At 39.1% G+C, this 144,179-nt stretch overlaps 3 protein-coding genes across 6 annotated transcripts; 1 reads left to right on the forward strand and 2 right to left on the reverse strand.

Annotated features, from left to right (window-relative positions):
* Positions 1 to 5,775: 5,775 nt before the first annotated feature.
* On the forward strand, positions 5,776 to 77,484 carry RB1 (RB transcriptional corepressor 1). Its single transcript, XM_021528421.3, has 27 exons — positions 5,776 to 5,864; positions 6,050 to 6,167; positions 15,952 to 16,064; positions 17,989 to 18,123; positions 19,039 to 19,077; positions 19,857 to 19,924; positions 21,386 to 21,496; positions 23,653 to 23,801; positions 24,539 to 24,616; positions 28,121 to 28,230; positions 29,159 to 29,236; positions 31,760 to 31,847; positions 32,293 to 32,409; positions 33,099 to 33,155; positions 33,244 to 33,275; positions 33,354 to 33,430; positions 33,645 to 33,847; positions 69,328 to 69,446; positions 69,850 to 69,995; positions 70,662 to 70,807; positions 71,349 to 71,453; positions 72,477 to 72,590; positions 72,675 to 72,841; positions 73,698 to 73,728; positions 74,052 to 74,197; positions 74,446 to 74,495; positions 75,445 to 77,484. Exons 1-27 carry the CDS (start codon positions 5,776 to 5,778, stop codon positions 75,516 to 75,518), a joined length of 2,760 nt encoding a protein of 919 aa, XP_021384096.1. The 3' UTR covers positions 75,519 to 77,484.
* On the reverse strand, positions 47,097 to 50,014 carry LPAR6 (lysophosphatidic acid receptor 6). Its single transcript, XM_021528431.3, is given in 3 exon segments — positions 47,097 to 48,516; positions 48,519 to 49,643; positions 49,756 to 50,014. Coding segments are annotated over 2 exon segments (939 nt in total). The 5' UTR covers positions 49,399 to 49,643; positions 49,756 to 50,014; the 3' UTR covers positions 47,097 to 48,457.
* Positions 77,485 to 78,542: 1,058 nt separating the features above from the next.
* On the reverse strand, positions 78,543 to 111,508 carry LOC110469558 (RCC1 and BTB domain-containing protein 2). 4 transcript variants are annotated; one of them, XM_021528424.2, is made up of 13 exons: positions 111,423 to 111,508; positions 102,883 to 102,943; positions 100,815 to 100,973; positions 100,182 to 100,332; positions 98,492 to 98,658; positions 97,648 to 97,806; positions 96,551 to 96,658; positions 94,260 to 94,402; positions 92,342 to 92,532; positions 89,290 to 89,416; positions 86,167 to 86,303; positions 85,426 to 85,556; positions 78,543 to 82,198 (listed from the first exon to the last, which is right to left on the reverse strand). In XM_021528424.2, the coding sequence occupies exons 2-13, from the start codon at positions 102,919 to 102,921 to the stop codon at positions 82,058 to 82,060; spliced, it is 1,653 nt and encodes a 550-aa protein (XP_021384099.2). In that variant the 5' UTR covers positions 102,922 to 102,943; positions 111,423 to 111,508; the 3' UTR covers positions 78,543 to 82,057. The 4 variants fall into 4 exon arrangements, with proteins under 4 accessions (XP_021384099.2, XP_021384097.2, XP_021384100.2 ...); XM_021528422.2 differs by having other exon boundaries at positions 102,793 to 102,943; XM_021528425.2 differs by lacking the exon at positions 111,423 to 111,508 and adding an exon at positions 111,193 to 111,205.
* Between the last annotated feature and the right edge of the window lie 32,671 nt (positions 111,509 to 144,179).

The raw sequence follows: 144,179 nt of genomic DNA on the forward strand, positions 1-144,179 counted from the left end.
GGTAGAGGGGGCTATGTTGCTCCCTCGTGGATCCCAAAAAGCCTCTGATGTTGAGCTGGTCTTTACATGAATAAAGTTGTTGTGACCAATCAATGTGATCCATGTAATCGGGGCTTGCAAAACACAATAAAAGCTCCAAGGCTTCTCTCCTCCAGCTAAAGTGTTGCAGCTTTAGAAAGGAGGCAAAGGGCAAGTCTTGACATGAAGAAAATTCTTTGGGCCTGCAAGGCTGAAAATGTAAGAGTTTGGTTACCTGATGCTTGTCTTAAGTGCATACGTGCGTTTGTTCATATGGATTGGGTGGGAGGATGCAGATGTGACACATCAGTGTTAGCAAAAACTTGTGGTTTAGAGACATCAGCAGAGCTGCACTCTCACTGACATTGCTTGTTCCAGTGGTAGGAGGAGATTTTACTGCTATGGAGGAAGCAACATAGAAGAACCTATAACACCGTTGTCACACCAGGAGTTTTTCTGGAATGCTATATATAAATGTTTTCACCTAATTAGGGTATTTCACTGCCATGGATTAGTAAACAATGTCTTTCTCTTAGACTCACTCATAGCAAAAAGAAATAAGATCACGGGTTAGTTTAGTTCAGAGAAATGCTTATACTCACTCACTACAGGCTATGGTTGCTAATTTTCAATTGGTTTTTAGGTTGTTGGTTAAGATTAATTTGATTCCTAAGAATTACTTCCAGGAGGTGCATTCTGCTTCTTGTAGGCTTAGGAAATCTTGGAAGTGAAGGCATGGGAAACATCCTTGCTGGGTAGATGGCCAGCAGCAGGACAGGGTGTTGCCTGTGCCAGAGCACACTTTCTCATGTGGTGAGAGGAAGCAGAACTTGGGACCGAGAAGGATGGGAAGGGAGGGATTGTGGCAGGGTCCTTAATATGGCTGTGTAATTGCAACAAGAGGGCTGTGGCTTGCTTGCTGATAGTTATTTCATTAGTAGTTGGCAGTATCAGCTGAATGAACTGCCCTGCAGAGGGGACGCAGGATGCCTTCCCTGCACCCTCTTGGGGCACAGTGTACCCAGGGTTTGAAGTGCTTTGCCAGCCAAGGACACAGGGTGGTACTTGTGTGACAAAACACAGGCTGTGATGCAGCTGTGCATGCAAGGGCATGATTTATACTGATATCCAGGAACCCTTGTAAGCAAGGAAAGCCATACCAGGAATGATCATTTTTTGTCTGATGTAATTGCACTGTCACTAGGGCTTAATCTGATAAATTGCACCAGTCAGTGATTTTATTTTTTAGTACCCTGGCTCTCAGCACTAGTGCAAATCTGTTAAAACAGACACAGCTCTGACAGCCATTCTCACAGAGAACAAAAAATGTGGAGGGTCTGTATAAGTAGTTATGATTCCTCTATAAAAAAATACAACTGAGTAAAAAGAAAGTGACACTCAAGTCTAAAAGCTTGATCAATGCAAAACCTCTCTGATGTCCAAGAAAAATAACTGGAAGTATCTGTGAAGGGTTGAGGTTTTGCACATAGGCATCCTTTAGATGTAGCCATTTCCCCATCCAGTAACAGTGGTGTCCTTTCAGATCCCACTGGCAGTTTGGTCAAATGTTTTATTAATAGAGATTCCTGCCTTAAACTTATCACTGCAGTCCTGAGAGTCCAGCAGTGCCCTGTGTAGTGCTCTGAGAAGAGCAAGCCACCAATGCCTGTAACTGTGGAGTGAAAAGTATTCTTTTTAATAATAATATCAATGTATAGAGAGAGGCTTTGAATTTTTACAAGTGGCAACGTCTGACAGATCCCTCTCATCTTAAAGAGAAATGGGTAGATGTTTGTTATGGTCCCTATGGATTTTACCTCACTGTGGAAATATTAACTTACAGAGGGGGTTTTTATTCTTCATATCTCAGGATGTGTATTTGTGTAGGAAACAATGGCACAAAGGTCAGGCTCACCACCACCAAGAGGAACAACCAAACAGTTTCACCCCATCTCCCCAGTAAACCCTTCCCAATTTCAAAGGCAGAGTGATGCCAGCACAATCACAGAGTTACCAGGGGAGGTGATGCTGGGGAATGCAAAGGGCCTGTTCAAGCCATGGCCTGAATGTCCCTGAGGATCTCCTGCAGCAAGACTGTCACTTGGGTCTGCCTGCTGCACCAGGTGCTTCTCCAAAAAGGCTCTTCTTAAGGCCTGGGGCCTGTAGGGCAGCAGCTGGTGAAAAGTTAGCCTGCACCTCCTTGCTCCTGTTAGCACTCGTGCTGGGGCTTGAGAAGGACAGGTGGGCTCCAGGTGACACTGATGGCAGAGGGCTGGGGGCTGCTGAACAGTGCAAGGAATGTGAATGCACAGAAAAGGCTGGCTAGGAAAGCCTCTGTCCCCTCCCTAGATAATTCTGCCTGTTACATGCAGGAAAATGGGTGTGATACATGCAGACATCTTTATAGTCTTTGAGTTTTACAGCCTATGGGCTTTATTTGAGCAGAAATTCTGCCAATATTTAGTATTTGGACTTATATCCAGAAGCTCTCAATTTAGTGGGGTTTTAAATGCAGATGTTTTGGTCATACAACTTCAGAAAACTGATTTTACTATAATTGAAATAATGGCTTTAATTCCAACTGGCAATTACCATGAAATACTTTTAAGTGAAAAAATTAGGATAATAAAATTACCTAAGGTTGTCTTTTGTTATGTAACAAAATTACCTAAGGCTGGAAACAATGAGTCAGAACTGGACAATGCTTCACATATGTCCGTGACCTATACTATAAAAGCAGTTGGAGTAAGATGCTTAGAATGAAGGTTTTGTCAGATCAGATGCAAAAACTATCATTAATACTTTATTTGACATTGCAGTGTTTTCTTTGTGCTTCCCCAATAGCAGCTGATTTTTTTCTTTCCTTTGTAATTTTACTGTAATTTTACTGAAAAGTCTAAAGGCTTCATTTAGAAGATGTTTTAGAATACAGGATTAAAACTTTCAAATCAGTAAGTCTTAAAAGGAGAAGGGGAAAGAGGTGCAGCAACTTAAGTATGGTTTTACACAAGGATGTGCCTTTCTTTGGAAGTACATACATGTTAACTCTTCTTACTGCAGTTTAGATGTAGTTACTATACCCAAGGCTTTGGGATGGATTATTAAAGGTTATTTTTGCTTGATTCATCTGCTGTTCCCTTTGCCTCCTTCCAGCTGTAAGTTGAAGCATTCTGAGATTATATTTTTTTTTACCTATTTATGGAGGGGAGCCCTCAGAGCCTTGCTTGATGAAAAAGTACCTAAAATTTGACATGACAAGGTGCTTGGTGCACTAACAATTTTTTAAAAATAGTATTTACACTGAGGCTAGTTTGTGAACTTTTTAAAAGGAGCAATGCACAGAGGGCCACGAGACAAATTCTTTGCCTGCCATCTGGACGATGCAGGGCCTGGCTGTAACAGCATGTTAAAGCAGCTGCGAGGGAAGCGACCCAGGAGGGTGTGTTTGTTTGTCTTGCTAACAGCTGGCATGGCCTCCACTGGCTGCAACCAAGTTTTCTGAGATGCTTTGCTCTCATTTTAAATTCTTTTGTGCTCTTAAAGCCAGTTCTGAGGAGAAGGCAATGGACTCAGCTGTGGTTTAGGGGTTCAGCTTACTTTTCCAAGCTGGTCTGTCTACTTGTCTGTGGTTCAGTGGTTGATGACAGACAGTCCTACCCCAAACCTTCCACAGCATCTGGTACCATCTGAATACAAAAAGTATTTAAATGTGCTTAGAAGCAGGGTAAAGCTACTGCCACAATTTTACTAGAATCATAATCAGGAATGTCCAAATCCCACTACAGTCTACAACTCAAACGTTTAATTTGGAGTTTATGTACTTTGATTTGTTCTGTATTCACTTTTCTGTAATTGGTTTAATTCTAATTATAAAGCAGAAAGCCAGACACTGTTCTCCTGTTTTAAGTTAAGAATCATAAAGGACACGCCTGAACAAATTACTAGAATGTATGGTTGTAAAAATACTAGGGAATTTTAATTGTATAACACATTAATGCTCATGCTGATTTTTGTTTGGGATTTTCTTAAATCCAGAGTTTTGACAGCAGTCTCACTAAAAGCAGTTGCTTTACAGGTGAATGACAGATACGTGCAGGTAGTAAGAATACTTACATACAAATACTTTTCCTTTTTTAAGAAGTTGTCATCATGTAAGTCTGAAAATAAACATGCTTGTTTACAGCAGAGATTGGCCTTCTAAATGTGAGTATGCAACTGCAGACAACAAAGCAGATTTCTAAGATCTTTGAATCAGAGCACTGGCAATTTGAATCTCATTGACTTAAAATCCAGATGTCCACAACCTGAACTTTTTACATTAATGTAATTTTACTGCACAGTGCTAGAAATAACATTTCAGTTAGGACTTGGATGAATTCAGATTGAGACGTCACTGAATCATTTAGGTTTGAAGACCTCAGAAGACCTCTGAGATCATCAAGGCCATCCTTTGACTGGTCACCTACCACCTTGTCAATGAGACTATGGCACCAAATGCCATCATGTCTAGTTATTTCTTGAACACCTTTTGGGATGGTGACTTCACTGGGCAGCCCATTCCAATGTTTAACAATCCCTTCTATGATTAAATTCCTCTTGGTGTCCAACCTAAACTTCCCCTGGTGCAGTCTGAGGCCACAACCTCTTGTCCTGTCACTTGTTACCTGTGAGAAGATGCCAACCCTCACCTCACTACAGGCTTTGCTCAGGCAGTTGCAGAGAGCAGTAAGGTCTCCCAAGCCTCCTGTTTCCAGGTTAAACACCCGCAGCTCCCTCAGCCACTCCTCACAGGACTTGCGCTCCGGACCCTTCCCTAGCTACCCTGCCCTTCTCTGGACTTTCTTCTCGAGAGGAGCTGGACACAGTTGAGTTATAGCCCCACCCGTGCCGAGCACAAGGCGACAATCCCTGCCCTGCTCCTGCTGCCCACACTGTTGCTGATGCAGGCCAGGATGCCATTGTCCTTCTTGGCTACCTGGGCACACTCTGGCTTCACATTCAGCTGCTGCCGACCAGCACCCCCAGCTCCTTTCACCCCGGGCCACTCCCAGCCGCTGTGCCACCAGCCTGCAGCGCTGCCAGCGGCTGCTGTGACCGGCGCGCAGGGCCGGCACTTGGTCTCCATGAACCGACAGATCCTAAAGGATCTGCAATTCTTGCTCCGCTCTGCGCCTGTAGTTATTCCGTACAGTTATTCTCACACACCGGCCCGCGTTCCTTCCCAGCTCACGGAAAAGATGTACCGGCTGTGCTCGCTGAGTGCCTGAAGTCTCAGGCACGGCGGGGCCGCCGTTCCCGCGGCGGCTCTGGGGCCGCGCCGCGCCGCCTCTGCCCCGGTCCCGCCCCGAGCCCGGGCCGCGCCGCGCCGCCTCCGCCCCGGTCCCGCCCCGAGCCCGGGCCGCGCCGCGCCGCCTCCGCCCCGGTCCCGCCCCGAGCCCGGGCCGCGCCGCGCCGCCTCCGCCCCGGTCCCGCCCCGAGCCCGGGCCGCGCCGCGCCGCCTCCGCCCCGGTCCCGCCCCGAGCCCGGGCCGCGCCGCGCCGCCTCCGCCCCGGTCCCGCCCCGAGCCCGGGCCGCGCCGCGCCGCCTCTGCCCCGGTCCCGCCCCGAGCCCGGGCCGCGGGCGGGGCGGGGCGCGGCCGCCGGCGCGGAAGTGACGGAAGTGGCGCTGACGCCGTTTTCCCGCGGTTCGGGCGGCGGGCGGGGGCAGCGGCCCCGGTCAGTGCTGCCCGCGGCGGGCGCTCCCGGAGCCGCTCCCGCCATGCCGCCCAAGCCCCCGCGCAGGGCGGGCGCCGCCAGGGCGCAGCGCCCCAGCCCCGACGGCGGCTCCGCGCCGCCCGCCGCCCCCCGGTAAGGGCTCTCGGCGCCCCGCTGCAGGCGGGCGGGCCGCCCCGGGGCTCTCGGCGCCCGGCGGGCCGGGCTGTGGGCGGTGCGGGGCGGTGTCACCCCGGGGCGGCTCCGGCAGCCGGTGGCGTGGGTCTCGTGGTCGCCCCGCGGTCCCTGTCCCCGCTGGCGATGTGCGATGCTTTTCCTAGGGTCGAGGTCGGCGAAGCGGACTTCGCTGCGCTGTGTGAGGCGCTGAAGGTGTCGGAGAGCGTGAGGGAGAGAGCGTGGAAGACGTACGAGAGCTTGTCGGCAGCGGATGGAGCTCTGGTGAGTAGCGGCATCGCTCGGTCTGCCCTGTGCCCCAGCTCAGGCGCTGCGCCCTAGCTTCGCTGCAGCCGCGGCCGGGGCTCCCACAGCCAAAGCTCACGTACTCTGCTTTTTCCAAGCGAAGGTAGACTGAAGTGGGGTGTTGCCATGTTCACGTCTGTGTAAACCGGCTTCTGTAGATTGCTCTTTTTTGTTAATATTTTGTGATAAAAGTGCGTGCTCAGGAGTCCTTTTAGATAACTAACAAGTGGCATTAGAAAATAGCACCATGTGATCAGCGAATTCTTCCAACTGCAAGTTATTTCAAATATGTCTTAATCAGCTTTATACAGGTAGTCTTACTGTGTGTTTCTGTGTATTTTTTCCCCTTTGCATCTTTTATGAAGCTGCAGAAAGGGTATTGAGATGACTGTTGCAGAGACAGTTGCCTTTCTGTTGCATAATGTTAACCTGTGCTTATCAATGAGGCATTTCCGTTCAAATTAGTCATTAGGCATGTGTAAACAGATTAATAAAGCCTTTCTTGATTTTTGCTTTTCCTTCTCCTCAGTATGAGCTGGCTCAGAGGACAGCTGTAATACAGCTAAATCATGGCAAAAGCTTTGTTGTAGAGTCCTGATGCAGTTGCATAATATCTAGCTGGGGTATTATTCCCACCGTGTGGACTTGCATTGATGTACGTGTTCTGACTTCTGCTTACCCTTCTGCAACTTGAGCTGACCTGTCACAGCTATGCTGTCACTACTAATAGTTTGTAATCTGTGTTTTTTAAACTGCAGTGTGGATATACCAGGTCTTGATACATTCACATAATGGACTAACAATATAATGGAAGGGAGACTGCACAGCTCTTTCAGTAACAGATATAATTTCTGGTCATGGGTGTTCATGGGAAACATTCACCTAAAATCATAGTCAAGTTCCTCTATAAGAATGAAAACAGGAGTAGTCATTTCCCTTGATTGAAAAAAAAAAAAACAAGGCAGGTTGCAATATAATCCTGAAAATTTCATTTACAGGTAAAGTTTTGTTTTCACTGATCATTACTTAGCAGTGAACAGATAAGATACATGGTGGTTGAAACCTTTCAGCATCTGGAGATTGCTTCCTTTACCTATTCAGAACCAGACCTTCATTATGATATATAAATAATACCTGTTGTCTTGCAATTGTTTGTTGACAGTCTTTCAATGTACAGGGAAAAAAAAAAATCTACATTTAATTTCAGTCCAAGGCCTTTTGCTCAGACTTAGAGCTCTATCTGCAGGGTGTTGAAATGAGTAAGCTGTCAACTGTGTGCCTCCATGGGGACCTGGAAGGCACTGGAGTTGCTACTTCTAGCTGAGAGCAGGCTTTGTCTGACTCTGAAGTCAAGCAAAGTAACAGCCTGGCTAGTTGCTGCTTCTTTTCCCAAGTCAAGCTCTTACGGCAAGCCTGGCTTCTCAGGACGACTCTGTTCTATTCTTCAAGTTGCAGGGATTCAGGCGGAGGCTGCTCTTTTCTTCCCTCTGGTAAAGGTATTATGTTGGAGGGGCAGTCCCAGGGTTTGTCCTGCAAGCACCAGCTGCATGTGTTTTGATCAGTGAGGTTCAGTAGTAACCTGTTCAGTTCTGAACTGGAGCAGAAGCTGTGTAGCAGCTTTCTGTTCTCAAGCAAAAAGTTAAACAGCAGGCCACCAGTTGAGACAAATACTTACCAGAACACTTCTGTTTAGCAATGTAGTTGGTTTGACTTGAAAAAGCTTAAATCATAAGGCTGCTGATGGAAATAGAGGTAGAATCTAAGAATCCACCTCTCAAGCCATTTACAAAGTACAAAGACCTGAAACCTTGCCTTTCTTGGCTCACTGGCCTTGTTTTATTGTGGTTGATACTAGAATTGTGCCTGCCAAATCTCTGAGGACGTGAAGGGCACTTGTACTGGTAACTAGAAAGCAGTATGGCCGAGACTTTAGGTACCGTGGTAACTGGCAGATACTCAGGGTGCAGATGTGGGTTTGGATGCAGTCTGAACATCTGCCATATCCTTGCTCAGTGCACATTTAATGACTTGAAAACATCTTGCATACTGTCCTTTTTGAGTTGCTTAGGGTGCATGTGTAGAGACTCTGCAAACCAGGTAAATGTGGCTTAGAAGTATAAAGCAATTATTTTTGGCAGGCATTTACACAATAAATTGCTAGAATGTCGTGACCTAGCAGCCTAAATGTGCCTGTGCTTCAGTGAGACATTTTATTGGCCAGGCAGGCGTAAGCCAGGAGGAGAGAACCTGTTATCTGCTACTCCCTGGAATGAATGCCAATGCCCATTGGAGCCACTGCTTTTTTTTCCATCAGATGTCACAACTTTCCACTCTGATATTTTTTTTTCTTTTGAACATTGGAGCTACTAGTGGTGATACTTTGAAATTTCAGCTTTCTTATCTTGCCCTTCCTTTCCAAGCACTTTAGCTTTCCTTGCAGTGGTCTCCAGTTACCTGTTTCCACAGCATGTGAGTCAAGGATATACAGGTGCACCCTATTGCAACTGGGCTGTGAGTCCTTGAAACAGCTGAACCTCTTTGACAGGTGTGGAGGAGGAGCAAGGTGACGAGAGAGATGGTAACACAACTTTTCTGGAAAATGTGGCTGACTTCTAGTTGTAAAAAACAGGTCTGCAGAGGGGGATTGTTCAAAAGCACTACAGCTGTCTGTTAAATATGGTGGTGTTTTCCTTCATAGTAGAACATTAAAGCTTTCCTCTGTGACAGCCAAGTTTAATGACATTCTTCTACAATAAAATGGTAACTCAACATCTCTGAGAACCCCAAATGCTGAAGCAACACTTTTGGTATGTGGGATGAAGGAAGGTGTCTGATGTGTAATCAGAAAGATGTTTCTTTTTAATATCTTAGGATATCTGGTGAACTCCCATACAAGCTTATTGAGAGCATGGAAGTGTTTATCTAAGAGAGAGCGTTTCATTGGTGTCACACAAATACTTCTGTCCTCTCTATCATTTATTTTCTTTATTAAACCAAACTGTCTAGATGAACAGAATCTTTTAGAGTTGTAGTTTTTACAGTCTTAGTTTCACACTTAGTTACACACTGATTGTTGTTGGCTTAACATTGGCTCTGATCCTTGCTTCTCTTGTACTCTTAACTTTTTGTAACTCTCCTGAAATCTCTATTATGAACCAATAGTGCTTGTAAATTCTAGATAGAATGAATAGATTTAGTGGAATTATTAATGTACTTTGGTGAGCAGTATGTGATTGTTGGTGTAAGGGATATTAGAAATAGTCGAGGAAGCCATACTAATACTGCTAAGAAGAAGCTTGTTTGTTTTGTTCTGCTACTCTTTGATTTGGTAGAGAACAACACAATGAGAATCTGAAGTAGAATATGGGGTGATATAAGCAGGAAAGAAAAGCTTGAGCAAATTGTTGCTGAATATATTGGAAAGAACCCATGTGAGGAACAGATGATATGGTTTGATTGGAACCAGATTTCTCCAAAGAAAATTGAAGTGCTTTAAGAAATCGATAGAATTTGGAGTCTGCCAAGGACCTTAAGGCCTAGGGTCTGGTATGCTTCAAGCTCATTGGCTTAGTTGGCTGTAATATGTGGTGCGTGGGTAGGAGCTCCATTTTTTGTTGGCTGTTAATAGCACTGTTTGGGAAATGTGGCTCACTGTTCTCCTGCTGCAGTTCAGCTGTTCAGAGTCTGGAATTCCTGAGCCATTTTTATCAAGTATTTGTCTAACCTGCTATTAAAAAATTGTCATGGTGGAAGATCTGCAGTCTGCATAGTTAGGTTTTCCTAGTTTAGCTTTGTTTGCCCATTTATTTTTCCCCCAAGTACTGTACTAATTTGCTTCTGTTATAATTCAATCCAGTGGTGTAAAATTCTGTACCAGCCAAGTCTGTACCCCATGAGAGATGAATTATTGCTGCCTTTTCCTTTCCTTCAGAAAGTCTCTAGCATATGAAGACATTCTAGGCGTTTTTTTCTTGTCTCTAATTACTTTTCTCACATCCTGAAATTCTCCCCAACTGGTGTCTTACACTGGTATACAGATGCTGCAGAGCACTTGGTTTGTGCAGGAGTTGAACTGCTTTCTTGGTGAAGAAAACGTACAAGGTAAACTGTAGTTTAAGAATGGAATAAAGACTACTTAAATATGGAAGGTTGGTCTGCTTAGACCAGAGTTCATATTCAGCAGGCCAAGTGTCCCCAGTTCATAAAATTTCACATTTAAATTGAATAAATTCCTTTCGATTGTGGTTTCTTATTAAAAAGATAATGTTTTAATTGGTAAGCCACCTCATCCTCATGTTAAAAGACAGAGGCCTCTTGCTTTTGGTAAAAGCACGAAACACATATGAGCTAACAAAATATTTTCTGTCTAGACTTTATCTTTCCTTTATAGAACTGCAGCTGAACTGAACCTGAATCCATTGAAGCTTTGAATGGATGAGCAAAATTACAGATATTTTAGGATCCTCAGTTATTAAAAAAAGAAGAGCTACTGAAAGTCCCAAAACAAACAAATCATCTCCATGGCCTCTTGCTGATGATATTCAGTATCTTAGCAGCAGATGTACTGCTTGTATGTGCCCTTCGACTTTAAAAGCTCAGGCAACTGGTATAGAGTTTCTTTTTTTACTCATCTTCTGCCTATCCTGGAGAGAGATTGATGACCTTTCCAGTCTTGCTGCATGTAAAAGTGTAATGGGAACTTTGCATATTAGATGAATTATTTTTACTAGTTCAATACTTTCCATTGACTTGATTATTTTCAGCTAGTATTATATTTGAATTTGATCTCCTCTGTTGTGAGCTAATAGTAATCTTCAATCCCAGACAATGTTCAATAGAAAATTTAAAACTGGTATTGCTGAAAAATGAAGGATCTGTCTTTACAAAGAACTTCTTATATGTGGACAAGGCTTATAGTGGTCACAGATTTTTTTTTTTTTTTCAGTGGGATATTTTTCCTGCAGGTTTTTATTCTGAACAGTTTTCTGTTGTGAGAGATTCTTGAGTCTACCCTCCAGTCATCTTCCATTCACTGTAGTCATAAACATGTAAAGTCAGAATGGTTTGGGTTGGAAGGAACCTTTAAAGGTCATCTGATTCCAACCCCCCTGCCATGGGCAGGGACACCTTCCACTAAACCAGATTGCTTGGTGCCCCATCCAGCTTGGCCTTGAACCCTTCCAGGGATGGGGCATCCACAGCTTCTCTGGTCAGCCTGTCTTGGTGTGTCATCACCCTCACAAAAAAGAATTTCTTCCTAATCCTGATCTAAACCTGCTTCATTCACTTTGAAGCCATTCCCCCTTGTCCTGTCTCTACATGCACTTGTCAAAAGTCCCTCTCCCGCTCTCTTATAGCTCCCTTGAGGTACTGGAACATGCTGTAAGATCTCCCTGAAGTCTCTTCTCCAGACTGAAAATCCCCAACTCTCTCCAGCCCCCAGATCATCTCTGTAACCGCCTTTGGACTATCTCTAACAAATATCTGTGTTCTTGTACCATCAAGCTATTCCTCTATATTGACTGGAATGTACTAACTGAGATTTTATGTTAAGAAGCCAAGTTCTGTATCTTCCTCTTTGAAAATCAGGTGCTTGATATTTACAGTGAGACATCCTATATCCCATTTGATTCAAGTATCCATCTGTGTTTGCATATTTCTCATGTACATTTCCCTTGACCTTCTTTTACACATCATCATTTGAAGCTTCTATTCCTGGATCACTTTTGTAGGCTGTCATCAAAATTGATATCAGTGTTGTCAGAAGAGTAAACATCTCTAACTGCATACTAGAGCTGTGACTTCCTGTGACCATCTCCTCCTTGGGACTGTTTAGCACTGGAGAACCTCTGGAGGCATAGAACAGAAGTTATTCCTGTTAGTACTTTTAGCACCTTTCAGCTGCATTTGTATAGAAGAGAGGCAAGAATCCCATTTTACAATAATTGTTGGATGAGCATTTTAAGCTAATGAGTCTTCCCAGGTTGTTTTCACTAGATTTTAAATAAACTAGTCATCTGGTAAAAATCAAATCAAATAAAGGTAGTGATAAGTCCAGAATGAGAAATACTTTGAAAGATTTTTTAAGAGTTTTAGATATTTTCCTATAGAAAACTATATTGATTCACTAGAACTGACCTGCATTGCCCAAACTCATAGCGCAGCTTCCTTGAAATCCTAAATATAAAAGGTGATAAAAAGAGAAATCTATGTGAGCTACTAGATGCTAAATAATCTTAGGGCTAGTGATTGGTAGGTAGACTTTGCTTCGTAATGACTTGAATTAAGGTCACTGCAAGTCATCTTACTGAAACTGAGGGATGGCCAAGGGCAGATGTTGAGCTGTTGTCTTGCCCATTTTCTGTAGTGATGCTGTATCAACAACGATCTTGAGTCAGACTGGTGAAGAAGAAAACACGCAGAAATTAAATTCTGGCTATGAGTTTGTCTTCATTTCATTCCCATGCATTGAAGTCCCTCTGAATGAATCATCTGCTTTGGCTGTAAACAAAGCAAAATAGTTGGAACAAGATGCTGCGGTTTTTGTTCAGCAGTCAACTTTAACTCGTTTGTATAGAAAAGAACTTGGGGAGGGAAGGGGTGTGAAGAGGAGAGTTCTTATGAATGTGACTTGGAAGGAAGGAAGACATCTCCTTTTCTCTTCCTCTGCCCCATGATGTTTATATTTGTTCTGGTTTCAGCTGGAATAAAGCTGGTATAGTGCTATGTTTGGCATGAGAATGTTGACAGTGCTGGTGCTTAGTTCCTGCTAAGTAGTACTTGCCCTAAATCAAGGACCATTCAGGTTCCCATGCTCCGCCAATGGGCATGCTCACAAAGATGTGGAGGGAGCATAATGAGGACAGGTGTCCTGAGCTGGCCAAAGGAGTATTCCATACCAAAGAACGTCATTCCCACTATATAAATTGCATTGGAGTTGTGCTGGGAGCTACTGATTGCTGCTCAGGGGTGGGCTGGGTGGGTATTGTTCAGTGTGTGGTGAGCAAATGTATTGAGCATCACTTGTTTCTGTTAGGTTTTATGCCTCTCTCTTTTATTTCCATTGCAGTTATTATTAGTGTTGTTATTATTGCTGTGTTTTATTTTGTTCTAGTTATTAAATGGTTCTTTTCTCAAGCTGTGATGGTTGGTTTCTGACACTCCTTGCCACTGCAGGGACTAGAAGTGAGCAAGCAGCTGTGTAGTACTTAGTTATGAGCTGGGGTTAAATCATGACAATATTTATGGGTTAAAATCACTGGAATCTTCATGCATGGCTATGGAAGTTACCTTATTTTCTGAGAAGACTGCAGTTTACCTATGTCTTTGATTGTTTTAAACAGCAGCAGCTAGTGGGGTAGTCCCAGTCTGGTGTTCTTGCATGTTTTCATCTCCATCCTGTCTCAACTATGTTATAAGGCAGACATACTCAGGTGCTGCTCACCTTTTCTTTGCTATTGGGAAAAAAAAAAAAAAAACAACCCATAATCTATTTATCTTGGGTTGTGTGTAATTTTTCGTGTTAGGCCAGCAGTCATCTAACATCTTGTGTTGAGAAGAAGGTGTCCAAAGCACCCTGTACCATCAACAATGGGTGTGGGAATAGTCCCAATACTGGAGTTTGGCTGTCTGTAATGGTTTCAATCTCATGGATTATTAGGCTGCCTCTGAAACTGCCTGCTTGTTTGTAGAAACAAATGAGTTGTTACCCCCAACCATACTGGACAAGGAGTTTAAAGGTCATTCTTGCAAAACCAGACCTCTCTTCTATCAAATAAAGCATTGCTGTGGCCTTCTAGGATTCATCCTGCCAGAGTTGAGCTAGGCTGCCCAGGAAAGCTAGGCTTGTTTGGGTAGGCAACAAACCAGGAACGCTTTCATCGCTTGGTAGCACTCAGACCTCCTGCCCTACGAGGTGTTGTATTTACAGGACAACATCATGGCCTGAGTTTGCAGGAGCATGGAGTGAAAGGAACTTATTTAATAAACAAGGTCAGCTGACTCCAGGGGCTGTTCAGTGTGAGTGGTCTTCCTTCTTGGTAGTTCACTAGCTAGCATTAACCTTCATAATTTTTTATATCCCTTTGTATATCAACAAATGCATCTAAGTCTGTTAATAGCTTATTTCAAAATAATTTTCTCTTGTGCAAGGACTCATGATTTGTAGAAACACTCAAATAGGAACGTAGGAAGAAAATTGTGACTTAAATAATTGTCAGTTGTCATGTTGTTGAGGGTGGCTGGTTAGTTTTGTATTGAAGCCTGTTCTATAACTATTAACAATTGCATAAGCCAGTCAAAGTTTTTCTTCTTTGGAGAAAGCCCCCAGCCACTCTTCCCTGATGTTCCCAAGAAATACACAGAACACAGAAATACACCAAAACAAAACAAGCTATTGGCAGTATTAGTGGAAATTGTGTAATTTATGGGCACATTTATGGGTTATTGGTTGTGGTTACACTGCTGAATAAGCAAGGACATGAGTGGATCCTGACAGTGCAGAGGATTTTGGAGCAGGTTTGGAGTGAGCTAGGCCTAGTACCATCTTACTCTTACTTGCCGTTGGGAAACATCTTCTGGAGTGAACAGGCTGCTGCAACTCACACTGAGGTTGTCTAGGAGGCAGCTAGGTGGACTGATCAGGGAAAGGATAAAAACATAGGCCAGGGAGTAGGCTAAAGCTAGGCAGTGTAGAAGGGTAGGAATGCAGTGTTTCCATTCACTTGCTCCTGGTGCTCCATTTCACCTCTGTCCTCCAACAGATGTCATGTCCGACCTAGAGCTGTGGAGAATGCATTCAGATCCTGCTCCTTTGCTGTGGGCCTGGGTGGTGTTGCAGTTTTATTTACAAGGATGCTGGATGTCTGAGAAGTGTTTTACAAGTTTGCTGTTTCTGCAGTTTTGGCCTGCACCCATGCCTAATTTTGTCTTCAAGATAGCTTTGTTTCCAAAACTTGGAATATTCCTGCTTAAGATTTTTTTTTTTTTTTCTATAATTCTACAAGTTCTTCAGGGGTTTTCCGCTGAGTTGGTGTTTTGGTGGAAGGGTATTGGAATCTTAGGTGATGCCTCTCTGGCTTAGAGTGAGTGGCTTGTGAACCATCATCAGGAGTTCTACTCCATGTGGGTGCTGTGTCTGTCATTGTGGGTTGGCTTCTTTTGATGAAGGATGACTGGTTATAACTTGCACCTTCTAAAATAGCAGAAGGCAGACCTTAAATGTAGATGTGTGGTAGGAGAATGGCTGGAAGTGTTTGTTACTATCACAGTTTACTAAGCAGAGATGGGTTTGTGGTTCAGCAAACCACAGTGATTAGTGGTTGACACAGCTGTACTCATTTATGAGTTTATTACCTGTCATTGTAAAGATTTCAATTATGTTTTTTATGACTTGGCTTCTTATTCCTTAACTTTCAGTGTTTTGTTATGATCAAATATGGTAATTTAGGAAAAAAAAAATCATGACTTCTGCTTTGCATAAACATTCCATGGAACCAAAACGTGTATTTAGAAGCTTTGCTGAATTGTATGGGTAAAATTGATCTTGTATTGTAGGAATAAGAGTTGAAATGTTCAGTCTTTTACCCATACTGTGAAACCTGGAATGGTTTTCTACTGTAAAATAATTGGCTGTCATAGTCAAATGTTTGTTTGAGGATGTTTTGTTTAACCATTTCTAAACATGTTTGGATAAAATATTGCCTTCCATGCATTATCCATTTCTATTGACTAATAAAAACTTTCTTCTCTTTTTTTCAAAAAGGCTTGTAGCACAAAGAAAAAGGAAACATGGGGTGTATGTATCTTTATTGTAGCAATTGATCAGGATGAAGTTACATTTACTTTCACTGAGCTTTTGAAAAGTATAAACATGAGGTAAGTAAGTTTAAGTGTGTGACTTTAGATTTCAACACTTCTCAACATTTTTATAAATTGAATGTTCTTAAAGCATAGTGAATCTTAGCATATCAGACTAGTTGGTTTTACAATGAAGGGTACTTAAGGAAATTATGAATATATTGGTAAACTAGAAGTCTTGCTGTCATATTTTAGTTGAGGAAGCAGTGATACTTGTTTGATTCATCTGTGGTTGGCTTTGGTTGTATCACTCATCTCATTCTTGTTCTTGCTCTTCCTAAAGTGTTCATCAGTTTAGGTTGGTGCAAATTACTTAAAATATTTTTTCTTTCTTTCTGTCTTTTCCTCTGTGATGATTTTCCATAAAACCTTTTTCCCAGCATTAGGCTTAGGCTAAATCAAGAAGCGGGGAAAAGAAGTGTTGCTATTCAAACAGTTTACTAGCATGCTGCTCTTTCTCAAACGTTTTAATGCCAAGCTAAACTTCGTACTTTTCATACACTCTCTTTGCTGAGGGTGTGTTACTTTTATATTGTATATTAATTAAGTTCATAATACAGAAATTAAGATTATAGTACCTGCTTTTAAAGTAAATTTAGGTGGGAACAGCAACCTTGTGTTGCATTCATCCAAGGAAAGAATTTCAGTGCCATCTGCCTAGAAGCTGTGGAAAGTGTAATCAGGAGCAGAGCCTCTCGATGCTCTAGGGCAGGAGGCTAAGTCCTAGCAATAACCTCAGGCTTCGGCCAGAATATCCTTTTCCTTGAAGTCATCTGTTATGGTTAGACTTCTCCATGCCCTCTTCCACCTAACATCATCTCCCAGAGCAGGGTCAGGTGCAATGTTTTGACTTAATCTCCAGTGTTGGCTGCCTTGGAACCATGTGAAGGCCAATTACGTTTGTGTGGCAACATCCAGCGTGTTCCACCCAGTTCCACAGACAAACTTGTTCTCAAAAGTGAGAGACTTTTCCCCTTAGGTTTTCAAAGAGTAAGCTGTTACTCTGCTGATTGTGATGCAGTACTCAGTTGCTTGTTAGCCTTGGGCTTTTTCGTCAGCTATAAGGTCGAACTGGCAGAGATTTCTACTAGTCATCCTCTAGAGACTTCAGATATATTGGAAAGATCTTTTATTCCATGATAAGTGTTCTTAAATGAGATTCTGACTGGTTTTGTATCTTGTATCTTTAATCTGATAAAGATCAAAACATTTCTCAGACTATTCTGATAAACGATCAAAATATTTTTGATACAGTTGAAATATTGAAAATATTTGATAGCTTCCTCCTCTTTAGTTTTTAGCAATCTGCTCATTTTAGTTATGAATGTAACAAAATGCTTCCTTAGTGACCATAATATTACTTAGATGGGTAGGGAAAACTTTGAGCCCTTGTGTAATAATATTTCCGAAGTGTGGAGATGTTGTGTTGAAAGACTTGAAATTCTATATAATTCAAGGCATCCACCTCAGTTTTCATTCCTAGGTCTTTCTTTAGCATGGATGCTAAAGGTTCATGTTCTTGGAGTAGTAGAAGCATTTCTAAAGTAGAGCAGGATAGCTGAGAGATGTGTGTTGGATATTTGTGGTATTACCAGCAAGAACAAAGGTGTGTCTAGTTAGAAAATTCTGACTTCCAGAGATAATATCTGTGCTAGGCAAGAAAATTTTCCTTCTATAGTAGGGCCTGTATTGTGCGATACCTCTGAACAGTATTCCTGCTGTCTGGAAAATGTGAAGGTGGGGCTCGAATGAACAAGTAACATTTCCCAAGGCAAGGGTTCAGTCACTGGTAATAGAAGTAAGAACATGCTGGGGTCTAGTGAAGTAAGAAATGGGTTTTCTTGGGGATGTGTTTTTATTTTCTCTTTTTAAAGAGCTATTTCAGAATACTTGTTTTCACAAGTTATGATAATGTGTCATCTTTTTTTTTTCCTTTTTTCAGTGTATGCACATTTTTTCAGTTTCTGAAAGAGGTGGATGTTAACATGGATACTGTAAGCACTAAAGTTGATAGCACTGCATCAAGGCTGAAAAAGAAATATGATGTATTATTTGCACTATACCACAAGTTTGAAAGGTAGTGTATGCTTTTTCATTTTGAAATTGATTTCTTTGTCTGTCAACATTTAAGTATTTGAATTTTTTAAATTGTGTGTTATAGGAGCCCATTTACACTGTATGGGCTAATATTTGCAGAACAGTGAAATTGAGCTGTTTACATGCATTAAATAAACACCTCTTACATTTTACTCCCTAAGTATAACAATGCTGTGTTAAACAACCCCCTTGTTGCAGTTCAAACAGTAAGTAGTAAGAGTAGCATGACAAGTGATAGCTATTCACTTCAGGCTTTTTACAGATATAAAGAGGATTGGTTTTCTATCTAAATATTTTTTTTTTACTTAACATTTTGCCTTCTGAATCACAAAAGATTTTCAAATATCTCTTAAATAACCTTTGAAAGAGGTAGGAGTTCACCCTTTGATAGTTTATAGAATGAAGGCCTATATAGCCTAGCTTGTTTTTGAGTAAACTGAGGTTTTTTTCTTGAAATGGTAGGTACCTAGAGTAATTGGGAAGCAACATTATGCTGCAAGGCTTGCAGTGACACTAAAGAAATACTAAATTTTTTTAAGTGCCCTTTTATAGTGTGTTTTGCGCAACTGTAGCACACTTGGCTGTGTTGTAAAAAATACTGTTGTAAAAAAACAATGTACAAATATTGTCTTTTTGGAAGAAAGCAATTTTATTATGCCAAGTTGAAATTGTTTTGCTGTCTAAGCTTTGACATAAATATGCAAACAACAACATATATTCAGGCTTGGCAGGGCTATAGTTGATCTGTTGTTACATGTTGAGTCAGCTGGTTTTTTTTTAAAGTTAGAAAAATGTTTTATGAACTGGTATAGTTTTTTACTGTGTTGAAATCAAAGATACTGCGTAGTTTGCTTGCAGAAGCACATTCAAAAATATAATTTATTTTGGTTTTTAGGACTTGTGGCCTTATTTATCTGGAACAACCTAGTAGTGAGTAAGTTTGATTTTCCTAAATTGTGTTTGTCAAGATAAGATGTAAAACATGATGGTGTGTTATCTTTTAACCCTTTTAACCAGAACTGGCCGAAGTTGTAGTATGCTGTGTGTTACATTTAGTGTGGACTTTGAATTTCAATGAGATGATGGGAGATGCAGAAATTATATATATGTTACATACATATATATCTCTATATATGTGATCTATACATGTTATGCATATTATATAAGTATATTATTATAAAAATAGTGTTTATATATGTGTATGTATATATAAGTAGATATGCATCATATTGTATTCATATATATGTTTTTATATATCTCTTCCTCATCCATGACATATTGCTATGCAATGGCGTATGTTTTGGCATGATGAAAATGAGTGTTGGGATGGAGCGTGAGCTTCCTAATCACAGCAACAAATGAGTGTACTAAAAAATGCCTTAATAGCTCCCCAATGAGCTTGAGTTGATGCTGTGGCTGGAGAGTAGGGCATTAGTCAAAGACACAAGAGAAGACAGCTCAGAGCAGTTGAATTGTCTACACTGTTTCTTTCCCAAGGATGATACAGATATTTCCCGATTCTTGAATGGCTTTACAGGGGATTAAGTTTTTCAAATGTGTAGTCTTAATTACAGAGGGAATGGAATGAGATTTTTAGTCCATGGGAAATGTTGCATGTTGTTAAATAGTTCCATTGACAGAAGCATGTTTTCAAACATTGTAGTTTAAATTATTACAGAGCTATCAATGCTAAGTATTTTTATTTCCCTGCAGGATTTCTGCTGAACTCAGTTCTATATTAGTCCTAAAAAATTACTGGATTACTTTTTTGCTGGCAAAAGGTGAGTAATTTTGATTAATATTTTTAAAGTGAGTGTTTGTTTTACATATCCAATGTGAGACTAGTATACTTATTACAAATAAGTATTTTACAGACCCAGAATGTTTTAATTGCCTGGCTTTTGTAACTGCTCAGTAATATTTCTTTATATACAGTTTGGCTGTTCTTTTCACTGATATACTTTCTGTATATAAACATATGCTTAAGCTTTCTAAAATTTCTGTGGTTTCTTTTTCTTTAAAGCTTGCTGTTCTGTATTTAAGTCTATTCTGAGATGCTTTGTAGTCTGCCAACATTTTAATAATGGATGATTATCTTAAAAAACTGGCATATTTTAAAAAACAAACTTATATATATTATAAATTATATTTAATAAAATAAATGTAATAATAAGGTATTATAGTAAGTCTCTGAAAGCATGTCCTTTGAATGCTACAAATCTTTCTTGAAAAGTTGTAAGTTACAGTTATTGCTGAGTGATGAAATGTTTATGGTAGTCTGTGGAGTTCCTGTCTCATTGTACTCCTACTAAAAGGAATGAATCGTGTATCTCAAGGGCTGCTTACTGCAGGTGTGTGTTATCAGTGAAATTTATGCATCTCTGATATCAAAATCAGACTTGGATCAGCTGAGTTTTTTGGGGCTTTGCCACTAGAATTCTACAAGTGTAAGCATAAAGCAAAACCCGCAAAAGGTTTTTTAGCCTGCCTTTTCTTGAGACCAAAGAAGCTGAAATTTACTAGAAAATAGTTGGAGCTTCAGAAGAGCCTGAGTGATGCTTGCTACTTCTGATAGAAAATAAATACAAAAATTGCACGTGTAAGTAGAGCACAGGAAGATCTGTAGCTGTTGAAAATCACTGTCGACTTCCTGATATTTTTTTGTGGCAATGCACACTATCTTGGGATGGCCCTGTAGATCTTCTCTGGCATATGAGTCATAATTTGGGAAAAACTGGAATAATGCAGCTCTAAAAGTGCTCTTCATGCTATTACTTGTGACTTTTAAGTAATTTCGTAAAAATCTGACAGGCTGAGCCTACAGTGTGATAGCATGTTTTGAATTTCTCTTCACTGTATACTAGTGGCTTTTGATTTCTGAATATTTAGCAGCTTGCAAAAAGCTTGCATGAGACCACAGAAAAAGAAAGCAGGGAGGAATTACACAGAAGTAAGAGGTTATTCTTTTACAGTAAAAATAAAAATCAGGCTGAGCACTGGGGGCAGGATTTTGTACACAATAATTTTGTGTGTATGCTATCTCTAAAACCACAAAGGGAAGCACCATGAGTTATAAAATCAATAGCCTTTAAAGAGCACTGGCATCCTGTATGATACTTCCTGAATTATAGAGGTAGTGTTCTACTACATGAACTTCCAAATCTTTGTTTTGCAAATTTACTTCTAGAATTAAGTCAACCATTCTCAGAAAGGGTTTTCTTTACCCTTTTAAATATTTGCAGGTAAAGTGTTGCAAGTGGAAGATGACCTGGTGATTTCTTTCCAGTTGTTGCTGTGTGTCTTAGATTATTTTATCAAACTGTCACCTCCTGCTATGCTCAAGGAACCATACAGTAAGAATGTTTTTGGTTTTTTCGTAATTAAACTTCTTAAGCTTATTGAAATGCATTTTTTTCTGTTTTAGTTAAATTTACATGATCATGAGCTTGAATTTAATTACCTGAATGTGGCAGTATATTTAATACAATTTTTTCAATGTCTGCTCCCCATACTAGTTGTTTAGAGACTTATTAAGACAGCAAGTCTAATTTGGTAAAATAATTTAGGTTCTGGATAGATTATAACTGAGAACTATTATTTAGATTTGTCTTGAGTTATAAAAGGGAAATATGGTGCTATGACTCTTAATTTATTGATGTTTAACAGTATGACAACATCAGAAACTTACAAGATACTGGACTGTACAGATTTTAAAACAAATATGCACTAGATAGCAGCTCAGAATAAGAGTAGAGGTAAAATTTAGACAGCTTTGCTTTTATTACATCCTATTTACTATTGCAAGTGTCACTATTTTAAGTAAAAAACATAATGAGTCTTCTCTGTAAAAACTTCTATTCAGCAGTAAGCTGAATAACCTATTAAGTTTTATTATATTTAAAACCTGGAGAACCTCACAAAAAGGTTAGAGAAAGTAAATATTTATAAAAACTTTCAAAGAGGGAATTCTCATGGAGTTAACTATTTTCTTCAGCAAGCTATGGAATTAATATCCTGAAATATTTAGAGCCACAGGATGTGACTCAGTTTTTTAGTAATTAGTTTATTTTCTGGTGGGTTAAGATGCAACCCTAGTATACTTAGCCTAAATCTATTTGCTTTATTTCTTTCTATGGCAACTAAACATCCACCTAGGTTGTAATGTCATATAATAGGTAAGGAATTCACTACTATATTTTTAAAATTCTGTATTTTGGAGATATTTATCTGACCTAGTGATTATTTATTGCAGAGAAGAAAAAATAACCTTAGTCTTATTCTATTGTGAATAAAGGATGGATTTAGGACAAGAGATCCCTGCTTTCTTCCAGTACAATTTTAAATTTAAATTTGTCATTCCTAGTAGGACAGACATATTTGCTGCTGCTTATTCCAGATGTTATAAAGCAGGTTCTTTTCAAAAACCACTGAATTGAAACTAACTGGTTTTGAATTCTGTGTTCACACTGATTTATTTTTTCATAGTGAAACTGCAGAATAGGAGCTCAGTTTTAGAAACAGTTTGGTTCTGTGCATCATATCTTGAAAAAAATTCTGACACTTGAGAATAATTTGCAGATATGAGTGTCACTGTCCTAAGTGCAAAACACTGAGTTTCTAATGTGAAGCTGTGTATGAACTGTCAAACAGCTCTGCGTTCTCTGAGAAAATAAGAAAATGTATTGTTCAAACCTTCATGACCAAGAGGCTTCATGTTGTGATAAATGATGTCAAGCTTTATGATCTGACTAAGACTGAGGGGATTACGATGCAACCACCTCTGCAGTGTAGCTTGTCAGAATTTCTCAGAACACTTGTCAAATGCAAATGAAGTTACAGGTGAGAACAGCATGCTGATTACAGTGTCAGGTTTAAACCAACAATATTTAATCATATTAATGTTTGTTATTAATATAATTCTCATATTTAAGCCATCTATTTTGAGTTTTACAAAATGAAGTATTTTTATCTCACAGTATTAAGGTTTTTTGATACTTTCTTGAACAAACAAGTGGATTTGTTTGTTTCTGCTTCTGTGCCTGGGGGTATTTGGGGAAAGGAGGAATTCCTGCCAGGACTGTATTCCAGGTTCCCACCATCACTTATGTCCTGCATTGATTTATTGTCTTTCAGCTTCTTGTTTTATACATCATTAAAAATAGAAAAAATAGTTACTCATCTGTAAAAAGATAAGGCTTTTTTAGCTTTGCAAAACAGATTCTCAGTTAAAGCTACTTGCAGAAAGTGCTGTTACATTCTGTGTAGAGTAGCTTCTTAAAAACAAAATGAGTCCAAATACCAATACAGGAATTTTAAAATTAATTTTCTGTTTGTATAGATTTTCTGTAATGAAGGTTTCATACCTAGCTGAATGGATGAAAAAGAAAATATATTTAAGTGGAAAACCTGAAAAAGTATATAAGAAGTAGAATCTTCTAGGCTTAATAAGTTAAATTTCTTCTTTCTTAAGATGGCTCTAACATTGTGATGGTTCTGAATATCTTTCTAGAGTCTTCTGTGTCTGCAGTGACTGTAAATGGTTCAGCTCGCACTCCTCGAAGAGGTCAGAACAGGAGTTCGCGTACTGCAAAGCAGCTTGATACTGACACAAAAATTATCGAAATCCTTTGTAAAGAGCATGATTGTAATTTAGATGAGGTAATACCTGCACTTCAAAGTCTGATAGATCTTGCTGCTAGGCTCCATCTGGAATATGTATTTATTTAAATGGTCTTTTGAAAAAATGTCATTGTTTGTGCCAGCTTAACTATTTTGTCAAGTAATTACCTGCAGTAGTGAAGCTATTTTATCATTTTACCAAGTTTCTCCAGTCAGTAGCTTAAAAAACAAATAAAAACCACCCAAAACAAGCCCTTTTGTATGGGTGATAATTTTGCCAGTGTAACTGTTTTGTGAAGAATACAATATGACGTTACAGGCTGATCACAGCATGTAGCATATGGATGCAGGACTGATCTGATGGAGTTTCACAGCTGCATCCCATGATGAGAAAATGTATGCAAAAAGCACATTGCTTCTGTGGGAGATCTTAAAAGACCCCATTCACCTTTCCCTCTGCTGTTAAATCTATTTCTGTGTAAAAAGGACTGATTTTTGGATATCCAAATGGATGATGGAAGCAGAAATGTGAGAGGGCTGGAAAGAGTGCTGTTCTTTTCCAGTTTAATCACTTAGTATTCCAGCAAAGGATTGTATTTGCATGCTTACATATCACTGTGTTTTGGATGTATAGCAAGTTTTCTTCTTGCTTTATTGTAAACAAACCACAGTGCATTACAGAACTGTCTCAGTTTCTTGATTTAAAGATGCAAAAGCAGTGCATGCACGGCTGACTCTCTACCTTGTTAATGTTACATTTTTTCCTTTTTTTTTAGGTCAAAAATGTGTATTTCACAAGCTTCATTCCTTTCCTGAATTCTGCTAGTATTTTAGCTTCAAATGGACTACCGGAGGTAAGTGGAGGAATTTAAGACATTGAGGTGGGGAAACCGTGACTGGGTGCCAGGAACCCACCAAAGCCGCTCTTTTAACTCCTCCTTGCAGCAGAATGGGGAGAGAAAATATAACACAAGGTTCATGAGTTTAGATTGCTCACCAAATACCATCACTGGCAAAACAGAGTCAGCTTAGGGATGTTAATTGAATTTACTGCCAACAAAATCGGAGCAGGATAATAAGAAGTAAAATAAGTATTAAAAAACCTTCCCCCCACCCCTGCCTCCTTTCCAGGCTCAACCTGTTCCCTGTCAGCAGTGCCAGGAGATTGGGAGTCAGTTTATCCTGCCACTGCGTAGGGAGTGGAGTCCTTCCCCTGCTCCACTGGGGGATCCTTTCTACAGGAGAACTTCCTCCATGTACTTCTCCAACATGAGTCCATTCCACAGGCAGCAGTTCTCCAGTGTGGGTTCCCCCAAGGGTCACAAGTTCTACCAGGAAACCTGCTCCAGGGTGGGCTCCCTCTCCATGGGTCTGCAAGTCCCTGCCAGGATCCTGTTCCAGCATGGGCCTCCCACGGGGTCACAGCCTCCTCTCAGGCACCCACCTCCTCCACAGGCTGTGGGTGGATCTCTGAATCCCATGGACCTCCCTGGGCTGCAGGGGCACATCCTGCATCACCATGGTCTGCACCAGGGGCTGCAGGGGAATCCCAGCTCTGGCACCTGGAGCACCTCCTGACCCTCCTTCTCCACTGACCTTGGTGTCTGCAGAGTTGCTCCTCTCACATACTTTCACACCTTTTTTTCTCAGACAGCAGTTGTTTCTGAGTAATAACATTTTCCTTTCATAAATATGTTATTACAGAGGCACTACTATAATTCCTGATTTGACCGATAGAAAGGGTCTGTCCTGGAGCCATCAGGATTGGCTCTGCTGGACATGGGCAAACCTTCTAGGAGCTTCTCACAGAAGCCACCCCTGTAGTACCCCCAGCTACCAAAACCTTCCCATGCAAACCCAATACAGATAGTTCAACAACTGTGTTTTACTTTATGCCAAATTGCTTAAGATGCCCTACCCACTGGTGGAGTTCTAATAGGTTCTGCTAAAATCATGTGGCAAAATGAACTGTTTTTTAGGAATGTGGGCTAGCAGGGATTCCAGTATTCATAAAGTATATTTAGCTTATACTTTTGAATTTAATAAATTAATCACCTAAGGCTAAGCCAGGCTTTGCTCAAAGGAAAAAGATTTTGCTCCAAGCAAAATGTAAGAGTTGCATATCCATAACCTCAGTAAGGCCATTCATCTCAAATACAACTATTACAATACTAGGTCTCTGAAGTCACTCTATAAATGCTTAAAGTCTTAAATTACACACCTTAATTTAAATATAAATGAGACATGTTATTGTAGTTTTGTTGGAAAGATATCCAGAAGATTAGTCTCGGTTTCGCAACTGGGCAGAGTTTGGATTGCTGTGTCTGTGCAGAATTACTTTCATCTTGCTGAGCTGTTGCCTGGGTGCAGCAGGCTCTACTCTATGCAATTGCATCCAGCATGCATTTTAATAGGTGACTTCTTGCAGTGTGTTTACATTCATCATTATTAAAAGTGTAAGTTTAGCTGTGTGTCACCAATAGATGTAGTAACCTGAAAATAAGCAGCTCTGAAGCTGATCGGAGCAGTGAGTCTGAAGGGCTCAATCAAATGTATCTTCTGTTCAGTGTCATAGTGTGTTGGGTGGGGAACAAAGTACGGGATTCACTGAAGATCTTAATCTCTTCCTAAATTAATTTCATTGTATCAGTAGCCTGTTTAGACCTTTTAATTTCTGTGTGTATGTCTAGTTGGAAAACCCTATATTGGACTTCCAGGTAAAGGTCATTATATAGCTTATTCTCAAACCAGAGGGTTTTCATCCAAGGCTGCTCAACTTAAGCACAATATCAAAATTATTAGCATAAGACTTGCTGGTGAAACTTTGGCAAAAGGATGCACTTGAAGAAAAATCAAGTCACATGATCTTTGTTCCTTAACCTTGAGTTCCAGAGCAGAAAATGAGAGCTGTATTTCAGAGTAGTTGGTTCATACATATAATCAGCTAACCAATAATCATGGATGAGATTATCAGTACAATAGCTAGGAATGTGGTACATTTAAATTGACTTTCATAAAAAAACACCAAGCTTTTGAAAAATTTTAAAGTTTCTTCCAAAGCAAGAAAAGCTTTTGAGGCTTAAGGTTGGTATTTTGTTTGTCTTTTCCCTGTGTTTGCTGGTCAGGCTTTATTCACTGATGAATAGACTGATGCAGAACTCTTATTTTTGACTGAAGGTTTCTTACAAGTCAGCCCAGTACAAACCACGAGTCTAAGAGATGCCAATTTTTTTTAGAAATCTATGAAATACTGAAGTTTTTTAGATTAATAGAGCACGTAAAGCCTTAAGAAGATAAAAAAGTGAAAATATAATTAAGTTTTTAAATAAAAATAATAGTGATAATGAGAATTGAAATATAATCTTTGGTCTAGTAGATCTAATTCCAAAGTTTTAATTGTGAGATCAATTTGGCACAAATCCATTTTGCAAAGGTAAAGAAGAGGGTAAGTAGCAAAGCTGCATAGGAGGTATTTGCAGCTTTCTGTCTTCAGACTGAGAGGGGACTAATTTGGGTTCATACACATAGTTGCCTGTTTTTTTTTTAGTGGGAATTTGCCAGAGTGCAGCGTTATTTATAAGTTTAAGAGCTCAGGGAGCAGATAATTGAGGTGGCTGCATACTTCTGCATGAGCACAGCAGCAGATTTGGAGGGCCAGGTAAAAAAAAAATGCAGACTTGCAGTTAATGTTAGTCTTTGAAAGTAAAAATAAAAATAAGTAATTTTAAAAAAATCAGAAAAATTCAATAAACTTGTCTCTGCAAAATGAAGTAATATCAATCTGGAATTTAGTCAGTTAAGAAATTTTTAACAATTAGAAAAAAAACTACAGTGAAATAATAAGTATTTTTGTAACAATAGGTGCGTCTCTTGAGAGCTACTCCAGTGCAAATATATTAATATAAAATGAGGAAACTCCTACTGAGAAAAAGAAGGTTTGAGTTTAGGCCTTGTTGTTCAAACCAGCAAAGACAGGGACTGAGCCAATTGTCCAACAGCTGTTATAAGAGCAAGCATTTTACATTTCCTGCTCTTGGAGACTCCCCTTTTTCTGGAAAAAAAGATTTAAAAATGTGGGAATATTAGTTTGGTTTGCAGGTCTGTTTCCTAATCTAGCTATTTTTACAGTGTCAAGACCTACATTTCATCAAAAATATTCTTATGATCTTGGATTGTTTTCTCTTTTAAACAGTAATTTTCCTCTGGGTATGTTTCAGCTGTTGAATAAGAAGTAACTTTGTGAGCTCCAAGGTCATTCTTTTAGCATTTCAGCATTGCAGTAATGAGGTAGGAATTCAGTATATTGTCGAACTTGTTCCTGTAAAATAAATTTGGGTTTTTTTCAATGTCTTTTTGAGGTTGAAGTTATCTTGAAACAGTATGACGAGCTCTATGTCAAGAACAAAGATATAGATGCGAGACTATTTCTGAATCACGATGAGACTCTGCAGCCTGATGTCAGAGCATGGTAATATTTCCATTTACTGCTTTCATTCCATACCAGAGAATGTGAACTTGTGTTGCTCTCTGCCCCCTTGTGTTATAAATGAAGATCTCTCTATCCCGTTGACTTGCTAGCTTTGTAGCTCAGTTAAGGTATTTCTGGCATCACCAGCCTTGCTTTACATCATCCCTTAAATAATTAGGGAGCATATGACTGTGACTCTGTGACTGCCTGAAATTATTTGGAAGCTCTGCTCTAACACTTCCTCTGTGCAAGGCACTTTTCATCCAGAGAAAGCTGAGGAACCATCAGGAGGCATGTCATGCTAGCTTGCCAGAGGTAGTGTTATGGCTCTAAGCCAGCTGGCACTGAATGGTTTGGGTGGTGAATGCCCCATCCTGGGAACATTCAAGGTCAGGCTGGACAGGGCTCTGAGGATTCTCATTTAGTTGAAGATGTCCCTGGTCATTGAAGGTGGATGGGGCTAGATGGCTTTCAAAGGTCCCTTCCAACCCAAACTATTCTATGATTGTTTGATTTGATTTTTTTTTTTCAGTCCTACACTTATATGCTAGCGATCTGTGACAATTTAACTGCTCTATAATTTAATGTGAGCTCACCACTTGTGTCTGAATTTATCTATGCTATGAAAATATACTAATTTAGAATGGGATTAAAATACAACTAATACCATCTCTATATATAAATTAAGCTGTTTGTAAATAGAATTATAGAAAAGAAAAAAGCTTGGAAGGAAACTTTAGAGCTTGTCTAGTCCAACATTCTGCTCAAAGCAGATCTACTTGGGAATTTAAAGATCTGGAGTAATTGGACATCTAGATCTTCTAAAAATCTGTTACACATTTTTCTCTTCAGATTAATAAGTCTTCATAGAAAACATTGTCTTTTGAATTGTATTAGTCTTTCATAAGTTTGTTTTCCATTTCTGTAGCTCACAGCTGGAGAGGACGCCACTAAAAAACAATCCAGATGAGGAAATCAATATTATACTTCCACAGACTCCTGTTCGGTATGAGTTTTTTCTCTTGAATGTGTTCTTTTTTAAATATCATAGCTAAAAATATTAATCTTTAGAGTAGCCTTTTTTTAAATTTTTAAGGAGCCATGGCCCTGGTTTTGTTGTTTTTTTTCCCTAAACTATACTATGGTATAACATTAACTGATGCTATTTAAGGCAATTCATGTGAAGGTCTATTTACCAGCACTGATTTCAGGCAGTAGTAATTGTTTTTCATGAAGCCACAGAGAAGTATCAGTAGATGGCAGCAGAGATTTGATCACCGGCTTAGAGTGGAAAGTGTATCCTTATATCTCTCCCTGTATAGTATATGCTGCAAGTGCCAGGCATATTCCTTTGAATTACCTTCTAGTGTTGTATTTCTGAACCTAGGCTCAGAATCTGCTTTAAAGCCCCCTGAAACTGGAGAGAATCTAATAATTTTTATCAGTGGATTTGCATCTGGTCATTTATATAGAGACTAGTATATAAAAAGGGTGTAAGTACTAGTTATGAGCATAATGAGAATGGTTTGTATGTTTTAATTTTATGTTTTTCCAGTGTTCTTATGCTTTTCCTTATCACTAGGAGAGTTGTGGCAGAAGTGATTTTTAGCAATACTTTGTAAAATGTAGATTAAAGAAAAATGCATTATGTTGCCATGATTGAAAACATATTTGTTGGGTTTGTACTTACTTGACTGGTGATATGAGCCAAATTGAGGTTAAATGATACAGAAATTTGAAGCAGACAAACTGTAGTGGGCCAGCCAAATGCCAGTGCACCCATTAGAATTATTTACTCATTTTTTGCTGTGATATAAGGATTAGCAGGAGAGCAAAGCAGGCTTAAAACTCTAAAGGGTATACAGAAAGCTTTATTAACACAACTTTAAAAAAAAATCAGAATAAGCCTTCATAATCCTTCAGAACACTTCTCCTTCCGCAGCTCTTCTTTCCTTTCCCACTAAGAATGTAAAGAGACAAAACTTGGAACTTTCAGTCAATTTACCACCTCTAAAATAGTATTTTTTTTTTTCAGTTCACTTAGGGGGAGGAGTCTCTCTTGCCATGCCATGGAGACTTTTCCACAAGAAAAGTGTGGTTTTAATTTTCACAAATAGCAGCTGCCCGGAAAATCTGCAATGGTGAAGTCCCTCCCATAGTTTGGTAGTCTTCCCACAGCTACCACCATGGGGCATTTCTGCTTGTTGGGGTAGAGTTTTAAGGATGATCTGTTGTAGTATAGAAACAAAAAGTTCTTTTATCTCTGGGAACAGAGGTTTTCTTCTTCTATCCCTTCTATCCTGGGGCAAGGTTTCTCAACTTTTTCATTTCTCTTATTTCAAGCTTCCCATTGGAGCACAGGTGCTTCAACATTTGCTTGCTTCAACATAGGTGTTCATGGCTGTGAACACTACATGCCCCCAGTGCATTCCAAGAGTTACAGGGAAAAGTCAAATCTGATGTATCGATTATATCTTCACCATAGCCTTACAAGAGAATTTCAGCCCAAGACTAAGGCATTTCCTCATTCTCCTCCCATATGGGATTTGACTCCTTCACTCATCTTGGTGTCTCCATGCTTTCTCTACATGTCTTCACCCCTTGCTTTTTCTGTCACTTGAGAGAGGATTGATGCCTGCAAGTTTCATCTGTGCACCGAGAGAGTTATTATCTCACCCAGTCCTGCAGATGGTGATGTGCTGTCTGCCGGGCGGTGGCTGCTCCAGCTGCATGGCTGTTTCCTGGCCCCTGCCACGGTCAATTCCAGCTGCAGGGCTGCCGGGCTGCCTCTGTTCTCTTTTCTGCCATGCCAACAGGATGGCTCAGCAGCTCACAGCCGGAGCAGGGCCCGGCTCAGCTCCGGCCGAAGCCGAGCAGAGCCAGCCTGGCCCTCTGGCAGTGGCTGGAACTCGGCAGCAGCAGAGCAGGACCTGGCTGTGCACCGGAGCGGGGCCTGGCTCAGCCAGGGTCCAGGCACCTGTTCAAAGGCCAGAAGCAAGAGAGCTTTTCCTGGGGCTTGTTCACCTTTAAATGTGATTTCACACAGGCGTATTCAGCTCTCTTAAGTGGTTTAATGGAGTGTCAGTATTCAAAACTAGCCAGCTGATTGGTTCTGCCAGGTCCAAAGGAAGCTGCCGAGGTCCTTACAGGGAATCATTTCCATAACTCCCAGATTTTTTTCCTTAACAAAAACTAAACTATATTAAACCATGATACACACAGAATTCTACTTAAAACCGAAAACAACAATGAAAAATTCAGGAAGTAACAATACCATAGAAGAATCAAACTATTTCTTAGTTAAGCCATTCTTTTGGTTATCACAATCCATGTGTAAGTAATTGATTAAATTTCATTGTTAGAATTCATAGTTGTTACCACAGTGCAGTAGATTTTCCCCAACAGTTTGTTTGATAACTGGAGTGAGAACTGGAATCATAATTTTTTGGTGTGTGGATTTGCTGTTCATTTACTGGAAACTGTCAAGCCAACCTTAATGCTTTTTGTGCATTTTATTGTCTTTTTCCAGAGCGGCAATGAATAACATTCAGCAGTTGATTATGATTTTAAACTCGGCGACTGATAAACCATCAGATACTCTCATCAAGTACTTCAATGTAAGTGACTACAAAGATTTGTGTAGGATTCCTGGAATTATCACTCAAGCAAAGTATATACCTGTAGATCTGATGCACATGTTTTTGAAAAAGTACTTTTTTTTGGGGTTGGTTTAAGTGTAATCAGTCATTTTAGAAAGCACTTACCTCTAACTGTTGTGTACTGGAACCTTTCAAGTGCTTAAATACTTCAGTTACTGAGCAACATATTAAAATTCTTTTGTGTGTGTATTGAATGGAAAAGGAAGGGGATATAGAAGGGAAACAAAAAGGAGAAAAAAATGTACAGCACTCTTTTAAATACTCCATTTTTATTTATGCTGATGACCTTATTGAAAGGTGTTACAAAGGAAAGCAGGACTTTTAATCATTTAAATAATTGAAATGTTTTTGAAGTAAAATGTCTTGTCTTTCCTTCTCCTAATTTTTTCCTGTACTTTTTTAGAATTGCACAGTAAACCCTAAGGATAGTATACTGAAAAGGGTGGAAAGTTTTGACCACATCTTCAAAAAGAAATTTGCTGAAGCAGTTGGACAGGGATGGGCTGAAACTGGCTCACAGGTAAGTATTTGGGTTGAATATCACTCACTTGAGCTCTGTTAGTTAGCACTAGCTGGTGTGAGACCTGACTGACTGTCCTTGTTCAGTGTATATCGGTAAAGGGAAAAATTAACAGTGTGCTTTTCAAATTGAGGAAGCACTGTAAAGATAGCATGTAAGCATTCTTTTAATTTGTAAGGAGCATTAGGAATTGGGTGGAAGTATGTTGGAAGTACTTTACTGAAGAATGGAAAATTTTTTTGGGCAAAGTACATTAATTGAAACATATATTTGGCATTCATTAGGCTAACTTGGCCTAAAACTGCCAAAGGTGACTCACTTCCTTATAAAGTCAGGAGAGCAGCTGTGCTTTCAACATGGATTTTAGAGAATAAACCCAACCAAGTTTGTACTTGACAGTCTCCTTCCTGTCTCTCAGCCCTTCTTTTTTATCCTGTTAGCTGTGAATCAGTGTGAACACAATTCATGTTGTTAAACTTGGTTAAATCTTCATGTGCCTGGGGCAGTCACACACCTTAGTAGTCCTTGAGGCCTCTCCAGAATTAGTGGCCATTAGAACTGGGATCAGTAACTTGGTTATAGTGGCTCTGTCAAAAACTAGAATGTTCTGGATTGTTAAAACACAAGAGTATGCCTGTTGTATTCTGTCAAAACTTCTTGTAATGTTCCTGAATTTCTCATTCTAACAGAGGTACAAGCTTGGAGTGCGTCTCTATTACAGAGTAATGGAGTCCATGCTGAAGTCGGTAAGTTTAGTGCTGCTATCTCAGTACTGGCAGTACCTCTAGAATTACTAAGAATATTCACAAGTTTGGTCTGATTTATTTATTTCAGGAGGAAGAGCGTCTCTCAGTGCAAAATTTCAGGTACTTGCCCCTAACTTGTTATTGAAGTCTGCTATTTGAAGTCTTGGGTCAAGTACTAATAACTTCCTTTCTCTTCAGCAAACTTCTGAATGATAACATCTTCCACACATCTCTCCTGGCATGTGCTGTTGAGGTTGTCATGGCTACATATGGCAGTAAGTTAAATCTAAAGTCCTTAATTGCATTATTACTTATTGGTAGTTATTACTATCTATTCTAATATAAATAGCAAAAAAACCTCACAAAACACAAAAAACAACTCGCTGAAATGTCTGAGCTAACAATGATTCAATAAATACAAAAAGGAAAAAAACATCAAAAGTGGAAGAATATAGAATATGTGATAATTTTAGTCTGTTTTCCCTTCAGGAAATGCTTCACAAAGTGACAATACCAGTGCTGAAACAGACTTGTCTTTCCCATGGATTCTCAATGTATTTGATTTAAAAGCTTTTGACTTCTACAAGGTGATTGAAAGCTTTATTAGAGCAGAACCCAGCCTAACACGGGAAATGATAAAGCATCTAGAACACTGTGAACATCGAATTATGGAGTCTCTCGCATGGCAATCTGTAAGTAACACTTTAAAGTAGAATTTGCCCTTGTGTAATGTACTTGCCTAGAAAAACAGAAGTCACTCCCAGCTCTGTAGAATAAGTCTGGCCTTGCTGAGATTTGGTTCTGTAAAAATAAATTTAAGAAATCAAAACAGGATTAATTTTGGCATGTCTTCTGGTTTTAGAAAAAGGGAGCATATCAGAGGAAGAAGTCAACATAGGTCTACTGATTTATGTGATTGTAAGCCAGCATCATTTTACTAGTCTAGCGCAAATCATAGGGGTAATACCCTTAATTGTGCTTTGGTATCAAAGTCAGTAATAAATTCAATTTTTAATTTGAAAGTTAATTTTTATCCAGCTGCTATTCCTTCTTGTCAATAGGGCCTCAGTTCTGGGCATCGGATATGTTTACTAGCAGTACTTAAAATATTGTTTTGCATTGTCCTTTGCATTTTAGTCACTTTGGTATTTTTTGATGCCATTAAAATAAAATGCCGGAAGGTTGGATTGCTTTTTTAGGCTGTATTTCAGTAAATCAAACATTTGTTTCTTTTCATTGTTTGTTACTTATAAACGAGAAATAGGCTATTTATGCCACAAAGCAGGAGACTATAGAGGCTGGTAATTTTGACCAGAGAGACCTAAAGCAACCATTTTAGAACCGATCCCATATATTTTAGTTCTGGAGAGGAAGGGGTATTTTAAGAGGCAGATACTATTTTAGGAAACTTGCAAGCATGCAAAAGGTGTCTGGGAATTATAGCCTTAAGAGGGCATAAGATAAGAGGTACAGATACCTGGGTTTGACTCTCTACCAGCAAGAAGTGCCTCCTGTTAAATTCTACAAACCAGCTTGAAGCCAGCTTGCTGATCAGCAGTATACCATATCCACCAGTTTCTACCCAATAATTCAAACAAAGAGTGCAGGCTAATCTAATTTAGACCTGGACTTTCAGACGGGAAAATCCACAGAATTGTGTTTTCAAAAATTATGGGTGTTGCAGGCTTTTGTTTGTGAAACAAACGATAATGTCACCAACAAGTGTAGGATTATTCCAGGTTTTTTGAGTGCTCTGCTTGAATGTATTTTAATGTTTTGACTCTCTCTTCTTGAGTTTTTAGAGGGGCATGTTTGGTACTAGTTTGGGGTGATGATTTGAGTGTTAATAGCATGGAGTATTTCAGTTGGAAGAGGCCTACAAAGATCACCTAGTGCCAGAGAAGGATGTGGTGAAGCCCAGTGGAGGGGATGAAAAGAAATGTGCATGACATGTATCCTGGGGCCCTGCTGCTTCACTGACCTCCATATCACCTGGTCTGGGTCTCCCCAGGCTCCAGGCAATGTCTCCTGTTGCTGGAGGCTTGGCACCAGAGGGCACAGCAGGTTTCCCTTAAAATCTGAGGGCAGCTGTGGCAGCCAGGACAGGCACCCCAAGATTCTGTGCTGGCCTCCTCTGGCTGCTCATGAGGAGAGGAATGGATGTGAGCTGTAAATGGCAGAGTGCTCAGGAGAGGAGGAGGAGGACTAGTGAAATATTATCTGTGCCAAAATGTCTTGCTGAGTCTTTGGGTCACTGCAGCAAGGGACCTGAAGCCCCACATAGAAATGTAACGCCAAGAGTCCTCAAGTGCAGAAAATCTACCCCTTCCTCACATCTGAATGTTGGCTGGTTTTGCCTGAAAAGTTTAACTGATTAGAAACAGGAGCAAATGCTTACATGGCTGATTCAGGATGTTGTTGAGGTATCCCAGAAAGGCTTAGCTGGTGAACAAAATAATGGTTTACTCTATTCTTCTGCAGTTCCTTATCTGGGTATTGCCTCCATGCAATGGTGTACAAGGTTTGCAAGTGTCTGCTTAATTAGCAATTCTCTCAAGAATGGGCAGGCAATTAGAGAAGTGTAGTTCATACCAGTAAATACCTCTGAACCTCCAAACAATTGATAAAGGAGTAGAGAAAAGACAGATGTCGCCTTCTTACTCCTAAAGAATGTCTCACCATAAGTGGTTTCTTTGGGTTAATTGTAAACGGTGCAAGAAAGATGGAATCTTGAGAAAGTTCAAGTGTCTTCATATGGTTAGAGAATGGTTTTGTTTTATGTTTTTTTTAATTGGGTTTTTTTTCCCCTCCCCAAAAAAGTGTTAAAATGAAGAAGAAAAGCATGGAATGAGTAAAGCTTATTGAAAAAAAAAAAAAAAAAAGAACCAAAAAAAAACAACACCAAAAACATCTAGCTTAGTAAATAAGAATATAAGCTTCTGAGAAACATTTATTTACAAATATTTGCCTAATGCAACTTTGATTTCCCCACTTACTTGCTATCTGTTTTTGTTTAGTTCTTGTGTCCTCCACTCTCCCAGGTAGTGCATTTCATTACAAGGCTTATCTGCTTCAGTCGTTGCTCATTCTCCTGATTGCTTTAAAAAGCAGGGCTTTGATGAGCGATTTAAAGGGACTGAGCAATTTAATACCAAATAGCTTGAATTTATTGCAGTCTTACTTGTCACGGAGCTTTTGTGAGGAAAAATGCCTTGTATAATTTTTCTGAAGGTCTCTAATGCATCTGACCTTTACCTGACTTGGGAAGCTATATCAAATGAATGTAAAAGATTCTGGTTTTTACTGTTTTCTGAAGATAATATATTACTCCTTAGTTACTCATTGTGAATATGTTTATGGCTTTTGCATAGCTAGCTGATTTAGTCATCTGTGCTTTAGGAAGGAAATGAAACTTTTCTAGGTCATCCTTTCTTTGAACAACAAAAAGCATAGCTAGACAAAATAAAGTTGAACCAGTTGAAGGTTCTTAATAATTCTTGATTTTAAAAAGGGGCAAATACATACTGACTAAATAATGTGAAAAGTACTTCCTTAAATTTTATTGAACCCTGAGAGGAGAAGTCCTATTTAACCACTCAAATATTTACCATTGAAGTTGTGACGCTTCCAGATGAAGTTTATGTGGAGATCAGCTTAGAATATGTCAATAATGCTGCATAATTTTTATTTGCAAAATAGAAATACACTGTACTATATTCTTTACTTTGAATTTGTATTTTGAGCACTATTTTGATTTCGTAACTTTAAAGGGAACTGAAATTTAGACTCAAAGATACTGAACAGCTTTTGCTTCATTTTTATCCTACTTATAGAAATATTATTTAAATCCTTACATAGGTAAAATTTGTTTCCTATGAAAGGGATGGCTTGTTACCTCCCAGCCTGGTAGTTCATGCTCATCCTTTTCCATAATTCTATCAATTTGACCTCCCTTGTGGTCATCCAAAAAAGTAATTGTTTTGAATATCTCATAAGAAGGTTGCGTGAACAAATTTCAGAACATCTGAATTTCCCCTGCAGAAAGCCTTGTCAAGTGCCATGTCACATCTTTGAATATTGTTGCTGTTTGCTGCAGTTTCTTAGGAATAAACAAGGAAGAACAGATTTTCAGGCAAGCAAATCAAACACAAAGTCTCTGTTTTCAATCTATTTTGAATGAAATACCTGTGGGGTGTTTTTGGTTTTGCCATTCAAGGAATTAGATGCCTGTGGAGTATATTTGTTGTATCTGAAAAGCAATTAAGCTGTATTGCCCTGCCTCTCAGCTTCCATTCTGCTCACATGCTCTGAATGGGAAGTACAAGCAAGGTACTGTGTTTTTCATGCTGCTGCTTAGAGAATGTTTTCATTGCAAATGCCCTTTCACATGTACAGTGTTGGGTAGTGAAAGGGTCTTGTTCTTCTGCACTGGAGCTGCAGGCCAACCTCAGCCTTGTCTGAAGGTGAAGCAAGTTAGAGCCAGAAGCACTCCACACTTTCCTGCTTAGCCCTACAGACCATAGTGTTCTGTTAGCTTGTTAGCTCATCCATGTGAGCACTAGGAGTATTCCAAGTGGTATTTCTCTTAGGACTGGAGTTTGACAAGGTTATGTGGTAGCCCTTACTCTTAAAAGGGATGAGGGTCAGCTGCATCACCACCTGCAACCCTCCAACAGCTCAGAACAGAATGTGAGGGTTCACTGTGGCAGGCTAAAGGGAATTTGATTTCCAGCCTGCTTTGGTCTGGTAACTTCAGGTGTGGTATTCATGTTTGTTTTTGTGTGAATAAGACATGTGAAACCAAAGCAGTGCATCTCACTGCAGCTTTTGATGCTGTAGCCTTCTTTGGTTGTACTGCTTTATAATATGTGCTGTCCAGTTAGTGTTTTAGTTTTTATAAAGAGGGAGGAACACCATTATTGATATGTGTTGTAATTTGGAGTTGTAGTATGTTTTGGAGTTTTAATGCAAGAAAAACATGGCTTCATGAAGTTACTTCTCAATGGTTAAAATATGAGAAGTAGGCAAGTGTGCTTTGCTTTGCTTATAACATCTTTAATGTAGCATTGGCTAAACTGTGCTCCATAATGTTTCTCCTTTTTTAGTTTCTTCTTTTCTGTGGTTTCTATTGTCAATTCAACATTTGCAGTGAAATCTACAGTATTGTTTTATCACGCAGCATTGATAAATATAACTCGATGTTTGCAATAAGTATTTGTCAACTAACTATGTAGTCAGTGTTATTACTTAAATACCTCATCCCACACCAAAGACTTCTGTTGGTTTTAAATTATGCAGCTCACTGCAGCAGAGTGCCTTCGTGCTCAAAACCATGTATTCCCAAAGAATATATTATTGCATTAATATAACAAACTCACTGAGCTGGAATAACAGGAGACCTACTTTGATCATTCATTAAGGAAAAAAAAATTAAATAATACGTTTAAGATTTGCATAAAAAGCGTTAGGCAAATCCAGGTCAAGGTAAAGCTGTGAGCAGTTACAGGTCAGCAAGTGCTCCCTAGTACTTTGGAATAGTGCAGGCTTAGCTATGCAACCTCCTGGTCCTTGATTGTACAAGGACACAGTTACCATGGACTTCACTGTTCTTAAGGGCTTAGTGCCTTTTTCCTTAGATGTACAATTTCAAATTAGGTTTCTGTGCTCCTTGTAAGGAGGAATTGAGCATCTAGAAAGGTGAGTTAATATATTTTCTTGTTTGTTGAATCATTCTCACTAGGGATTTCTGTTAGGTGTGTCTGAAGTCCTACAGCTTCTCTGAAGGTAGGTGTCTACATGCAGTTGAAAATCCTCTTTGGTTTTGACATATTGAGTGATTCTTTTAAATCAGGAAGTAGGAATGGTCACACTTAACATTTGATACATTAGCTTACTGGATAAGTGGTTTACTCTTTTGTTAAAAGTATGAATCTAAAATCTTTTTGATAGGCAACCAAGTAAGGCCAGGTGGCAAGGGCTGGGTATTTGGGGCTGAGTCTGTACTACTGCCCTCAAAGGGACAATAGTTTGGGCTTAAGTATTGCCCTGCAGTCATCAGGAGTGTTTCCTTGGTAACATGTTCCCATGCCTGTTCTGGCATTGTCAGCTCTCCTTTGGAAAATGCCTAGGCAAGATTTGGGGCATGATGCAGCTCAGGGACTATTTTCAGCTGCTGGTATGGATTAGCAGTGGAGAATGTGTAGTTATGTGGGTGCAAGCTGTGCTTTGCCACTTGCCTATGGGGCCTCAGGACAGGCTGTGGCTCGTTGTGTTGCCACCCCCAGATGCAGTCGCGGGTTCAACCACGAGTGACTCCAGTGCTGGCAAATGAGTCACGCGTTCCTGGGCTGTCTTCCCTCTGGGCTGTGGGACTCGTGCCCGTTTCTGCACAGCAGCTGCCTTCTCTTTGGAAAGCTAGTCTATGTCAGGCATATTCCTTCCATGCCTGCTAAATTTTGCCTTTCCTCAGATACAGGAATACTGAATTTGTCAATGGGGGACAGCCTTAGGCACAAAAAAAAGCACTGAGTATGTCCAGAAGGACAACATCTGCAAGCATGCTCACTGGCAATGCAATCTACCAAGGGTGCTTCACCGATGTAAAGGCAGGCACCTCAGGAATTGCAGGCATCAGATTGCTCATGCAGACATCACTCATGTCTTGTGAGCTTCTGGATTTTAGGCACCTAGTATCTTGTCTCAACTTGGAAGTTGCAATGAACTGTAATATGGAATTTTCTAGGGTTTTTCTTGCAGGGGACAAAACACGCTCACCATGTGTCACCAAAGGATGGCTTGTCATGTGCTCACCATGCTCCTTTTGACAAAGTTACATTAGGAGTATGCAGCTTTAACCTTCAGAAAGGAACTGAGAACATATTTGAGGTTTTCTGTCTGTACATACTAAATATATTTCTGCTTGCATCATGAGTGTGTTCCAGCAGCATGTGGGATGAGAGAGGTCACGACCACCACTGCTTGTTGGCATGATAGTGCTAAAGGCTCATACTGATTTCTGCTGCATGTGCTCAAAATTCTTTTAAGGTTGTGACATTTCAGTTGTCACAACTGTGGCTGGAAAACCATCAACCAATTTTGCCTTTATCATACAGGGCACATTTTTAGAAGTCTGTAAGATGATTGCTTTTTGGGTATTTATATTTGGGTATACCACATAGTGTAATAAAAATATGTGAATATATTTATGGTTATATGCTTTTATATTTTGTCTGTGTATATACACACACTCTTTAATAAATGCTTGCCTTTCTAGTACTCCTGAAGAGTTTCCTTTAATGTAAACTATGCTGTGCTTTTTGAGGGTTGAAACTTTTATCTGTCTTAACAGCTGAAGGCAAATTGAAAAACCAGGAAGAATAGCGAATTATAGTCTTCAGTGTCTCTCCCATCACTTTGAAAATCTTCCCTGCCACTCCTGTTTATTGTGAGGATGACTCAAGCTGTTATTTATGCTTGGGTGTTACCATTTGAACAAGTCCTCCAGGCTACTAGAAGAGAAGCCAGAACATTTAAAGCTGAGGTCCTGTGTTTCCTGCTTTTGTCTGTGTTGACAGTGTGTTCACTTCGTGGTAGGCACTCACAAAGTGCATAAAGCACTCACTAGGACTGGAGGATTTTGGTTATGTTAGCAGTGTTAACAGGTTTATCTGTTGTAGGTATACCAAGTCAGCCCAGCCCTTAAGATGTTCTTGCTTCAAGTACAAACATGACCAAAGGGATTACCTAAGACATGGGAACTATGCAGAGTTTTCATTCTGTGACATCTAGATGCCATTCTTGATTAAGAATGTTAAGTTTTTATCATCTACTGCTTTAAGATACAGTTTCTCTAATTAAGAGAATATGAATCCTACTTCCATACCTTAGATATTTAGGTTTCCTCTGCACTTGAGACTGATCTGTACTTCCAGGAGGCAGTTCATTCTATTTATTTTAAACAGGTATTTTACAATGGGATTATTAATTTTCCACTGTCATCTCTCTCAACGACAAACCTAAACTACATTTATAGTTTTGTCTGTTAAGGTTAGTAGAAGCAAATCATATGCTTAATTCTACTTTCCTTAACTGTTTCCCCCTTCCTTAAAGCATGAAAGGGAAATTAGCAAGAGGTGGTTGTGTAAGCATGCCTAGGTTTGCTTTAGGTGGCTGCTTGTGCTGTACGTTGCCTTTAGTTGCTGTTGTGTTTTCACGTGGAGGTCACGTACCCAGGCTGTGTCAGGATAGCTCTGATTATAGATTTACAGCTGGGACTTACAGGCTGTGCTTAGTGGAGCTACCAGCTCTCTTGGTGCCCCATAAAGATATCTTGTCTGTACACCAGTACTAAGTACAGATTTAATCACAGAAATAAGTCTGCATTAACATGGTAGACTTTTCTTTAGTCTGTTTTTCTTTTAAGGTTGGGTGTTTATAAGTAACAATGAATAGTGAAATAGTTTTCTATAAATCCTTGATTTCAAGTTGTTGGGGTTTTAAAAAATTACTTTAATACTGTTCAATGTTTTGGTGGTCATATTTCAGCTATAGGAATTTGATTTTAGGCCTATATTTCTAGGTAGTTTGAACTTCAGCTTTTCTTCCTGCAACACTATTATATCTGCATTGTAAATATGTTGTAGGAATGTTTAAAGGTCCATGAGGGAAAAATGCATTAGAATTCAGTGAGGTATCTCGGCAGTTCTTCAGTTTTGTAAAATCTTGCTGAAATGTGGCAAATTTGATGTAACTGTCTCCTTAAATATAAATAAAGCTTAGGTTGAGTTCTGTGACTTGTATCCCTGTTGCTCCTTCCTTGGATGGCACTATGCTCTCCAGCTTTGTAGTTTTAGGAATCTCTGTAATGAAACCGGTCGAATTAATAAAACAAAGTTTTCTTTTGGTTTTGGGGCTTTTGCTGTTGTTGTTGATTGGTTGGTTTTGTTTTTGTTTTGGTCTGGCTTATTTTATCTGAGCCAAAGTCCTGAATAGTTGTGATAACCTTTTATTACTCTTTCTTTCCTTACTGCTGTGTCATTTGACTCACTCTTGCTAACTTTTCTGTGGAAGGAAAAATTAATTTATGTTAAGAAGCAAAGTGGGTGCCAAACAAACATCCTAATGTGGAGGTTTGGGGTTTTTTTTCCCAGCTGTGTGCTCAGTTTTCAAGCTCTTAAGGTGATATAGTATTGTATCAAACTGTCAAATTAGATATTATTGGAAGATATTTTTGTTTCTTTTCTTGCTGCACTTTAAGTTATTGTATGCATAAAAGCGTGGGGTTTGAGTTGCCTTTTTGTAGGCCAAGTAAGTGTTTTTGTGCCTGCTTTTATACTGTATAAATATCTAGTATGTCAATTACGTGTTTGTATCACTATCTTACAGTAACTTTCCAGTAATAAAAAACCCTGTTGGGGGATGTGGATGCCCCTGTTCACAGGTGTTGAGCAGGCATAGTGTTCAGCACCCTCCAGAAAGGTAATTGGGTTTGCCTGTCAGAATGGGGTAGGTGCAGGCTGGTAAGTGCCTGTGGTACAGCTGAGTGTGGAGCCTCTGCAGCTGCATCCTTGGTGTTCTGCTGAGCCCCTGAGCAGAGGCTGGAGGCTCACCCAGGTAGGCTCTGCCTGGTCTGAATTTGGCTCAGGTATGTCCCTGGACTGCCAGCACCCTGTGCTTTCCCTTTGGCACGCTCTCTGCATGCCTGTTGCACCTTCCAGCAGCTGGGAAGAGCTCACAGATCTTATCTGGACAGCAGTACTGATATTTCCACCACCACCCCCCTCCCCCCCTGCATTTGCTACCCAGGGAAGCGTGTGAAGTACAATAACATACAGTATATGTGGTAAACTTTCTTTCACGTGTAAGAAGTGTGAAATAGCTTAAGTAGACCAGCAGTTTTCAGATTTGATTTCATTAGTGCAACATATTTTTTGTTAGGCTGAAAAGGTAGATATTTTGGTACTTGCTTCACCGTCGGTATTCTCGTTTTTGTCCATGTTTTATTATATACTTAATAAACTTTTCCAATCTACTTACTTTTGTAAAGCAGCAGGATTTGCAGAATTCTTCTGAAAAGCAGAGTTAACCTAGCCACAGTTGTTTTCATGTGAGGTAAAGTTAGTATTATTCCCAAGGTGGTTGCATTAATTTTGGGTGTCTCCTGTTGCTAGCATTGTTATTTAAGAATTTTGTCCTTTAAGGCAGGAACTCACTGTTTAAAAAAGATAGAGTTAGGGGAAATCTTAAAACTATGTGTGTGCAAAAATGTTCTTTTATCTCATCATAAAAGAACTTTTCTAATGGCCTTCCTTTGTCATTGCTTGTGGCTTGATCCTCAGGTTTAAACGGCAAAAAAATTATCCTTTCCTGTTGCTGGACAGCTTTTAGTTCTAATAGAACTAGAGTGGGCAGACTGCTTCTTAAGTAGAAAAAAAGCATTACTTAAAATCTAAATTCTCAGCTCTGGAATTTTTAGTTTTCCAGCAATGTGGTAGGTTATATAAAAGACCAGAAAGTGTGTGAAGGGTTCTTTTTGTTTATTTTAATTTTGTGGTAAGTTCAGTTTTCTTACAGGAAGAACTGGGCTTGCTTTTAGAAGCAGCTGTATGACAGGAACTGGATGGGGATGAGGTGATAAATATGAAAGGCTTCAGTATCAAACCAGAATTGTGAAAACAAAACTTCTCCATGCATCATCTTGCAGAAGTGTTAGACTGTGCAAGCTTGGCTTTCTGAATTTGGCTCATCTTAAATGAGCCCTATTGAGTATGTTCTGTAAGAGTGTTAATGTAGTGATAGTTGGGTTTATATAGTGTTTTCAATATTCTGGTAATTGGATGACAAATGCAGACCAGGCATTTCTGTCTTCTAGATTTAGAATCATTCTGATCTACATTTTGCCTTAGCTTTTGAAATGAATCATCTTGCATTTTGTCAGTGATGCTCAAATGCCAGAAATCCTGAGGTCTAAATGATGATAGTCTAGCAAAACAGGCAACTTGTCCCTATTCCCTAGGGAGTCCAAAATAGGATTCACAGGCCTGCCTAGATGCAAGAACCTTGTAATATTACATTTACTTCTGGAAAAGTATGAAAAAATTCATTTTCATTTATAAAAGTCTTAGAAAATTACTTGAATGAATAAGGCTAGAGGATACTGTGCTCAGGTGGGATTTTCAAAATTACCAGTCTCAAATTTTAGGGTTCTCTAATTTTAGCTGAATTTTTTGTGTAATTCTAGAAATCTCACCTTTGGATATGATGGTGCTTGAAATTGCAAGTGAAAATGTCTTTCTCATTTGCAAGAGATGATGCAAGACTGTCAGATCAGGAGTGATATGGAAAGATTGAATGACAATCTAGTGCTCCCTGCTTCTTTCCAAAGAAATGTGAGGGGCACTAGTGAAACTAGTAGATTTGAAACAAAAGGATGTTTGGGTTTCTTAGTTTTGTTCCCCCTATGCACACACACAATGTGAACTTTTTACTGCTGTGAACATTAAAAACTTTACACATGTTTACAAGAAGAGAGAACAAGCTCACAGAAGAAAAATTTTTGCTGAACACACAAATATATCTGACCCAGTAGGTGCCGAGATATGACTGATGAAGTGGAACAGCACTGGAGAACGCCTTGTGTGCTTCTCCTACTGTTATCTTGTTCCCCAGGCATCCAGCCTTGTCTGCCATTGGAGACAGGATTGTAGATTAGCTGCATGTTTGGGGTCTGATCAGCTGTTCTTATATTTTACCTGGTCTCAAGAGCTTTTTTTCAATTTTTGCATTTCTGTGGCTGAGGTTACTTCCTTAAGAAACAAAAATTTGGAGGTTGATTTCATTTACAGATTCCTGACCTGCCTGAAGCATTTTCTTAGGGTTCTTTTTACACACTTTTAGATGAAAAATATAAATACATATATAAACTTGGTATTGGTTTTTCATCAAATGTGAAATACTTGTATACTGAGGTAAAAAATATTGCCTGGCATTCTGTTCCTATGAAAGCCAGAATTAAAACTTCAAGCTGAATACATAAAGTATAAAATTGGATATCTTTTGATTTTGAAGTACCATTTGTTGAGGTAAGTCTAAGGTGTTTATAGCAATTTTTTTTTTCCCTTGTCTTTTAAAACTGCTGGTTAATTAACTAGTTATCAGTATCTAGCTGCCTTTAGATCAAAAACATGCTCAGAATCACTTAAATTTGCCCTGCTTTTATTTTTATAGGAAGTGTGCATTTTCTGCACTCTGTAGACAAAGCAATTACACTACAAAGAACAATTTTTAAAGTTTTGACTCAAAAACTGATTTGCTAGCTCTTCCTGGGTAGGCATACAAGTAAAAATAATGCACTTTTAGGAAGTACTGGTTGCAACACATTCAGATCCTCAGGAGCTCTGACAATGTAAGCCTTTTTTTATTTGAAATGTCTTGGCATGACTTAGGAATGTAACTTCTTATCTAGATTTTACATTTAAATTTTGTCATAAGATCTTACCAGAGAGACAGAAGAGTTGGTGTCAAAGTCAAGAGCGGAGAGAGGGTGTGCATCTCTTGAGGAATATACCAGTGAAGGCATTGCTCCATCCACAGCTCTCTAGGATAATCTTGTTGCAGAACCAGAAAAGGTGGAGAAAGCCTCATCCAGTCCTGAATAGCTGGTACCTTGTCTTTATATTGCTTTGTTGTGGGAGGTACAGTTTTACTTCCCCTCTTCTGAATCAGCCAGATCAGGAATTTTTCAAGTAATGGTCTGATTTTCAGCATTACAGATGATGCTTTTTGACTGTGTTGGATTTTTTGTTAGGATATTTGTTGTGGTTATTTTTTTTTCCTGTGAAAAATTTTAATAATAAAAAATATAAAGTTTCCTCAAATAGCTTCTGGACACTGAGCTATTAATGGATCAGAAAGCTATTGTACTGTGTTGCACTGTGCTCTTTAAAAAGTTGCTGCCCTGAAGAGTGAATGCAAAGCAGAGCTACTGCCTCTGCTTCTGCATATTACTTGAGGTAATATGGTTTAAAGGGGAGTACTCATATATGTGGCTTTGTCTGCTTGTTTTGCTTTTAAGTCAGTGATGGGTTTTTATTTTTCCCCTGCATTTTTTAGTCTCAGAAAGAGTAGGTTCTGTTTATAAGGATGAGGCTCTGGGGTGCTCACTACTGTAAGGCAGAGAGGGTGTTGCTGAACAAGTTGTCACTCTATTGAGTAACAGCTATGACAAGCTCAGGGGAGTAGTACCCTGGAAACATAGCCCAGCAGGGACATTAGGGGCTTTTGTCTCACACTACTTGGAGGCAGTCTAATATAAACACACCCCTTAGAGAGAGAGAAGCATTGGGACTTTAGAGATGCATATCTGGTTTTGGACTTTGGATTTACTGGCATATGGAAAACAGAGAATTTCCACTTATGCCAAGAGCTTTGCACATTTTTTTGAAGTTGGATATGAATCAGAAGAGTTTAGGATTCCCAAGAAAGATAATTGCTTATTTCAGATGTCATGCAGACATTTATATCTATGCTATCTTTGTAGCTTAAGCCCATACTATATGAATTTTCCTATCATAAATTATGTGGATAAAGATTGAAAATGCTGTTAAATTTAAAATTCAATCAACACTAGCTCCTAGCAGTCATTGAGTAACTCGATTTCCCAGTAGTAGGAGGCAATGTATAGTTGATTTATAGCAGTTAAACAGAAGCTTTGCATAAGGAAATAAATTCATTCAGATAACAAGGTATCATATAGTTTGATGGCTCAGTATACATTTTTTCCTACATTGATTCACTCTTCTGTATACAGCCCTGGTGTAAAAATATCTCAGTGCTGTATGTGTGTTGCAGCTCACTGCCTGAAATCTTAAGTGGAAATTTGTTTAGACTCAGTTCTTATTCTTGACTCCATTGTTTTTGGGGAGGAAAAAACAACACTTATTTTACCTTTTAAATTTTATTTTATTATACAGTGATGTTAAATTAATTCTGAGGAAAATGTACACAGTGTTCTAGTAGCTGGGAAATGTATATATAGCAGGATGTTTTAAAGCAGTTTTGTCTATGTATTCCTGTTTGTAACAGTAACATATTTGGATTCCTCCTTTTACATGGTGCTAACTTTTCCAAGTGTCTTGATTAATTTTGCCAGCATGTAGCCCCAAGCACTTTATTTTTATACTTTTTAAAGTTTGAAAGGAAATTTGAAGTTTTAAATGCTCATGTTAAAATGATTTCTAGGATGCAAAAATTAAGATGAAGTTGAACTCCAAAATTACAGCATCTTGAATTTCTTTATGGGACATCAGATAGTCTCCTGGAAGAAATAATCAACTTGATACACATGTTTATTTCTAGTTATAAAAGGTCTTGTTTTACTAAGCAACTGTACTTTGAGATCAAATTAACTTATTCGGAGGATGTTATTTTCCTCAAAAGTCATGCTGAGTTTAAGAACTCCTCACAAAAGAGTTTAGAAAGTGGTACTGTACCTAAAGCATTAACTTCAGTCATCACAAGTTACTTTGTTTTAATCACACAGGCTTCTGAGAGAGAGGTGAGAAGAAGAACCAGTTTGTCTGAGACATTTCCAAATGCTCTAAACTACCAGGAGACATAATTGCTTTATGGGGGCCAGGCTTGTGGAGAGAGCATGTATTTTTATCAGATAAACCTGGGAGAAACAAAGCTATCGTAACCCACTGATTGAAGCCTCCTGTGAGCATAATGGTCCCTAAGAAGGAAGGTGCACAGGGGAAAAAGACAGTAGGGGATGAGCAAGAGAAGCAAGTGGAAACTGGGGAAGACACAGTATAGCTGAAGTGATATGACAATATGGGGCCATTTTCCTGCAGTGTGGAGCAGGTAACTTCACCTCAGTAACTTGGAAGCCGATATCATTATAAAATTGAGCAACTGTTTTAACTTCAGGAAGGAAAACAACCTACTTTTTCATTTGTGTTTGACTTAAGAAACAGTCCTTGGACTTTGGTTAGCCTCTAAACTCAAAAGTTCATTTCTAACATACAATTTGTCACAGACCTTTGACATAGATTTTTAAAATACTTTTTCTGTGTGCTGCTATGCACACTTTTACAGCCTTGTAATAAACTTTTCAGATGTGAAGGAAGCACAGCCTTTGCATATAAGAATATATGTCCACAGCTGAAGAAATGTGCAGGCTTCTAATTCCAGTTTGGTCCCAATAGTCTTTTAATGTAGTTTATATTGTAGAGTCACTGTCAAATATTTTCATTTTTATGGTCTGAAGGCTATGTTGAATGAAACTTTCTGAAGCTGGCCTTTCAGAGAATCTGACATCCTGTGGTCTGGTGGACCGGTTCTTTTTTATGGAATTTTGAATGGTATCTGATGTGAAGTAATAGACAATGGGGTCAAAACAGCAGTTTGAAACAGCGATGCACAGAGTTATGGGGTACATAGTCCTGACTGCAGTCACCACTGAGCAATTGACCCAGGTCTGTGTTCTCATAAGGGAGTAAAGTATTAAGGTAATGTTATAAGGCACAAAGCAGAAGCAGAATATCACCAAATGGACAAAAATCATTTTGAGTACCTTTTTCTTGCTTACTTTATTCCGGCTTAATGTAAGCGGTTTATTCAAGGTCCGTAGGACCATAGTGGAGCAGGTCACGTTCAGGATGAGCGGGATAAAAAACCCAACGGTTTCAATGAAGATAACAATCCGGGATAGGTAGGTTTTCCACGTGTCCTCTGAAAAGTTTTCAAAGCACGTCCTTTGTTCTGTATTGTTCCGGCGGTTTGTGGACTGGAAAAAGCTTGCTGGTGTGCTGCCTGCTAGCACGGTTATCCATACTGCAGCACAGACAATCTTTGCATTCCTTTTGGTCCGGAGAGTCTTGGATCGGAAGGGGTGTACTATAGCTAAAAAGCGATCCACGCTGATGCAAGTCAGAAACAAAATGCTCCCATACATATTTGTGTAAAAGAGAGTGACAGAAATCTTGCAGAGAATGTCTCCAAATGGCCAGTTTCTGGTTACAAAGTAATAAATCCTGAAGGGTAATGTAAACACAAAAAGCAGATCTGATATGGCTAAATTAAGCATGTAAGTTGTAGTCTCATTTCGCACTTTTAAAGTACAAGTGAAAATGTAGATTGCTGCACAGTTTGCTATGAGGCCAAGAACAAACACCATGCTAAAGATACACCCATACAAAGTATATTTAAAGGAGTCCTCAGTGGAACAATTAGAGCTTACCATTATAATGGTATGTTAAAAATTCCTGTGATTTGGTGTCTTCTCTGGTATTTTTATTGCAACTTTTTTAAAATTCCAGAAGAACTTGCTGGTCAGATGTATTTGAACAGTGTGCTTTGGCAAGTTTGTTACGCTGTGAAGCTTCAGGGAAGGAAGGTGAACTCTCTGGCAGGGGAGTACATCTCCAGCAGAAATCACCAGGAAGTCTCTCTTCTCTGCTGAGTGCTATTTGAAATCACATAGCCAGTCTGCAAAAGTCAGAAAACACATCATTTGTGGTAGATGAGGTCACCCCAAAGCTTGCTTAGTTCCATTTCCCGCCTCGATTCAGTGAAGCCATTGTAGGACTTTCTGCCTTACTCTTGGCTGCAGATTGTGACAGCAAAGCCTTGTCCATCCGAATTTACTGGGAGAGTGTGCTTTAGGAAACGATTTCCTGGACGCTGTGAAGTGCCGGCACTTGCATTTCCCCCTCTCCCTTCTTTCTATACAACAAGTTCGTCGGTTCGCTGGCTGGCCCCATGGGGCGGGAAGCAGAAGCAGAAGGGAGCTGCCTGCCAGGGCAGAAACCAAATTCCAGAGCGTGTTTGTTCCTGCAGCCCTCGGCAGCTCTTGCCAGCCCAGCTCCTTCTGGAGAGCAGAGCAGAGCGCCCAGGCAATTTGTAGCATGACATCACAGGAAGAAGAGGCTGGGCGTGGAAGAATGGTTTCAGTTTGGTTTGTTTGCCTTCCCTGTCTCTGCTGTACCTTGCAGATGTAGCTTGTAGAGTGCTGCAGCTGCTTCTTAACTCTTTCCATGCTCCCTGAGAGGTTCTTTGTCAATGTTGCTGGGGTCTGGAAACCTTTCTTTGTAGTTATGACGAGACTTTGCAGTGTCTAAACTCTCATGGCCTTAAGTTTGTGTTTTCCTTTGGCAATAGTAGTAATTGTGGGATTTTTATAGGATTTTACTAACATTGTGCCTTTTGTTAATAGCTTTGCTTGTAATAGAGAACACATTAATCACCAGAAATCAGCTGAGTGGTTCTGTCTAAATTCCCCCAATATACCAGTACAAACCTCAAGAAGGACAAAGTAATACTGATAGGTAATTAAATAATTGCACCAAATAATTCCTGAAAGAGAGAGTTGATCTTGGATAGTCACAGGACTGAGATGTGTTGCAGTGGGAAGAGAGATATTTTTAACTTGTTCCATACTAGAAGGCACACCCCAAGCTTTATTTCTAATCAGAAAGGTGGTTCTTTTAAAAAAAAAAAATTACTCCAGTGGTTTTTTTAAATGTAGTGATACAGAAAGCATTTTCTTGACTATATAATCACAGAATTAATACAACAAAATGCATATAGTTGTACTGTGCACATATAGTTGTACTGTGCAACTGGTTCTGGTAATTTCAAAGGGGACAGTTACCACATATGCACAAAATACTCCCATTAGTCACTAATAATTGAAACAAAAACATGTTGTAACTAATTACATTGTTAAGTAAATATTAAAAAAAAGCAACTCTTATTGCCTTTAGGGCCAGATATGAGATAAATCTCAGTTTAGACAGACTCATTTATTAAACAACTTGGACAGACTCACTTCTGGCATCAAATCCAGTCTATTTCTAAGTCTTAGAATAACAACTCTCTTCATATCTGGCTGGGTGGCATGGTTCTTTTGAACTGTATTTTAATCAGTTGCACCTAAGCAAGGCTCTGGGCAAAACCTTTCTAGTTTGCTGTGAAGGAGAGCAAATAATAGCGCTTCACAGGATTTTGGCACAGTTTCTTAGCGTAAGGTATGTCAGATGAAATTCAGAAACATGCAAAAGTAGGTCTTGCTTATTTTATTTCAAGTTTTCTTTATAGTTTTCTGTGAAACACTTTCACCTTGATTTTGAGGTGAAATCAAGCAGTTTAACTTCAATAGGCTATAGCCACAAGAAACCTTTTTGACTATTGAAATCCATGCTTAAATGTAAAGCATAGTGCATCTTGGACTTCTAAGTTAGTCGGAATGAAAATGTGAGCTTGACAGATTCTCTCATGTCCAACTTAACATGTACCTTAGCATACAGGTTTTCCTGGCTTTTCTCACAAAAGCAGTCATCCCACACTAAATTTTGTTTCTGTTCCTGGCAACCTTGCATGGTAAAAGAAGGGTTTTCCTGCACATGTTCTGCATCAGTTTGCAGGAGCTCTGATCTCAGTTTTACTAGTCCAACTTTGTTTGCACATGAAGACTCTGTGGGGCAGGCTCAGTTACTGGAATGAAAATCCCTGCAGTACAGAAATTTGGTGTCACAGGTCAAAGCCTCAAGCAATAATTCATGTTTAGGGAGAGAAACTAATGGCAATGAGTGTGTATCTCACTGATTAGAACTTGATTTGGTGTTTTGACAAAAGTGTGGGTGCACAGAGGCAGGGTGGGATGTCCATTTTACCACTGTAAAAGTGCTTTAAAGCAGTGGTGAAGGTGCATCCTCAGCCTTTGCTCTATCTGTCAGAGCTCCTGCCTTGCTGCAGTTCCTTGTTGTTGCTTCTATTACAAGCATGGTTACTATTCAGAGCCTATTTTAGAGCTTTATGTGTATGATTTTGTTGTCATTAGGGCTGTGTTGCCCCTGGACCCTTCTGGTGCAGTGCAGTACATGCACTTTGCACTAATTGACGACTGAAGTGATATTTGTGTATGTCCAGAAACAGCATTCAGCTGCAGGGTTTTACCACCTGCAGATGAAAATGTGAAACCCCTTAATTGACAGGTTTTTCCTTCCCTTCTTGTTTCAGCAAGGAGAGTTATGACTGAGCAGGCAGTCTGAGTTGTTTTAGTGTAAAAGTGTAAATGGCAAAAATGAATTGTATATCCACTTTCTTAATTTTGATGTAGCTGATTGTTACCAAGAAGTGTTTTAATTTCTGTGAGCTTGTCCAAGCTGAAGAACCTGTGTTAGTGCACTGGGAGCAGCTGGGAGTCAGGAGTGGCTTCCCTTCTGGCCAGGCTCCAGCATGAGCTGGGGGGAAGCCTCATTTTGCTCTCTCCTTGTATTGGCTCATGTTTTAAGATGTTGGGCTTTGTGCCAACAGGTCCAGAAAAGACTTTAGTAGCCCCCGACACCTTAATTTTTAAGAAGTTTAACAGTTATGGAAGAAGAATTGAAAGGGTAATGGCCCTGCTTATACTCCCTCACCACAGGCCATTTTCCTTTAGGATGGGAAGGAGGGGGTAGGCAGGAGGAAGCAGCTGCAGGGCAGGCCTTGTACACTGAGGGGGTTTTTGTCTCCAAAGGAAACAATGCTATTGCTGCAGGGAAATGCATATGTGAGTCTGTCTGCCTTTCTGCATCAGAGATGGGAATGAGTTAGGACCTGTCATTTGTTGCTAGTTCTATATGAATAAAGCCTGCATTTCCATCAACAGGCTTCCTGTGGCTCTCGAAAAGGCACCAAAGGCAGAGTAAGAATGGGCTCCTTAAAGCCAGGAGCTGATGAGATGTTTTAAATCATTTCTCACTTCAGCAACAAGCAAGTTTTTTGCATGGCTTCAGGCAGTTACCACACAACTTTGCTTCTCTGAGTTTAGATACCTGTTTAGACAATTTTGGATTTGTGTGACAAACCTGTTCCACCACAGGGGTTCAGAAGGAAAAGTGCTTATAACCTTAGCAGTGTTCTAGAGTGGCTGTAGAACACTGTTCTTTGTTCCCCAAGATGCCACAGATTTGATTACTTGCTGTCATTTAGGATGCAGGCAGCAGGATCCCTTAAATTCAGAAGTCCAGGTTGAGTGGCAAAAAAACACTTCACTGAAATAAAACAAATACTTGAAGGCTTTCCAAGCTTTTGGAATTGTGCTGACCAGTGTTGTATGTTCCTTTGGTGGTACCCTCACCTTCAGAGCTAGAATTAAACCAAAGTTGTTGTCCAAGGTGAAATTCATTTGAACTTGTCTAATGTACTGCATTCAGTCTGTGCTGATGCTAATACTGAAAGTTCTTTAGAGGGAAGAAAAGCAACTTCAACATTAATAGCATTGTAATCAATTCTTACAGTGTTTCCAAGGCCAGAAGAGGCACTGTTAAATGAGGGTTGTCAGGTGCACAAAATGGTATGTGTAAGACCATGGTACACTAACTACTGTTACTGCTTTTAGAGGCACACCTGTGTCATGGTACAGGCATTTGTTCTCACTTGGGTTAAGCAGTCATATGCAGAAGAACTTGTGGTGTTTGGTGCAGGGAAGACAAGCCTTGGCAGGATGATATTTTCTTTGACCTATGTATTGTTATTTATCTAGTTATTTCAATGGATTTTAGCTTTTTTTTTGTTTTTTTGTCTATTTACTGGAGCTTCTCTTTGAACATGTGTATGTACTGGAAGGAATTTGTTATGGTTGAGAAGTAGGGCTGAGAGCCAAGAAATCTTTTTGGCTGTGCCAGAGATTTTCTGTTCCAATCCTGGCAAAGTTTTCTATGACTTGGTCCTCAAGCTTCCCTCAACATAAGAGCTCATTCACTTCCACACTGTGATGTGAGGCTGTCTTGATTGCTGAATATAGCTGGAGCCCTTGGATAGAGAACCCTCTATTAAATATCATCTTGAGATGATTACAGTGGCTACTGAATGTGACAAAAATATAGACAGATTAAAATTCTGTGTTTTTAGATTAGATTCCAGCCAAGCAAAAGGATCCATTAAGAGACTTCATTTGTTTCACCTCCATAAGTCTCTGGAAAAAATAGGTATTGAGGAAGCAGGGCTGGCTATTTTGGTCTTCTCAGCTGTTTTTTGGGGCTGCCTGCTCAGGCTGAAGTCACTCTAAGACTGCTTCTGAGAACTGGCTCACTGCTGTCTTAAAAGGCAGTGGTGGTCTCCACCTATGCAGATAGAGTGAAGCTGTTATAATGTCGCTGTCGAGGCAGGATGGGATGAGAAGACTCTGACTCATTATCATCATTTCCCTTTTTTGTGTTGGTGTGGCAGGCAAGTCTTCAAATGAGCATTATAAAACTTAAGATGAACAGAGTATTTTTAGCTAGCCAGCCTAATCCCTTGCAACTGTTGCAGAGGCAGTTAAAGGCTCCTCCATGTCAGGAAACTTGCTAGCTTAATGCATATGAAATCACACATACAAATTACAAGTAAAAATCGGTTGTGTAATTGCTTAAAAAGGGAAAAGGAAGCTCAGAATAAAATTATTCCAGACTTCTTCCTTCTTGTGCATTTGAAATGCTTCTCTTTCCTCTTTGAAATTGTTTCAGTTTCCTTTACAAGAGACACAGCTGCTCCTCACTTGCTTGTGGATAGAGGAAACAATTTCTCTCCCTTGGTATGACTTTTTAGGCTAGAGTACTTTTTTCCCCCTATGCTCTTGGGTTGATGTTGTAAGTCTAGTTGATCTCATGGTAGACTAGTAGAGGTTAGATAACCTAATGAAATATTTTTGAGCTTTAATCTGTGGATTGGTTGGTTTAAAAGAGATGGACTAAACAGCAAAGGAAAGGATCATAGAGATTAAAAGTGGATGATGAAAAGTGGATGTTTATGTTCTTCAGAAGGAAGGAAAATGGAAAAAATACTATAAACAATCTTAACAGCATGTTTTTCAGTGGATAGGAATAGAATGAAAGGGATCTCTAAAATGTCAGGTAGGAAGAGAAATGCCTGAACTAGAACAAAATACCTGAGTTTCTAAACTCTTTTGCATTTTTTTTTTGTAACTTAAAAAAAGTGTTTATTCAGTTACTCTGCAAATGTGATTGAGAGAACATCAATACTTGAATTTTCTGTCTGCTGTAGATGCAGGAAATAAGTTAAATGCCTTTCCCAAACACTGTGGCAAGTTCTGGTTCTACTCAGTCTTATACTTTATAAGTCTCAGGATTAAAAATTCAAAGTTTGAGTTGGCAGAAATTTGCCAGATGTTCCATGGCTAAATTTTTTTACTCAAAATACTTTTCAAATGCAGAACATTACTGTTTTAAGAAAACCTAAAATAAATTTAAAAATCAATTGCTATAGTAAACAAATATTAGAAATTATAGGAAAGAAGAAGCTCATTAATTATTTTGGAAACACTTCCAAGCTTAGGGGGTGAAATGGTTGGGGTAACAGAACTTTAAGAAGAACCTCTGTATTTTGTGCAGTTCTAAAGCAATTGCTTACTATTTTTTGTATTTTTAGTGTAAGGTTTTGCCCAGCATGTGTGCTCTGGGCAGGATTAAGGTAGTCTGGTTCTGTGTCAGGATTACTGGTGGTACTGCACTGGTTCTTGAGGTTATGTTTTATTTTCATGCCAAATTACTTGCAAATATTGCATCCAGGGTTTACAGCCTCTTTCAGTTTTGGTCAAATGGAAGCTTCTGACTTCATATGCAGAGGATTTTAACTTCTATTTGTCAGAGGCAGCCAGAAGCTCACAGGCACATTTCTATACTGCTCTTTTTAAAGTACAACATTATGAAGTTATTTGAAAGAGTTTGCCATAGTGTTCAGTGAGATCTATGCGAGTTCATATTGTTTAAAAAACCCAAAACCCCATGATATCAATTTGGTTTCCTTCACAAAACTGGAATGTAAGAAGTTAAGGGGGGAAGAAAAGTTTTGCAAGAATTATTCAAGCTGGTAAGCTAATTAGTTTAGATAAATACTGACATGAAAATGCTTGTCAGGGGAGAACTGCTGCCAAAAAGCAGAACTTGTGCTTGATTAATGTGAAGAACTATTACTTTCTAAATGTTTGAGTCAGCAAATAACCTCTTTAAATTCTGCATGATAAGATCACTTAAATGATTATTTAGCATATCATTAGTACTGGTAAACAGCAATTACAAATACTTCAGCTGACTTTCACTTACAACTGCTCTTTCCTTCCAGCCCATATCCCAAAGTTTAATGGAACCAATTTGGTACTTTATGAACCATTTTACTGCACTGTTGACCACATTTAGCAGTTGCTTTTTCAATGTGGCAATCAGCTAATACCTAGAACATAAGAAAGGAAATGTCAAAACTTTGGAGGATGGACAAAGGTCATGCTTCTCATATGATAATGAAAATATTTTCTGCTGCAGTCTTGGAGAAATGGAATGATGCTCTCAAATGCAAAACATAAATGGTCCTTTTTCATCGAATCTCTGTTAATAACCTTCCTGGAAGTGGCACGGTGTTTTTCTGGGAGACATTAGTTTGAGAGGCATTATTTTGACTGTGGCAGAAGAGGGGAGGCTGGAACCCACATCTCATGCCCTGAGCAAATGCTCTTGTTATGAGGCATTCTTGTCCTTTACCATAAGGGAGTGGGTGAAAAAAAGGTGCTCCGTCTGTGGAAGTATTCAAGCCCATGGGGAGATGGGCTTTGAGCCGCCTGTTCTAGGCAAAGCTGTCCCTGCCTCTGGTGAGGGTTTTGGAACTAGGTGATCTTTAAAGTCCTTTTCAGTCCAAACCATTCTGTGATTCTGTGATAATGTTATTTAGCCTCAGAAAAAGGCCCTACAGTGAGAACAGAAGCTTTGTGCTGCAGCTCCTGGGGAGATATCCTTGGAATAGTATTTTGCTCCTCCAATGGAGGTGGTAGAGGAAACTCCAAGTAGTGTTGTGCAGCCTACAATGTCCTGCACACACCTTGCTCAAGTCTCTGCATTTTGCCAAACTTCTTCAGCTGTTGTCTGTGGTGGTTTAGTAGGTTTGAAGTACCTGTTGTTGTGGAAGGATCACAAAGGTCCTCCTTCTGCTCACAAATGTTCCCTTAACTTTCTCTGTACTTCTTGAATTCCTTGGGTTCTGATACAGTTTTTTATGGTTGATTTAAACAGTTTAATTGTGGGCTGTTGCTTGAAGTAATCCTACTGCTGCCCATTTAAGCCTCTCTGCTTCTTCCCTTGTGCTGTGTGTGCATATGCAGTCAGCAAATGAGGACAACTATTTGGTTTAAAACTAATCCTAACAAATAAATAATTTGCAGTCATAGCTGTGCTAATGCTAAAGCAAGGGATGAGGCAAAAAAGTGCAGATGTGTAACTTGGAGAAGCACCATTGTGCTTCAGCTGATTTAAGCCAGGGGTGAAACTGTGCTGGAAGTGTTATGGCAATGTTCAGCTTTGAGGCTTTCAACTCTGTATTATTTTGATTCTTAGCCAGACATTAGCCTAGTGTTTGGTGGTGTGAGGTTTAAAAGCCTCAGTTAAACTCAAGAGTGAGCTCTGTGCTCCTGGTCTACTACTCTATAATTTATTTTCATGTAAACTGTTTGGAATGATGATATTTATTATGTATTAAAAGACAGCCATGTATGCCTAATTGATTTTTTCACAAAATAGGATAAAAATGAGCAGTAATAAAGACACAGTATGTATAGTCATGCTTTCTTACATAAGATTGATAGGGTGATAAAGAATGACAGCTTTCTAGGCAAATATCCAATCCAGAGTGCAGTGTTGGATGCTTTGGACCAACAGTCTTCACTCTTGATATTGTTTTTTGTTGTCTCAGGCCAACCAGTCTGGAGAGTTAGAAAATTACAGACAAATAAATATGCTGCAGGTACGTCATATCACTTGCAGTTGTAAAATGGATAGAATAGAGAGTCGGGTAGCAGGGAGAAGGATTCAGGTTGAGATTGTCATTTGTGGCATTAGTTTGCAGTCTCTTATTTCCTTGGAAGTAAATTATAAAATCTGATTTGTTTTTGCTGTCACTCAGTCATTGATTTCTGTGCTTCAGAATAGCTATAGAAAATTCCCACTGAATGACAAATAAAGAAACAGTTGGATACTTAAAAAAAAATACAGAAGTCTACAAAGCAGAATTCCTACTGGATTGAAATACCTTAGTTGATGTGCCTTGTATGAGCTTTTCTTAACAAGTCATTTATGTCTAAGGCTTCTGGCTGCTGTTCTGCTGTGCTTGTGGGCTCACTTTGGGTATTGGCTTCTTGATGAGTTTGACACCAGTATGTTTGTGGTGAAGGCAGTGGAGCTGTCCATTACAGACCCTACACTAACTAAAAGCATTTTCCTTACAATGAAAGTAAAGATGGCAGAGTAAAAGTGCATTCAAATTAAAGTAACTCCTTTAAATTTGACAACTGTTTCCATGTGTTCTTTGTCCATCTTTCTCTGAAATATCATGAGTGTGTATATATGCACAGAAAAACTTAAGTATATATACCCTAAGTCAGTGTGAAAATGGTCTGTTTCTTTACCAGAAGCAATGTGGCAAAATCTCAAGGTCAGCTTCTGTTTTTAAATTTTTCTTTTATTCTTTATACTTTCTGAAGTAGGCATATTATCCTGATTAAAATGCAACCTAGATCTATGAGAGTTAGGATTTCTTAATCTCATGTGAAAGTATGTGAGAGGCAAGTTTGGGAGAAATGGCTGAACTCAATTCAGGTTTTTTCTAGGGCAAATGTGAGAAGCTGTAAAATTAAACAGAACTTGGAATTGCATTATTGTCTATGTAATGTGAGACCTTTACACGCTCTGTAGCTTGAGAGATAAAGGGAAACATTTTAGGGGGGTTTAAAAGCACTTTAAAATATCGTGTCAGGAGAGAATATATTCCCAGTCATCATAACCTTCCTGTATTTGCTTGCCCCACAGGACAAGTTCAATGTGGTCGTTTGTAACTTCAGTAAAACAGAGGTGAAATACTTGGATTAAGTCATGCACAATGACAGTTCATGGAGTGATCAAGACTTAAAATGAGCATATGATGCTTTTTAAAACATTGCTTGGTGATCTTCTGTTTTGAAATTCCTAAAAGAGATGCTACAAGCAGATCGGTAGTACTAGCAGAGAGGTCAAAATACTTTGGTTGGAAATCATTGGCATATGTGGGGTTTCTGCAGGAGTATGTTTCAATGAAATTTCTTCCAAAAAGGCTGACTGAAGCAAAAGAAAAGTTTTGAGAAGCTGATTAAGCTTTCCTGAAATGTAAGGGAGAAAAACTAGTATTAAAAGACTTGAATTTTCTCAAATTAGGATGCAAAGCATAGTGGTTGCCTCAGAAATACTGAACTTAGGCTTTATTTTGTTTACAAATGACCAAGAGTTTCTCACAAGAAAAATGCAGAGCTTTGATATAAAAGCACATTGTCATTGAAGGATTTCAATTTTTCATTTGTGTTTTCTAGCAGGATGTTCGTATTTAATGAGATCGGGGAAACATTTTTTGGTAATTTAGTAATTAAATGCACCTTATCACCTAAGTCAGTTTTACTGCTTTATTGATATGTACTCTTCACGTATTGCCTAATGACATTGTTTTATTGCTTCGGAGAGTCTCATAAGTTCTTTCTATGTACATGGTGCAGTTTTTAATTATATGCCAAGGTCATATAATTAAAAGGAGCAAACATTGTACAGAGGAAGGAGAGAGCAGAGGCCATCAAATTTTCTTGATTTTAAATCCACTCCCTACTCAGGAGAATCTGAGCACCAAAAAAAATAAAAAAGAGGGGCATCAAAAAAGTCTTGACAGTCTTTCAAATCCTTTCTTTTGAAATGTTGGCATTTTAAGAGGAGGCTTGGCTTCCTCATTATTTTTACAAAGGCCCAAGACCCACATGTCTGTGCCTTGGCAAGATTTGGCTTTTTAGTCCCCAGCTGGGTGTGTGCTTCTCAATATGGCTTTTGTAGAGCCTCTCTGAGGCAACTGGTTGCCCTCATGAATCTTGCACAAAGCTTCCAACCCAAGTTCTGCCTTCAGGTTCCACAGCGGGTGGGCAGGGGGACTGCAGGTGGGATGCTGAGTGTGGGTCCTTCACTGCAGAGATGTATAGCACAAAGGTTTCCTGTGGGGAGGGAGGTTTCTGCATTGGTGCAACACAAATGTGAAAGGGGGGGTAGCGGATCTGGTTTGTGGTGTTTTGGAAAAAAACCAACCAAACATGATCTTTATCTTTTTAGAGCTGTTGATTTTAAACCTTGAAGATAAATGTTGTTTTCCTGCATCCCTATGAATGCATCCAAATAGAAATGCACTGGGCTTTAAACACCCTGCTGGAGCAGGGAGGTTGGAACACATGCCCTGCTATGTTCCCTTCCAACCTTAACCATTCTGTGGTTCTCTAATATCCCACATGATTTTGCTCTAAATATCCAAGGGGGAAATGTTGCTCCTTCAAGTGTGTTTTTCCAGAGCCTGATCTGGCCATCACTGATCAGTCTTCATAAAAGATTCTTGTGTGGCCATGAGAAAAGGCACTGAATAGCACGTCTTACATTATCTTCTGAAAAATAGTACTGGCCTGGTTTGCAGAAATGTGAGCTCAAACTTCTTGCAGATGTTGATGTGGTCCAAGTGTGGTCTGCATTTACCACATCCACACACTCATTTAGGTATTAGATAAATTGTTTAGAGTTTTTTGCACCTTTTTATTGGTTTAGCCCTTCTTTGCCAGTTCAGCTACATTTGTTGGTCTTACAAAAACTTAAAGCTGGTATGTTGCATTGTTGTAAGGTTTATTTAGTTTTCTTTTTAAGGATCCTAGAATAACTTCATGGATATTCCATGTATATGGATATTCCAAATATTCTGCATTTTAGTGTAAGATACTTTTGACTCCTTATTATTTGCTAAGAGATGCTCTTACATTTGATAATAATAGTTAGAATTGTTTCTCTTCTTCAGATCTATGCAGAACTAATGCTGGCCTAGTAATTCTGCTGACATAGTAATTTTTGCATTGTTTCTCCTATGGTTATACAAATTTACATTTTGTAGTTATGGAAGCCAACTAACATTGTAGATCAGTGACATGACCCTTGAGATGAGTGGTGGGAAGTGAAGAAATAAGCAGAAAACAACTGGGGTGGTAAGGAGATCAGCACTTTTTTTTTTTTTTAGTAGAAAGCTCTGTAGTATCTTTTATCCATTTTAACAAGGACAAGTAATGACAGGACAAGGAAAATGGCTTTAAACTGAAAGAGGTTGGGATGAGATTAGATATTAGTTGGAAATTCCTTACTGTGAGGGTGGTGAGGGACTGGCACAGGTTGCTCAGAGAAGCCATGGATGCTCCCTCCCTGGAAGTGTTTGAGGTCAGGCTGGATGTGGCTCTGAGAAACCTGGTCTAGTGGAAGGTGGCCCTGTCCATGGCAGGGGGTTGGACTAGATGACCTTTAATGTCCCTTCCAACCCCAACTCATTCTGTGATCTGCCTCAGAATTAGCTGCAACACTTTGAGAGAAAGCAGAGTAGAAAAACAATTGATAAAATAATAGAGGTGTACAATTACTAAAAAGTGAGTATGAAACAGGTGTAACAGAAAAAAAATGGTTTCCAAGTTTTTGTTTCAGGTCTGATAAGGTAACTTATTGAAAAGTTCGGGGTGTTTCTAGTGATTTTTATACTATTTTGTATCACACTGTCAAAATTTAATATATTTTTTTCAGTTTAGGAAGAATGCTTTGTTTTGATTTCTAATGAACTCTAAATAATAGCCCAAGACTTTTTTTAGCATTCTCTTGTTAATTTGATTTCCAGTGCAATCTTCCTTACCTCTGTTACGCTGTTATTTTGACTGATTGTTAAATAACTGCTTGTAAGGCAGAGATGCTTAATTGGAAATATCTTCTTAAATTCTGCCAGGTCTTGTCTGCCTTGAGCTCATACCTGGGTATAAACTACTGAGTCTGAGATATCTCATAATGATAGTCATAAAAGTACTGGTTTAAATTGAGATCAAAACTCTTCTCAAAGGGTGGATTTCTGCCTGAAATGTTGTAACATAGTTTTGTTACAGCTTCAGGTTTTTCTTCGTCACGTCAAATTTTCTTCATATTGAAATGTTTTCCAGAATTGGTTGATAAATCCATGACCTAACATGGTTTTCATGCTCATGTTGTCATGTTTTCTTACAAAACATGACATATTGCTTTTGGAACTACAATTTGTGCCATTTTTCTCTTCTAGATTATATGAAGTACAATACATGATATTTATAGTCCTTTTTTTCTTTTAAATATTACAAGCAGTCTGCTCTTAATGGTTTGAAGAAATGTAACAGCTCCTATCCAGTACTAACTTTTCTGAGGAATTGCTCAGCATGCAGCTTAGTCACATCCTCTGCAGATTATCTGTTATATCTTTTTTTGCTCAGTCCATAATTGGTTGATTCCTTGGTTACACTGCTAAAAGATATTCTCCTGCTCTTTCAAAAACTGCTGTCTACAAAGTTTCCTGGCACACTTACTGCTTTTAGGTTGATAAGAGAATTGTTTATGATACAGTGTACCTAGAAATTGGAAAGAACACTAATCTTGAAACTGAATCACAGGCTTTAACTGAAAGTCTCAGAGGCACTTCATTGTCATGTTTCCACTTGTACTTGTGAAAATATTTCCCAGAACCACACTTAATTGTTGTTCTGGGGCCTGAGACTGTGTAAATGAAACTGATAGAAAATGTGATGTGATACTATGACAATTTGATTGTTACAATAGTAATTATGTAAATAAGTTGTCTTTACCAAGATAGTAATTTTGTGACCCAGAGTTCTTCTGAAGAAAGAAGTGCTTTAGTGCTATGTTGCTCCCCAGTGTAAGAATTTTTCCTGCATAGAAATAACTATAGAACTGTTATTTCTAGTTCCTTGTGTTAGTTTACATAATGGTCCCTTAAAGCAACTCTCTTCTGCTTCCTGTGCTAAAAATCTTTACACCCTGTAGATTTTTCACAGCTTAAAGCTGCTGGAAAAAGTTTTCAACCTCAAGATTTTTTTGTTGATATATATTGTCAATATATATCAATATACTATATTGCTGATATAGATATATTATATATTGTCTGTATATTGTTTGTATATTTTGTTAATATATATTTTCAATTCCAACAGTCAAGTGGTTCACATCAGGTGGGTTTTGGTTAGTCGTACACAATTTCCTGTGCAGATAGTGGCAGGAAACTGGTATTGATTCAGTTGTCTTTGAGACCTTTGTCTCTTGCCTAAGAATCTTGAGATATGTCCAAGAATTAGTCATACTGAAGCCTGGCTGCCCTGGGAGCTAGATAATAAACTTGCTAATTACTTCAGATACAGATTGTTTCTGCAGCAGCACTGCCAGTGCAGAACACAGATCCCTCTGGAAGATGTTCATAGCAATTATTTTTGGGAAAAAAAAGGTGTGGCAAATGAGCCTAAATTATATTTTCTTGGATAATGTTCAGCAAAAAAAAGCAATGGTTGCTGTATTTTATCATGCTTTGTGTACCTGCACATGCACCTGTGTGAGTTGAGCAGAAAATCTGCTGAAGGAAGTGGTGCAAGAGCTGCAAACGATGTAGTAGCAGCCTGCCCAGAGTCATCCTGAGCAGTGTAAACAAAACAGTTGTATAAAAGCATAGTTCTGCTTGTAGACTGTCTTGCAAAATTCCTTCCAAAGTGATTTTTAAAATGTTAGTCTCACAGGCTTGGCAAACAGGAGCAGTCCTAATGACCAGGGTTTGTTTTTTCAGTATTCAGCTGGTGATTGGTTGCAGAGCCACAAACCAGTAACTGGGTCAGAAGTTCCCTATTTGCCAAGCATTATCAATGGTTTGTGTAATATTTTTGAACGTAACCAATAGCTTTAGCCATTACGTTGACAGAAGGTCTATAATCTTTATGGTTTAAAAGTGTTTTCACATAATTCCTTCTGCATTGCTTGGAAGGGTATTTTCATGATGCTCTTGTAGAGTGAGGTGGGTCCCATGGACCTTTGCTAAGAGATGCTCTTAATCACAGAGAATTGGTTAACTGGTGTTCATTTGGTGAAGAGTCATTTCAGGAGTAGAGGGGCTGAAAAGTATGGTATTAATTATTCTGAAATAATGTCTGACTTTTAACAAGATTTGCCAGGTCTTTCCAGAGACTTCTGAGGAAGAGTAGACTATTGCAAAGCTGTGAGGAGAATGGATTTGCAGCATCATTTAAAGCAATGAAGTGTAAGATGCATATCCAGACTCTGGCAGCCTGGCTTTCCTTCTCTGGAGAGATTTGCACTCCTTTATCACTAGATAAAAGGAGATCCTCACAAAGCTGGATGACTCTTAAATGCTCAAGATGAGTGGGATAGGAATAGGACTTGTATTAAACATACACACACTGTAAGGAGTTAAAAGCAGATCTGCCAGTATTCATAAATGAATTAAACTATTAACACTGTAGTTTTTAATGTTTTTCTTTATAAATTTTGTAAAACAAAGCCCCAGTACAAACATAATTTATATAATACAACTCTTGTGTGAAATTAGGACACACTCCTTAATTTTGTTGATTTTTTTCATGATCAGTACTATTCCAGTTTAGACTGTGATGTCTACTTTGACTTAGCAGGTCTGAATTATTTCAGAATTCTGGATAACTAATTGTCACGTGAAACTTCTGAAAACATGGTTGCAAGTAAAAGCCAGCATTCTGGGCATGCAGTTCTCCCTTGGGAAAGAGGGTTGGAAATAGCTTGTGCTGATCCACTCCTTGCACTTCTATTCCAAAACTGTCAGTTCTAAACTGGCCCTGTTTTGCCTTGCAAAATTACTGCCATCTTTTATGACATTATGAAGAACATGTCTTAACATTATGTGTTGTATTGACTGGTTTCATAAGTTGAAAACAAGCAAAAGAAAAAAAGAAAGCCCAAGGCAAAAATAACCTCACTACCTGAGGGACCTTGGCATTGAGATATATACATAGTTAAGTGCTAAACACTGCATTAAAATTTAATGTGAACAGATAACTAAAACCTGAAAATATATTAGGACATTATTGCCAAGAACAAAAACATAAAGCATATAGAAAACAAAAGATTTTTTTTATTAGTGGGCTACTAATAGCACTCTTTAGAGTAAAACTACTCAGGGCTTTTCCTTCTGTGGTCAAGTAGATACACCCAAACCCCAGGGTGGCTCTTCCCCATATATAAGGATTTAGGGGTTTTTTAATCTTTTAATGGAAACCAAAGTCAAATTAAATGTGTAGTTGGGATAGAGCCAATACAAAGATGGGGAAGCAGGGAAGCATCTGTGTATCCTGTAGTTTAACTGTAGCCAAATAAAGAGTAGCAAATAAAAAATTCTGCTTTTTTTTTTTTTTCCATAAAAGGAGCTTTCAGATGGGGAAAAACCACTGCAGATGCTTGTGATGGAGGTGGTGCTGCAGGGAAGCATCCTGCAAAGCCACTCTTAACAAAGCCCCACTTAATTCAGAGTTTAGCCTTGGAGAGTTTTTTAGCCCTGAGTATTTTGAGAGGGAACTGAGTCAAATTTCATCCTTATTCTTCATTCTGGTGCTGGTGGTCTTTTGACCCTGATAAATTTTAAGTCTTCATTTCTTGCTTTCTCATTTTTTGGACTAATACAATGGGGTTTCTGTAGCTATCACAGGGAGCTCCCCTATGAAAATCAACATTTTGCTTAATTAGTGAAATTTATTCTATGGCTGCATCTAGTAACATTGATCACTTACTGAGCATTAAATTAAAGCAAAAAATTGCAATCTCCTTTCATGTTAAAGGAATGCTTTGGAGGTGACCAGTTCACCTTAAGTGCTGCTTAAAAGCTTTAAAAAGCAATATGAAATTTGCGAAAGATAGCACGAATAACATCGCTTTAGAAATGAGTTCCTGATAAACATTCCTGTCCAATTAAGCTGGACCCGAGGGTTAAAGTTCTTTTGTGATTATTACTTAAAGGACTGGTAATTGCCTGGTAAATGATGTTGTATTTCTCTCATTTGAGTGTTGAATACCAAATTGCGGGACTGAAGCTGAAGTTTGCCCTGATAAGCTTGGAAACGCCCTGCAAGCTGCAGATGCACTTTGAATTCACGGAGTGGAAGCGTTTTTTTGTGTTTAAGGATAAAGAAAGGAGAGACAGCTGTAATTAAACGCATCAGTTCTACAGCGTGGGGGTAGTTGCACTTGAGAAAACTCCTCTCTTTGTGTTTCTGCATTGTGGCACACACAGTGTTTTTGTGAGGCATCGACCTTGTCAGTGCAGCAGCAACTTCTCCAACTATGTGGCCATGCACTTGGAAAGGTACCCGTGACAGTGATCTGGGTCCCTGGGGAAAGAGCAGAGGGGGCTGCACCTGGAGTCTGAGAGAAAGGTGGACGTGGTGGTCAGCAAAACATCTACTTTAAATGTCACCAGGTCTGAAAGGCAAATAACCTCTTTCTGCTTGTGCACCCGCAGGGCTGACAAGTTTGTGCAGCCAGCAGAGGTGACAAGGCTGTGGTTTGCCCAGGGACATACATTGAATGGGGCTTTCTCACACCCTGCCATTGCTGGTGCTGGCAGCTCTGCACTGCTGGGACCAGCTGGGTTGCAGCACCCTCTTTGTCCTGCCACCTTTTTAACCACAGCATCAATTAGTATTTATGGGAACCAAAAGAGCTGTATTGGACTCACTGCATCTTGCTGTTTGGGCTCTATAGGTAGATGTTTCTACACAAAAACATCCTCTTGCTGAAGGTAGCCCAGCTAAATGATAGAAAGCAGCAGTCAGTTCTGTACATTCCTGTGAGATAAAATTCTACACACTAATCAGGTTATGCAACATGTTGTTGTCAGTAAATGCACAGCATCTGTATTTTGTGTTCTGCTCTGCTCCCAGCCTTCATGGTGTGGCTTCCCTGTTCTTAGTGCTTGTTCTGGCTCTGTGATTCTCTGCAGAGCAGACTTAAATCTGGGTTTGCTTTCTCTGTTTGCTTTCTGATGGTTTAGTTGACTTATGTGGAGGTTGACTGACTGTTGAGGCTGGCAGGTAGAAGAGGAGTGGAAATGATGCAGAAATAGGCAGATCCCTTCTGTGTATAGAAAACTGCTGTGTCCCCATACCTTATCTAATGGAATCACACTCGGAATAATGTGAGCAAAATTGGAGCAGGAGTGAGAGAGGACCTGGAACTGCTGGTCTGAAGTGCTAACTCAAGAATAGTAACTTTGCTTCTCTTTCTAGACCTCTCATTCCCTTTTATCAACCCCTTTTTCTTCTTAATTAAAAAATACTTTTCCAGTAATTAATCACTAAAATGTGATATGAGTGAAGTAGGGTTCACTCTTAGTCAAGATATCTCATCAATGATTGCTCTGGGAAATAAATTTGGATTCCTCAGAGCAAAGTGAAGTGCTAGTGAGAATAATAAAAACGGAAGAGGCCAAGTAGCCATAAGAAAGAGAAATGGAGGTCATGTGCCTGTGTTTCCAGTAAGGGCAGCACACAAGTGAGAAGTGTGTGCACTCCTAAATGGAGAAAGGAAATGAAGGGGAAAATGATGCAAACCAGCTCAAGAGCTGAACTGATTGAGAAATGATGGCAAAACAGTCATGTGGTTATAAATCAGTTACTGTTGCTTTTTTCTGCTGTGAATGAAACAGCTCCAGTATTGCCAAAATCATAATTTAAAAATTGCAGTGTGAAAAATTGTAAATTTTGTCACTCTCATCCTGTTACTCTGAATTTCTATTTAATGCACTTAAAAAAAGGTGTTGTTTTTTTTTTTTAAGGAATAAATCTAAATAAGGAATGTCTTAATGTTAGTTTTAATTATAGTAAATGTAGTATAGTTTTACTAGGCTATTTCTTATTGCCTTAGCCAGGTGATGCTGCATGTGTTCCATGTGTGCTGTGCTCCTGTTCACAGCTGTAGATTTGTCATCTGTGCCAGTGAATATTAATATTAAAAATGTACATTTAGAAGATCAAACATACCAGGAACCATCAAACACTGCATTGTGTACAGAGCGATGAGCTGACAGATGTTACTGCTGTCTTTTGGGAAGGTCGTTTGAGGAAAATGCTGCATATCTGGTTTTGCTCACTTAATCCTGAGTTTTATGGGCTGCTTCGCCTGCCTCTAACTCTCAGGAAGGCACATATTTGCTACTGAAATGTTCTGTTCCTTTAGGAGTTCTGATGCTGCACTGGTGAGAGGCAACATTGTAATCAAGGATGAGTCTCCTGTTTAAAGAAAATAAAACAAACAGAAACCATCAGCCCTGTGTGTTCAAATTTATTTATAAATATGGTGTCAAAATATTTTCCCATGTAGTCCTGCTGTCTGCATAATTCTACTCTGCGTGTGACACACAAGCAGGCTGAGATTTTGTTTCTGCAGGACTGCTATTTATTACTAACATCAGCAGAAGGGCTGATGTGGTTTCAGCCAGAACCTCCTTCATTCCACTTATGTTCTTTCTGCTCCTACTCTCTCACCTCCTACCTCGAGCTCTTAGTTTCAGATAGATTCCAGAGGACTTGGTTAAAATACTGATAGGCTCAAAGCAAAATTAGGGTTTGCTTTGGGCCATGAGGGCAGAGACTTGATGTATCTAGAGTCACTCTCTTTCCAGAGAGATACTGCAGAGACTAAATAGTCCCCAGTGCAGTTAAGTGACTGTGGTTTAAATTATCAAATGCAAAATATTGCTTAGATGTTGTAGCAAAAATAGATTGACAGTAGGTACAGCAGTAACTTTTAGTCACCAATGGGCTGAGGTTTCCTTCAGCTATTTTTGGTAGGGTTTTTTGAGGGTTGGTTGGTTGGTTTGGTTTTGGATTTTCTCGGGTGGTTGGGAGGATTTTTTGTTTGTACTGTGTTTTTTGAAATGTGATCTTCTGTGTGTTTTCTTGTATTGATTACTCCTCTTTTCAGAAGTGGCTTTAATAGAAGTAGCGAGGGACTCTAGAATACAGCTAATACAACTGTCTCAAATCTGCAGTTAACTTGTATCTAATGGACTGCTGTTGAAACAGGAAAAAAAGCATTTGATATATTTAATAACGCAAAGTTAGATGGTTAAAATCCTTCTTGAAAAGTATGAGTGGTCTGAAGTATTTCAAAGCCTTAATCTTCTGTTGAGGTTCACATTTTGGTGGTTGGTTTTAGAGAAGGAGCAAAATTTATTGAGAGTTGTTGTCTGTTCTTAGTATGATGCAGGATTCCTGTCATTTTTCCAGGGGTCGCCTCTGTTTGATCGTATCAAGGAGTCAAAAGAGCGAGAAGGCCAAACTGATCAGCCTGAACCCACTTCTACTCCCAATATGCCTTTCCAGCATAACCACACTGCTGCAGACCTGTAAGTGAATGCCTGAGGTCCAGGGAAATAGGGAAATGTGAAGTTGATATTACCCTTAATATTCAAATCCTGCTGTATTCTGTTTTCCTACTTCTTAGGCTTGGTACTTAAGTTTTCTTAAACCATTGTATTTGCAGATATTTATTATACATTGAAAGTTAAATCAAATGTTGAAATATTTTCCCCCAGCCCTATCAAATGTGTAATTGTAAACTGTTGCATTACTTGCCTAGGAATAAACAAGTCCCTCTATGAGGTGTTGGGGATAACAGGTCACAATAGCAATTTATTTCTTCTAATGGGGAAAAGAGAAGAGTTCTTGCAAGTATTATTCATATAGAATTGAATAATGAAATTTCTTCATCCTGTGATGTTAAATGCTTAATGCATGTTGAACCTCCAGCTATCTTTCTCCTGTGAAATCTCCTAAGAAGAAGGCATCTGGACCTCCTCCAAGTGCTACTTCCCCTCCAGATGCTCAACCTGCTGTGACCCCCCAAACACAGAAAGTGCAGAAATCTACCTCCCTCTCTCTCTTCTACAAGAAAGGTTTGTTCCTTCTGCATGTGCTGACATTGCAGAGTTATCTCTTGCTCTTTATCCTTTTTGGTTTTGGCACCCAGCATTTCTGAAAAGTTTGTTGTGGAATCTGTAGTGAAAACCAGGCAAACCTCTGGAAGGAAGGGCAAAATGGTGCCAGCAGGTGGTTCCAATGTGCACTCTGCAAGTTAGAAGTGAAAACTTCCCTATCCTGGCTGTAAGAATGTCCATATGGGCTCAGATGGAGGGCTCTTCTATTGTAGCATCCTTTTCCCAGCAGTGTCCATAAGGAGAGGTCATGTGAAGCTAGACAACTGGGCAGACATGGCTGGTGCTTTCTCAGGCTTGATCTTTATCCCACCTGGGGAAGTTTTCTGAACCTTTTGTGCTGTATCTGCTTAGTAACTCTCAGCAGAGTTTGTGCTTGTTTGAATTGACATAGACATATGTGTGCAGTGTTGTTTGGTGTGGCCTTCCATGTTGTCCACTGTCTCTTGTATGAAAACCTTTTCCAGTTACTTTGAGCCTGCCTTCTACTACCTTCACTTGATGTCTGGTAGTTTTTTTTTCTTGGAGACAGTGAACAGTGCAATGCTGTCCCTCCTTCATTGCATTCCTTTCATTTTGTATACTCCTGTTACAACAATTTCAGTTTATTTTTATTTGTTTCTGAAGTGTATCTACTGGCCTATCGTCGACTCCATACGCTGTTCCTTCACCTTCTCTCTGAACATCCTGACCTGGAGCCCTTGATCTGGACCCTCTTCCAGCACACACTGCAAAATGAGTATGAGCTAATGAGAGACAGGCACCTGGACCAGGTAACATGGACAGAAAAGTTTTTAGAAGTTAAAAAGACTCTCCTGAACAAAATGTTCTTTGTATGTTTTTAGCCATTAGAAATTGTACTCTGAGGTTTTTATTAATGTATTTATCACTGAAAGGAGGCCTTAGTTTAGACTGAAGTCTGTCATCTCACCTTTTTAAGCACTGGCAATTACTTGATATGGCACCTTCAAATAGCATTTTGACCTTTTTTCAAATTAATGAAGACAGACCACAATTTCTAATAATTTGCATAAAAATATAGTGATTTTCTTTGTGAAGACAACCTGCGTGGCTGTTAATTTTTTTATTTTACCCTAAAATTACAGCATATGGTAGGAGTTTGAGAAGTTACTATCAACTCCAATTAGTCGTTTGTCACATACAAATGGAGGTAGCATTATGTTAAACTTAAGTTCTAGAAGTTCTTTCTGAATTGTTTGCTAGTTTATAGAGCACAGTCAGTAAAAGAAAGTTATTTCATAAGTTGAAATGAAGAAGCTGAATTAATTTTCAGTTGTCTTGTTTCTTTAATAGATCATGATGTGTTCCATGTATGGCATATGCAAAGTAAAGAATGTAGATCTTCAATTTAAAACGATAGTTTCAGCATACAAGGAGCTTTGCAACACAAATCAAGAGGTATGGAAGTTCTTAAATGTTATTCCTTCATAAAAATCTTAAAAACTAATTCTTTTCCCCTGAAATCAAACTAAACTACACTTGAACGTACAAAAGAAAACTTCTGTTTCACTGCATCTCCATATTGTGGAGGAGGAAATGGACTCTAATACTAAATATCTCTTAAACATCTTGCATAGATAGTTTAGTAACTTTCCTCATAAAACAAATTTCATTCCATCTTTTTAAAAATATGTAATAGTGGTTTATGACTGTGTTTGGAGCCTAAATGAAAAATTTATATATCTAGTGCTTATAAGATTTTCAAAAGTAACACAAGTTTCTTTGAGTTGTCTGACTTCCTTGGAGCATTTAGGGAAGAGAAGCAGCTTACTTTCTACAGAAGCTTTCAACAGAAACATGGTTTGATAGCAATAGAGATGTATGGCTATATATCAAACAGCTGTGTATGTATTAAAGTTACAGGCTTAATTCTAACATGAAGAAGTTCCTTCCTTCACAGGAACTTCAATGTACTGAAATTTTTGCACAGCACAGTAATTAAATTAATAGAAAATGCCTCACCAGTTAATGGAACTGTAGCATCCTCTCAGTAGCAGAATTTCTCATAGTCTATTTGTGGATCTTGGCTAAACTCCAGACTTCTGTCTCCAAGCCTATAGAACTATTTTATCCCCATCAGGTCAGTAATGAGTTTTTTAGCCTTCCAAGGCATGCACGGTAGTCTAGACTTTTTGACACATGTGTAAAAGCAAATTGTTCTTCAATTTGGAAAATGTTAGAACTACGTTCACACCAAGGGGCTGTGCCAGTTAATGAAGTAGGTGCTTGTACTGGTGTTCAAAGACATTTGGAAAAATCCCCAACACTTTAGAGAAGTTACAATGGCTTACATACAACTCATGTGCCATCCTAGCTCTTAAACTAACACAGACTTTGAGTGACTTTATGAGTTTGTCAAATCGAAAACTTTCATTCCTTTTATTTTTTTTAATCTGTGCATGATTTTCCCATTCTATGCAGACTTTCAAACGTGTTCTTATCAGAGAAGAAAAATATGACTCCATCATAGTCTTTTACAACTTAGTGTTTATGCAGAAGCTGAAAACAAACATTTTGCAGTATGCTTCCAGCAGGGTAAGCTATTATCTCTGTTCATTATTTAATAGACTAGAAATATATAGGCAATAAAACCTTATGATTATTTTATTATTCTTCTAGCCTCCCACTCTGTCACCTATCCCACACATTCCTCGTAGTCCATACCAGTTTTCCAACTCTCCTCGGCGTGTCCCTGCTGGCAATAACATCTACATCTCACCTCTGAAGAGCCCATACAAATTCTCTGATGGGTTTCAGTCACCCACAAAGATGACTCCAAGGTCTAGGTACGTTGTTGACAAACCCTTTTTTACTAAATTTAAGGTATTTGGGAGATTTTAGTGGAAGCAAATTGGAAAACTGCAGTCTAGGTTGTCAGTGGTCTGTGGCCATAATATAATTTCTGATTTTTTTTTTTTTTTTTTGTGTATTTGGAATCTTTATTCATCATTCACCACTTTTGGGTTGTGCTCAAGGAGGATTTTTGTTGGTTTTTTCTCTTTTTTTCCTTACCCCCCACCAGAGAGGAGTTTCTTGACCTGGTTGCTTAGAAGTTGTTGGCTTTGACCCTGCATCACACTCCTGAAAAGCACAGATGAGCTTTGTCAGCTTCTTTAAAGGGAAAATACTTTTTTGCAACAAAACATTTGTTTAGCTGGCTGAACAGAACGTTTTAAATGGTTGGTCACTGGTTCTTAGCAGATGAGGATGACAGTAAATGTACAAGTTTCCAGTGGCTATTCAGACTAGGATCAAGTGAATCCCACTGTGCACAAAAGTTTAAATGTTATTGTGTATTTTAAGTTGAAGTCCTGCATGATTTTGATTAGCAGACATAAAGTTAGAGATAAGAGGATGATTGTCTGGGTACCCAGCACTGAAGGGTCTTCTGCTGATACAGGACAGACTATGGGGACATCTGGTTCTTTCAAGCCACAATTTCATTTCTGTCTGTGTGATTCAGTTTATTTGGTGATTGAGCATTCACTGGCTCAACACAGTAAAGCACAATATGGATCTGCACTGTTAAAGCAGGAAGAGAGAGGAAGAGACCTTGTTAATGCCTTGTGCTAATCTGTGCAAATTAGTTGATGCTTCTGTCATTGTTAAGTGCATCTTAAACTTCTCTTCTTCATTTGGCAGAATTTTGGTGTCCATTGGAGAATCATTTGGGGTGAGTTTTAACATCTTTTATGTCTGGTCTTAAAATGCATGTAACTTTTAGAGGAATGGGATAGCATGCTCACATCTCCAGAGCAGGCCAGTGAGTGTACCTGATTTAATATAGTAATTACAGGGAAGTTCTGTAAACTCCTTTCAAATATCCAGCCTTCACTTTCAAAATGTGTTGCATTTATTTTAGTTGCTTTGGCACAAGATAAGGGTTCCTAAAACCTCCAGAGTTTTAGAACTCCTAATTTTTTGTGGAGAATCTGGAAAGTTGGAGTGTTTTCGGGATTTATTGGCAATTCCTTTCCTATTTTCTTGTCACTTCAGACTTATGAAAAGTTTCAAAAAATAAACCAGATGATGTGCAACAGTGAGTACCAGCTGAAGCGCTGTGCAGAAGCAGGAGCTGCTGCCCCAAAGCCACTGAAGAGGCTGCGCTTCGATATAGAGGGGACAGATGAGGCAGATGGAAGGTGAGAGATTGTCCTGGGCTTTTCAGAGATCTTGCATATATTGAGTTTTTGGGGCCTTCATCCTACTTCTTCCTGATATCCTATATTGTGTTAATTTGCAAGCTTTAGCAGCTGTATCAAATGAGAGATGGAAGCATGAAGCTCCTCAGTTACATGCTTTGATGTCAAAAAGCAACTCACTTGATTTAAAGTTTAGGTTATGAAGGTAGTTATTTTTATTAATTTAACCTTATCCTTTCTTTCTGCAGTAAACACCTACCTCAGGAGTCCAAGTTCCAACAAAAGCTTGCAGAAATGAGTGAGTATTACTTTGCTTATAAATTTGCAGAGCACTGAGAGCTTGGGCCCACTCAGATGAAAACACTGTTCAACACTGATGTGATCTGGATAATTTGCTTAGCTTTTGTACTTCCTGCATATAATCTTGAAAATGCAGATTACAAAATGGAAATTTATGTATACAGGAAAATCATATGTAGGTTTTTTGTTGCTTTGCTTTTATAGGTAAATGTCTGAGACTGCTTTTTCTTCTACAGTGGGTCAGCATTTCTTTCAGATCTTATGGCATCACTTTTCTGTTTTGAAATGAAATTTAAATCTAGCTCATGAAAAGCAAAATGGCCCCAGCCCCACATCTGAGTTGTGTTTTCCACTTGTGAGAAGGAGCATGCTTGGTCTGGCCAGGCATTCTCACTCTCTGAGAATCTGAGCTCTGCAGCTAAGCAGATTTGGCCATTAAAAACTCTTACATTGCTCATCAAGATAGGTGTGAGTGTGGATCCAGGTACCTCTGTTTTTAAGGTATAGAAAATGTTTTAGTGTTGACTTATGGCAGGGTTAAGAAAGGGAGCTCCGTCCAGAGGTGTTGGTGTGTGCCACTGAGGGGAAAAGACATTCCTGGGCAGGCTGTCTCTGGCATGTGAGCACAGCTCAGCCTGCAACCTCTGCCTGGCTACAAGGCAAGATTCCTGATGTGACACTGACCATCTGCCCACCTGGAGGATGGAGATGGACACAATGAGGGGACAGAGACAATGAGAACTGAACAGGTGGAAGGAATTTCATAAGGTCTGTAAGATTGAGCAAGAATGGCTGAAACAGTGCAAAATTATGTGTCCATCCTATTGAGGAATTCAGTTTGTTTACAATAGAATAATGTACTTCTATCCCATCATTACAAATTTTTTTAATCAGTCTGAAGTAATTATGAAGAAAATATTTCATTCTTTGTTGGGTTTTCTTTGTAGCATCTACTCGAACAAGAATGCAAAAGCAGAAGCTGAACGATGGAAATGATACCTCAGCCAGTGAAGAAAAGTGAGATTCTTCTCAGGAAGAAGGGCCTGCACCACCAGCCCTCTTAAGATTGTTTTTGCTTTACAGCCTTCACTAATAGAGTTGCTTTTTAGTTGCTTTTTATTCCAAACTGCTAGTTGAAAGCATTTGTGCTTTTTAAATTGTTAAATGTTTTCCATGATACATTGCCTTATGATGTAGCATATATACAATGCAAGCCACTGAATTTAATTTATATATTTTTTGAGAATTTTTAAAAGGTCTTGGAAAGTGTCTGAATTTCCTGTTGCAGCATTACTGATTTAAGTCAGTTCAGTCTCATTGGATTGAGTTTTTTATGTCTAAAGATGAAAAGTTAGCTAGAGTGATTTGAAATGCACTAATTTTGTTTCTTAGATTTGATTTTTAGATTTTCATTACTTGCAAATTTTGAAAATGGTGGGCCAATTACTGCAGAGATTTCTGTCTCTGTTCATAATTAACACATCAAATTCCCATTAAATTAAACTGGGCAGCAGCTGGGGGCCTTGCAGAGAAGGGGCCTCGCCTCAGGAGTACCTGATTTCAAAGTGAGCTCAAATCACAGCCTTACTGCTGAAACCAACACTTGGCATTTTGTAGTTTTGCTTCCCCAGCTCTCACTTCAGTGTCATTTCAGAGGGCAGTTACACTGTCCCTCAGTTTGAATTTCTTGGATTATGAATCCCAAGAAGATTCATTCCAGAATCCCACAATGAATCTTCCAAGAAGCTGAAGCTTCTTCCCATATGCAGAGTAGTTGATGTGCCCTTTCTTATCTTGGGAAACCTCAAGTATTAAAAGAAAAAAAAAAACCCACAAACCACCCCCCCTCCCCCCAAAAAAAAACCAAACAAACACAAAACAAAAAACCAAACCTGAACCCCCCCTCAAAAAACAACAAACTTAAACCATACCTGGTATACACAAGATTCCAAAATTCTAATGATGCAGAATTTTCTTTATTTCTTCAAATTTTCACCTAATTGTAGCCAAGCCAAACAGCTTGAGGAACAGCTGGAAGCTGAGTGTCTCCAGTTGGGTTCCAGGTAAGAGCAGCCTGGTCTCTAAAAGCACAGGGCATCCCCCATTGACCTTGCTGCAGCCTCTGCAAAAACCTGACCTGGGTGAACCCACGCTGGGAAAATCCATCTGCCTTTACTGAAAAGGCAGTTAATTGGGCAACTTATGAATGGTTGCAACTAGCAAAAAAACCCAAACAAAACCATCCAATACTTTTTAATGTTTTGTATTTGTAAGTTACTGATTCAGATACTGGAACTTTTTTTGTAATAAGAAAGTTTTGTTAAAATAGCCAATTAACAAAAGCACATGCTTTATTTCCAGAGGATTAAAATACAGAAAATAAATAGTCTTGCTTTAAAACTACCCATTTTTATGAATTTTAGCTTTTGCAGCTTTTTAAATTAAGAACAAGTACAGTAAAAAAGCATGCTATTCATGACACAAATGTTTTAAACCAATGTCTTCCAGGGAACTTATTTACAAATTGTTTAGCTGATCCTAGAATACTTAGAGTAGGAAGTTTTTTAACGATCCATTCTTGTGTTGATTCAAAGCTAACCCTAGAACTACTAAAAATTCTATGAGCAGCAAAAACTATGAATTAATTTTAAAATAATATTGAGGGATTTTTTAGACTCAGTATGGCTTCAGCTTCCTTACTGAAAAATGCACACAACTTTCCAGAGTATGTTATGTTTGTTTTCTCACTTTCTGCAGTTTTATAGAAAGGATACATGTTAACAGTGGGGTGCACTGACTGTAAGCCCCGTTACAGCAGTCCTTTGGCAAGAGGGATGATACAGTATTTAATAGATTCATTCTTTACTGTGACAATGAATTATTTTTGGTTCAAACAGACTGAAGGCTTTACATCAAATGTACAATATTCTTTTATACAACTAATCAGTTTCTCGACTTTCAAGATAAATAAAATAGCTTTTAAAGGATTTATAGTCAATGTTTTTCTTATATTAGGTGATTTCCTATGGTACCTATCCAAATAAATACATATTGAAATTAATGGCTTTTTATTATATATGGAAATCTTACTGCGTTTGACAGTACTTTTCTTAGAGTGAGACCTTGCTGTACTAAAAATGGCCTGGAATATTGAAACTGTTCCAGGAAAAATGAAAATTTGGAATCACAGCAGAAGCTGAGCACAAAATGTGATGGCTATTTTAGGTGCTTACCATCAAGCATCAATTTCTGTAGAAAGCTGAAGCTCTGGGTCTAAGATGAGGTCAGGTAAATTATATCCTTTAAAGGCTCATTTCTGTCCATTGATGCTTAAGGGAATGGAATCTATCAGCTTGGCTCTGTAGCCATCTGAAGGTGGGTGAGCCAACTCCCAGTCTCTTCATCTGATGTTTTATACCTTAATCTCTTCCTGTTGTCCACTGTTTCCAAATGCTGTTTGTTCCTAAATGTCATAGGAGCTTGTTTCTTCTCCCCTGCCTTTGGAGTTGCAAATGAAGGATTTTGTGCCGAGGCAGCGCTCATGCAGAGGGGCTGTACTGAACAGCAGGTTCCTCAGAGGTACCAGAACAGCCACAGGGAGTGTAAGGGCACATTTTCAGGCACAGGAGTGGCTGCAGGAAGACACCTGTGTCACATGTGAAGCAGCTGAAGAAGATCATGGCTGTGTGACACCAGCACACAGTACAGGCTGAAATATTTTAAAATGTAACAAGCTTGTCATAATGTACATTTGCTTAAGAAACAATGATTGGTGTTCTGTTCTGATGACCATTTTATTAATTACATTTTATTAAGTCACCAGAGCATTGATTTATTTTAAAGGTGGAAATAGACTTGAAGAAATTCTCCAGTTTAAAAATGTGTTATCTGGTGACAGTGATTTCATAAGAACACAAATAGCCTTAAAGGTACCTCTGTGAAATATTATCTGGTTTACTTTTTTTATCCCCACACACAGTCAACTCAGTCTACAAGCATCAAACTTCCTTCATTTTTACTGAAAAGAAAAAAGTCCCACTCAAACTGTTTTAAATATTATGGCATTTTTATTAATGGTCTATTAAACCAGGTAAGCTTACAAGGAAACAAAAAAAATCATTTATGTAAAATCAGGCTGTAAATTTTTTGTAAACTTTCTATGTCATTGAGTGGTGGGCAATGAATCCTGTCTCTCTGGGGCAAATAAATGCTTTTACAAGGAAGGCCCATGGAAAGTGTTCAGATAATAGAAAACCAGCAGTTCACATAGTTACCAAGCATTGTAACAACTCTACAGGTGGGTACTAGATGACAAAGCAGTGCTGGCTTTTAGCTTCAGTAACTTAGGATAACCTTCAAATGATCCTACCCATGTAATTTGTTTTACTTTCCAGACTCCTTTCTGGAAAGTGGAACATTGCTCTTTATTTAAACCCCAGACACAGTTTCTGCTTGACCAAATTGTCACTTTTTAATAAATACCTTTTTTCTGTGGTATCATAAAACAGAACAATACTTGATTAAGTATTTAACCTGCAAGATACACAAACAAAGGTTGTATCAGTCTCACCACAGTAAAATGAATCCCTAACAACTTCTGAATTGTCCCATGGTTGGTTTTCAAGCACATATTTACATCCATGCACCCACATTTAACCACCTAAGCCAGTAAGGGTGTTTTTTTTTTTTTAAACACATGCAACAGAAAATTAAAATTTAAATAAATAAATGTTTCTATGAAAGTAACACTATCACAAGTAGGTCAGATGACACAGAATAAAAGCCAATGCTGACACACTGCATCTTTAGAATCACCCTCATTCAGTCCAGAAATGCTTTTTCTCAAAACTACAAGCTTTGTCTATTATTCTGAAATTGCAAGTAGGCTTTAATGCATATGGTTGGTTGGAAATAATGAGCAGGAAGGAAGTAAACTGGAAAAAAAAAGACACTTGGTTCTAAAAGCCAAAGATGTCTTGTTCCAAGCAGCATGCCATTTAAGCTGCAATCTCTGTTCAACTACTTTGTTCTGAACTTGAGCTAATGGAGGAGAGTGGTGTCCCTCTCCTGTGCTATCATTCTATGCAGCAGCATCCCCAGAGAGCCAGAGAAGGTTTCTGATAGATCTTGAGCCAAAAACCCCCTCATCATGTCACATTTGTAGTTTTCTGTTTGATTCTTCCGAGTAAAACAACACAAACATGTGGAGAGACCTTTCATAATACCATAGGAGAGCTGGAGTGACCACTGCCAAGCCAGTACCAGGGGTGGAGGTGCCCAGCTGGTTCCATTTCCCAGTGAGACTGGCTGTGTGCCAGTGTGATGCCATTGGGGTGGGTGGGACAGCGGCTGGTGGCAGCTGCTGCCCCAAGGCTGGGACATGGTTGTACGCCCTCATTCCATGCACTGCCACCCTGAAGGAAGTGCTGGCAGGTGACTCTGGCATCTCAGACTTACCCAGGGATGTGCAGCCTTGGCTTACATGGAATCCCTTGTGTCCATACTGGTATGATCAGTGCTGGGCTACAGCACACAGGGTTGGCATTAAAAGTGTGCCTTACTGTGACACTGTTTCACTGTCTGCAGCAACATCTGTCTGTGCGCTGGTGTCAAGTGTTTCTCAACACAAACTTAACAAAACCCATCTCCTCCCCCAGCAAAGCTGTGTTTTTGATAAATCTGCATTATCTATTGGAAAGGGTTTGACCACCTCTGTTTGAATACAAAACACTGACACAGCTGCTGAGAACAGATTTACGCTGCTGGAGGAAGTCGTACTCACCACTGAGGGGGTGGCAGAATGTGCTTGTTAGCAGTAGATAATCCAATATATTTCTAGTGAGGGTCTGAGGCAAATGTCTCAAACACAAGTAAATATTTACCACAGCATTTTCTAAAGTACTTGCTCATCACCCTCTTCCTAAGTAAATTCTGCTACCTGTGTGCTTCACCTTTCCATTCACACACACAGGGCCTGGGGTGTAGGGGGTACTAGTCACTACTACTCTTCCTCTTTTTTCTCCTACTCTTCCACAAACATCAGAATTGTTTGAGAAATGAGCCTCCAATATAGTAAAGAACAGCTATTTCCACTTTAGACATGAAGCTGTGACAATTTAAGGGAATTAAGTTCTTGGAAACCACATTTCAGGATTAGAACAGGTCATCAAAGGATGCTGTGGCACAGCAGGGATCTGCAGGAAGGTTGCATGACTACTTACATAATTATATTTGTGTACTGAGCCTGGTCATCCAGTTTTTTGTCTTCCCCCTTTGTAAAATACTGCAAAAGGCACTTGAAGTCACTTCACTCAGTCAAAATCTTAAATTCTCAGGGTTAATTCACAGTTACCCGTTAGAAAATTCAAGTAAATGCTCCATAAGCTCCACACATCTTCTGTAATGGGGCAAATCTCTGTCTGTGCAGCACTGGGTGGGTTTTTCACCTTAATTTACTTCAGCCAGTTAGGAATGAAGCATCTACTCTACCTTAGCCACCAATGATCAGTGCTGGGAGAGAGGCATGTCCAGAGGGCATCTCCTCTCTCCTGAACAGTCCTGAAAGGAAAGTGGAGTAGTCATCTCACAGCTCTGACCACAGGAGAATGTGAAATACCATATTTGGACAAGACATCTTTATCACCATTTGGAATACAGTATCAGTTCACTCTTAAAATTTAATTAATTTGAAGTTACCACTTCAAAATCACCTTTTTCTCCATTTTTCTGAAGTTGATCTGTCTGAGGAGAGATAGTAAAACAGGAATAAATAAGCCTCAAGGAGAACTTCCTTTTCTTGAAAGCTTGTTAAGGTTTCTAACTAGGTGGTTTTCTTAGTAGTTAAACTCACAGCCTGACAATTCACATCCAGACAAACTTGGTGAGTGCTTCCATTGGGGTGCCAGGGACATATCTGGTGTAATGGAAAAGGAGATCCTGTTAATTCTGGCTAAACAATGAGAAAAGTGCTGGGAACTCAAAACTCTAATAGCCTGCTGAAGCTCCTCATTAATTAACTCCAAATAAACAGCAAGTGAGACATAACTGCCTACAAATCAGAAAGCCTCTCATCCTAAAGAACTTACAGTATTTTACCATATGTCCAGAAAAACAAGTTTGTATCTTCACTGGATCATAAAAAGGAGCCCACTATAGCACACTAACTGAGTTTTGAGACAAAAAAAACTCTGTGAAAGTTTTAGCAGCAAACAGGTCACTGTCCCATAAAATCCAAACACAGTTAAAAAAAAATAAAATTAGATAGACTAGATAATGACAAGCTTGGTTTGCTTGACTTTGAGCAGGAAAGGGTAGTTATTACATTAGATTTTTGTGTTAAATTCTGGCTTTTGGCAATGAACAGTCACCACACACCTACACTGTAGCCATCCTTACAACGAAGCCTACATGTTAGTGGACTTCTACACACTCCCTAAGCTGATGGGCACCGAGACTGTCCTTCCAAACCACTGCATGTTCTGACCTTGGAGGAGTTCTCCAAAGGAAAAGTATTTCCAGAAGGGAAGAGGACGTGCTCTTCAGCTTGGTAGTAGTCAGACCTCAATTTCGGAATGCTCCCACTCTGCTGGCTTTGCTAATGAAGTTTTTCAGGAGGTCATGGTCCATGTCTGCAAAGCCTTGAGTTTGTGTAACAACAGTCAAATGGTTTATGCAAAATCTGAAGCAAAATTCTTCCAAGTCCTAGAACAAATTTGAGTAATTTGTAATATGAATGACTGATAAAATTATTAACATTATTACTTTGTTCCAAATCTGTCATTTAATTAGAAGAGAATATACCAGATTGTGTCCATTATCAATTCCTTTTCTGATCCTTTTGATGAGATCACAAATGATAGGATGAATTTTTTTCATACAAACTATTCAATAAACACACTTGGAGAAAACAGGAGTAGCCACCTAGATCGAGTCTAGAACTTCATCACATTTACTAGCATTTATTACACATTCATTAGAAAAGTTACCAACAGGTGAAACCATCCAATTGCCCCAAAGAGAACTACTAGAGCATTAATAACTCTTTTCTTGTCTTCCCTGCACTGCATTTAGTAGTGGTCCTGTGAAAAACAGCAGATCTGCTTGTCATGCTGGAAATAAAAGCAAAATATGATGAAAAAGGAGATGATGCTTGCTGAACACAAACTGTGTGGTAGGATACATGCATATTCCATGGCAAACCTAGGAATTGAATCCCTATGTCTAATGGGATTCCCAGATAGCACAAAGGTTCTGTCTTGTCCTGGTCTCACTGTAAGAGAATGCTCAGCTGTTCAGCACAGGATGGGTACAAGCCATCAAGCCAAACAACCAGGACTGCATGCAGAAAATTCTTCCCACTCAAACTCCTCACAACAATGCCAATTCTTCTCTCCATGCACTGGCTCAGTCTCCTTTAGTTGGCTCCTATGCAACAACTTTCTGTGAAAAAAAATTAATTACCTTCTGCAGCCAGAGCTGGAGCCAGCAGCAAGGAAGACAGAATTGATCCAAAAACTATAAAACTCTTCAAGGGTTACAGCAAAAAGAGTAACCCATGCCAATTTGATCCTGTATTAACTATAAAAACATTGCAGCCTAGGATTAATAGTAGATTCCATGCTGCAAGATGTAACTAAAGCACAAGATATCTTTAAAGAGGAAATACAGTATAACAAGTATCTCTCATCAAAAACTACTGGAAAAGTAAAGTAGAAAAGGAATGAGAATAGAAGCAGCACAAAATCAGAGGAAATAAAAAAAAAAAAATCAAAGACAGTAACACCTTAAGTTCCAGCAGTGTTCTGAAATGGTACTGTGAGAACTTGAGCTGCTTTACAGTCAATGTGTGAACTTTTATGCTAGCTAAAATGATCAGCAGCTAATTCTTCTGATGCTGGTATGAAGAGGACCATAGTTCATAGAGAATCCCGATCACTCATTTTGGAGTTTCAAGAAATACTGTCTTTTTAATTCTGTTTTATAGAAGATGATTAGACTAAACTTTGCTACAGGTGTGTCAGAAATATGCCTTAAAACAACTTGTAGTAGAAACTCTATTTTCTGGGGAGAGGAAAATATATTTTCATAGTTCTTAAATTCTAACAGATGTATACAGTAGTCAACTCAGTCTTCATTTGCAAGGTGAATGGCATGTCACACACCACTATAATCTTTCACTTGCAGTGCTCATATTTAATGACAAAAAATGGAATTCTGTATTTTCAAACTTCCAAAATACAAAGCCTCTTTCATAATCCTTCTTTTGGCAGTTTTCTACTGAAGTCCTGACACAGTGCACATGGTTCTCAAACCAGGACTTACTATATTAATGTAGTACATAGAAGATCCTGGTTTATTCCACGATTCTTTAGACAAAGGTTATCCCTATATCTTTGATAAAGAAATCTTTGCTGCACTTCCACCCCTTTCTGAGCTGTGGGTGTAGGGAGGAGGGCAACAATACACTGCCAAGTTTGGCACATGCTGCAGCCAGGGCAAGTGAACCAATTCATCATCTGACAATTGTGTTAAACTGTTACATGTTTTGAAAGAGCAAAACACTGAATCATACAAGGAAGAGGAGGATAACATGTATTTAGTTATCCAGCCACACCCCTTTTATTGTGTCTCAGGCTTTGTGAACTCTGCTACTTTGTTCAGGTTAGTTTTACTACCTCACAAAATACCTAAACATACCTTTAACTACTTCACCAGATACAGACCAACCAAAAATACTTCGGCTTTGAAGATGTTCAGAAATTTTGGAAAGCTTGTAAGAGGAGAAACTAAAGAATAAAATTGTAATGAAAAATCTGCTGTTAAGAGAACCAAACTATTGCATCATGCCTTCCTGTAGAGTCTTCCCTGCTATGGTGGGCTTACTGCAGCAGCACGCCACACTGAAAGCACAAATCCTCTGTGACCCAGCCCTCCACGCCCTCTGCTTCTGATACCTGGGTTACAAATGCTTTGTCACTGGCAGCTGGCACTCTTACTATCTACTGATCTCTTGTTATCCTCTTTCAATGCATAGAACTCCCTGACTTCCAGTCTCCTCTTTGCAACTCCTACACAAATTCATCTCCTGTAGTTTGCTGTCTCCATACAGCACTAATGCAACATTTTTAATTCAGTTTGTTTCAGTTTCAGTTTGTTTCAGTCTCTTCTACTTGCCTCCCATACCTGAAAAGTATTTATAAAAATGTCCCCTACATCTAAAATACAGAAGCAGACTTTTTGAGTAATAAAACTCACCACACAGTTATTTCCACAATCACCACAGCATTAAGAAGATGAGAAAGGGAAAATGTCTTTGAATACCAAAAAAGCACGGATAAGAGGTTGAGTGCTAGTGACTCATTCCAGAAAAAAGGGCAGACCAGATGACAGGATATGGCAGGGGGTGGGGGAGGAATATTAACAATAGCTAATTTGTTGTATGTCAGCATAATTCACTGTAAACAGTACTGCAAACGTGGATTTTTTAAATAAAAGCACAAGCATAAATATGCAGGGACTTTACAGGGAATTTCTCCCACTACCTATAAAAGTCAGTACCAGAATGATTGTACCAGACTCCAGCAGACAAAATTACCAGGTGGAGAACTCAGGAAGTGAAAGAACAAAATCCAAAGGAAGAGATGCAAATGGCAGTGAGAAATTTGCATGCCATGCCCTGCAATGCCACATGACAAGGAAGGAAGCAGATTAAGAACCCTGACTCACAGGGCAAGCCAAAAGGGCAGGAAGAAAACACTAAACTGGGTGTTTTAAACTTTTTATTTAACAGCTTAAAAAGGGGAAAAAAACATTTGTTAAGCCAGAAAGGGAAATTACAGTATCATGCCTCATCAGTTAAATACAGTCATGTTTACATTAGGCAGCTTCATTTCTCAGAAAACAACTGTTACCTGAAGAGAAGTTCTTACCTGAGCTTCGTACTTGACCGCGGCAGAAAGGAGAGCAATGGCATTCTCTTCACAAATGCCTTGTTTGATCGTTTGCTGGCAAAGCTTTTTCAGTCTGTTTTCTCTGTACAGCGTTGCCAAATCCAGCAGCCCTGTGAAAATTTATACAGCTTTAACTATTCTGGTGCAAAATATATTACTCTCTTTTCAAATTAATCAATCACCCTTTTGTTTTAGGTCGAATTAATCAAAGACTTGCTCTGGTTTTTTTCCCTAGATGATGCATGCATTTTTTAAATCCCCTACATACCTATCAAAAAAGGAACCATTTTATTACTGTGCAAATGTTCTGTTCTCTTGTTCTCATTGTGGACATCAATCACTGACTTGCATCCTCTAAAATTCATGCAGGGAAGATCTCCCTTTTCATTCAGGATCAAAAATTGCTACAGCTACTCAAACAAGTAAACTTTTTCAGGATGGCATTAGTGCCTTTCTAAATAAAACAAAGTTCTTAATAAGAACAGCAACAAGTTCTTTCTGAAAACTTTTCACCTTTGATCTCATTGCATGCCCACCACTCATCCTCCTTGGGCATGTTTCCTACTACTGCATCCTTTCCTCCTGACACCTGCCAAAATCAAGATTAAAGTGCTAATGAAACTAAAATCAACAAGCCCTACTTTCCTTACTCTGTAATAAAACATAGACTGAACTTTTCAAAAACAGTAATCTGGAGTAATTTCCATTTATGGCAAATACCTATTGCATCTTCAGGAGGGAGCCTAATGTTGTCTGTATACAGATATTCCAGGAAGGCTCGGTAAACAGGATAAGAAAATTCACTCATTTCTATAATTTCATCATCATTATTGAGTATGGAGCGAAAATGTTCACACCTACAAAACACGAACAAAGATTGTACACTGCAAAGAATTAAGCTTGAAAGATAAGCTGCAGCAAGAAGCTGGTAAAAACAATAAGTCAGTTCTACAGACTAAATACAAAAGCAGAACCTCTAGCTACATGATTTCTTGCTTTGAACATGTTCATTTCTTTAAGCCTCATAAGCCTGATATATATAATTCAGAACTTATTCCTGTTGTTAATATTTTATGGCAGGCTCAATTTTTACTTACAATACCTACAAGGATTATCCATCTGGTTTTGATGCCATGTTCTTAAATATATTATACATTAACAATCAATTTTATTACCTGTCTCGTAGCACATGAAGTTTACAATCAACTTAGACATTTCTGAGATTCGACCCTGATTTCTCCAGCATTTCCCAATGAAGAGGAAATTTATTAATAATTTTAGATATCATTTACTCAAGTGTCTGAGTTCATACACAATTTAGCATTAATCATTACATTTAAGGATTAAATTATTGAAAGTGAAGACACTGTCACTCAGCTCTTTCAACATCTTTTCCTTACAAGTCTGAACACTTTTGTGACAGATACAAACAAGGACAAAGCACTGCCTTTGGTAGCTGTAATCTGCAACTACCAGTTCACAGTAATTTACAATGCACTGGAACTTACTTGTTCCCGAAAAAGCGTCCTAACATGAGCATTATTTTCAAAATGTTTGTTGATAAAAAATCTCCACTTCTGATAACTTTTTCTACAGCCACAATTTAATCATACTTTGTACTACACTAATCTGTAACTCTCCCACATCTGAATTTTTCTCCTCTTTTACTCAAACTTCCTTGTAAAAAGTAAGATGGTTTCCTTTTAATGTCTCTGAGAAAAAACTAGTACTTAAAGACAGTATCACTTAAATCCAAATGAAAAATTATTTAACTAACTACTTAAGTTCTTCACATTTTACTTGTTAATGAGAGAATTTTATCTTATTGTTTGGGGATTTAAATAAAATAATGGAACCTCTTCTCAAATTCATAAAGAAATAAAGTCATTATCTAGCTTCTGCCACATTTTTTACCACATTCTGGCATTGAGAGAGGCAGACAAAACCTCATTGTCTTGCCTCCCAGAGCCCCATGTTAAGTAGTGATGACCATGCTATCCATCCAACATGGATCAGACCTTGGGAATGCTTTGTGCTCCAATGGCACCACACAAACGTCAGAGAGAAGGTGGTACACACTGATCCCTGAAAAATTAATAAGTAAATGAAAATAAAAATTGGTTAGCACACATCCTCTGGTCTGCAAAGTATCTTGGAGTGACTCATCCTTTGGAGTGTCTTTCCCTGTCACTATCCCTGAGCAGACACAGCCCAGACACCCAGCTCTGGCTGGCTGAATGCAGAGCTGGTAAATCCCATCCATGCACTGGGATGTCTCTGCTCCTGCAGGCAGTGCTGGCCTTGGGCTACTCTCACAGAGCTGGGTGTTCCCTGGCATTCCTCCACCACTGCCAGCCAGTAACCACCAACAACGGGATCCAGTTCAAGAACAGGAATGAAACAAGATGGAAACAAGTCCTCATGAGCAGTAAAGAAATGACAAAGCAATAGAAGGGAATTTTACCAGCATTGCTTTCATGATAGTGCTACAGGCCATATGTTGCAAAACACCTTTTTAAATACTTTGATCCAGTTGCACCATGAGAGTAAAGAAAATATTAATTTTACAGTGTGTGCCCGATGTTTTGTTAGTCCTTCACAGTATTCTGGTAACACCACATATGTAAATCCATTTTAGAATTAGACACATTTTCTTCACAGAATTGCTCTGCTTTCCTCACATAATGTGAGGAAAGCAGAGCAAGAAAAAGGAAATAAGGGAAAGCTACATATAGTCTGATTATAAGGAAAATGAACCTCAGGAACATTTTGGACATACACAAGATTTGGTGTGGTATCTGATGGAGAACATATGGCATTCCAAATGAAGAGGGTGGACTATAGGCATGAATGTAATGTACAAGCAATGAAACCAGTAAAGGGAAGACAAAAGTAATACAGGTAATCAGAGCAGTAAGAGGAGAGTAGAAAAAAAAAAAGCCCAAACAAACAAGGACAGGCAAAACTCAACAGGGAATTTTAATTTTACACAGTAATATAAATCACTAACAGGACTCAAGAGCAAAAGTAGGAAGATCAAAGTAGTGATAAACAGAGAGATAGCCAAGCATTTTGAGAAAAAAATAGCAAATAAAAAAATGTGATAATAATGAGGAGGATGAAGTAGAAGTAGTTGGCAAGGTAGAAGTGATCTAAAGCAGCTTCTCTAGAATATCACTGGAGAAACCACATTAGCAGTAACAAATTAATCTCTCTGCATGTTAATAACAATGAGACCATTCTGTAGATCTGCTTACATAAAATCTTGCCATAAAGTGGCCTTAACTTGCAAAAAAGTTGTAAAAACAGAAAAAAAACCCAACTTAAAATCAAACTCACTGATAAGAATGTTTAAAACACATAGAACAAATCTGTCATAGACGGGGAAAAAAGATCATCTGGATAGCATCTACAGAAGTAGCTGGAACATCTGAATGGTCCTGTGGAAGGAAAGAGTACCAAGAATAAACACAACCTCCTCAAATCATTCTGGTGGAGGAAGTCAAGCATATAAAGGAGGAAAAAACTGATTCTAAGTACCGAGAAGACGGCAGAAGGAAGTGAGCCTTTTCCTGGGCAGAGAAAGGTTATTGGAAATCAAGGTCAAGGCCATTTAGAAGCACAAAGGAGAATAAATATCAGATGGAGGGCAGTGATGGAAAGGCAGGCAGTAGAACAACATGTCTGATAATTACAGAGAGAGGAACAGGGAAGAAAGCAGATGAGTCCCTGACTCAGGGAAATTTGTAAGAATAAATCAAGAATTGTTTTGCAGTGATGACTCAGCACAGTGGACTACACTACACAGTTTAGCTTATGCAATTTATAGTGTTTGTTTCTTACCTAATTTTAAGAAGAACTTTATGAACATGAATGTATTTTCCATCCACTAGGAACTTCAGGTCTGCAGTTTCAGGGTTGTCAAATTCCTTCTTTAGTGACTGGGCTACTGTTAGATGGTCATCAGGCTCTAGAATAAGTAGGGGACTTTATACAATGTAGTATGCAATACAAATATCTCTCACTACAACATTCTGGGTATCTGTCAGCAATTAAAACTCTTAATTAATACATCTCCTTAAAGCTAGTAAAACACCCCAGCAGCTCATGTGTTCTGTCTAGGACAGAAAAGAAAAGAAAGGACAGCTTTCTTCAGTCCTTTCTAGCTTCCTGCTCCAAGCAAATATCTCTATTAAAAAAACTGTGAAAAAACCCTCTAACTCACCTATATAAGGCAGAAAAAAAAAAAGTCTCAGAAGTTTACTGCTCCATATGATAGAAAATGCTATCAACATTAGTGAGTAAATTATATCAAATTGAAACTGTTATTATAAGAGCCTCAAAAGATCATTAAAAATTCATAATAAAATTTTCTGAAATGCTTCCATAAGGAGACATTATATTACAGCAAAAAATAATCTATTACAGAAATAACATATTGGTTGGCAGTGAAACTGCTCAGAGCAATGTCCCTAAAAGTAAATACCAACACTTACAAGTTTATTCTAAAAGAATAGCTTTCCCTGGACTTAATGGTGTTAGAAGCACAGTGTGTCAAAGTCTGCATATTCCTGTTTGTGTCATATGTCTGTATATCCCACAGTGCACATGATATTTGCATTAAAATGTTACCAAACAGCTTTGAAAAGTTACCCTTATCTGCACACAATATTTTTACCTCCTGAACTGATCCAAATCTCCATCACAAAGCCCCAGAGAACTATCTCCTTTAATACTACTAAAAAAAAAAATCAACAACCCACTCTACCCCAAATCTCATTCTTAACTGTGACAACATTTTGTCTTCTTACCATATAAATACACATTATAGGTTTACACAGATCTTGTGGGTCACTAATTAGCTGTTCTCTACAGAAAATAACATAAATGCTAGGTCATGTAACCTATCAAGCTAGAAATTAGAATAGTATTCTGCTGGAAATGGAAAGACCATTTCCACAAGCTCTAAAAAAGCTTAACACACACATACACTACAATACTGTTACACTTTGTTTAGCACAGTCATTTTGCACTTCATTTAGAGAATGTCAGGTATACACAATTTGGGTAGGTACAGGTAAAATGGATGGGGGAAAGAAATCCAATACAGTGATGATTAAAAAAAAATATTTCTGAAACAATGATACTGTAAAATACTTTGTTAGGTCTTATTTTGTACAATGTGTGGTTTATTTATTCAGACCTCTGCTATTAAACTTAAGTAAGCATTTTAGCAACTAATGCAAAGGTGAAACTCTTCTTCAAAGTTAACTGGCAATCCAGATGTCCACCAAGACACATCTCCAGTTGACTTCTACTGCCATCAGAGGAAAATTGAATATAGTGGGGTTCAGCTTTGAAACTCTTAGAGGGAAACCACATGCTTCTATTTGTTACAGCAGTGAAAGGGGAACCTGAGGAAGGAAATTAAGAGGCAGTTCCCACTGACAAGGCACATAGCCAAGAAAATTCCTTATCAGCCAGTGCTAAGAATTGTATTAGAAATGTTAGAACGGCCACAAACATGGAGATAATGGGAATGCCTGGCTGTGAAAGCACCAGAACAAAAAGGGCAGAGAAGGGCTGTAAGCATGGCAGATATCCATGGCATATAAGTCAGCAGATGTAAGATCCCAGGACACAGCTGCCTGAGGATTCTCACCATGCAAACATCAGATGACAAACAGCAGTGAGTCAGCCCTGAGAGCTTGCCAGGGTGGGACAGGATGAAGAGGCCAGTCACCCTCAGCTCCTGGAGTGTGCAAAAAGGCACAACCAACACCAGCACAGAGTCACCTAACTAAAAACAACCCAGGAGGCCCGATAGCCAGCATTCTTTTTCCTGTGTCATCACAAGGAAACCTGCTCAGGCCTCCTGAAAAGTGCCAGGATGCTGGAGAGACTACTTGTCACTTATGAAAAAGTGGCTTTGAAAGTGCACCTGAAATTTGTTTTGTTTAAAAGTAAAGAAACCTTTTCCTCCTGTAAGGCTTCACTTTATGCTTTGGTACAACATTGCTACAGTGTTGTAACTCTATTCCAAAGAGACCCAGACATCTAGGTCAAAAAATCCCAAACCTCCCAAAAAACCACACAATAACAAATGCACAAACCCTCCAAGAACAACAACAAACAAAACCCCCAAACCACAAACAAGCCAAAACAAATACACGAAAAGAACCCCCCCCAAAAAAAAAACAAAACCAAAAAAGAAAAAAACAACCCAAAAGAACCCCAAAAAAAACCAAACCAAAACCAAACAACAACCCCCCAGCAATTTTATTAGAAGCCATTATGGGATTAAATTGTAGCTAAGAATGAGCTCTCTGGTGTCAATGCTGTATACATAACTTTTTCTAGTCAAGGCCAGCAAGACAGATCTTAATGCTAGTCAAACATCTGAGATCCAGCAATTTGTCTCTTCAGAAGACCAGGTCACAATCACTTGTGATGAGACTGAATGCTTGTAGTCAATTCAGAACACAGGAATTTGGATCTCTCAATTCTTAGTAGTCTACTTAAGGGCATCAAAGAAATCTTCAGAGCTCCTCAACTCAAATCTCCAAATTCAAACTTGGATTTTCCACCCAGAGCCACTGGACAGTCACACACAGAAATTACACAAAAAAACCCTCCCCAAACCTGAGGCCATTCCCCATAGAAATAAGCCACATCAATAAAAAAGACAATTATTTAGCCCTGCCCTCAGGTTTTAGCAATGTTTTACCATTCCACATTACCACTTACATATGCATAACATGTCATTATGACTACGCTTCCCGGTGTAAATTTTTGTGAGGAACTATGTTTAGGCTTCAAACACATGCAACTGTGTTTTTATGAGCTCGCGGTTCCATTTAGAAGGTGCCAGAACGAAAACAGCTCTGGAGCTCACCTACGGAGAGCAGGCGCCACATGACAGCGGGGGTGGCGAAGCAGGCGAACACATCGTCCGTGCAGGCGAAGTGGGTGAGGTGGGGGAAGGTGACGGACTGCCCCCGGCACTGGCCCCACATGTACACCTGGCCGCTCTGCGTCTTGGCCGCCGACGTGTGCGCCGAGTGGCAGGCGGCGATCTCCACAACCCTGAACTCACAAGCAAACAAAAGGAGAAAAGCAAGTCACTTTCAAGAGAAAAAGGCAATGAATAAGCTCATTGCTTCCTGTCCTTCTCTAGTGCAAGATATACTTTTAAGCATGCATGTAAGCAAGAATGTTTTCTGGTCACACATAGCAAAATTAAAAGGACTGGCAGTGTTTCTGCAAACAGCGTGCACTCCAAGTTTCTCTTTGGAAAAGCATCTTGGGAGTGAGCAGCCAGAGCTGTAGCAGAGCCCTGTATCTGCTGCAGCACATGTTCTGCTGACCCCTCAGCTCTCTCAAGCAAAGCCAGATTGAGTTCCAAGTCTCTGAATGTCCTTAGTGGTGCTGGGCAATAAGGTGACTAGCTGTATTAAGCTGTAGAGAACAAATACTTGGAAATGATTAAGACAATAAGGAGGCATTAAAAAAAAATTAAAATTGCATTTTGGCTTATAATTGAAAGACAATGAAAGGCTTTTTTCTGTTTGTTTATTGGTAACAGTTACAAACCAACAAGTTAAACATACTTCTTCTTACTCATATTATTGTTATTACTTATGTTTAAAGGATTTCCATTTTGAAAACTAAAATTTAGAACCAAACACTACTTAAAGCTGTTTCTAAGTGTCCTTTAGCTAGGCTATGTCTCTAATCCCAAGACTGATTTAAGAGTTCAGAACTCCCACTGTGTACAGCATTACACAATCCACTGTTTTGCAGTCTGAACTACTGCTTGTTTACTTGTGTTCTCAGCTGCCTGGGGATAATGGCAGGAGAACAACTTGTTTAAAGCTGTATGCACAAATCTTGCAGGCTTTAGTGAGGCAGTATTTTCACTGACACTAGGAATTCATATTCTGACCAACAAAAGCCAAAGGCAGCATGCAACATTAAAACTTGTATTAAATTCTTATTGTAACATTTTAAAAGTGTCTAGAAAAACAATCAGTAACATTTGAAGCAAAACCACAAGTGCACACATAGAAATAGCAATGTTCAAGATCAGGCCATGTCTCATCAGCACAGCAGAGATGCCACTTCTGCACAATGACACACTCAGACACAGGGTTAACAGGGACATCTCACTTTCCTTCTTATTCACAACAGGAGCCCAAAATCAAGATTTCTGACCATGTACATACATGGTTTTACAACAGCAACAGAAACAACTGCCCCACTGTCCCTCAAGGACCTAGAGGAAAATATTTAACTTGCAAAAATAAAATCTTTACTTTTAGGCAACAATACCAAGAAAGAACTCCTCCCTTTCTCTCCTGAATTATGAGTCAGATTTAATGGCAGAAATAACACAAATTGCAGATGTCCACACTTCACTTTTTCCAAGTATATTTCTTGTCAAAAGTAGCATATTAAAATACAATTTATATTCACAGACAATAAAGCCTTTATTGTTGATTTCGAGCAATGAAACTACACCACTGAAGGGAAACTGCAATTAAAGCCTGTAAAGTACAGTGTGAGCTGAAGCAGGAAATAGAATATTCAGGCTCAGAATGCTCAGTTTCTCTTTCACAGGGATGGTTATGGGACAGATTCAAGCAGTTTCAGTGAAAATTCTGTTCACATTTAGCAGATGAACCATTGCAAAAATTATAGGCTCCTCCCCAAAAAAAAAAAAAAAAAAAAAAGGATTAAAAGATACCATAATTTTATGTAGTTCTTCTGTGAGTATGTCAACCAATGTCTGATTGCAAGACTGTAAGTATTACCTGTCCTTATCCACAATAACTGTTGTAGGGTAAGACTGGTTACTTTTATTCCCAGTACCTAACTGGCCATATGAATTGGCTCCCCAGGCATATATCTGACCTTCATCTGTTAGCACTAATGTATGTGCATAGCCACAGGCAACCTGTAAGGAATAACAGAAAAAAAGAAAATCTCAATTTATGTAATAGTAAATTAATACACATCAACGCTTATGCTCTAGGTTAATGCCATTGATTCTATACTCGTGTAAAAATTAAAAATACAGGTAAGTTTATTAAAAATGGAAGAAAAGTAGATGAGCTGAAAAACATTTACCAATGAGAAACCCTGACAGATAATTTCAAAAGCAGAGTAAAAAGAATAGCTAGAAACTGAGAAAGAAGGAAATCTATATGACAAATTTGAACAATGTGCAGAAAAGTGAAGATTGTCTGTCTTATATTGACCTTGCTCCATGGACAACTGCTCCAATATGAATACCTTCACAACTGGAAAAACAGCTAAGGTCTCCCTGTCTGATCTTTTCATCCCTGACTGACAGCCACACAAAACAGATGCTTGCCTGTGCCAGCTCTCCTGCTCAGAGGACCCTCTGCTGAGGTAAGACCCCATCCCTGGAAGTGTTCAAGGCCAGGTTTGTTGGGGCTCTGAGGAACCCAGTCTAGTGGAAGGTGACCCTGCCCATGGCAGGGGATGGAACTGGATGGTTTTCAGGGTTCCTTTCAACCCAGGCCATTCTGTCATTCTCTAAACTTACATCACTGGAAGAAAACTCTCACAGTATGGGCTGAGAACCACACAAGATAAGCAACAAGAGCAATCAGCCAGGAAAGAGGGGGAAGAGACAAAACTCTCCATTTTGATGGCAGCACACAACTGTATCAACTCACAACTTCTCCCAGAAACCATCTTGGTCCTGCTGAGCTGCCTCCTCACATCAGATTGTTCTAAAAATCAGTTTCATATATGCAGCACATCAGATTGTTCAAAAAATCCACTTCATATATGCAGCACATGCCCCACATACAAACAGATACACAGTGGCAACACTACAAGCAGCAGTCTTGCTTTGCAGGGGTTTGTGTAGCTTAGGAGAAATAGACATCTACCAAAAACAATTTACATTGCTCATAACTAGCTCACCTATCTTTACATTATCTGCAAAGATACACATACTCCATACATATACTCCACTGACATCCACGAAGCATGTGATGTACTTCAAGTGAAATAAACCATCAAGTTATTTATTGACTGGAGATCTACAACATGGTATTAATCGATATCAAGTAAATGAAGTGGATGGAAATAGAATCTAAGCCAAACTTGCTGGAGCATTCACTCTTTAAACAGAAGAATAAATAGAGGGGAACATAATACTCACTTTATTAAGTTACTATCAAACAGTAGTTGCTATCAGCAAAGCTACTGTCTACATCCTAGGCACTGAATACAAAATGATGTCATTTAATGAGTTTCTTTTAAAATACTTAAAAAATCCACAGCTTTCCTGAGTAAATGCAATAAATAGTATCCAAAGTTCAAAATGCTCTTGCAAATTCTCACTAGTTACAAAACCAATGTCTTCTAACATCTAGCTTGTATAATTTTCCTGTCAGTATCCTCTATTTCACATGAATCAATTAAGAACTTCCAGTATCAGTCTGCAGTCACTGTAAATATTTCTTATTAGCCAAAAGAAGTTATTGGTTTGCTAGTTACACTGGTGGCAGCCCTGCTATTTGGTAAAGTGCAATAACTCCAAAGGTCAAGACTAACTGTGGAATCATACCAAATGTTAGCCAAATGTAGTGGAGGCAATTTATTCAGACTCCAAACACCAGTAAGTAATGGTGGCTGTAGTGCAGTTCTAAAATGAAATTCAATCCACAAGATAGTCAAAATGCTAAACTGCAGCATTTTTCCAGAAAAAAAAAGGTAGATGTTAATGAAGAATGGAATATCTTAGAAAGACACTGTTATCAACTAAAATAACAGCAATATTTTTAAATTAACTTTCACAGGAGAAAAAGAAGAAAACAAAAACATTTTAAATGGTCTAGTCCTCTAAGTAAAATCCTGACCTCACTGAAGTCAATGGTAAAATTTCCACTGAACCCCACAGGGTCACCATTTCTCCTCTGTTGGGAGAGGTCCACTTTTGGACACAGGTGTTTTATTCTGATGTCACTTTAAACAAAGGACTATCTCCTTCAAAGGCAGCAAATGCTGCCTATGGGACTGTGGCCGAGGTTCCTGGAGGGTTTGAGGCGGAGCAGCACAGACGTACCCGCTGCACACGAATGCCCTGCAGGGCTGCGATCCGGCACGGCGTGGGCTGGTTGCCGCTGCTGCCCAGCCCCAGCTGGCCATTCCCATTGTACCCCCAGACATAGACCTTGAAACAGAGACAGGGACTTTTAGCTGCTTGCTACTATTCACTTTTTTTTGTTTTAGATAAACACAAACATATTCACACATGTGAATACATATAAATGCATATATACACACACACACACACGTTTTTCTTCAAAATGCCAATTATATACTCATCTAGAATTCTTAACTTCCACATTCATGCTCTTTAGGAGTTAGATTATGTAGGACGACAATATTTTAATAGGAAGAACAGAAAATCAGCGACTCATATGGCTGCTTGACAGCACAGAATAAATCCAGCACAATACTTCCCTTCTTCAAAGAGCTGATTTCTCATTCCAAAATCTTCTAACAGAAAGCACACTAGGACAATTATAAAACAGAAGCTGGGCACAACGGTTAGAGTAGGCAGCTTTATATAAAACATAAGAAGGGAAAATAATGATCTCTCATAATTTCAGTGATATTATATTTTAATAGGTAGCTACTGTAATAGCTACTTCATTCCAAACTCAAGTGTTTGGAGAAATAGAGCTAGCATGACATATACTGCCCAACATCAACAGCTCATATGAACAAAATCTAGAACTCTACAACTTCCTTGTATCTTTGCAAAGAGGATAAAAAAGTATGAGAGAGATTTAAGAGGTACTCCAGTACAAAAAATATATGCAATGTACTTTTGTTTCCTCTTAAGATATGTGAATATGAGCATTGAAAATTAAAATATCATTCAGTGATTATTCTCACATTCACGATTACACATCTCACATACAATACTTCAGATTCTAGTACAGACGATAATTTATTTGTCTATGAATAAAAGACAGCAGTGCTATAATACCAAAGGTTGTTATGAGCAGTATAAGCAGCTAGACTCAAAGGAGTTTGGAAAGGTAAACTTCCTTTCTGAATAATAGCTCATTACTACCAGGTTTGAAATTATCTACATACAAAGTTATTAAATGAAGTAAAATTCAGTCCAAATATTCACTTAAAATGTCTTACCTCTCCATTTTCCACCACAGCCATAGAGCACATCTGTCCACAAGCTATATTAACAACTATTTTATTTTGTAGGCAGCTGGTAACTCTTCGAGGAATTGGTTGATTTGCTGTTGAACCAGATCCAACCTGGCCTGAGTTATTATAACCCCATGTGTATACCTGTTGCAAAAGAATTGTCACCAAAGATAGCTTTATAATATACAGTTCAAAGTACATATTCAAGAGAGGAAAAAGATGTATGAATAAAATATCTCATTTTTTATGTGAAAGTGGATGCATTGTTTTACAGACCTTGGAAGATACATAGGTTTACAAGTGAACTATTTCTAACAAAAATATGCCAACCTTAGCATTTATATATCCCATTCTTTTGGGCTCCTCCATTCAAAGGTAAGAGGGAACATGATGGCTGCAGTTAATGCTGGAAGAATACATTGCTACTTTCCCAGAACTCAAACTAGAATATCTAAGTGGCATAAATGGTACCTCAAGGCAAATTCCAGGAAACTTTTTACTTTGGCAGGTAAAATTCCTTACAGTGAATGTGATTTACATTAAATGCTTAGTGGCATTAAAGCTGAATGTTCAAGTAGAGTATATAGGAAGGAACTGGCTGCATAATTTATTATTACAAGCAGATGTGGCACAAAACCAGTGCTCTGCACACACTTCAAAACAGCTACACCCTCACAAGTTTCAATTTTTATGAAACATTTGTGTCACAGCAGCACTGTAAGGACTGCAGGAAGCAAGGTTTAATGCTAGAGGTGCAGAGCGTTTTTCTGTTTCTCACATATGTGAGTTTCATTATGAGAAAACAGAGACTGGTTCCCACTATACTCACCTCTCCGTCAGAGGTTAACACCATGGAGTGGTGAGAGCCACAGGCAACCTCAATGACTTTCTTGTTCACCAAGTTAGTAGAGACTTGACAGGGAATGAAGCCATGATTTGTTGTACCATTGCCCAACTGACTATAAGCGTTATGACCCCATGTATACACTTCTCCTTCTACAAGAAAAATATAAACAGCTGGATGAAAAATCTCTACTTTTCCAATGAGTACACAACATAAAATTACAAACTAAAAAGTCAAATTCAGTAAAAACATGCATACTTAAGTGTATAAATACATATATGACCTACAGGGCTGTTGAGCCCATGGATGTACCAATGCTACCAGGCTCACACAGTGCTGACCAGAAATCCAAACTGATCGTATCAGCATAATAAGAACAAAGGAAAACATACTGGTGCAAGAAAAGGGATGGCGCAATACAGAAGAGAAAAGGATGGAATGACAGTCAGGGTCCTCAATACAATTTCTTTGTTACTGACAAAGAATCAGAATTTCTTGCCTATGCCCTGGCACAGTTTCCCATTTTGGAAAATTCAAAATATAAACTTTCATTCTCTTACAATATGCATAGTCCCTAAGGAGGATTCCCTCAGAACTACAAAGGCAAAATATACTACACTAAACCAACACATCCCTGTAATATCTGGTTAAATAAAACAACTGTATCCTATCAAAAGTGAACAACCTCTTCCTCAGTTCACCAGCACGTGAACACAGATTTCAGTAAACATGCAAAACATACAGCAAAGTGGCAATTACGATAATTAACACAAGAATTGTGTAACATATAACAGCCCTCTAAAAGGTAAGTCAAAAAAGGCTGTGCTGAAGAAAAGCTATTCATGCAAATGGAGTTATGAGTAAAAACCAAAGGTCAGTGCTTGACCTGGTCTTTGGCAGTACTTCATCATCAGGTTAAGGAGTAGGAGTGTGTCAGTGGGATCTGCCAGTAACAAAGCTCAGAGGAATACAGATGCATACATAAAAAAAAGCAGGCAGAACAGTCTACCACGAAGACTGCAGAAAATCATGGAACACAACTGAATGTAAAAGAACACATTTACAGCATAATTCCCCGCACCTACTTTTAGTCTTAATCTAGAACACTTAAAATTTCCTCTCATTAACAGAGACAGGTAAGTGTGAATATCATCAATTAGGCTTTGTGTTCCTCACTGGGAACACAACATTAATTTTTCCTCAAGAGTAATGTACTTAGTTATGAACATAAAAGCCCCTACCACACTGTGGATAATAGAGTGTCAGTGCAGGAAGCATGAAGGCTGGAAGGCAACATAATGGGTCCTTAAAGCACATCAAAAAGTATGTACTGGAGGGAAAAGATGCATTTTAGCTGAACGACAGTGTTGGCACAAGAACATAAGGGCAATAATGTAGCCACTAATGCATTTAAGAGCAATCAGAAGTTTCAAACTTAATGGAGAAATAAAAGAAAAAACCCTTCCAAAAATAGCAACAAGATCAAAGTAGGGCTTGAAAAACTCTTGAAAATAACAAGCTAGCTGACATGTCGTATTTGCCAATTAAAATACTTTTTATTTAACAGCCCAGAATACTCAGCTCTGTCTCTTATGTTACTAGCCCAGACCTTTCACACCTACTGGATGAATTTAAGTGGACTCTCTGAAAAAGCAATATTCGGATCATACTTTACCTTCTGTAGCAAGAACAACATGAGGGCCACTTCCATAACTCAGGCAGGCTATCTTTTTGCCACACAAGGAATCTAACCTCCTTGGTTCTATAGTGCTCTGCATGTCTCCTGTTCCCAAACAGCCACTGCAGTTCATGCCAAGCACAAAAACCTGTTATAAAAGAACCACAGACTCATAACTTAGGTTGCAGAGAGCCTCCTCCAAAAGTCAACTAGTTCACACTAGTGCTCAACAGAGATCTTAACAGATCAGTTGACTCAAGGCCATGTCCAAAAGATTCTTGAACATGTCCAAGGAAAACAAACCTCACAACTGCTTTAGGATTTAACCCCTCTTACGGCAATTTTTTCCTAGTACTGAATCAGAACATGCCGTCATAAAGTTTGTGTCCACTGCCTCTCATCCTGTCACTATGCACTTGCAACAAATGCCTAACTCCATCTTCTCTTTATTCTCTGATTGTGGTAAGAAACCTTTAATCTAAACCCAAAATATTTCAGTAGCAAACAAAACCATTAGACATTTTTGCATGCAACTTTCTCTAGGTGTACTATTCTACTGCTGGCCTTTAGAATAACTTGATACATAACTGATTAAACATGTCACGTTCATACACACTCTTGGACAATTACCTCATCATTTTCAGTTGCATACAACACTTCATTACCAGCACTGCCAAATACACAGGCTTGACGAATTAATTTGATCTCTTCTGGGGAGCAGAGAGAAAAAATTGGCCATTTCCCAACATCCAGCATCTTCAGGGCTGACAAGAGTGTTGCCTCCAAGGCCTGGTATTATAAAAAAAAGCTATCAAATGCCTGCACAGAAAAATATATGCCTTTGCATAGTAAAAAATTAGATAAACACCACCTTTTTCACATCTCCTTTATCACCACAAACCAGTATTTTAATTCTACAACAATACTTGAAAGGATGACATTAAATAAACACATAACATATACCATGATCTAGAAATAAAGGATCTATATTAATGGAGAGAAGTATGTAGGAGGTTAAATGGTAAGGTTGCATTTTCACTATATTCATACAACATAAACGCTGTCTTACAGAATTAAATTGAATTCTGCAAGACAGCATTCCAATATAGAGTGTAAAGTGTATATTCAATATTTGAAATCTGTGTATTTTCCCTTGGTGCTAAAATTGCTGTTAAAAAAAAGAAATCATAGAAGTACTCTGCCCAAGAATACACTTATCTTTGAGAAATATATATATTTGTTTTTATATATGCCCTCCAAATTATACAAAGATATGAATAAATTCTAGTTTGGAGTCTGAAGTATGTTATATAAGCCATAAGAATATTTATTTTTCATTTAGGATCACTGACTATGAAAAAATATACACAGAAATACACATAACATTAGAAAATCAAAACTGAGACCCTAAATTAATCCTAAATGAAATTCTTTAGACAAATACCAGCTCATCACTCATTTCTTTATTATATATTCACAGGAGGGGAAAGAAGGATTGGCCATCTTCGCAGGAAAATAAGCTGCGGTTTTGATCACACCAGTTCTTTCACCATCTCCTTGCAGCAAATAACTGACCAATTTCAGCCAAATTTGCAAGTGAAAGGGAAGTAAGATTCTGCTGACACAATCAGCTTGGCAGTAGGCAGCTGGACAAACAGACATTATGTTATGAAATAAGTCAGTGAGCAAGTAGGTCCAAGCTAATCCTAGCAGACGCTGTTCCCTGTGACACATAGCAGGGTTATCAGGGACGAAGGACCAGAATCCATATGGAATCAGTCTTCAGTCATCTGCTGCTTGCAGAATAATTTCTTTTATGTCAAGAGGTCACCATTTATTCAACACAGAATTTTAGGCCCTCCTAAGATATAATAACAAATACTGAAAGCATCACAGTCTGTTCTTCCAACTGCATCAGCAAAACTGCATCCCGCTTTTGCTCAAATCTGAAGAAATCTGACATTCAAAAGGACAGCCAGGGTGTCCTTCAATGTTACAGATTCCTTTATTGGAATAACATATTGGTTTCTTTATAATGTGGGCTCTAAATTCCAAGTAGTCAGTGGGTCAGAACCTACCACCTTATATAGAAAGGTTTTTTCTGTAACCTTATTCTACAAAGAACTCATGTCCTCCCCTCAAAATTAACAGGTTAAAAAAAACTTTGAAATTGTAGCATTTCTTAACACTAAAATAATAACACTGAAAGAAAAAAAACCCCAATTACTCTTATAAAAAGTATCCAAGGAAATACTTATTATACTGATGTTAAAAAAAAAAGAAAGAACCAAAAATTTATCAGACAAAAAAAAATTCCATACTCTAAATCCTGTCTCTGGAATTATTAGTTACACTCAACACAGTAAAAGATATTCTTCCACTTTTCAAGTTCCACATTATATTTTGCTTCAAAAATATGAAAACCAGCTTCAACTCTTAGCCTACCAACATTTATAACCCATAAGTTATCAGTTCCCTCATTATATTGCACAGTCATGAATCTCAGATGCTGTATGAATACATTGTTCTAATATTTTGTGGATGACTTAAGCAAGATTTCTTCAGCTAGTATAATTTCTTCCAACCATAGCTTTTGTTTTCTGCCTACCTTGAAAAGTACTTGCATGTAGTGAGCTACTGCCAAATGGAACCTTTTGAGCAGAGCAGTACAGAATTCCCAATACAAATCAACACTGACCTTGGCACCGACTCCTTGAGGAGGAGGTTCATCCTCCATGTGGATTTGTGCTTCTGTCCCCCTGCAGAGAGAGAGACATAGTTAAAATCATATCATATTGCGGCAACAATAATTTCTGAAACTATGCACACTTAATATTAAGCCAGTACTATCTTCTTCTATGGGGCATAAAAACAAGAAGTGCAAAGCTCTCTCAGTTTTGCTTTTACATTCAACTACACAATGATCAGTTAAATAGACTCTGCTTTTCTGTATTCTTACCTAAAATATTAATTCTTGGACAAAACATTTTTTTAAAACAGTCAAAAACTTCATCAGATTGTGATTGGAAAGAAAGATGTTTTATGAGCACCATACTCCAATGTCTTTTCATTGCAGTAAAAATAAATTGAGTAACCTTCCTGACATAATGCTTTAAGACGTTTCTTTCAGCAAAGAAAAAGCACACTGCTCAGAGAATTCAATTTCTGGCTTAAGCCTTCAAATTTACTTATTCCAGTTCCATTTTGAAACCAATGTTAGAAAAACATTTGTGTCTTTTCAGGTTTACTGAGAGCTGCTAAAAAATTCATTCTGCTTCAGAAAATATTGTCAGCCTTGTAAATTACCTGTATAATTTCTATGATGCACATTATCAATAGAAACAGATCTTCAGACCAGATGTTTCTTCACAAATATGCACAACTCTATCCTAAAATTATTTCCTAACATAAAGCCATGCAATTCTGTTTTCAGTAAAACTATAAAAACAAGAAGCAGCTCTGAAGCTGTACAAGCCTCTTTCACTGAACAGTGATGAAAGCTATACATATCATTTTCTTTGAGGTACATTGGTTCAGACATAGCTAAAAATCTGTTTACTTCTCCCATAAAATCATGTCTAAAATTCTGACAGGCTGAATAACATCCAACAAACAAGTTACCATTTTACTGAGTTAATTTTCAGCCTAACACCACATTAAAATTAGTATAAAATGTAACTGCATAAAACTAACTTCCTACTAAAGATGTCTCATATGTAAGACTTCATGTCATGAGACCTAATCCAATTACACAAAATACATTAAATTAGTATGACTTAAGTATGATAAATGTTAACGATTCAACATGTAAGCTACTGAATAAGCAAACAAAAATTATTTTCTTGAAGCAAATAGAAACCTAAATAACTGCTGCAGCTCAACCATACAAAATATGCATAACTGTTAAGCTTAAGCTTTTAATAAAACCCACAAATCTACACACACAGTCTATTTTACACATCTAGTTTGACACATTACATGAAGAATTCAGCTCATATTTGAAAGTCCACAGTGATTTTGAGCTTAAGGCTCAAACACACAACCAAACTGAAACAACTGGAAGCCAAGTTATGTTCTCCTTCAACTAGAACAGACTAAAAGGCTGACTCGGTCACCTACACATCAGCACCTACTGGTACTTGAGGTGACCTTGGGGATCCCTGAACCAAACGGCACTGGCAGATACGATACAGGACCCACGGGGTACCCACACATCCATGCCAAGCTGGAGCAGCAGCCAAGAACTAAATGGCACCAGACAGGTCTGCCTGTGCAGCTGAGCAGAGCCCTGAATAACCACACAGAGCCTTTCACCAAGCTTTACACCTTCATGGAAATGGGGGAACTTGCTGAGCTCTTGCAGTTAAGCAATTGCTTGTTTTCTTCAACATACTTGTTCAAACAACAAGAATGCAACCAGGTGATCTTTTGTGCATTATCTCTATTTCAAGTAGAAACAACTCCAATAATCAAGGTCTTTGCCTGTAGTACTGAACTGCTCTGACCATTTAATTTTAAGTATGTCTGTAGTCCTACTGTGAAACTGATTATCAAGGCTATCCAATATTTTCCAGCACCAATTTGCAGCGCTCCCTAGCAATGCTGACATGTTACCCACTTCTTGACCATCTTTGGCCTACACTCAGATCCCAACGGAATAATTACTTACTGAATTTTCTAGCTCAAACAAATGCAGAATTCCATATTTCCTTCCTTAAGGCATTTGATACAAAACTGATACCCATGATTCTTCAAGTTCCAGTATTTCACTTCAATTGCAGCTCTTTAGACAAAAGCATAGTTTCACTTAAAAGCAGTTGATTTGTTAGTATAAAAATACATAGAGATCTAACCACCTCAGTCAATTAATAATAAATGTTCCACTTCATTACTTTTCAGACTCCCAACACTTTCCCCTTGACTCTTCAATAACAAAGAGCAGTTCCATGCCCTCCCAACTCAAAAGCTAGGATATGTTTTATCTGATACATAACTATGAGAAAATTACCCTGCAACTCCATTTTCAGTTTGCTCTTCAAACATAGACATCTTATTTCTGAGCAACCCTACAGGAGTACACGGGGTGATGTAAATTATGCCAGTTTATTCTTTTATTCAAATTCATGTCTTCAAATAAAAGTACATACTGAGTGCCACATATCTGTATCTGCAAAGTTGTTCTTTCTAAAAACCTGTAATTGACTTAAGAGTATATATCCACCTGAGGATCCCAAAAATAAAGACAGAAAAAAATTAAGCCTGTTTAAGAACCATTCTTATCCATATACCTTTAAAATATTAGCAATTATTCATATTTTCCTACTTGCACAAATTTTCTGCCAGAAAAAATAACCATTTTGAAGGCAGTCAAACAAAGAAAAAACAGTACTTTCATCAAAAATGAAAAGACAAAAACCTGTATATTTGAGTAAACCAGGTATATCCTAGCTATTTCAGACAAGTTACTGGGATTGTTTGTCTAATAAATCTTATACTATGTGCACAACTGCTAAAACCCATTACTTTAAAATAGGTAGCCACTACATTTAAAAAGAATGCAATATTTATTTTAGAAAGTAAAAAGGTAGGCCAGAAATATTTCTCATGCCTGAAAACTGTTTATAATTTTCACTATCTGTATTTCCCAAAAGAAATTCTGAACTGGAAATCTAAAGGAGAAAACATCATTACTGTAAACTTCCATTTCTTGAGGACATGCACAGCCTTTTGATGCAAAAATATTTATATTAAACTTCCACAAATCTCGTGTCTGGAATTCAAGTATAATCAAGAATCTGGATAGCACACTCTGGCAGTCTGAGTTTATGACTTGGAAACTGGAAGCTTTGACCCTGGTCCAGCCATGACAGGTCTTTGGGTAAGACACACATTTTTCTGAAGTACACATAAGATTGAGTTAAAGAACATAAATTCTAAATCTGGTTGTCAAGCTTCATTAGCAGTCCAAGACCATTTAACCCTAAATATTTAAACAGGTTCACCAACTCATTTGAACGTAAACATTCTTGTGGATTCTCTCTCTAGGAATTTGGCAAGCAAACAAAAATTTTCAGAACTCTACTTAGTATTTCCTCCCACTTAACTTGAGCATTTATGAACCTCATCTGCTCATTCAAAAGTCTGTCTGCAGCTTCTTCCCCAAGGACTCTAACCACAGGCTCAGGTAAGATTACAAAGAAAAAGTCACAGAGAAAAGGGACTTGATAAGACTTTTAGAAAAGCAACCTAACCTTCTCTGATATTCCTGATTTCTCAGCAATTTCCTACCAGTAGTCATTACATGATGCTAACTTGTCCAGTCAACTTTGCAGGAGAGATTAGATCAGCAATATTGCCAACATGGACTCCCATTGAACAGGTCATGTTCCTTTCTAGGAAGAATATTTCCAAAATTATCTTCTTTCTCCATGTACAGTGAAATGCCACTACTACACCCAGAGCTGACAATAAACTGACAGAACTCAGCTTGTCATTCATTCTTCCACTGATGTGGCATTTTCTATTACCAAGAAATTGCAGACCTTGACAAACAGCGAGTGGTTGCTTGAAAAACTTTTAACTCCAACTAAAGTATAATCTTCTTCCTTTCTTGCTTCATGATATCAGACTGAATTGTTTGCTCCTGACACAAGTCCCACTGTGTGCCTACTCATTACACAAGCAAACCAACACACAGTTTAGAGGCTAGATCTAAAAAACTCATTATTGGCTCCATCTCCAGAGGCCAAACTTCAGCCAAAAGCATCTTGTCACCTGTCTTTTGGCATGATATCCAGTTCCACCTGTTGGCTCCAGGACCTCCAGCATGACCCCACTGAAGTTTACAGAGATCCACACGCAGAACGCATATTCTAAGTGATGGTAAAACAAGTGCTCATATTAAGTTTCTTCATTTTTTTCATTCCTATTCCAGTTACTTTTCCCCCTTTTGAAATGTATTGTCACCATCACTGATGTAGAATGGTGGACTGTTGACCAGCCAGCAACAACACAGGAAGCAACTGGAAAAAATCATCATCACTTACCAGAAAGAAAATATTTAATGCAGCAATAAAAAAATAATCCAAAATACTTTTCTAATTCTATAAACCTTAGAGTCAATCTGGAAAAAATAATACCACACTTTTGGCTATCTATCTACTTGACTTTAAAAAAAGATTGGAAGAAAGAGGCTGTCAACTACTAACAAATAGAAGCTACATAACAAACAAATAAAAGACAGAAATACAAAGACAAGAATAGTGTTTATTTAAAAAAAAGCCTCCAAGTAGACTTACTAAAATGTCAAAGTCAACAGCTAAAAAAGCCTGGTAAGAAAATGTCAATCAAAATACACTTTCACTTAGAAGTATTTATGTCGGGATCCATCCCCGTACGGGCCACCGATTGTTGGCATCAGTGCTCGCCACCAATGACAGTGGATGGGAACTGCCACTGTTAGTTTTATTGTCTTACTGTAAGACTTTCATACCTTCTCTCTGGGAGTTCCCAGGGGCAGCTCCTCATTGGGCCATCCTTGTTGGACACAGCTGAGCCCTATTAAGGGCAGGCCTTATTGAATACAGCTGTGACCTATTAAAGGCAAGGCTGTTCCTACTCCTTGGTAATTATCCAGCTGCAACTCCTCAGGGATGAGATTGCCTTTAGCACTATGTCTATTCCCCTACAACCCGTCCTTTCGCATATTTACACTTCCTTTTACACATGCAAAAATACCTTTTGAAGGTAAACAAGTGTTTCAGATCATGGAAACGATGATCTGAATAGCAAGAACTACTTCAAGTGCTGAAAAGTATTACAGGAAGATGCTGAAGTCACTTTTACATAATTACTGGTCTACTTCTTGAGCAAAAGGAAAAAAACATAATGAGCATTATCTCTAGACCCTGAGATGTGTTAGAATAATCAAAAATTTTGGGAATCCCAGATCTCGGGAACAAGATACCATTCCTGCATCAAAATCTAACCTAATGTAACCTAAATTCAACCTAAGGTGCTATAGAAAAACATTTGTTTGCAATTTTGATATGGCTAATCCAAGATATTCAGAAAACTAACTTGAAAAGTTCCTTCTCTTTGCTGAATTGTTACCCAAACTCTAAATACACTTTAGTTCCTGTAATCCATACAGAAACACAAACATAAAATACAACTGATGCAACTGTTGGCCCTTGGCTATTTTATATTCTACATAAAACTTCATTTACTATATAACTCATTTGGTAGAATTGATAACTTATCTTCATATTGACTTTCCAACATGAGAGGTCAAGGAACCAGCTTCAGGGAAACAATATTAATCCAAAGATTTAGTTTAAGAAAAAAACACTTTCTTGAAAACATTGACCATGCAAGAGAATAAAACCACTCAGAATAGTGCAGTAAGTAAGCAATATAATAACTTTTTAAATAAAGTTAAGGAATTGTAGTACAGAAAATATTAAAGCTTTAAGAACTTAAGCACCAACAGGTCAGTTGTTCAGGATAAATCATGTACCAGGTGTCAGGTGGCATTGTACCTGCACGTTGGAGCCTGACAAAACCAGAATTCACCTAAGTATATGTATATCAAACAGGTATTATATATCTGGAGCTAAGAATTTTGATCATTAATATTCTTAATGTTGTCTGCCTATGAAGATACTGCATGTTATAGGAGAGAGAGAAAGCAGTAAACAGAATGTGCATAAGAAAGGAAAGTTTCCCCACTTCCTCTACCAACAAATGATACTGTTAAATACCCAAATGTACTCTTCCAGCCTTCTGATACTGCAACTACTGGACATTTGGCAAGATCAGACATAACACAAAGAGGTTTCTCAACCCTTAAACAATTATTAAGAAACAAAATGTTATTCTTTCAAGGCAAAAGTTGGAGGATCTAACATAGAGTGTCTTGCAAACTGCAACAGATGATATGCATCATGATGCCAAGGCCATTTTATCTCAAATTTATCATTCAGCAGCCTTATTTCTATTATTGTTTTCACTTACATCATTAAAGAAGCTTAAAAAAACCAATTGTCTGTAACTAACTCAGAATTACTTTTGATAGTTCTTACTGCCAAATTGGCAGGTTACCTCTTCACTTTCACTTTGTTTAACTATTCTTTTTCTAGTCTTTATTTCTAAAATCCTTTTTGATGGTTATAAGTTTTTTTCAATACACCTTTTAAATTTTTTTTTTTTGGGCATAAATCCCAAATGGATTCTACCTTTGGCATAAAACAGCTTTCTAGGACCCTCAGGACTCCTGTATAACCATCACTAATTAATCATCTTGATTTTTCCATGTTTCTAAAACTAAGAATTTCAAATCTGTTTAGTCAGCTATTTTATTTCTATTTATTTAATCTAAATAAAAATGTGATCCAAGATCACAAGCTGACTAATGAACTACCTTTTCCCAAAATTTTCACACCGCTTACCTGAAAGCAAGTCTAAGGCAACTCAGTGCCTATTGGGCAAGCTTACAGCAGCTGTATGTATGATCATCTGGATCACTGTGTGTTTAAATGATGCCATCATCTGTATCTCTTGGCTGTTCAGCCTGGAGAAGAAGAGTCGCCAGGGAGACCTCGCTGTGGCCTTTCAGTACTTAAAGGGGGCTTATAAAAAGGAGGGAGAGTAACTTTTTATACAGGCAGATACTTATTGAACAAGGGGGAATGGATTTAAATTACAAGAGAACATATTCGGATCAGATCCCAGGAAGAAATTCTTAATTCAGATGGTGGTGAGGGCACAAATGGCTTGCTGAGAGAAGTTGTGGATGCCTCATCCCTGGCAGTGTTCAAGGCCGCTGGATGGGGTCAGGGGCAACCTGGTCTAGGGAGTGGCATTCCTGCCCATGGTGGGGGGCAGGAGGTGGAACCAGATCTTTAAGGTCTCTTCCAAACCAAACAGTTATTCTACAATCTAAGAAAGAAATCCATAATTTCTGACAGTATCTCTCAGTACGTGATATTCTCGTCCAAATCCAACTCCTGTGGTCTATAGCAGACACCATCAAAAGCTCTTAGAATTTGCTTGTTTCAAAGCAATGATATGCTTGAATGTTTTTCTTTACCCACACAGTCTCTTCCTGCTACTTTACGGTCCATCACATCATTCACATCCTACATAATTCTGTCACATTTACTTCCTCTATCTGGACAGTATTACCTCAGAATTCTATCAACACTGAGCAGGACAATTACTTCTAAATGTTTCCTTTATGCTGTGTTTGCTTTCACATCCTCCAACATGGAATCATAGAATGATTTGGCTTGGAAAGGACCATATACATGATTTTGTTCCAACCCTTACAATGGGCAGGGAGATCTTCCACTAGATCAGGTTGCTCAGAGCCTCATCCAACTTGGCCTTGAACACCTTCAGGGATGGGGCATCAACAGCTCTCTGGGCTACCTGTTCCAATACCTGACCAACCACAGTGAAGATTTTTTCCTAAAATCTGATCTAAATATACTTCCTTTCAATTTGAACCTGTTCCCCCTTGTCCTGTCACGACATTCGCTTGTGAACAGTCTTGCCCCATCCTTCCTGGAAGTCCCCTTCATGCACTGGAAAGCACATCGGTTCACCAGCCCAAAGAGCTTCTGATGGTGCACAAGCATCACTCTCTACAGACTTTACCCTATTCGTAACCTGAGTAAAACCTCTTTGCTGACTGTGCCTGACATTAGCAATTTCACTTGCCCAAGGAAACGCCATGAGATCGTCCCATCTCCCACACAACAAACAAACGGTGACTGGTTTCCAAAGTACCCCTTCTATCCTTAAAGCCACAAGCGGGCACCCGGCTGTGGTGCGGCCACCACCATCACACCCCTGCGCACCTGCGGGCAGCGCGCTCCGGCACCACACAGGCGTGACTCCTGACCGAAGCGGAGCGCACGCAGACGGACCCACAGACACAGAGACAGACACAGAGCAGACGCACAGACAGACACACAGACATCCGCGTTATCGGCCATGTACAGACCGGCTGCCCGAGAAACGAGGCCGCGGGGAGCGCAGCCCCAGCCCGGCCCAGCAGACGCAGCGCGGGCGGCCGCGCCCTGCCCGGCCCCGCGCCCACCGCCGGCCGCCAGGGAGGGGAGCACAGGGAACGGAAGGGAAGGGAAGGGGGAGAGGCACAGGGAAGGAGGGGGGGAGAGGCACAGGGAAGGAGGGGAGCCAAGCCCCTTCCCTCCCTTTCCCACCCCCGCTTACCTCCCTTCCCCGCGGCGGCGGCGGCTCCTCCCCCGCCCCGGCGAGCCAAGGGAAGATGCTGCCGCGCTCGGGCGCCTCCTCAGCGCCGAGCCCGCAGGGAGAAGGGAAGGGGAGGGAAGCGGCTGGCACCTCCCAGGATCCACCCACTGCAGCAGGCGCCTGGAGAGCGGCGCCGCTGTCCTCGGCGCTGCTGGCTGCCGGGGAGAGCTGCGGGAGAGGCGGGAGCGCTGCCGGGGCCTGGCCCAGGGGATGGCGTGGCTGCTTCGGGAAGAGTCATGCCCAGAGCGAGCTCGGCGCCGCGGGAGACACCACCCCTTCCCGGCTCCGAGCCGCGGAACCCATCAGCTTGGAAAGACCTCTGAGGTCCTGAGCCCAACCTCTATTCAGCTGGACCGGGGCACTGAGTGCCACATCTAGTCTTTCCTAAACACCTCCAGGGACGGTGATTCCAGCAGGTCCTGGGCAGCCCATTCCAGGCTGGTGCCTGGGCCAAAATAGACGTGTCAGCCACACACTGGGAGACACATAGTGAAAGGGGAATGTCAAATATTGCTATGCTGTTCAATCTAAAATAATTATTTTTTTCCCGAAGGAAGTTAGGAGATACTTAGTATTCTGTATCTCCTATGGCTTATGTTTAAAATTAAGCACCCCCGAAGAGGATGCACTTGGTAAGTTTTCCTAAAAGCAACAACCTGGCTGTTTTGCCTGGTGTGTCTCTTACCGTGAGTGTGACAATCGTCTATTATTTTGCTGTGAGAAATACTCAAAGACTCTTGCTGCCATACCCAATGATATTGTTACATTATTACAGTAGAAACCTTATTCAGAAGAAGGAAGTTTGCTCTGGAGCTAAGGAACTCCCATCAAAAATTAAATTCCCTTATGGCTTAGGGAAGGTCTTAGTTTTTCTTGTGAGAATGACAGCTTCATAAGGACGTTTTGACATTTTAAAGACTGATGTACTCAAATGCAAGCCTTTGGCTGTCCAAAAACGAGGTTTGTGTAAGTACCTAAAGTTGCAAAAACCCTGTTGTTAGAGTTACCAAGGGAGCAGAGATTCCATACATGTATGTTCTCCCTACTTGCTCTGTTGCATGGGAGTCTCATTCTATGGGCTCCACGTGCCTTTCCATCCCATGTTTCACTTGTATCATACACGGAGTGCCCGCAGCTCTGTGCCGACTACCAGCGCTCTTCCCTGATGTGCTCCTCAGTGCACGGAATCAAAGACTCCCAGAATGGTTTAGGCTGGAAGCTGAGGCTATTAATATTCGGATTGGTGGTAAAGCAAAGAGTAATTGTCCCCTAAAATAATTGTGTGTATCGATTCTGCATATTTTAAAACAATATTGGTTATTTTTCTAGGAGTTATGCTCGATTTGATTCGCGGAAGTGCTGTGTATTATGTTAGGCTGAAGGTTGCACTTAGAAGCAGTGGGACAGGTGGTGTATTTGATCCTCTGAAACAAAATGCAGTTTGATATGGTAATGTCCCTAAATCTACAAGCAATAGATGTGGACCTACAAGCACAGAAACTGCATTCTGAAACATTTAACTAAGGGATTGAGTTCAGTGAACAACAGCTGAATGCCAGAGGATGTAGAAGGGAAAAAGACTAATTTCATTCATGAATGTGCCAAAACAGGAATCAACAGTAATTGAAAGGTAATTTGCATCCAGTAATTAGTATCTTAGACCAGTTATTAGGACGCTGCATATGATGCTACTATGCATTTGGTTAGGGATGTTGAAAATGGGATAGGCTGCATGAAGATGATCAATGGTTTGAAAATAAGACATAGCTAAAGGGATTATTTGTTTAGTTTATTAGAAAGAGTTTAAAGGTAATTGCTGTTTATAGCTTCCTTACAAGGAGAAAATATTAAGTACTGAGTGGCATTTTAATTTAATGGAAAAGAAAAAAACATAATAAGAAGCACTAGAGATGTATTAAAGCCTCAGGAGTTCAAGCTAGAAATGGTGCACAAATTTCTGACAGTGAAGGTGGAAAGTGGCCTCCATTATGTATGCCTTCAAGTAAAAACCTGATCCAGTTATTTCTGCCTTTCCTTACATGCCATTTGTTGAACTCCTGTCTCATTTTATTCCTTTAATTTGAACTGTCCCTGGGTTGTTTTTCTTCTTTCCTAAATGTAATGCCAAATTTAGAACTCAGCAGCAATGAATGGAGGGGAATTGAAATGGAAAGGAATGCTCATTGCAGGGGGGTTAGTCTAGATGACCTTTAAAGGTCCCTTCCAACCTAAAACTATTCTATGATTGTATGATTCTAATATGTGCCTGTCTCATCCTACAAGCAACTTTTAGATCCTTCCAATATTTCAGTTAATGACTAGGATGATGCTCATTCCATTTCTTTTTGACATGAAGCTGGGAAGGACTGATGATGCACTGCAAGGAAGTGCAATTATAGTTTGTACAGTAGCATCACATCATTGCAAAAGAAGTAACTTCATAATGAGATGTCCAAAAATAGTATCTTAAGGCAGAAAAGAAACATTGCCAGGTTGTGAGAAAATTATATTGCAAAGAGCAAGGAGAATTTTTGATTACTGCATAATCAGGAAAAATAGCAAAGGAGATTCAGCTTTGGCAATAAACTGCTCTCACAGTGATAATAAGGAAGTTGGGAATTGAGTGCCCAGTGAAGTTGTAGTTTCCATTATTTGAGATTGTAGATCAAAATTAAAGTAACTTTTGTTGATCCTAATTCAGGTCATGAAAATTGATCAGATAACCTGTTGAAGTTCTTTCCACTTTTAGGATTCTATCATTTGTTCCATTGTACAATAAATTAGTTCCATTGTAAATGGAAAAAAAAAATGCAGTAAGTGGTATAGAACCTGCAGTTAAAATAGCAACAAACAACAGTTTTTAATCAAGGCCAAATGTCTTTTATATGAATGTTGATTAATAAAAAGATTATTTCACAATAACCTAATTTTTCCAAATACTCAAGCAGTTTTAGTGGCTGAATTCCCTGTAAAAAGCCATTAAAGTTCTCTGTTCTTTTTTGGGAGGATAGACTATTTTAAGTAACAGACTACAAGTTAGATGTCATATGGCTGATAGAACAAATCTAGGAAGAATTGTTTATTATGCTTCTATTTTCAGTAATGTCTTATAGGTTGATCCTGACAAGTATTTGTTTATATCCAGATGCAAGTTCTGTTGTGATTTTGTGATACTACCCATAATGTTTGCAACAAATCTGAATTTTCCTAGTTTTGAAAAGTCATGATTATGGAAATACATGGTTTTTATTTTGAGTAAGCATTTCAACACATAATCTCTGGCTCCTCTTCCCCTTGAGTATCACCTTTTGATGCCTTCAGTAGCAGTTTTTCAGCCTAATTAATCTCTTTTGCTCTTTTTCAGATATTTTAATATAAACACAGTTTCACTATCAGTCTCAGGGAGCAAAGGATCAAGGTTCCACTACCTCCATTATTACATTGCTTAGATATTACCTATGAAAATTTTGCTTTAAATTATTTTTTAAATCTGTGAGTAGAAACTTTAGTGATGTCCATGTAATTTCTGAAAACTGTTTTCTTTCAGAGTTACATCATACTATGTACAAAGAAAAAAAACAGGAAAGAAGCTATATCTGTGACTATTGCCATTTTCTATAAGCACTGTCATTTAATTCCTTGCAAAGATTCTATTTCTGGCACCACAGATATTCTTTTTTCCCCACAAAAAATGTTACAGACAGGAAATGTTTTGGATAGTGTAAAAACATTTCCTGATAAACATTTTATCACAGCTTGATAACCGTTTCCTGTTGGTAGGAATATTGACATTCTGGTTTAATTATTGACATTATGTTTGCTTTCTTGCTATAATTAACACACATATGGGATCTGGGTAAGTGTGCTCATCCTGTTAAACAAAGGTTTTGACAAGTCACACATTTAATTATAATGTCATATTAGAGTTTATATTGTCCATTTCCCTTCATTTCAACTTCTTCTGGAGTACTAAATGAAGGAGCAATACACATGCAGCATTCTGGGAACGGGGAATTCCCAGAAGGGTGGAGGTTCCTCAATATTCCAAATAGAGTATTGTCTGCTGTGAGCCCAGTGGTTTCAGTAAGCTTCCAAAATAACTTTAGATGAGAAGGTGGGACTTCACGTAGGATCTTGTTGTTTAATACAGATTTAGACTTGAATTGACCTGAAAAATACCAGAAGAAATTTGTCACTTTCCAAGCAGTTTTGGAGCATTGTCCTTGCAAAGAAGACTTTATTCAAGAATTGTTAAATGAATCACATTTTTTAACTATGAAAATATCTCTTCAGTCAGCAGATCCGCTTTTGCCATTTTTGCACCTGCCTACTTACTTTGTAAGTGGTGAGAGCATCACTATCATACAGCTCAGTCTGGTTTTCAGTCACACGAAGATCGGAGGCATATTTAGCTATGCCTCTGCTAAACTGCAGCTGGCCAGGACACAGCCTCTCTGCCTGCCTGGAGGCATAGCCTAGCTCATGTCCATGTTATTTTAGGGCTGTATTCTCCTTAAGATCAGATTGGCCAATCAACACTACATCTCAAATGACCCTGGAGCTCCCCTGTGCTGTTTGTCATCCTGTGGCCTTCAAACATAACTTGTTTATGTCTGCAGAGTTTTTCATCCAGTTCATTGTATTTGAAAGTGGCTGTTTAAAAGTTTCACCTCCACAGTTTTCTTTCCCACTGTTTAAAAAAAAAAATAGGTCACTTTAATGAAAGCATGTAGTATTTGAGAGTGCAACACCCAGTGAGATAGCATTGAGGGAGTCTGTAGAGAGCAGACTTGGAGCAGGGTTATTCATGGAGCCCACTGGAAATGGTGCTTAACGTGCACTACCCTTGAACTGTTCTAGTTGGCACAGGCCAACTCTGCTGGGAAATCAGCTAAGCAGCAGCCTAGGTGGTCAGAGGTCGAGTGGTCAGGTATGGGGAGTTTATGGAGTCTAAATAACACTTTGCCTTAAGCTTTGTGTCTGTTGGAAAGGCTTGAGGAAAGAAGAATCTGGAGGTCAAGGCTTTGGGAAAAGCCTACATGCATAAGATTGAATTTGAAAAAAAATTGTTGTTGTGTTATGGATAAATCTGTTTTGCATGCACATCCTGAATATATTCTTGGAAAAATATCCAAGGAAACAGAATCTGAAAGGCGGTGTCTTTTGGGGGTTTGTTTGTTTGCTTGCTTTTAATTAGACTGGAAGAGAGTAAATAAAGTATTCTTTGAAGAGTTGATCCCAGTCATGCAACCCAGTGCTGACTGCACAATCTATTAAGGCATCTGAAAGAAGGTGACATTGATGTAATCATACATGTCACTCACTCAGGATGAGTGTAAAAATATGAAGTGTTTGTGTAACAGGAAAATGAACTCACAACCTTGATTTATGTAATTTCAAAAGGAAACAAAATTGGTTGCACTGAATCAGTGAATGGTGAGGCTAAAGTAGATTGATTTTCTATTATTGGACTCTAGTAATAAATAATAAGTAAGGCAAAGTGAATGCTATTTATGGATACTGTATCATGTCCATTATCATCATCTGCTTTCTGTGGAGCAGACATCTTAGCAGACATTGCCTTTGACCCACAGGAATGAAGCAGTTTCCTATACTAAAAATGTAAAATTTATGGTAGCATGTGTTTGATGAGGTGTAACATTTTTCACCAAATTGCCTTTAGTTGTGTAACTGTGTTATTGAAAGACAAGGTAATTGCTAATTTTAGGCAAATGCTTTTGCATTGCTCTCAGATATCTTTCTGGAAAGGAACATACGCAGTAACCTTATAAGAGGTAATGACTTATGTCTCAGGTTTTGTGGGATTTCTGTTACTTAGTGCAAACAATTTAAAAATAGTCTGCATTTATTTCCATTGGAAATAATTTGCAAGTCACTCTATGGGCTGTTAAAAAAGTAAATAAAATCAAGCAATTGCTTTTTGGTTGTGTATTAGAAAGAATGTTACAGATGATAGAAGCATTTTATGCACCTTTTTATCAAAAACCAAGAGCAATGTTACATTATTTATGATTGCTATCAAAATGTGAACTTATAAAATTAATTAATATAAAATTAAGTTAGGAGAAGATTTTTTTTTCTTTTTCAATGTACAACATTAATCCTAAGAGTTAAAAAAAAAAATAAAGTAGTTTTCCTCCTGCAATTCAACTTTCAGAGCTTTTCATTTTAAGATTCTGGAAGTGCTAAAAGTTTGCATGAACAAGTCAAGGGAGAGCACTTGACTGAGATTGCTCATGAGGGTCTCCTGCTGAGAAATCTCTGAGCTATGAGTGTTCAAAGCCTAGGATAATATTTAAAGGAAGTTTCATATTTACTTACCCTGTTCTTTTCTCACTCACTGCCAGAGAACAGATTTTGTTAGAAGGCCTGACCTTTTATGGCACTTTTCCCATTATGTGTCCTTATGTAGAGGATGTTTAATTATGTGTCTAGCTTTTGACACTGCATAACACTGATATGCACTTTTTATTTCCTGTGAGGAAATGCTCAATGCTTTCTGGGATTGGAGTATTTTTTTGTGTTTTGTTTTTAATGGAACGTTGTTGCTGTTTGTTGATGTAAGCATTGTTCTCTGTTAAGGTCAGAAGGACTGAAGATTTCAGACAAGGCTAAGAAATTACTCCATGTAAGACCAGCTGGGCAGCCAGGCATGCCCAAACCCACACTGAACCTAACATTGAAGGTGTCTTATATACTACTATATCAAAGCAAACAGAAATTAATAACTTTGAAAATAAAGCATACTATATGTTCCGTATAAGTGTATTTTATTACATTTAGCAGTATTGCAGCATTCTACCATATGCTCATTATGAGTCTACTCCATATATAGTTCTTGATACACTTAAAATGCTACACTAATCTGTGATATAGCAGCTCTAAAGATGTTTTATAGAGCATCACACATAAGGGAAATAGATGGTCATGTTTATTAAACAGCAATATCAAAAAATAAACTGAGAATTTGAAATGAAGATTAATCAATTAAGCAACAAATCGGGTCTACTTAAGGAAGTGATCATGTTTCATTTTCCCCAAAGTGATGTGTAACCATTAGTTCTTGAAATACATGGGGAAAGGAAAATAAACAAGTTGCTCAGGGGAAAAAGCTGGAGCTATAAACTGGACACGGACAATTTGAGTTCTCAGCTTCATTTGAAATATTCCTGAAACCCTTAATCTTTCTCAGTGACAGGAGTCTTTGGATCACCACAAGGTTTCAATGTTCTTTTTTGTAGCCTAGGAAATCGCTCACATTGCGCTTCACAGCTTTTTCATATGTTTCTCTAAGTGCAAGTCATGGTGTGGGACAATTCATCAGTCACCCTGTCAGTTTCTCTTCCAGTGGAAAAATGAAGATGGTTCTAAAAAACATGATGGAAATTCTGCCATTCAGGGGAGCTTTTGCTTCTGCGAGAGAAGCTGGAAGACTAAAGAAGCCTTGCCAAAATGATAATTTTGTCCTAATTCTAATGTAAAAAACCTTTAATCTAAGTAAAATTAATTTAATGGAGTCATAGATACAAATCGTGCTTTACAGTTTAGCAATGGAACAGAATAGTTAATCTCAAATTCTTCATTTGCATAGAAAGTGAATTACATATATTTTTTATTCCACTTACTTATTTGTCTTTAAGGACTATGGTTTTCTCTTTTACTACTACTGCTCATTTATACACCACATGTTCAACAGTTTTCCTTCCCTTCTCTTTCCTCATCCCCTACTCTGGCCCTCTTCTGAGAGTTTTAAAGTTCTTCTAAAAGTTCCTATGCCCTCTGATATTTACATATTTCAACTGAGTTTTCTCATGCATGTTCATGTAAATAATGATTGTTTTGCATTCTTCTTTATGGGTGGAGAGAATTGATGGACTGTTGGTTTGACCAGTATGGTTGGAGAGGTGGCGGTTTTACCTTCCAACCCACTGTCACTTTTGCTATCGTATATATACTGGAGTGAGAAAATAAAGTTGATTTTTCGGGTTCTTTTTCTTTCCTTCTACATCTAGCTTGCTTCTGCGAGTTATTTTGTATTGCAGCATGACACCCTACCTTTCCTTTATTGTAGTCTTGAAAATCTCACAAATGGGGTGAAATTGCTTCAAGTGAAACTTGCCTCTGGCCTAGTCATTAAATGGCCAAAGCAGGGCTCTGACCTCCCTGCTATAATGCAAAACCCACTTGTTAAAACAATAGATGCAGAAGTCCAGGAAGCATTTTTGATATGTAAATCACATTCTTCAGTAGAGTGCTTAGCCCAGACCTGTAATTAAGCACCAAAACAGAATTACCATTTCAGATGTCACCCTGTTTGCTACTTCCTCTGGGGCTGGGCATCATGCATAAGCACTGGTGTATGGTATAAACAAGTCTTGGGGTCAAGTTTGAGGCACACAACTCTCCTAGTGTTCAAGGAATACAATTGGTGGTCAATTCCACTTCTTTCAGTAGTGGAGGTCACATGGGTTTGTGTTCACCACAACTTTATTTGTTAGTGGTGTTCTCTCTTTTATTGTTTTAAGATAAAGACAGAAGGGTCCCAACTGGTCCTGACTATCCAAGGAATGTGTCTGAATTGTGATTCTCTGCAAGAAGTCTAATCACCCTAAGTTAAGTAACTTACCTTCCATCAGTGGATTAGTATTTCTTCTATCTAAAACATTAAGATCCTACAATGGTAAAAACATCCTTGCTGTGAACTATTTCCTCTCTCTTCCTTTTCAAATCCAATACAGAAAAAAAATAGAAAATGCATTGATCAAAATCACAGAGGGTTTCAGGTGCAGCCAGGAATGTGATAAGGCCTCCTGAGGGAAAGTTCAATGCCTTAAGTACAGCCTGTTCAGTCTTTCCTTTGTTTTCTAACTTCAAAGAAGGGTTAACAACATTTGGTGCACTGCTTGGTTATGTAGATATTGGTTCTACATATTAATTTGTAAGAAGGTTAGGAGTTGGATAACGGATTGAACCACCTTAGCACTGAAATCCTTAAGAACTCTTGCATGCATCACTTTCAGGAGTTCACCTTATAGGTATGCATTCCACTGACTCAGTTTTCAAAGGGCAGACCTGTTCTTGTCCCTGCTCCATGCGCACACCTTTCTTATCTGTAAATCACGCCCACCATCACTAAAGGTATTCTATTCATGTGAAGGAGGACTTTAATTACAGAACAAACTTTTAGTCCACAGCTCATGGAATAATTTAATGGTGACAGATTAAACAAAAAAACCAAACAAAACTAAAATAATTTTTAAAAATGTGTCTATAAAAGCTAACATGTAACTGGATGGTAGGTAATTGTCCAATTACTAGTTGCCAGGTAATTGGGTAAAACAGAATTGTTTATGTTAGCCCTAAAGGGACCTAACCTCATCAGATAGGAAGAGCTCCCTCCAGGAACATTGGAATACAACTGGATCACATCTTGATTTGCTCTTTCCCATCGAGTTCCCAAGGTCTGGGTGGATGAGCTGCAGCAAGATCAAGTGTAAAAGAAGTGTAAAGTTCTCATTTGGAGGAAAGCGGATACGCAGCAGAGCTGTGCCCCAATTTAGCTCCTTGCACTGTCACCAGGTTTTTTTGGGCACCATCCTTATAGCAGATGGAAAGGGTGTGAGGAGAAAGGCTCCCTTGGACAATGACCACCAGACAGGAGAGGCTGGCACTTTGTGCATCAGCTAGAGAAGCTCTCTAATTAGACCAGTTTCCTCCCTGAGGAGCCTTCTCTTTCCCCAGGCAAGGAGAAGAATGAATATTTGAATTTCAGTACAAAGTGCACAAAGTGCATGAAAGCCTAGTTTCTCAAGGACTTGACTGTATTTCCCAACCTGAGTCCAAATGCCACTCCCAGATCTGTATGCCTGTGTATCCAATGGCTTTCTCTCAGCTGACATCTGGCCAATGCAGATTCCAGACCTGACCTGTGTGCTTGCACCTGAGAGAAGGAGGTCTGACTGCGAGCACTGCAGGGCAGTACAGGCTGGAGACCTCTCTCCTGATCACAGGGAGCCAGATTTTGTTCATCTTTCATGTCCATTGCTACTTCCCTTTTGAGATAAGATGGACCAAGCAAACCCAAAGAATCCCTGAAATGACCATATGGAACTGTGCCCAGCACACCAGTCTTTCCTTGTCCCTATGAGTGCTGGTCAGGATGAAAGAACAAATGAGAACGCAGGCCTTTCAACAGGGCCAATATCCAGATGTGCTCACTTCCCCAGGACACTCATGTCTGAGGCTGGGCAATGGCTTTTTGGCAGGTTTCATAACAATGTGGAATCAGGAACCAACATTCCATCCATGTCCCAGCTTCATGTAAGTCCTCTGAGGTTCTCTAAGTGAAGTGCTTGTCACTCCTTCCCATGCACCATTAATGGAAGCACTACAGTTTTATGGTTCTGCCATGATAGTTTAACCAGCCAAGAGAATAAAACAAGATTAAATTAGCATTGCATGATTTGCTAAGTAAACAAAAAAAATATTAAGATGCCATCTATTTTGCTAGACAGATTTAAGGGGGCACATCAGGAATTAGAGAATAGACTTGCGCTTAGCACATTTTCAAAATATTTTTTGTTTGTTTTGGAACTGCTTATTCATAAAAATTCAATAACTGCCCCATACACACCTTTCCAAAGTAAATCCCACCTGAATTAGAAAAAAGAAATGTGCTTTTAATGGACAAACACAGTAACATTGCAATCTGTGATTGGTGTTGTTGCTGTAAGAGAAGTTTGCACTGGAATATCACATATTAAGTATTATCACAACTACATAAAAAAGTGAAAAGAATCTCTAAATCATTAATCAGATCCCTGAGATGCTGAGTGTCATTTGTTGCCAGATAAAAAGTTCTGATGTCCTCAGAGTTGTGGCCTGTCTAACATTTTAGGGGACACAGGTAGAATATAGTTCAAAAATAAATTTGGATTAAGAGGCTTAGGCACAATGTATTTCTGGTACCTAATGATCAAGCTTCAGGGGTGCGCACCAAACCACAGCCTCTCAGTCTTAAAAAACCCTCCTAAGATCTCTTTATGTTTCTTCTGCAAACCCAAAGCTTAAAGCATTTCTTAAACCTCTCCCTGAATATTTACACTTCTCTCATCGCAATTTAAGGCTGCTTATACTTCCCATCGACCCTGGCTGACTGCAGGGCCAGTGTTCCTCCAAGAAAGACCACGGAGTGGTGTGTCACTCAGCCATGTGACACCAAAATGGTTTGGAGAGGTCAGGCTCAGCAGGGCTGGTCTATAGGGATGACAAACACCTTGAGAACACCCTGACAAAGCGGCAAGTTTTTCTCTGGACATACAATTCAGGCTGCCTCAGAAGGTTTCCACAGCTTTTTTGTGAACAAGCAGCACAAAACATTTGTTCACAAAGGTTTTTTTGTGAACAAGCAGCAAATCTGGTCCCAAAGTAGCTTGGCTTTGCAGAGCAGTGCTGAATAATGAGGTAGGATGCAACTCCCCTCGTTATTTTGGCAATGCTCATACTGGACTCCAGAGCATCTTGCTACTTCTCTTCCTGCATCCACCATGTTTAACACAGCTTTGAATCACCCCAGTGCTTATCAGTTTGCAATACAAATTGAAATTGTTACTGGAGTTACGTGGCTACAAGCAGCACAACTGAAAGATGAGGGTACTTAGGTCGAATACTGAAGATTGTTTTAATGTTTTGTGTTCAGACCATGAGCAGGATTGTATAACCTGATTGCCAACATTTTCAAGATGGCTTAGTGAGCAAGGGCTTCCATTCAGTGGTTCTAGGATCGCCTAACTTCAGGCATGAAATAATGTGACTGTGACATGAAAGGTGGCTGTTCTGAAGCTGCTGGTGGTGCTCCAGTGTAGCATCCCACACACTGTACATGGACACCACGGAGCAGCCAGCCAAGAGGAGCAGTGCTGAATGTGGCTCAGTCTTACTTAATTACATTCCTTATCATCCTGACCTGTGTGTTATTTCTTCCAGATGGAGCCAGTCAAGCTGCTTCAGCCATGAAAAACAACAATAACAATCAGGAGAAATTCAAATGACAGAAGTTATCATAAGCAAATTGCACTGAATAAACAAAGAAAACATCAGCTTTACTTAGAATATGTAATCTGATGCCAATGCTTGTCTTGTCTCTACCATGAGGTCTTCTAAATACTTATTTTCAGGTCTTCTAAGTACTTCCACAAAGGCAGTTCCCAAAAAACACTCTAGGGCAGTGTGGTGTTACGAACAGTTGAAGGGAGTGAGGATGGGAGGGAGGGAGGGAGGGAGGGAGGGAGGGAGGGAGGGAGGAAGGAAGGAAGGAAGGAAGGAAGGAAGGAAGGAAGGAAGGAAGGAAGGAAGGAAGGAAGGAAGGAAGGAAGGAAGGAAGGAAGGAAGGAAGGAAGGAAGGAAGGAAGGAAGGAAGGAAGGAAGGAAGGAAGGAAGGAAGGAAGGAAGGAAGGGAGTGCACTGGTCTCTTTTACCTAATAATTACAGCAAATCAACCCTAGACCCAAAATATCTCAGTTCCTGGTAACCACCATTTAGTGTCTGTTTAAAAGTCCCCCATGTTCCTTCCCTTACAGAATTTGTGCAGGGGAAGGAAAATTTGCCCTCTGGTTGAACGCTTTGGTGTTGCCAGGACACAGGTCCATGCAAACAAACTTTAAGCTCTTTAGGGCTAAGCAGTAATTATCCAGCTTTGCCAGCTGACTGGTTGACTTGCTGCCAGGGGACTGAAGCAAGGCTGGAGACTTCTAAGCATATTGCCTGACAAGTGACAGAACATGCAGTGGGGATAAGGGTACAGATTAGCACAGTTGAGTGGACAGAAAAAGAAGCAAAATGGGGCTAAAAAGGTGTTTGGTCAAAATAGATATTTTTTCATTGGGTGCAAGCTTCATATAGAGAATCCTGGGATGGAACTCTTCAAAATTTCAAGAGTAGTTTCTCCCAGCTCCAGTTTGCCAAAAGTATTCCTTTAGTGCAATTTTGTGCCCCACAGGGGCTTAATGTATAGAGAATTGTTCTTCAGAATCTGTTTCTTTGTCTTTTATTCCCCCTTAGTGGAATTTCTTTCTAAGGAAGACCTATTGTTACAACTATCTAAAAAAGTTCTCTTCTGTCCTCTACCCAATCTTCTAAAAGCAAACTTTAACTTCTTCTACCAGTTTCTTTGAATCCAAATGGTTGATCAAACCTGAAATTTAACTGAGAAAAATCAATTACAGTGAAGCAAAAAACTGAACTAGTACTGGTTTGTCTTTGTGAATACTAAATTAGGGATGCAGCTTAACTTCAGTATCACAATCTAAATTAAGAAAGCTTTAAATTATATTTGAAGCTTCAGTTTGTTCATTGCTCTGGTTGAGCAACAGGAATCTTGATAGGATGGAGTTCTATGAAGCAAGGTAATTAGGAATTAAAATGTGAACCAAAAAGTGCTGTTCAAATTGTACCATAATCTTCTTAGCACATACAGGCTTTGCCATCTACTCTATAGGAAAATGTTCCAGAGACAGGCAAAAAATACATAAGCAAATAATAAGGATAGAAGCAAATTTATGTGAAGAATGCCAGGCTAAAAGTGAATCTTTTTATAATGTGGGATATCAAGAGGAATCTGACTTGATTCTCCAAAAATGAAAGGCCTAACAGAAGTGTAAATTACTTCCCTTGTTAATGAATTTAAAGTGTTCTTTCCTTTATTTTAGATGTCTCCTGTAGGACAAGGTGAATTAAATCCTGGTAGTGGCTCTTTCTCTCTGCTACTATAGTTGGAATTTGGGATGGTGACTGGCACAGAAGTCCTTGTTTGATGGGGTAAATCCATCACTGGCTTCTAGGCTTCATGGGAACATGGCTGTTTACAAAGCAAGAGCATGACAACCTACTGAAATGCACTGAGATTTTGGAAAGTCTTCTGATAATTAGAACTTGAAGTTGTCTCTTTGGTGGTGTGTGCAACACTGTGAACTACAAATGATATCTGATGCTTTCAGCTGATTTTCAGCAGGACAGATAACTTTAAGTCACTTCTTTTTACTCTGATCTGCAAAAAATTTAAAAGTATCTGTTCTTTCACTCCATCAGGAAAAGCTGAATATAATATTTGAACCTACAGGTTTAATTTTAAATTGATAACTGCTCTGGGCATTTAAATTGCAATTAAGATATTAAACAACATAATTTTTAAAAATCTTGATACCTCTTTAGAACATTGACATAAAAAATATTGAATATTGGATATTATTAGTTTCACTATGTACTGGGTTACTTAAAATGCAAACTGTTTTCTGAAAAAACCTGAAGGTTTAATTATTGATATCTGTTCTTGTCACTGACTAGCTCTCTCTTTTTTGGTCATGCTAATAATAATCCTAGTACTATTTCTCTCTCTTTCTATTTTGTGGGTGTTCCTCACTGTCTAAATTTTTCCTGGAGTTTTAAAACAGCCTTTCTAAAAAAATAAAGTCCATATGATTACTTCATTTGCTGACCTCTCCCCATCCCATCCCCTTCACAAATGACTTTTGCATTTCTTGTCCTGTTTCAACTAAATGAAACAGAGGGGGAGAGGTTTTCAGAATTACATTCCTAGCAGATCTGTGAAGACTGACAGCTAAAAAGAGGAAAGAGCTGGACAAAGAGCTCTGCTGATGGACAAACTAGCAGTCCTAGGTCATGACACTGCTTTGGCCCCAGTATGCAATTATTTTTATGGTCCTTGGAGGATTCCAAGGGGATCTGGGGGGAGTTTGGGCTACTGTAGTAGCACTTAACTGCACATAAAAGGAGGGGACCCAAATAAAGAAATCTGATTTACGGATTACTTGTGTCTTTCATGAATCAGGTTCTTTGGAGGGGCCCTTTTCCCCCCAGCACAGTGTGGTTTTATTTACTTTACTGTGTTTAAATGAACTGATAAGAGCTTTCTAAACTTGTGCAAATACATAAACACACTGAAAACAGAATCCATTTGACCTTGGTTCACTGCCTCAGAATAAGCTTTTCAGGGTGTTTTCAAGAAAAGTATGTAAAATTCCAGGAAAAGTGATCTGTGATCTCAAAGTTTTAACGTGAACTCCTTGAACTCTGAATCAGGGCTGCTATTTTTGTGCCAGAGAATGACATACACTGTGGATACACTGCAATTAGTGTTACATTTACTCACTACTTGTAGAAGCCTCAGATGGGATTGTGGCCTCTGAGCTTGATGTTTTACAAGTGCATGTGTGCCAGAAGCAGAATGAGACACAAACCAGAAGCAAAGAACATTCAATAAACTTTTCTATGTAGATTAGACATAGCCAAGAACTTTTCACCAAGACAACTGTCAACACAAAATGCCAGTTATCTGAAATGAAACTCCTTTTTGTACAAATGTATTTGCTTCAGTTTTGTTATTTGCATGTGATAGGAAGAACTCCTGGGCTTGGTCTGCCCTGTGCAGAAACCTGTTGCTGTCTGAAGAAAAAAACCACACTGGAAGTTCACACACTGGGTGATGAAGCTCAGCCCTGGAACTCTTATCACGACCCCCTGCCTGGATGTCCTGCTTATGGAAGGATCCATGTGAGCCTGGTCATGGGAATTTCTCCTTGGCAAAGCATGGGGTGAGCTCCCCACAGCCCTAAAATAGGCAGACTGGCACCTCCACTGTGGGGCTTGGGCTTTAACTCCAGCTGCTATTTTACTGTGTGGAGAATTATCACTTTGTAAGGAGGAGGTCATGGTGCATCTGGGACTCATGTGATTTGGTACTAACTGGGTAAAAGTCTTAACCCCGTAAAGTTTTTAACACTCTACCACAGAACAGACTTTAACCCACCTTGGCTGTGAAAATTAGGTATTTTGAAATTCCTACTTTGTCACATCTTGAGGCAATCGAAAAAGAAAAATATTATTAATAATTAATATGGTTTTTTACTCCTTATCTCATATTGGCGCTGAAACCTATCTCTTAAAAGTTCATGGCCTGGTATGGGGGTGGATTGGGTAATTTACTGAGCAGCACAGAATCAATGAATCATATAATTGTTTAGGCTGGAAAAGACCTCTGAAAACACTGAGTCCCGCTGTTAACACAGCACTGCCAAGTCCATCACTAAACCCTGTCCCTGTGTGCCACACCTCCACACCTTTTAAATACCTCCAGGGATGGTCACTGGGGCTGGTGGGATCAACACAATTTCCAGTAAAATGCTGCTGGATTTTGAAGCCTAAATACCCTTTTCCTATTGTTGTTTTCTAGGAGTGCTTACAGTACTTTTAAACTTAAAAATCTTGCCTTTTTTCCCAAAAATGCAAATAAGCTATTTTTTTTTCCTGACAGTTTCATAGATTGTAATTACTTCAACCATCACAGAATTATGTTTTGAACCATATATTGTAAGGCAGATCATTGTGTTTGGACTGGGGGACACCCAGACTTGCAGTGAACCAAGGGAGACTGTGATTAATGAGTTTCTGACCTCCAAATTTACACCTGCATTGGAAAAGAAAGTCTAAGACAAAATTTGGAGAAGAAGTTAGTCTGTTCAAAATAGAGGGAAGATTATGGAGAAAGCTTCCTAATTCAACTCCTCTTTGTGCTGTCAGTTTTATTTCAAGGAGTGGCAAAATTATGTCCCACTCCTGCAATGTACAGCTGACATTGGCTGATTACTGCAAATTAAGACAATCTGCAGACTAATTTTAGATGGAAGTGAACCAAAGAATGAGAAAGTTGTTGCTTTCAATTTTGTTGTGAGCCTGTTCTCTTTTGGGGAGAATCACATGATATGTATGCATTTGTCCATAGCAAAGTACATCAGACACATGGTGTTTCATTATCTCTGGTCTCACAGGCCACATGCCAGTGAAAAATAATTACAGACATTGGGCTTGGTGGCATTTATGCCCAAGGTGCTCGGTCCAGCACCTGTATTTCTGAACCAACAGGCAGGGAGGGATGGAAAGGCACAACTCATGGGATCTAAGCAACTGCGGCACATAGGAGAAAAGAGGGAGCTCATCATGTCCTTGCAGTCAGGAGCAGTTCTGCCAACAGCAACCAGTTCCTGTTCCTTGGGCTCTGCACCTCTGCCTTTGCTCTCAGCAGGTTGTATAAGCACAATCAAGCCCTTATTTTTATGTAGGTGTAACCTTTTGATATACTGACATTTTAAGCCAAAGCTTTTGTGTAGGATCCTTCTGAGCAAATTGGACAGTGTTGTGTCAATGCCTGTGTCTGAGCTGGTGAGTCATCAGAGAGGGGTACTGATGTTAGAGAGGGGTGGAGAGGAGCCTAATTCCTTTTTAAATGAGGGGCCTGATTCCTTTTTAAATGTCTGAACTTGGTCAGATGCACTGCCTCAGACATTCCTTCTCACTTCCTTTTACTGTAAAGAAAGCATGGGATATAAGTAAAACTACACAGATTGTAAGTTGTGTGTGACTTGGCACTAATAGGAATTCTATTTCAGAAACAGTGCCACCTTAAAACCAAATTTTAATTTTTCATATTACTATAATAGTGTCTTCCAGCTTGCTTGGAATTTACAGTAAGACAGAGTTTAGATTGGCACTCAGAATTAAAAGGCACATCAAACATTTCCTGTGATCCTAGCCAATGCTGTATGAATTGAATCAGATCATGGATGTAATAAGATATTCAGTCTGAAATAATTGAAAACAAGAGAGCAGTGCCAACACTTAGAGCTACTGCAGAGGGAGAAATTACTGAGTTGAGGTAAAATGGTTTTGAAGTTTGACTCCTGGCCACAAATCAGCCAGTAATTAGACTGTGGAGTAAAATTCTGACAGACCATAGATGGATGTAGATTCAGAAAATAAATAAAGGAAGAGTTCTTCCTTAGTTTTACTGAAGGCTATAACTAGTTCTAGATTTTATTCTGGATTGTCTGTAATTTGATAATTCCCATTGTGTTCCTGGAAGAGCTCAAGAAGGAGCAGGGCAGGTAGATTGCAAAACACTGTGCAGCTGTGTTTGCTTTGTGAAGGACAGCACTTTGCTGTACCAGTCTGTGGGTGCTGTCATGTATCAATAGCTATAACTTGTCACTCTGATTGCTTGTATCTGATAGGAGATGTTGGTTGGAAATGGAAGCAAAATCTCCTTTCCTAAAATATCTTTTATTCCAGTGAAACTTCACCAAAGTAGCTTGCTATAACATGGCTGTTTTCCTAATATGACTTTAGTAACCAAAGGTTTAACTCAAATATTCCTACTCAAGTGTGTAAATCATTGCAGCAGCTAATTCCCTTAGTAGGGAGAACTACAGGAAGAATGACACTGTATGCAATTCAACCCAAAGACAGTGATACTTACATAATTATACCTTATAAATAATATTTCCATATCCAGTTGGACATGTTCCAGATATGCAGTGATGTGGCTTTTCCACCCAGAGCTGCAGGAAAAGGGGAAGATGAGAAGTGTCACCTCACCAGCAGTTCTGGCCAAAGGCATTTCACTGGTGGTGCTGCTGCAGGCTGAAACTTTCTGTGGCTCCTGGGAAAGCTCCCTTTAAGGCTGCTCAACGCTGCTTTTTACAAATGAACTCTACATCCTCTCTGGAAACATCTGTACTTGAATTAGGGCACTTGTTTGTAACCTCTTTCTCAGCCTCACAAAGGGACTATCTCAGCTGTCTTTAACACAGGTACAGAAGAGGGGGTTGTCAAAGCCACATTTCTTCCTCTCACAAAAAACTAAGGAAAACCAGAATCCAGTCATCACTGAGATATTGTTATTTCCTCTAAAAAATCCTCTTCACTCAGGCATGTTTTTATTACCTAATGCTACTCCTAAGTATACTGTGTATTATAATATACCTCAGCATATTGTGTTTAATATAAGAGATTGCATGATCTAAAACCCAGCTCACATATTCACAGAGCAATCCCAAAGTTTAAAAAAAAAAAAACCCTGTATCCAACTGAAAACTGAAAATTGAAAGGTTACAAAAAGAAAAAGGGCAAGTATTATGACTAGTCTTTGGTTACCATTTTGGCCAGTAAGTTGAGACTGATGTATTTAGAGCTGGCAGCAGAGACAGCCTGAATACATGAGAGCTATCTGCACATCTGGCACACTAAGCTATGCTAAAAGAGCATGAATGCTTTGGACTCAGTCTCTAAAAAGTTAGGAAATTCCAGGAAAAAAAATGCACAGGCACTCTTAATTTCCCCCCTTTGTCCAGGCATGTTATAATATGGGCTTTAGCTGTTACTTTTCCTCTGAAGAATTTCTGCCTTTATCTGCACAAAGAGGAAGAGCGCTGATTGTTCAAGAGCTGCCCCTTAGTTTGTTTTATCCTGCTTTATCCTTCAGCCTTTGGCCTGGTTTGCTGGCAATGGAATTAGAGGACAGTTGTCCAAAGATCCCTCTGGAGTCAGGGAGTCAGTGGAGACACATTAGTGCTTCCTCTGAGTTTTTCAGTTCAGCATAGGTTTTGAGTTACTTTCTGGAAGCATTTATTTCTCAACTTTCTGCAGCAGGGAACTTAAGGTGAAAAAATGCCTGTATCATGCACTTTAAATCAGCATTTATTTAGGTGAAAAAAACCCCTGTTCCATAGGCCTTGTTTACAGAAAATGTTCTTTTCCCCTTCTCCAAGCAATGGTTCGGAGAGGTTTCCCTATGTAATTTGCCATGATACATATTGGTCCAGTATCTCAGTGCTTTCCAAATTCTAACATTTTTACAAGGTCCTCTAAAATGAGGGGATGACACGACTCCCATTTGTCTGTTGAGAGCTGATTTCCTGAATAACAATTAAAAAAAACCAAAAAAACAACTGTTAATTTTGGCCTCTGTGTACCATGCATTATACATAAATTAAGAGGAACTTCTCATTGCCTTTGGCTGTAGCTCTGTGTTGATACATGTTGAGCCACTGTGAGTGGTCTTGTGTAGACAAACTGCTTAGCATCATTCAGGATGCTGTCTTCTGGAAAGAGAGCTTCTTTCTCCACAGCATCTTTCTGTCAGCTGAACTGCATGGCTTTCTTCTCCTTCCCTTACCTCATTCATCAGTTGTCTTACAATTTCTGTTAGTTCAGGTCTTCCTGCTCCAGGTCTGCCTTCCTCTTGGCCCCCTTCACTTGTCCAGCTACCTCAGTCTGGGCTTTCATTTCCCTGAGCCACATCAGGAAACTTCCTCAGCTACCACAGTACAGTGGAAGGGTCTTTCAGGAATAGCTCTTTACAGGAACCTTCTTTAAAAAATTGTCTAGGCATTAAGTAACCATCTTGGCTCTGGTTTGAAGCTACATCTGAAATACAGAATATCCAGCAGTCCATAGGTCAGCTCCAGCACTGAGTTGCAACTCTGGTTCAGATAAATTATCTCCCACTCGCAGTAGTTTTTCTTGTCACATTTTGGCTTTGCTTGTAGGTTTCTCATCCAAAGAAAAGCCTGACCTCATTAAAATGTTGACCCTATGGACTCTGTGCCATATCATGACTGCTATTACTTTATGCTTACCACAGGGGAAAAGAGCGTGCCAACCTTCGAAGTTCAGAGGCAGAATCAAACACAATTGACAACTTTCCTACATTTCAGGTTTTCCATATCAACATCTTGATCCAAGTCTGAAAGTTTTGAAAATTCAGAGACCAGAAAGTCTGGAGTCTACTTTTGGATTTTAATTTAATCTCAGTTTTCTTGGAATTAAACACACAGAATTACATCTGATTAGATTGACTTTGAACATAGTGCCAACAGAACACTTATTTTAGCTGGGAATTATTTGGATAACTCATTCCAAGAGTGTAACACTGAAGATAGAAGCTTAGTTAAACAGAAATTAGGATGTAGAGTTAACGTTTATAATTGTTACAATATATTAAAATAAAATCACAAATAATAACTTTATATTAGCTTATTATGCTTTTCATGCTCACAAGCTGCTTTTCAGGCCAGAAGAGAAAGAGCAGATGTAGGGGCAATGAGCTTGGGGGGCATTTCCAAAAACATTCCTCAGCCACTGCCCAAATCGTGCAATTTTCTGGCTATTTTGTGGCCGCTCCCCACAGGTCAAGAATCAGTTATGTCTATGTCATTATGGCTATATTAGGATCTTGAATGCTCTCAGTGACCTTACACGTGTCTCATGAGAGCTGCTGTTTCAAAGGGTTGATACTTCCCTTAGAACACCTCAAGCAGGGTCTCAGCCGCCTTGGCCTCTCGAGCAGCCCCACGTGCCTGCAGCAGTGACCAGCTGACATGGGCAGCAGTGCAGCTCAAAACCACAGCCCTGTCAAGCCAGTTATTTGGCAGCCACGGAGGCAGATGCATCATACTCACATACTTTCATTCAGCTACTCCCACACTGCTGGTGAAACTGTCCCTGATGTTTCTAGTAGCAAACTCTGTGAACCTTCATGACCCAGTAATGTGACCGTCATTAAGGGCTTCTGTCCTGGGTTTTGCTGAGTGAACGAATGCAAGAGGCACATAAATCACACATAAATCTTCTGCTAAATAGGCAGTTAAAGCTCTCCTTATTTAGTACCATCGTCTAAATGTTCTGTACTGGAGCCACAGATTATAATACTTTTTTGTTTTCTTTCTCCCTTTTTTTAGCTAATTTATGGATTGAATACACTCTCTGAGCAACATGGCTGTATAGGCAGGTTTTGAACTCAGAAATTATGGCCTGTTTTGTCTCATGGAAACATGCTAGAGATTTTGTACCACGGTTATAAAATTTGTTGACTCAAGCACACAAAAGAAACAGAATCAAAACAAAAGTCATTTGAACCCAGGCAGATGTCAGATGGAATTTAAACCTGCAAAGGCCCTTGATCTGTCTTCTATAAATGAAAGGACAGAACAATTTCTTCATGAAAAGTGGAGCTAAGAAGAGCAGTCAATTCTTGACTTTAGTACAACACATGAAGAAGACAAGATTGCAAGATTAGAGATGTGCGTGTAAAAACACTGCTCAGGGAGATGCTTTCTAGACATGGCAGTTGCAGATGGGAATTCCCAGTTGATGGGACATCTTGGATAGCTGATCCTCTGGTTCCTGGTGGTCAGGCTAGTTTGAGCTGTGCTATGGCTCATCTTTCTCCTGTATGGTTCTATTAGCAGAGAGGACAAGCTGCATCTGCTGTATCTCCCTATTGCAGGAATGTCACGCAACATCTCCCTCATAAAAGCGGGGAAAGACTCCACATAGCCATTCTATTTCTGACTGGTGACTGTTGTGTCACAAGGTTCAATAATGACCAAAATGTTCATGAATACCGGAGTGCAGTAAGGACAGCACAGAGTTAATTTTCAACATGCTATCAAAACCAATTGTGTTTCCCACCTTTGCTCTGCCATCTGGAAATGTTCCTCATCTGTACTAAATTGTCTGCTGTGGCAAAGAAAGAAAAAAGCCATCATTCCTTCCCTCACTCCTCCCTAAGCTTCCCCAGCAGCAAGCCACAGGCACAGACCACTGCAATTCACAGTGCCTCTGTCAGCCTTGCTGTGGTCCTCTCTGTGTCAGGAAAAGTAGGGGCAGGAGTTGCCTAAAAATTCCTGCTTCATGGGGCAGAAACATCCAGGGTCTAAGTCATATGAAAAATATGTGAAAAACCAGGATTAAGACACTTTAAAATATTTTTTAGAGTCACTGAAAGTTGGGAAAGTGGAGAGCACTTTTCACTGAAAAGTGACCTTATAATTCAGAAAAATACTGTGGATGAGAAATGCCTTTTACACTCTGTAAACCAGGCTGAGCTGCTTTTTATGCTCCACTTCACTTTTTTAACATGTGTGTTTTATTCCTCTTCTAGATGGCGCCAGTGTCTCATTACTGAGATGGCTCCTTGCTCTCCGTGCATCTTATTTTTTGTCTTTATTTTAATGACTGCTTATGTAAAGGACTGAAATAGGTATTTGCCAAGACTCAGGTTTGCATCCTGTTCTGCTAGCTTTTGCCAATGGCTAATATTTTTCACGCAGTCTTGACTTTATGGTACGGAATATTTTCTGCAGGTGTTCATGTTTTTAGTACTTCTTTTACATCTGTTTTATGCCTTGTTGTTAAATGGAACATGCCAGTTAGCATGAAATATGAAGTAAGATTAATGATATTAGTCCAATTTTTCCGTGCTCCTGGACCCTCAGGAGAGCAGCCCCATAGAAACAGACATCTCTAAGAATGGAGCCTGTTTGTGCTGAGACATTACAGTTCACATGTAAAGAACAAATCAGGGGATCTGTGGTATCCTTTCACATGTAGCTGATGCAGTTCAGTTTGTATGCTCTATATCGCTCCAGTTTTAAATGTTTTATTACCTAATTGGTGGTAAAGCATTTAAATTGGTCCTTCCTGCAGGATGCATGTCTCTGGTTACAAAGAAATGTGATTTTCCACACTCACTTGTTTTAAAAAAAGCTGATGCTTTTTACTTTCAGATGAATCATACAAAGACCCAAGAAAAGGCACTGTTAGGTATAAAGAGCTGTTCCTTAAAGTAATGGGTTTTGTTACAAGGATGCTGTTGGTTTCTAAAGTCTGGACTGACTTCTTTTTTGTCTACCCACCCTGCCTAGAAGATTTTTTATTATATTGCTCTGCTAGCCAAAATTCATACCTGTCACAAGTTTTTCTACAGCACGTGTCATCCAAAACCGCAAGTGCCCTCAGTGGAACTGGGATTTCTGACTTTTCTAGTATGAATGTTGAAAGAAGAAGGAGGACTTTTTGGCATACCTGAATGTTCATAACAGTTTTTATAATTTTGATTTCCTTTCCCCATTGGAAATCTTGAACTGAAAGTGTCTGTGACTCATGGCTTTGATGCTGAGATTTGTTTCAGCAGCCATCAGCTGCCTGGGTGGCACAGGGAAGAAGGAGCCCTGCTGTAGCAGGTGTCTGTGCCTGGACCTGATGCATTTCTGCCCAGCTCCTAGGATGGGTGCTGCTCTGCACCTTCAACATCTCAATCCCACTGCCTTGGTAGTGCTGAGGGTCTATTTGCAGCCCTGCAGCCTGAGTTTTACTCCCAGCTCTACAGCTTCTCACCACAGCTGTTGTGGTAGCAGATTTCAGAGCTTCTGAAGTGGTGCCTTTTCCTTGTTGGGCTGATCCTCGTATTGTTTTTCATGCTCTTTTCATGGTTTTGTACCTGCAAACCCAGACATGGTTATAACGTGTTTTCACAGGAGACAATTACCGCTGGCATGGATCTGCCACTTTATTTTCCCTCTTTCCTTATCTCTCATTTTGTAATTTGAAACAGAGAAAGCAAAAACATAGTTTTTAGCAAAGTAGATAGAAATAATTTAAATACTCCATGAATATTGTCCAGTAATTTACATGCAATGCTTGCACCTAAGAGGCTACCAAAGGACAATTCTCATCTGAGTCCCCATCACTGCTCTTCCTAATCTTACTGTTCACTCAGACAGTTTTCCCTTTCTCCCTTCTCTCTCCTGTGGTGTTATTTTGTTTCTTCCAAAAACAAATTTTCAGCATTTGAGTGGATGTCAGCTATCAGCTGCAGAACCTGCAAACAGAGCTGCATGTGCACCTCTTGGAATATTCTTTGTGCATCATAAGCCCAAAGATGACAGTCCTTTGCTATCCTGCAGTGACACAGTGGTGTTCCTAAAAATAGCCCACGTGTTTCAACCATATGAAAGAATGGCTTCCTGGTCTCTTTTTTGACATACGTGGAAGAGAGAGAAAATACAAGTGTATATAAAAGCAAGTTTTGGGTTCAGACTGAAAAAGGCTTCACTGAGGAATTTTAATTCTAAAGCAACTTCAATAAAAGCACTGTTTTTAATCCAGATGATTGCAAAGTGTCATATGAACCACTCTACACGTAAGAACTTGCTTTCTTCCTTTAACAGGAACTGGCAGGGACTTCTGCTAACTCTGTAGATATAAATGGAGATCAAAGAATGCTCACACCCACAGATCACACATAATTCAGCAGATTACTGTAAAAGTTAAAAACCTCTTAATCAAATAGCAAATGGCAAAATTATATGACAAATAGGCATCCATTAAGAGACTGCAAGAACCAGCATGCCTGAAATTCTGCTCTCCCTATTCACACCAATTCTCTCTATTCAGACAAATTCACTTAGCAAGCAGATTGACACCTCTTTGAGAAGTAATTCCAAGTCAGTTTTTAGGTATTTTTAGTATTTCTATAACACAATTGTTCCTTTTTCCAAACACGCAAGTGAGAAATCTGACCTTTTTAAAGATGAACTGAAGCTTCACTGTGAACAGCTCTGGCTAATAGAGGCTTTGCCATCCCATGTCTTGAATCACATCAAATCTGTTAGGAGAGGCTAATAAAATCCGGTACAAGAAGGGGCAAGAGGCTGGTGGCTAACAAATCATCCAATTTTGTGTGAGGTATTTGAGCTTATGGGCACTGTGGCTGCATGTTTTGGCATTCTGCCTATATTTGCACTGTTACCACCCTGTCAGCTGTACCCCAGACCAAATCCTACACCATTCCAGCACTGCTGTCCAAGTGCTGTCACACACCAGAATAACCAAGATCCTCTCTTCTGCTGTTAAGGACAGACTTGCCCAGTAGGACACAGCTGGCACATCTGGCTTTGCTCAGACCTTGCACCATCCCTCAATGGCATCTCCTGCCTCAGAGCTGCCCCACGGCCAAGGGACTCAAATTTACCTCACAACAGGTATGTGCTTAAGGAGATTTTATGCTTGAGTAGCTGCTCTTTGCAGCCACAGCCTGTCCTGGCTTGAAGATGTTCATCACCCTCCCAATATTTTGACAGAGACAGCACAGATAGACAGGCCTTTGGGGCACAGAGCATTGCAGCACATGGCCTGACTTAAAGAACAGATGGAGATAGAAAACCCAAACAACAGAGCTGAAACCCTGATTTTGCCGTGGTGATTTCCCCTGGAATGTGGGTTGAAGGTGCATGTGTCTGATTTCTCCCACAGGCTCCACTTGGGCACACAGGGAATTGTGCATCTTTCGCTGGGGAGCCTTCCTGTGCCCCGGCCTGGGGGTACAGTGGGAGCTGTGGGGCTGTGGCCGTCAGGAGTTCTCTTGGTGCTGCTGTCTCCTGCCTAAGTGTCCTGGGCAGGCTCCCCGTGGGCACTCGGTGTGTCAGGCTGCAGACCCAGGCTTGTGCAGGTCTCTCAGGAGACTGCCCATGAGAGCCCCACAGCGTCTGTGAGTCAGGAAGGAAAACAAATGTGTTAAGCCTGCCAGGGAAGTGGAAATGAAATGGGCATTGCTTGACTGTGTGGGACTTGCCTCCTGACTTGTTGCATGAAAGCTCCCAAATCCCACACCACTCCCTCAGCACATCCAAGTATAAATCCCTGTGGACAGCTGTCCCCCTCTCTCACGGCTTAGGTGTGTGGTCTGTCATTTCCATGGGTGCACCCGAGTTTTGCTGCTTTTGCCCTGAGGCTCATAAGCTTCTTCTGTGGAGGAAGGCTTTCAGGTCTTTACCCCATGCCAGAAGAAGCCTTCAATGTGCTGGTGGTTTGTCTTTTGTCTGCGTTATCTCATGGCCACTTGATCTTTTTCTCCCTTGTTCTGTGACAGGAGGAAGCCACCTTGGTGAAACCAATGTTTTCATATGCTGAGGCACAATAGGAGCTAATAGGAATGAAGTAAATCCTTCCTAGCATTTCCAAAATAAATTAGGGCTTAGAATTTTGCACAGAAACTATCTACAGTGTTGTTAGTAGGTGCTGCCCAAGAGGAACATTTGGCTTCTAGATATAGCATCAACCACTCGGACTAAATTTACTTTCAAATACTAACATTATAAAGTTCTTCAGAAAGTGCACGGTGGTAACAATCCATTCCTAAAACCAAGAAAGAAGAAAGTGACAAGTGACAAGGCAAGGAAGGTTTCCTCACCTTGTATCCTTCAAAGCAACATCTTTTCTGAGATATAAACAAAATATATAATAGCTTCTAGGATATAACACACTTATTAACCTGGTCAGGAAAATGAGAGTTTCAAGATTGGCTGAGTAATCTAAAATAATTTTAGTATTTTTGTTAAATTTTGTCAGAATTAATTACAGGTGTGAATTACTTTCTTTTTCATTTCTGGTTCCTGTAGAGGGTGTTGAAGTACTTCTTAATGCAGTGTCTGCCTGTGCTTGTTTTGGTGGTTCATAAAACTGTAGATACATTAAAATATGTCTTCTGAGATCGCAGCTCTGTTTTCAGTTCTTTGCTCAGGCTTGTTTTCAGATTTTTTTCCCACTGTCTACATGGAGATATTATTGAAATGCAAGGAGCACTGTGTTGAGGAGGCAACCATCTATATTTTGGCCCTTTAAAATGCAACTTCCACAGTCTAGTTTCTTTGGAGCACTCCAGCTCAGCTGGGGTATTCAGTTCAGGGGTCGCAGCACCCCTAGGATCCTTGAAGACACTGTCCCTTCTGACAGTCAGGATTTGTCACCGCTCAGATTGTTTTTGGCACGTCATCTGTCAGGCACAATAAACCCAGCAAAGCCCATTACTCTTCATTAGCACCTGGCAAGGAAAGAGAGCAAGCACAAAATGAGCTTGGTGCACCTTATGACATTGTCCTCAAGCTCTGGTCTGGGAGCTGACATGCTGGGCACAGTACAACCATTACTTGAAGGAGAACAGTACCAGAGGGACTATTTTAGGTGCCATATAATTTACCTATAGTTAGTAACCAGGAACACATACAATTGAAAAGAAAATACTGCATTTGAGAATCAGTGTCACAGTAACACTTCTGTATTTTGGAATCTTCATCTTCCTGGACACTTTGGGTAGGCAGTGCAGTTACCAATATACCAGAGTGTGGGAAGGAAGAGCTCTAAGTGAAATCTCTTATAGATATTTCCCTAAATAGATATAATTTAGCTGTTCCTTGGTATTTTCTAGACTTATTTTTTGTACCTTTATGAAGACAGTTGTTCAGTACGAGTTCCTTCCACAGGTACTCTGGAAAGGCAAGATCTACAAAGTGCCTCGAGCATTACTTACTTCTAGCATACAATCATAATGAGACAATAGCCCAAACTTATTTCAAAATTAATAACCTTTCCTTTTATTCACTGTCATGATTTTCTCACTGATGAAGCCATAATTTTAATATGTATCAGAAATGAATGCATATTCATTTCTTTCTGCGCCTTTCTTACTGCATAGGTAAGTAATTTTGCTGTAAAAAAGACCCTTTACTATTCATTCATGCATGCACTAGACATTTGTAATTTTAGCTTGCTGACTGCTTAGATTAAAGTCCTTAAGCCATTTTCTGAAAGACTTTTGTTGCTTTTGCTAATAAGTTGCCAAGAACAACCAGTCTTAAAACAGAAATATATCCAAGTGAATTTCAGTAGAGAAAGATTTGGTTTAGCCTAGGTAGCCCAGCTCCTCAGTCAGATGCACTCTAAAAGAACTCAGGCTATTCCTTCAGCTTATTTTGGGAGTTTTACAATGGTTTATATAAGAAAGATATCTGCATCAAGTGAACTTTGTGCACATACCCTGCTTAGCGAAATATCACTGCATCACCTGTCAGAGTTACAGTCACAGAGAAGAGACATCAAAGCGTCAGTTCAAGCCTTTCTCTGGAGTCAAGGTTACATTAATAGAATGCCTGGTCTTTCAGACAGCAGAGACACACAGTTCAGTGGGTTGTAAGACTAGTCATCATTTTCCTTTGTGCACATTTTGCTTGTACTTCTGCAAGGCTTTGCACAACCCAGCTCCATGGATTACCTTGGCTCAGGCAAGTAATTCTTTAACCAGACTTCAAGCAGCACCCTATGCCAATAGCAAGTGTTTGTGCATCACCAGAAACAGAGTAAAACCATGCACCCTTTAAATTAACTGGAATATTGCCTATCAGTATTCTAATATTGTTTGCTGCAGTAGAATCAAAAGAGTTCATAGCCCTGGTGTTCTCTGTGGGTTTATTGCACTGAGGGAAAGGGGAATAGGGGCTCATTGGCTAATTCATTCATCGTCATAGATTCAAGGTACAATTTAGTAATGTCTCCCAAAAAGGCAACTCTTCTGCCAAAGTCTCTCTTCTTCTTGACATCTCCACATAGGTTTTTCTGTCTTTTGCCTTTCATGGGAAATGTTTCAAGTCCTGTAACTGCTGAATCAGTATGTATGCCTGCCAAGTGGCAGTGGTTTTGTAAAATCTCCTTGTAATCTACTCCATGACAAGATATTATATTAAAAGTAGGAATGCGCAGTTCATTGCAATTAGTGTTGGTGCCTTTGCACAGTAGCCAATTGTTAGTATATTTTTCAATGTCTTTTCCCTGCTTTGGGAGCCACTCTAAATTGTTTTTGCAGCCAAGGATTCTCTCCCTCAATTCAGATCTGTTTTCTTACAAACTCATATTTTATTTACTCAGAAATCTCCTGTTTCCCAACCAGATCATGCCTCAACTCTTGTCCTGAATCTCTGAATTAGCAGAGAAGATGAATCTGCTTTGATAGGTTATGATAGGTTATAGTCATTCCTATTTTTCATCTCACTTCCCAGACCTATTGCAATTCCCATGACTCTGGCTATACTAATACTATACTAATAAGTTTGCTGAACCATCCTCTAACAGTGAACTGGACGACCTACACAGACATTGCAAAACTGAGTGCTTCAGTCTTTATGACCCTCTGTTTTCCAAATGACCCATCGTAGTGACCCCGGTAACTTCCAAAACATACACAGAAATCAGAAGACCCCAGGATGGCATTCCCAGTACCAGATTGTTTTAACAATTTAGCACTGTAGACTATCTGGGAACACTTCTGACATCTGAGAACACCTCTGGGCATGTATCATTTAATTATTCTAATTTTAATCTGCATGTCTTAAAATAGCTGTTCCATAGACTCATGGCTTTCCTAGGAATAACAATTTATGAGATTTCCCAGTGGGGGGTTTTCCAGAAATAACATCTAAGGTTAGTGATTTTTTCCTACTGCAAATGCTACTAGTTCATCTCAAATCTTAGAAACACAGAGTCATTGGTAATTGCTGCCAGAACCTCCTCATCTCTGTTTGAGGAGATCCCGGGGTCTTAGTGTTGATCTCTGTGCTTTTCTCTTCAGGCTGTCTTTATCTATTGATTAGTGATGCCACTAGGAGAGATGGAGACACCTCTGCCCATCTTCTGAGCGCTTCCATTCATGGTCTGACAAGTACTAAACATGTCAGAGTTAGTCATCTCGTGCTTTTAAAATAAAATAAAAAAAATACACCAAAAAACAAACAAACAAACAAAAAAACCACCCACCCAAAAAACCCACCAAAACCACTCTTTCCCCTTGATTTCTTTTAGCTTTTCCTGTGTTTCAAGAAGCCCCCTTACAGCCTTTCAGTTAAATCTTCAGTCTTAAACCCTTCCCCTTTTTTGCCATGGGGTTTTAGTGTCATTTAGGAGACATTTCATTTCCAATATGACCCAAATGTGGCCTACTAGCTGGACTCCTGGCTTCTATAAAAACAGATTCTCCTGCATCAGACATAGTCTTTTCAGACTAAATTTAATCCTCTTATCTTTAATTTGAGAAATTAAGTCCTTTATTAGTCCTCAAATAACTGTTAAAGGGGTAACCTAATACTGACATAGTTCTACCTTAAAGTGGAAACCACAATAAGATGAATTTTTTTCCCAGGGGTGCCCTGATATTGCTGTATTTCCCTTAATAATCAGAATGAAGTAGCTGCCATCACTCCCTTCCCTCCCCCAGGTCTTATATATCAGAAATAAACTGCTTGCTTAAGGTTAACCCTCTGGAGGCAGAGATGCCCATGGAAAGGAGGAAAAGCTGTAGCAGTGGCCAGTTTGATCATCACCCATACAATAACTGAGATCATAGCAGTGGCTTGCTTGCTAAGTGAACCTCAAAGTATATCTGAACCAGCTTCTAGGAAATACTGGAGAGGTATTGGTACTTGTGACTTGTGTTCAGCAGGAAGCTGAGTATCAGGATCTCTCTGGCTGTACTGTCCAAAAGGCTCCTGGCACATTGTGCAAGGCCAAGAAGAGGCAGAGATGTAATTCCATCTGGGAGGAGATACTAGGAGCTGATGGTTGCACAGGGACTGCCTGGGCATTGGTCAATGGGCAGTGAGTAAATGAATTATTTATTGTTTTATTACTTTCTTTTTATTACTTTTATTATTTTTGGCAGTCTCCCTTTACATTGCAATTGCTATTAGTAGTAGAACTATATTTAACTTATTTCAATTATTGTACTGTTCTTAGCCAACAACATCATGGTTAAATCACAGCACCATATTACATTTATTTTGGGTATATTATTGTTATTAAATATTACTTAATAATATCACAGATAATATCACAATAGTAGGCACCTCTGGATACTGTCAAGTCCAGTCACTCTGCCTCAGCTGGAGTAGATTACCTGGAACTTAATGAAGAAACAATATTAGCATTTAGCCACTTACCGTGGAAGAGCCTTTTGGTAGCTGTGACCCTGATGTACATGAATTCACAGCATTTTCAGGATCAAAGAAGCAACAACGCTCAAAGAAGTAACAAATACAACTTTTAAATTTTGCAAAGGGGAGCTATATAAATGTGTTTATTAAATGTTTACAAGGGCATTGAATCTCTGCACTCAACTTTAGTAACTTTAGTTAAGAGTTCCACAGTGGAGGAAAAAAAACAAATACTTTGTGTTATTCAAAGAAGATTTGAGAAAGCACAGAAGGAAGGCAGCATACATAAACTCCATTGAAAGGAATGCTGCTACAGACAAGAAGACTTCCTTTGAGCAGCTGAAGTTGTGCCCAAATAGGGTGAATGGATTCACCCTGTTTGGATCTGTTTGCTGTAATTAAGGGCAAAAGTGTAATGTAAGGCAGGCCTCAAAACTTCCTCCTAAATCCCCCTTCCAAATTCAAATAATCCAGGGAATTATTTACTAAAATCAATTAATAAATTCTAAGACCATGTCAGAAAGCCTGACAGGGGTTTGTTTCAGTAGCTCAATGACTGGAGCGTGAAACATTCAGGGAAGAAAAAGCCACAGACAGGAAAAAAAAAAAGTATTCATACTTTTTGGATCTATCCACTGAATATGAGTCTGGATAGTCCTTCTTGCAGAGAATGTATCAGTGGACATCTCAATTTTGACTATAAGTGTCTTGGAACAAGCAAAGGGTATTAACATTAATGAATCCCCATTACCTGATGGTTTGTATCCAAAGTGCACCCAAGAAGCTCCAGGCAGAAAGGGCTGCATTTCTCACCATAATGTATAACGTTGTACTTAGAGATGTCTTACTACCAAAGGAATAGAAGAGAGTTAATGTGAAAAATTAAGCCACTAATTTGGAAATCTGGCATATGTACTGGGCAAATTACTAGTAATGCTCTTAAAGAACCATAGAGAATTAGTGGATTCGTGCATAAACCAGACAGTGTGAGGAAGAAATATTTTCTAGTGAGGAAGAAATGTTACAGTGGTTAATTTTGTTACAAAAGGCATATTGGGTTCCTCTGAATGAAAAGTAATGAGAATTAAGGAGCTCTAGATTCAGAATATCTAAAGACGTCTAAATAATATTGAAGAATTTAAACATAAACCTTTCAAACAATTGAGTAGCTGGTACCTAGAAGGGAAGGTCCTTGTGTTAATAATGAGGAGAAAAGGTAGAAGAAAATAACTTTTTTAGGGAAAAAAGGGGT

The sequence above is a fragment of the Lonchura striata genome, chromosome 2, assembly GCF_046129695.1.
Source record: "Lonchura striata isolate bLonStr1 chromosome 2, bLonStr1.mat, whole genome shotgun sequence".
NCBI classification, from domain to species: domain Eukaryota; kingdom Metazoa; phylum Chordata; class Aves; order Passeriformes; family Estrildidae; genus Lonchura; species Lonchura striata.

Bases quoted from the DNA above. Each gene is read 5' to 3' on its own strand.
- RB1 (XM_021528421.3), top strand. From the start codon at position 5,776: ATGCCGCCCAAGCCCCCGCGCAGGGCGGGCGCCGCCAGGGCGCAGCGC. The intron at 5,865-6,049 runs GTAAGGGCTCTC...TGCTTTTCCTAG, and splicing joins GCGCCGCCCGCCGCCCCCCG to GGTCGAGGTCGGCGAAGCGG. The intron at 19,078-19,856 runs GTAAGTTTGATT...ATTTCCCTGCAG, and splicing joins CTGGAACAACCTAGTAGTGA to GATTTCTGCTGAACTCAGTT.
- LOC110469558 (XM_021528422.2), bottom strand. From the start codon at position 102,921: ATGGAGGATGAACCTCCTCCTCAAGGAGTCGGTGCCAAGGTCAGTGTT. The intron at 100,333-100,814 runs GTAATTGTCCAA...CTTTTATAACAG, and splicing joins ATGCAACTGAAAATGATGAG to GTTTTTGTGCTTGGCATGAA. The intron at 97,807-98,491 runs GTGAGTATAGTG...CTTTTGCAACAG, and splicing joins TGTTAACCTCTGACGGAGAG to GTATACACATGGGGTTATAA.